We start from the raw sequence: 144179 nt of genomic DNA, 5'->3' as shown, positions 1-144179 counted from the left end.
GGATCTTTAAGAAGGCAGTGTTCTCCTTCACCGCTATCTTATATTTACGCCCACTGATCATTTCCTTTCCATCTTTAAACCACTTCACTTTCAGGTCTGGGCTTCCAGTAATGGTGCACTCCAACGTGGCAGAATCGCCTGCAGTCACACTGATGGACGCTGTTTTCTCTAAGATCCTAGCAGGTTCTACAATACAACAGCAGTTTTAGAGGAACATCTACATCTGCACTGTGGAAACAGTTCTAATAAATAGAAATGTGCTCTAACCTTGAATTGTTAAGACAGCTTCACATTTCTGCTGCCCCGCCTCATTTGTGGCAAGACAAGTATACTTGCCACTGTGTTTTAACTCAACAGACGAGAAGGAAATGCTGGCTACGTTGTTCTCAAACGTCATTCTGACGTTCGGATCGTCGTCTCTCTGCAGCTCAGAGTCTTTCATCCATTTAACAGAGATGGGAGCTGAGCCCTTAATTGTTCCCTGGAGTTTGGCTGTATTTCCCAACACTGCTGTAACACGCTCAACCCTCTTTGAGAACATTGGGGCCTCTGAAATCACAGTATCAGTCATAGTGATGTAACATCAGCCAACCGCCACGAGGAGGACAGTAATTGTTATGAATGTCTTTATCATCACTAACCTTTTTGTTGAGCCAACGACTTTGAGGTCACTGAGCCAACCTCGTTAGATACGACACATTCATATTCACCAGTGTCAGCACTCTCGAAGGAGCTGATCTCCAGAGAGGTCAGGGATCCCTGAGACAGGATTCTGTACTTCTTATCTGCTGACACACGTTTCTTATTCTTTTTCCAGACCACCTCAAATGGAGCAGAGCCTGCCATCTCACACTCAAGAACAGCTACCGATCCTCTGACCGCCTCTAAGGAGGCTAACTCCTTTATGAAAGAGGGCGGTTCTGAAGGGGAACAGATAGTCCAGTTAGACGGGTTCTTATCCTGACTGAAAATCTGGTTCTGTGTAGGGCTGCATGATATGTCGTTTCAGCGTCACCAGAGTGATGTGTGCATCTGCAATAGTCATATTAGGCATCACAGGACGCGTGATGTTGGCGAATTTGAAATAGTCTGTCCTCCACGTAAAGGGATCATCCAGCATGTTTCACAGAGATGCTTCTATGCTATTAATGTGCACTGTCCCTATTAAAATATAAAGCATTATTATTATTATAATTATATATCATAGTTCAAGATCAACTTTACAGCTAAGAGTTAAAGTCATCTTAGTAGCTAACTAGCATTGGTAGTGTGGTAGCGAGATTGTCAGTAGAGAGATCGTCAGTAGTGACCTGTCAGTGTTCATTTCTGAACGAGAGGATGATCGCAGCAATATCGTGCAGCCCTGGTTCTGTGACATGAACATGACTTCAGTCTACACACCTTTAACTGTTACTTTAGTGCTGCAGCTTTCACAGCCAGATTCATTGAGAACCTCACACATAAAGTTTCCACTGTCACTCAACGTGACGTCCTTAATCTCAAGAGTGGCAATGCCGTTGTTCAGACTGATGTCATATCTGCCACCAGTAGACAACTCGCTGTCATCAAAGAACCAGCTGGTGTGAAGTTCAGGGGATCCTTTGACAGAGCACTGCAGCTGTGCAGCAGCACCCTGCTTCCACACCGTGGTGGTCTCCAGCCTCTTTACAAAGACCGGTGGCTCTGGAGAGGGGTGTGGTTAAAAAGAGCCACGTCATTTAAAAACAACAACGCAGCATTTAAAGAGAAGAGATTGAAGATAAGAGGACAACAGAAAAGACAAGAAATTTCATTTTCAGTTCTGCAGATTTGCTGCAGCCTCAAATGCTGCAGCCACCATGAAAATGTAGCAGACAGCTCTTACCTTGGACCTTCACCGAGGTGGAGCAAGTTGCACTTCCAGCTTCATTCGTCACCGTGCAAACATAATTCCCACAATCTTTCAGTGTGGTCTTTAGGATATCAAGAGTAACTGTCTTCTCCTCAAAAGACAATTTGCAGTCTGGAGACTGGTGGACCTTTCTACCGTCTCTGGTCCAGGACACAGTTACTCCAGTGTCCTCGTCGACCTGACACTCCAGGTGCAGAGGAGCTCCGACCACAGCAGCCACCGAACCCAGGGGCTTCATAAAGTTGGGCTTATCAATAACACGCAGCTCCATGCTGCACTCATCTGTCCCCACATTGTTGGACACTTTGCACACATAGAGCCCACTGTGAGCTGGCTCAACTTTGGTTATCTCAAGAGTGTGCTTATTCTTTTCACAAGAGGTTTGGTAGTGTGCAGACACTGTGGGTAAGGCCTGGTCGCCTTTGAGCCAGACCACATTCAGGGGCGTAGACCCTGTTATTACACACTGTATTAATGCCCTCTTTCCAGCATAAACAATCTGAGGGTCAGGTTTAGTTATAAAGGCAGGAGGGAATTGCTCTATAAGAATTCAGAAAAAAACAGACACACATTAATTGTAATATGTTGATTTACCTTAACCAACGCAATACCAGCAGCAAAAAGCCTAACAGAGCAAGAAAGACTCAGAATCAACTTGAAGTTTTGACCAACTGAAGATGAAACGTGTTGGAAAAGGAAATCAATGCCAGTTGCAGATTTGAGTTTCATTCAAAACCAAAAACAGCTCCCAACTCAACCAGCAAAGAGGAAACATGTCGCTCTTACCTGTCACACTGAGAGAGGCGGAGCATTCGTCAGCGCCATGCTGGTTGGATGCCTTGCAGGTGTATTCACCGCTGTCGTCCTTGTTTGGGCTCAGAAGCTCCAGGGAGGAAGTGCTGAACCGACTGATAATCCTGTACCTATCCCCGTCTTTGATGTGGTTTCCATCTTTGAACCACTTGAAGCTCACATTTGGAGCGTCTTCAGTTTCACATTCAAACTTGGCAGTGTTGCCAATGTTGATCTCCATAGGGACGATTCTGTGCCTGAACACAGGCTTCACTGTGTTGTTGGAGAGAAAGGAAGAAAAATGACAAAGTCAATAAACAGAAGTTGTTGAAATGGAAGTTAAAAGGAATGTTTCTGCTGGAGGTGAACCTGGGATGGAAAGTGACACACAGAGTTATCCTATTGGAGGAGAAAATGGTATTAGGATTGGGTTGAAGGTGGCATAAGAAAAGGAGGGAACACATGCAAAGATGTTTCAGGAATGAGGGCTGAGGGTTATTTAAAGATGTGAAGTCCTTGGAAGGACAAAGGAATGGATATGGGTTTGATGTGCATGTGGAAGAATGGATGAGCTAGAATAAAAAGTGAGCATGTCACTGCTGTCTGGTGAAAACTTCAAACATCCAAACGTAGTCTTGTTGGGAAATACCCAAAGAAGCCTGAGGAGATGTTTTCATTTTAGTCTTTTGAAGGAAATGTGAGCATTCAACTTATACACATTTCCTAAAGTTCCCTTGAAGTTTAAGTTATGTTTGAAGTTTGCAGACAACAGATTCAGAAATTCACCAATGCGTGAGATTAGTTGATGATGATATCAAAGAATTGCTCATCATCAAACCTCTTGAGACCACAGTGAGTCTTGCAGATGTTGTCGTCTTGCCGGCTTCATTCTCAGCCTCACAGACAAACTCTCCTTGATGCCTCTCCTTGACAACTTTGTCGATAACTAGTGTGTATGTGTCGTGATCTTTAGAACACTTGAACTCTTTACCAGATTTCACCAATTGGCCATTGAAAAACCAGTTAACTTTGTTGACATACCTCACGGTGGCTGTAAAAACGGCCTTGCTTTTTTCCTCAGTGCAAACGTCTTCCAGAGAATCAATGACCACTGGATAATCTATCAAACTATCAGAGGACTCGCTGATCATGATCGCCTCTGAAAGATACTCCTCTCTGGTTTCTCTGTGGACAAAGATGTCCACATGTTGCTCAATAGCTGTGGTAACTGTGGTCACCTCAGCAGCGGCGGCATCCCTCTCTGACGTGACTACCTTACTGCTCACCTGCCTGGACTCTTGGATCTCAGACCGACTCTGAACTGTTGCACTCTGGAAGGAAGCCCTGGCTTCAGTTTCGACAGCGGCAGATTGAAATACAACAGGAGGAAACCCAGCTGTACTCTCTGCCACAGTCTTGGTGTCCACCACGGACGACAACACCTGTTCTGAGGGCGCTGCAGTGACAAGCGCTTTCTGAGGCTTGTCAATCTGCATGGTGCCTGGTTGCTCTGATACAAGACTTTGCTGCTCCTGGAAAACCAGAGCATGCAGAGCTACCTGGAGTTCAGACCTGAGGTCAGCTGTTTGAGGGTATTCACCTTCAAAGGACAGTGTGATCTCCATGGGGGCACCTGGTGTTGTGATCAGGTATGTAGATGTGGCCTGTTTGGGCTCTCTCTGGACCCTCAACTCCTGTACTTCCACCACCTCTAACCCTCCTACGACATCGGCTAGTAGCACCGGTTGGTCGCTAGCCACAGCAGACTGAAGAGCATCTCTGAGCTGATGTCGTATGTTCAAACTCAGTGGTTTGGGAATCTGAATGACGAATTTGAGTTCTTTCGGTAGAGTCAGAGTGTCCTGAGACTCGTGAACAAACAGAACTCTTTTAGGCTGCATCATGGCACTGACGGTCAATCCATCAGGTTTATGGATTACACTTGACTTCTCTCCCATAATCACCTGCTTTTCTTCTAGCAACACCGACTGTCGGACTGACTGGCCTTCCTGGATCTGGACAGCAAAGTCCTGCTCAGCGGCTTCTAAAATAGTACAGCTTTCAGTGGCAACTGCTTTCTCCTCTATGAAAACAGATTTTTTGGGTATCTTAGGCTCAATGTTCATCTCAGGCTTGAATTCCTCATCAGATTTAAGGTGATCGGTGTGACCCTCCTCCATGCTGTGGGTGTCTGTGACGTTCAAAGAGTGCATGATATTCCAGTAGTCCTCTTTCTGCACTAGTGCTCGCTGCTGCTTGACATCGGTAACAAGAGGCATTTCCTTCTGCAGCGGTGTTGACTGGGAGGAGACTGGGAGTATGTTGGAAGGCCTGTCTTCAGTTCGAAGCTGGGACTGAATACCGGTCACTGACACATTCAGATCTTTGTGATAATCTGCTGTGATCTCCCGTCTTTCTTCTGAGCCAGCTGCATATTTTCTAGCCTTTTCCTGCTTCTGCGTTGCCACCTGTTGGTCAGGTTTAGTGACAGTGAGTATTCCTTCCTTTGGTAGAACTGATAAAGAATGAATTGACTGGAGGTATTTTGTTGGTGGTAACTCTTTCTTTGGCTGAACGGACACAGAATCAGTCTTTCCTGAGAAATCTGAGGTTGCCTCACAAATCACAGTTCTCTGATCCTCTTGAGTCACCGAATGCAACAAAGTGGGACTCTTCCTGGCTTCTGCCTGCTCTGTAGAGTGCTTGTCACTGCTGAACCTACCCTCAGACTGTAAAACATCCTGATCACTGACAACCTGTAGGTTCAAGACTCTTTCTCCCACTCTCTGGGGCTGCAGACTCACAGAATTGTCTATACATGGCAGCTTCCCTGCTTGTTCACCTCTAAGTTCGTATTTCTCTTCAGCAGTTACAGCTGACTTATAGACCACGTCTTTACGAGGGGTGGTAATCTCCTGCTCTGGTCTGTGCAGTTCAAATGCCTGCTCTTTGGATAAAGACACTTTAGTTTCACTTACTGGTGCTACCACTGGATTAGACTGTTCTCTCTCAATCAGGGGTTTGGTGGAAGTATCTAAAGGTGCCAGAGGCTCAGAGTGTCTTTCTGTGATTGGCAGTTGCCCTGCAGACTGAGCCGAGTATAAGATCTTGACCCCTTCTGTGACTCTGAAACACCTCTCTTCCTGCGGCCTTTGGGTGACACCCGAAGGTTCATCAAGGATGGGCCGAATGGACTCTACTTGGTGACTGCTAACAAGCTGCCAGGGTTCCTTCAAAGCCTTTAGATGTTCTGGTTCCCGGTCCGTCAACGTGTCGGCTCTTACTGTGGTGAGTGGGAGGACCTCTTCAGATGTTGCCGACATGAGCTTCGATGGTTGCTCTTTGGCCAACTCCACTTCTACAATCTCAGGGCTGCGAATTCGTTCAGAGTGCTGCGCTGTGAATTTTTGTCTCTCTTGGACTGAAGACAAGAAAGTCGCCATGTGAAGCTGTTTCATAGGTACAGCTGAGACCCGAGGTGGATGAGTGGGAGCAAAAGAAACCCTCTCCTCTATTGCATGAGATTGCAGTACTGCGGTCTGGTGGGTAAGCTGCTCACGATGAAGGGTTGCAGCAGAGATATCGAGCTCTTGGAGGGTTCCCACCTCCTCGCTGGGGATAATCTGTCGGTCTTCAGTGCTAATGGTATAGATCATCTGATCAGACAGATTTCTTTCCTGGCATAATCTGGACTCCGTGGTTTGTTCGGTCATGGATATTTTCAACCCTTTTGTTTTCTTAACCAATATGTCCTCTTCCCTGACACTGAATACCAGCAGTTCGGTGGTACAAGAGGCTTCCCCATATTGGTTGGAAGCCTTACAGGTGTACACGTCACTGTGCTCTTGTTTGACACTCTTAATATTAATAAAGCCTGATCCATCTGGGCTGTTCACAATGATACAGAACCCACTCGGCTGGATGTCGAAGTTGCCTTTGAACCACTGAACCGCAGGGAGAGGATCTCCGGTCACAACGTACCTGAAGAAAGCCTGATCCCCCTCAGACAAACGCAGAGACTCAATAGTTTGAGTAAACTCTGGGGGTTTGCCCGTTGGTTCAAATGTTCTCCTGTCAACATTTTCCTCCTTTTCTGGCAATCTCACCTGAACATGCAAATAAGAAGTGCAGGTTGACTGGCCAAATCTATTGCTGACAGTACAGGAGTACTCTCCTGCACACTCCCGTTGAACTTTGTGAATCACCAAGCTATACTCATCTCGCTCATGAACAAACGTGTACACGGAAGAACTCGTTACAGTCTGTCCGTTGTGGAACCACTGAACGGCAGGTTTAGGGAAACCAGAAACTGTGACCGTGAAACTAGCAGTTTCTCCAACAGTCACAGCTGCTGGACACAGTTTGCTGAGGAAAACTGGTTTTTCTTTTTTTTTCTCTAAAGTGCTGGAGAAGCATTTGGACTCTGGCTTAAGTTCAAGTGTTCTGGTTTGATCTGGTAACTTAAGTCCAGTGTAGTAGGAGTCCCGGGTTTCGTCCTCCACTGTGATGGTTGAGCTAGAGAAGGCTGAGTGGAATAATCACAGTTTAAAGTTAAGTGAGACAATCAGCTGCACTGAAAACAGACAGGTAAATTAAATTAAACAACCATAACCTTTTGCATCTTTTAGCCAATTTACTGCAAATTAAATGACACTTAATTGTTCCCCATTTTCCACAACATTTTGTTAGTTTGTAAGATTTTGGTTCATAAGTGATAAAACCTTATCTGTTAGCAAGGACCGTCTTTGAACATAAACAGGCGTTTACGATTTCAAACCAACAACAGGCCCAGTGCTGTCCACTTATGATGACTGAGACCTATAAATATTGTTAAACCTTTGAGTTAAAACAAAAAGAGTCAAATATGCATTTGGTCAATGACTGTATATTTTGGAAAATGGTTTGCACTAGAATACATATTATGAATCTAAAAGTAAATTAAAATACCAGTAAAACAGTGTGAAACACAAAATCCAATTAATTTCATGGCACTTCAACCTGAAGAAATGTCAAAACAATACAAAACAGCTTCTTTGTTAAGATGAAAAACAAGTCAACATCAAGGTGAATAGTTACCTTTCATATCCTCCTGGACCTGAACCGGTTCCTGCTCCACTGAAGTTACTGTAAAGACACAAACGTTTACAAATTAAAACAGGATCAAAACTGCACATAAAGTCTCATGGTGCAGGACTGTTAGAATCAGGTCGTGCATCCATATAATCCGTGTGTTGCCTGACATTCTTGCATGCTCCCTTTTGGTCTTTAGTGTGCAGCCACCCAGGCTGTTTGGAAAATGCTCAGTGACTGAGTGATGAGTGTCCCTTCTCTGTTTCTCTGTCAATGTTTGAGTGAGTAAAGCGATATCCTCTAAACGCAGTGGTTAAAACCTTATTGAAGACACGGTGGCACCATGTGAAGACTGTACTGGCTGTGTAGGAAAGCAGTGTGAATGAGTGGTGGGCCAAAAAAAAGACCCAAGCAGGCCGAAGGACCAAAAGCATGCAGATGCCAACCTTTCATCAGTGTGCTGCACTCAGCATCCCCGGCTGAGTTCAACTTTTTGCAAGTGTAAAAGCCCCCTTGTCCATTTATGCAGCACAGGGGACCGTCATGTTTCAGAGAGTAAGACACAGAATCCTCAACATTCAATCGGTTGTACAGCCAAATGAGAAATGAAGCGGGAACCCCCTTCATAACGCAACACAAGGAGCTGCTGTCCCCATTTCTGATCAGCAGCTCAGGGGGGAGTTTGATCAGGAACTCGGGGCAGCTGGAATGCTGTTGAACTCGATCGTCATGAGGCACAACGTCAGGGAAATACAGCTGGCTGATGAGGCTGTGAGGTCTCTGGGAAGAATGAGGTGACGTTCCCGTCTTCTCCACCGTCTCCTGCTTGTCTTGGTCTGGGGGGTCTCGAGTGGTCTCCGTGTCTCTCTGAGACACTTTACGTACAGAATCGGTAGGGATTGGGGTTTCTGCTTTGAGATTTGCTTCTTTTGCTGGGTGAGAATAAAGTTAGGGAGAGTAATTAGGGGTCAGAGTGTTTTATGCCGAGTTCACACCAAACCCAAAGTGGACCGCGCAAGCTCATTGTGTTTATTTGTGTCACTCGCGGTGGATGCCCCAGAGAGGAGGCAGCCTGTAGACCTCAACCAGGTTTCATTAAGCACGGCTGCAATCAACACTACTAATGCTTTGTACATGTTGAAGACCCCGTCCTGTCTGTGTTCATGACATCATCATGACATCATCCAGAGGTGCTCGGTGGATTTCAACAAGCTGGGTTTACTGGATCCAGCAAGGCCCACGTGGGCTGTACAGAATAAAGTATTGATCTGTGATTTAATATCAATAACCAGATGAAAAGGATGCTGAAATAACTCCATCATGATGGTGATCAGTAAAAAGTGCTGAGTCATGCTTTGTTAGGTCTGTCTGCAAGACCACAAGATAACTACTGTTAAAACGCTGGTTTTCTGAATGGAGTCTGGTTGATGGTGCTAGGCTACGCTAACATTGTAGCTGCTCCATCAACACTCCAAATAAGGTCATCTAGACATAAATACAGCAGAGACCTTGTTGTTTGGACCACAGACAGTCTCTGGTTCCTCCACATGGTCTGGTCTGGTCTCTGGACTAATGTGGTCTACTATCTAGACCTCTGGGGGACCACAGACAGTCTCTGGTTCCTCACATAGTCTGGTCTGGTCTCTGGACTAATGTGAGCTACTATCTAGACCTCTGGGGGACCACAGACAGTCTCTGGTTCTGGTCTGGTCTCTGGACTAATGTGAGCTACTATCTAGACCTCTGGGGGACCACAGACAGTCTCTGGTTCCTCCACATAGTCTGGTCTGGTCTCTGGACTAATGGGAGCTACTATCTAGACCTCTGGGGGACCACAGACAGTCTCTGGTTCTGGTCTGGTCTCTGGACTAATGTGAGCTACTATCTAGACCTCTGGGGGACCACAGACCGTCTCTGGTTCTGGTCTGGTCTCTGGACTAATGTGAGCTACTATCTAGACCTCTGGAGGACCACAGACAGTCTCTGGTTCCTCCACATAGTCTGGTCTGGTCTGGTCTCTGGACTAATGGGAGCTACTATCTAGACCTCTGGGGGACCACAGACAGTCTCTGGTTCTGGTCTGGTCTCTGGACTAATGTGAGCTACTATCTAGACCTCTGGGGGACCACAGACAGTCTCTGGTTCCTCCACATAGTCTGGTCTGGTCTCTGGACTAATGTGAGCTACTATCTAGACCTCTGGGGGACCACAGTCTCTGGTTCCTCCACATAGTCTGGTCTGGTCTCTGGACTAATGTGAGCTAATATCTAGACCTTTGGGGGACCACAGACAGTCTCTGGTTCTGGTCTGGTCTCTGGACTAATGTGAGCTACTATCTAGACCTCTGGGGGACCACAGACAGTCTCTGGTTCCTCCACATAGTCTGGTCTCTGGACTAATGTGAGCTACTATAATAGACCTCTGGGGGACCACAGACAGTCTCTGGTTCTGGTCTGGTCTCTGGACTAATGTGAGCTACTATCTAGACCTCTGGGGGACCACAGTCTCTGGTTCCTCCACATAGTCTGGTCTGGTCTCTGGACTAATGTGAGCTACTATCTAGACCTCTGGGGGACCACAGACAGTCTCTGGTTCCTCCACATAGTCTGGTCTCTGGACTAATGTGAGCTACTATAATAGACCTCTGGGGGACCACAGACAGTCTCTGGTTCTGGTCTGGTCTCTGGACTAATGTGAGCTACTATCTAGACCTCTGGGGGACCACAGTCTCTGGTTCCTCCACATAGTCTGGTCTGGTCTCTGGACTAATGTGAGCTACTATCTAGACCTCTGGGGGACCACAGACATAATCACGTCGGGTGGTGTGAATGAAGCGATTCCACTTCTATTCATGTCTTTGCATCATACCGCGCAAAAGAATGTGCTTTGCGTTTGGTGTGAACACAACATTAGACTGCTTGTAAATACTAAAGGGGTTAGTAGGATGGATGGATGGGTTAGCGAGGCAAAGCAGCGAGAGAATAAAGTTGACTAGAGAGCGTGTTATTCTATTACATCCTACCGGTTATAGGCTAGAGGAGATATTAAAGGAGGAGAGGACGCAGGAGGAGCAGCAGGTGGGAGGTGGGAGGACCAGATGAAAAACAGACTAGTAAGAAGAAAGATTAACCACCTTCAACAGTGAGCTGGGCGGAGGAGCTGTTCTGGCCGTACTGGTTGATTGCGGTGCAGCAGTACATGCCCTGGTCGGCTACACCAACACCCTGGATGGCCAGGGACAACAGCCCCCCAGTCTGAGAGCTCCTCACCCGCTCCGTGTCTGCCAGACTCTGGCCGTTATGATCCCATTTGACCCTGCTGAAGGGTTGCCCGTTGAACGAGCAGCTGAACTCGGCCATCTCGCCGCTTTTCACTTGGACGTCGCTCATTTCCATCAGTAGTTCGGGGCTGGCTGAGAGTTTGATATCAAAGCTGCTCATCTCCACCGAGCTTACGCTCTCCATCTGAATCTCAACCGTCCTCCAAGACACGGAGGAGCTCTCAGAGACCATCTCAGTAAAGTCAACGCCGTGGGGACTCTGTCCCACCGTCAGAGAGCTGAAAGTCTCCGTTTCAGCCACCAGTCTCTGACTGAGTTTAGTCTCGGCCCCAGTGCTCGACACACTAGCTAAGGCTGTTTCATCTGGCAGTAAGAAAGAGTAGAAGGGTTAGGTCAACACGTCTTCAGGTTACTTGTGTCACAGCTTGTTTTCTGCTGCAGTGGAGCGTTGAGGATCAGTCAGGATCAGTCCTGGCTGGTTCCCGGTGTGAAACATGCAAACCGGCCTGGAGCCAGAAGTCAAAATAAAAACCAACTTTGGATTATATCCACATGGAAAGCGAGATATCCAAAGTTCAGCTGTGTTTTGACCATGCTGCATTCCTCTGAAATAAAGATTTGTGAAGTAAAGAGCTTCATGTAGGAAGAGAAGACAGGCATGCATCACGCAAGAGAAACCTGTAGGATCACCTGTGTAATTATCTGTGTTATTAACTGTGTTTATTACAGTTTAACTGTTCTGAAGAAGCACAACAAAGACAAACGAGTTCCTAACAAGTCAATCACGACTCTAGGCTTCCAAACATGTTTCTACAGCATATTAATGCCCAACGGCACTGAAGTACTCAGGAAACTCAAACCATTAGTTTCATGTTGTTTTCCTGTCTTTCAGCACTAAAACAACCTCAATGTAAAGTTAATTAGGATCCTTTTTCATGGATTCATCAACTACAGTCATCCAACGTCGTCTAAAGCTAACATTGCTGTTGTTGTCTAAAGCTAATGTTGCTGTTGTTGTCTAAAGCCAATGTTGCTGTTGTTGTCTAAAGCTAACATTGCTGTTGTTGTCTAAAGCTAACGTTGCTGTTGTTGTCTAAAGCTAATGTTGCTGTTGTTGTCTAAAGCCAATGTTGCTGTTGTTGTCTAATGCTAACGTTTGTTTGTCGTCTAAATCTAACGTTGGTTTTGTGGTCTAACACTAACGTTGGTTTTGTGGTGTGATGTCGTCCCGAATGACAGAAAACTAAGTTTTGCCGACCAACATTAAAAGAAACAATGAGTGGCTCAGCATGAAACCAAGGATCCGGTTTGGATCCTGAACTACCGTGTTGCATGTCAACTAAGTTTTTGAGTCTGAAGATCAACATAGTTGCTTATAAGTTTGTTTGGCATTTAGAAATTAAATAATTTTCAACGGCAAGTTGATACAGTTGATACATTTTTTGTGGCTCACAATGTATGTTAGCTTGCTAGCTGATATTAGCATTACTTGCCCCACTGTTTAAAATAGAGAGGATCTCAAAGGGTATTTATTATTTGTATGTCTGTAAATAAGTAAACTTGCAGTATGTTAAATACTTTCTGCAGTTTGAGCTTTTCTGCTTCCAGTCTTTGTGCTAAGCTAGGCTAAACACTCGTCCTCTACTGGAGGCATTTTATCCTCTGACTATGGAGACGACAGCAAACTAAATACTGTGATCGAAAAACCTCGGCGTAACCAGCAGCAGAAGAACTGCCTGAAACCACGAAGGTGAACCTGAAAGCTGGGTTTCTCCATGCTTCCTTCCTATCTAACCTCGGAGGGAAGGAGACCCTGTCTCGATGTGTCGTCTAGTTTCAGGTCGGGATGCTCCGATTGATCCACGATGAGCCCAAATCAATTCATCAGACTTCACGAATGGAGAATATCACATTTTCTGTCTACGTGAAAAAACACTTTCAGGGATTTTCTTATCGTGGAAATCAACATGTGAGCATCCGCCATTACAAACATGCCGTCAGAGAAGATCTCCGCTGGACTAATGAAGCACATGCAGGGCTGGAGCTCCGGTCCCAATGCCACATCTGAATTACTCACCGTCGATGTTCAGAGTCGCAGCACATGTGACCATTCCTGCAGAGTTTGTGGCAACACATGAGTACTCTCCTTCGTGGCTGAGGAGAACTCTGGAGATATCCAACTGGCAGGTTTCACCATAATGAGACATCCTGAAGATGTCTGACTGTCTGATCTCTTTGTTGCCACAGAACCACGAAATCTGCAGATCTGGAGACAAACGGTCCGTTTACAGTCAGATGTGGACTAAACTAAACTTCTGTTTTAAACCAACAACCAGAAGGAGGCAGCAGTGGTCCCTACCTTCTCCAGAGACGGTGCACAGGAGCTGGGCAGGGTGTCCCTCTCTGACCAGGACGTCCTGCATGGGAGCGATGAGGACCGGAGCAGAGACCTGCGCCACGGTTTCGACCTCGGGAACTACAACACGGACAAGATGACAAAAACATGGTCAAAAACACATCAAGTTTAAATACTCAACATTAACTGGTTCCACTTGTGGTTTGAGTCCGAAGAAGCACCTTCCACAGTGAGAGGGGCGGAGCTTGTCGCCTCTCCGAAGTCGTTCTTGGCCTCGCAGCTGTAGGCGGCGGCGTCCTCGGGGAACACCTCCAGCAGTAGCAGGGTGTGCTCGTCTCCGTCGTGGAGGAACTTGCACTTGTAGCTGGTGGACAGAGCCTGGGATTCTTTGTACCAGGACACCTGAGGCTTCGGGAGGCCGCTCACCTGCACCGAGAAGCGAGCCATTCTACCTGAAGTTGCTGTCTGGGGCTGCATCTGCCGGACGATCTGAGGCGGCTCCGGCACTGAACACACACAGCGAGGAAGGTAAGTTAAACAGGAACTAGTTAGAGCTAGTTAGCTAGCTAGTTAGCTAACATGCTACAGGACATAATAAGGAGCACCTGCAGGGCTGGGATATGTGAATGCTAGTGATTACCATTAGCAATTAGCATAAGTGATTGACAGGCTAGCTGAAAGTGTCAGGGCTACTCTGCACTAAAACTTGTGTCTCCACACAGGGAGGTTTGTTGGTGATGGTTGGGTTGTTAGTCGTCCTTTCAACGTAACAATGATTTTACCGATTTCCTTATTGATAATAAAATGTTGTGAATTGACTACAGTGATATTCATTTTCAGAAAACACCTTAAATAAATACACAAAGCAGGAAGGAAACAGAAAAGAGGCATCGTGATGGATCAGTGGGTCTCTTACGTCTGACGTGGAGGTTCATGGTTGTCTTGTTCTTGCCGGCGATGAAGGTGTACTCGCCGGCATCACTCCGGTACGTCTCAGAGATGGTGAGGCGGTGCAGCTTCCTGATGGTCACGTAGCTGAACCTCTGCTCCACCTCGAAATGGATCTCCATGCCGTTCCTCAGCCAACGACCCTCCACGTCATCCTCGTTCACCTCGAACTCAAAGGTCGCTCTTTGTTTCTCAACAACCTGCAAAAAGCGACAAATGGTGCGGTTAAATACCGGGAATTCAGATTCTAGTATTTTCCCAGGAAGTCCAAACTAAATCTGCTCCCATTTCTGCAGGAGACTGCCAGAACATTTTATTTTTCATAGACAAAACTTTCGTACAATATCTCTAGTTAATTATCTGCACTTCAGTGGTTAAAATGTAAATCAATTGAAATCAGAAATAAACCAGATATACTCACAGTGGTGTCCCTGCTAGAGGACTCTGAGATCTTGATGTCCCGGCCCTCCACTCCCAGGCTGGCCTTGGACATACTTGACCCGGCCACGGCAGTGTATTCGCCAGCATCAGACTGGCGGACGGACGGCAGAACCAGACGGTGCACGAACTGATCCGAGGTCATTTTATATCTGCAGGAGAAACGCAGTTAGGTGGAACGTCGGTGAATTAATTTGTTTTCTTGATGTTGGTATGAATATGAATATGAAGCTACTCTACCTGTCGGACATCTCCAGCTCCTGACCGTCCTTCATCCATATCACCTGGATGTTGTCTTCAGAAACTTCACATTCAAACGTTGCTCTCTTCTTCTCTGTGATCTTCAGGTCCTTCAGGTTTTTTGTGAATTCAACCACACGGGCTACAACCAAAAAAAAACAGGAATCCATCAAAAGGTGCTGAAATAATTTGAGGTGGTTTTCCCTTCATGAAACATGAACAGTCTGCTTAGTGTCAGTACACAGGAGGATGTGATTGATATCTTTATGCTATAGAACAATCTAGAAGCTCAACATAGAGCTGGAAGTGGAGAAGCTAGCAGCTGTTCTATCAGTGGGGTGGTTGGTGGAGCCCAAACCAGAGGTAAATCACAAGTTTTACCTTCAACATAGAGTTTGGATGTAGTGACAGCAGAACCGGCCATGAAGGTGTACTCGGCGCTGTCTCCGAAGTGAACGTTCCTGATGCTCAGAGTGTGAGTCGTCTGTTTGCAGCGAGCCTGGCATCTATCCGTGGACCGGATCTCCACGCCGTTCTTCAGCCACTTGTAGGTGACGCCCTCGTAGTTGACGTTGACCTCGAACGTGACCGCATCTTTCTCCTGAGCGTTCAGGTTCTGCAGCATCGTTGTGATAAGGATGGCTGGAAAACAACGACAGAAACGATGGTGAGTTCACCGGAACTTTCACTGTTTTCAGATAAAAGTGCACCATGGGAAGATGAGATACACTTGTAGGCATAACAACACACACAGTGGCAGCAACAAGCAATGGGACGTCAGTGATAGCAGCTACAGGGAAGAGCTTACGGTTAACGGTGAGCGTGGCAGAGACTCGGTCGTTCCCGCAGACGAAGGTGTACTCTGCAGAGTCCTCCCTGCTGGTGTTCATGATCTTCAGCTGGTGGAGTTTCCCCTGAACCACGATCCTGAACTTCTCGCTCATCTCGATCTCCACGCCGTCTTTCAGCCACGTGGACGGCACATTGAAGTGAGAAACTTCACACTCGAACGAGGCCACCTGGGTCTCTGGGACCTGGACGCTCTTCAGGGGTTTGGTGACTCGCAGGGCTGAGGACAGAACGTCAGTCAACAAATGTCATCCAAATATGAACTCTCATTAAATACATTATGGATCCTAAAAATGAGATTTCATAAAGACCATTTCCTATGATAACAACAATAGTGTTATCTGAATCAGAACACTAAACTTGGTGTTGGCTGATACTTGTTCACAGTCCTAACACTTAAATGTAAGACTTTTGGTAATTTTCCTACACTTTTGAAAGCCTGCAAATGTGCAGTGCTATGCTAACACTTACACTCGACGATGAGGCGGGCGCTGGACTGGAGGTGGCCCACCACGGCGGTGTACTCGCCCTCTTTGCTGTTGTTCACATCCTGGACAACCAGTTTGTGGGTCTTCTTCTCAGAGAGCAACCTGTAGTCGCCGTTTGTCTTCAGCTCCACGTGGTTGAACATCCATGTCACGGGGATATTGTCCTCAGAGATGCCAACCTCAAATACGGCCGTTGCACCCAACAGTGATGTCACATCCTTCGGCTTCTTCAGGATTTTGATGGCTGTGGGGAAAATATGTTACAGTTTTAAAATTTGCCGTATAAGGATTTTCTTTGGAACTGTGTTCCTCTGGAAACATCAGCGGCTGCTTACTTTCAACGTTCAGCCGGGAGTTTGCAGACAGTTTTCCCAGTTTGAAAGAGTAGACAGACTCGTCCTGTGTGGTGCAGTTCTTGATTTTCAGGGTGTGGACTGTGCCTTTAGTAATGATTTCATATTTATTGCTGGGCTGGATCTCAACACCGTTCTTGATCCACTGTGCCCCCTTTACATCCTCGTGGGTCAGCTCCAGGGTGAAGACAGCTTCCTGAGTCTGGACCACGTTCAGGTTCTTCAGGGTCTTCTTGATCTTCACAGCTGCAGAGACAAACAGAATTGTTAATCCAGGGATTGATCATTTGTGTGTTACTGGGTGCTTTAGTTCAGTTGCAAGTAGCCGTTGTTATATTTTCCAAATATCAAACCAAATCCCAATTTGCATTCAATCATTTTGAAGAAATACTAGTTGGGAGGTATGCTTCATCATGCATCTGTGTCCTTCATGAAACCTGGACCTACCCTCGACTTTCAGGGTGGCGGACGTCTTGGAGGTGGCAACCTGGTAGGTGTACTCTCCAACATCGGTGGCTTTGGTAATCATGATCACAAGGCGTCTGACGGCACCGTTCACCTCGCTCAGCGTGTTCTCGTTGAAGTCCACAGGTTTGCCGTCTTTCAGCCACTTGCCCTCAGCGGAGGGGTTGGCTACTTCACACTCCAGCACAGAGGTCTGGGAGTCAGCAACCACCAAGTCATGCAGGGGCTTCTTGATAGCGCCACCTGGGGACGGGAGTTAGTTCCTGTTAGTTAACACTATGTCCAGTCTGCAGTACAATGTGTTAACTTGTGATGGAGAATATTGCTGAGATTGCTGAATAGGACAGGTAGACTGGACAGGGGACAGAATAAGGGGACGACATTCCAGCAAATGGCCATGGGTGGGATTTGAACCCAGGTCACTGTGTGGGGCGAGCTACCTTGGCGTCCAGTTACATTTTAAATGTAAGAAATGTTGCCTGCTTACCTGCTACGGTGAGTGAAGCGCTGCACATCTTCTCACCAGCAGCAAACATGTACTCGCCCTCTTCATCCTTCATTGCGTTCAAGACGGTCAGGGTGTGGTGCTTGTTCTTGGACTCCATCTTGTACTTTGCGCTGGCTTTGAGCGGCTGCCTCTTGAAGGTCCAGAAGGCGTCGATGCCTGGGTGAGAAACCTCGGCCTCGAATGTGACGTTCTCAGACTCTGAGCACTCCTTGTTTTTAATCGGCTTCACAATCTGGACAGCTGAGAGATGGAACAAGCATTAGCCTATGTAATTAGTGATCAACTAGTTGTCATGACGATGCATGTTAACAATCAATAAGGCAATGTGTCCAGCAGATGGTGCTGTTTGAGTCAGCAGCAGGTCCCGGCCCAGGTAGGACAAAACAATCAGTCGATTTCTGTCACAATTCTGTTGATTTAATCATCATACATAATTGTGTGTGTATGTTGAAAGTCGACACACGTTAAACCTCCATCAATTTTCTCAGTACAACTTACTCTGAACAGAAAATCTACAACTGGTGTCAGCTCGGCCAACCACGAGTTTGTAGTGTCCTTCATCGGAGGCGTAGGTCCTGTTGAAGACCAGACGCTGCTTGGCTCCCTTCGCCACAATCTGGATTCGGTCACTGGCTGTCAGCAGTTTGTCATTGTGGTACCATTTGACTGAGCTGACGTCCTGAGCCGAGATCTTGGTCTCTAGGGTAGCCTTGGTACCCTCAACTGCACTAGTGTCCTTCAGTGGGATCAGGACGCCGATTGCTGTAACCCAAGATAAAATTGTTGGTAACGTTTTACTTTTGGAATAAATCCTTCAGAAACATGACATGCATCTAAGGTGCCTTACTCTGAATGACCAGCTTTGCAGAGGTTGAGATCGCCTGATCGGGAACCACAAAGGAGTACATTCCATAGTCATCCTTTTTGGTGTCTTCAATCAGGAGTTTGTGGATCTGTTTGTCGATAACAATGTGCACACGGTCGGAGGCTGTGACTGGCTGTCCGTTCTTCATCCAGTTTCCTTCAACCTTCTCCTGAGAGAACTTGACCTCCAGTTGAGCAATGTCGCCCTCGCAGATGGTCAGGTCAGCCAGAGGCTGCATCAGAGTCACTGGACGCACTGAAACATCAAGACAAACATGTTAGGTGCTGGATACGGACAGAATAAAGTGAGACTAGTGCAACGATAGAGGCTGCAGTATTCTCAGACTCAGTCCTAAAGCCTTTATATCATTGGGTGCATTGTGGTGTGACAAGAAAGGACAATAAATCTAAGTGGACAAGGCCAAATGTCATGTGAATCTGACCAGAAGTCTCACATTTCTGGATATATTTACAGGCTTGGACCAACCTAGAACCTCCACATTTACTAGGTACAAAAACTTTATAACTTCCATCACTCACATTTCATCTTGAGTGATGCACTTGTCTTGAACTCGCCCACTTTGAAGGTATATTTTCCCTGGTCCACCTTCTTGACATCTTTGACAGACAAGGTATGTCTTCCACGGCGGGAGGACATGACATATTTACTGCTGTGAGACAGCGGCTTTTCTCCAAAGAACCAGCTGCCTTCAGCGTCCTCACGGGATACAACACATTCAAACTCTCCAGAGTACGTCTCAGGAACCTCAGTGCTCTCCAGTCTCTTCAGGATCTCCAGTGGAGCTCCTGTTTGTGACATAATACAGATGGTACATGAGTGCCTGCAGTTTATTGAAAAGTCAATCATGCACTTGGCATAGTCATAACAGAAATCCATGCTTAAGTTTAAGATCACCTTAATTTTTAAGTATGTTTTTACATGACTGAACCAGTTGAGTGTCAGTGTTCAGGAATGTCATAACATGTGGGCCTATGTGTCCATCATCTCTCCATAAATAAATGTTTAGGTCACAGAAATGAACGAAATTAAGAAAACTCAATATAGCAGGATGGTTAGAGGGTCACTTCTGTACAAAGTAAAGTGACTCCCATCCTGGACTCACTCTGATCACACCGGAGGAAACTGGTGGAACATGACTCACTACTTTGTTCACAAGGCACACATTAAAGCTGTGGAGCTAGCACGCTAGCTAGTAAACTAGCCTAAGTTAATGCTCACCATGACAACGAACAACAGTCACCATTTTGTGTTGTAGTAGTCACATGACCATAGAAAAAGTTCAATATCTGTTCTCCTCCAATTCTCTTTGAACAGTTTAGGTACTGTCCTCTCAACCCACCTTCAACATTGAGCTTGGCAGTTGTCCTGACATCCTCGTCTATAACCATGCAGGTGAATTCTGCATCGTCCTTCATGCCAATCACCAGTACAGACAGGAAGTGAACCTTTCTATCAGAGTGCATCCTGTATTTGTCTCCGGAGAAGATTTCCACATTATTCTTCAGCCATTTGACCTTGACAAAAGGCTCATTGGTTTCACACTCAAAGGTTGCCATGGTGTCCTTCTCTTTTGCGTTGACGTCCTCCAGCTTCTGTGTGAAGGAGATGACTTGCTTTGCTGCAAAGAATAACAACACAATCTTTGTTACAAAATGAACAATTCAAATACCGAATAACATGAACATTATATAAAGTCCAGAGTTGTTACCTTGTACCAGCAGGAAAGCATGACTTGAAGTCTCTCCAGCAGCGCTTGAAGCTTTAACCATGACACTAGCAGAGTCCTCGGCTCTGACATTTCTGATCACCAGTTCACACACATGATCCTCTGGCCAGTACCAGTAAATACGATCAGACTTCTCTAGCTGAACACCATTTTTGAACCACTGGCACTCAGGTTCTGGTCTACCGACGACTCTGACTCTGAATTTGACTTCGTCACCCTGTGCAACTGTCTGGCTGGTAATACGCTCCAGGATCTTAGGAGCTTCCATGCTGGCTGAGAGCTTGACCCTTTCTGGTTTGAGAGGTTTAGCTGTGATCTTGCGGCGCTCCTCTTCCTTCTTTTTCTCAGCCTCCTCCTTCGCCATAGCACGGTGAAGCAGATCCTCCTTTGTTTTCTTCAGCAGATCCTCGTAGGACTCATCCTTCTTACGTGACTTGAGCTCCACGGCTGTGATGGATTCATAATAACCTTCCTCTGTCCTACGCTTGAACTTGCCTCTCAGCTCCTCTGACTCCTCTGTGGATTTCTCATGAACGATTCTGTGGGCCTTCTTCAGCATGACCACCTCTTTTAGCTGAGAGTCGTCTGCTGGTTTCTCGGACTTCACCACCTCAAATTGTACTTTTCCAGGTTCAGGTGCGGCCTCAGTTGTCTTACCCTCTGGGGCATGGCGCAGATGAGTCCTGAAGTCCTCTTTCTGCTGAATCTCCAGCTTCACGGTATGCTCGGCAGAGCCCAGGCTGTTGTCGGCCACTACTTTGACCTCTCCTGAATCATAGGATTTGATTTCAGTGATCTCCAGGTAGTAAATACCATCATACCGAAGTCTGTATCTCTTGCTTTTGCGGATAAGTTGTCCGTTGAGGTACCAGTTTACCTTGGGTGCTGGATAACCAGTCACTCTGCAGCGGAATCGTGCAATGTCGCCTTCCAGCACTCTGGCTGGTTCAGGCAGGAGGACAATCTGTGGTTTGGTCTTTTCAAATTCCTCATCAGTGGTGACTCCTGCAGGTCCTCCCTCATGAGCTATGCGTTCAATCTCATCCATTCTGTGCAATCCCTTCCTGCCTTCAGGAAGCTGCGTCTCCTCAACCAGACCCTTCTCATCCTTGACTACCAGTGTCGCTGAGGTCTGGTCGACTCCGTACTTGTTTGTGGCTCTGCAGGTGATGACGCCACTGTCTCTAGCATAAGCAGCTTCATAGTCAAGACTGCAGTAGCCAAATTCATTGACCATGCGCAACCTGTTGGCAGCTTCCAGGGGTTTGCCGTCATGCAGCCACTCCACTACCATGGTGGGGTCACCAATAGGGGTTAGTCTGCACTCAAAATGAGCTGGACCAAAACGCTTCATTCTGATAGAGGTCAGCTTCTTCTTGAACTGTGGTTTCTGCTGCTTCTCTTTGTCGTACAGATCGCCCTCCTCCCACTGCTCTTGACCGTATCTTAGATGAAGAGGCTCCAACTCGGGAGGGGCGATCTCCTTGGCTTTGTAGGTTCCTTTGGGAATAATGAGCTTCCTCTCTGGTTCAGGTTCAACATAGTCCACTTCAATATTGACTCTGCAGCGAGTGGTGTCTCTGCCGGCCTTGTTAATGGCTGTAGCAGTGTACCAGGCGCTGTCTGAGCCAGCTGCTGAGGGAATCTGGAATTTCGCCTCTCCTCTGGTTCCTTCAACCCTGGAAGATTGATTTGTCATATCAGAATATCTTTTGGGTTTTTACTACAATGAAAAATTACATTTCCTTGACCAATACTTTGAAACCCGGGACTTGACTCATCAATGTTTGGTAAATCCAAATATAAACATCACCTTACTTAAGAGGAACTCAAAGCTCAAAATATTGGAAGAATTATTAAATGTACAGAGAAGATAGGATATATATACAGATAGAGAGAGAGAGTATAAACATTCCTAGCTAGCTCTCTTATTTGTCCAAAGCAAAATAACTCCAAGGGTGCTATGAGTTTACTGTAAACTCAGTTTGGGTGACAGAGGGCTAATTTACAAAAACTGATAATACAGCTAATATAACACATACCTGATGTTTGGATGCTTATGTGGGGTGATAATGTCACTGTTTTTCAGCCAGACGATGTCAGGCAGGGGGTTACCAATGGCTCTGACAGCCAGCTCAACCAGAGTGCCCTGCTTTACACTCAAATTCTTCAGTTTCTCAATGAACTGGGGGCGTACCAAGGTTTCCTTGGCTGAAAAAAAAAAGAAAATAAATTAAAACCTTAAAGTCAATAAATGTTCGAAAGTAATCTCTTCACAACAGCTGCAGACTCACCATCAACAGTGAGAGTTACAGAGACATTAGTACGTCCAGCTCTGTTCTGAGCGATGACTGTCCACTCTCCAGAGTCTTGTGGCATGGCCGGGACGATGATCAGTGACTGGGTACCGTCCTCTTTAACCACTATCTTGTGGGTGTAGTCGCTAACCACTTGTTGACCTGAGGTGGGGATGTGTGGATTTTGGTTATTGTGATGACAATAAATCATATACAAGACCTAAATGAATTTTGATCAATTTTTGACTTACCATTGTGGAACCAGTATGTCTCTGGCATCGGCCTTCCAACGACCTTCAAGTCGAATCTGGCAGTTTGCCCCTCAGAGCATTTACATGAGGAAGGTTTCATGACAAACACAGGCTTGTAGAGTCTTTCCAGCTGAGCCTCGTCTGTCTCGTCAAGTCGGCGGGCTGGAGAACGTCCGGGGGAACGGCTAGATGAACGTCCTGGTGAGCGGCTCATTGAGCGAGGAGATGTGGACCTGAGGAAAAAACACAGTTGATACCCAGATGTCCACAGTTGTACACCTGAGAAGTATTTCTTATTTCTTTACCTGATCCTCTGCATCGCTGGCTGTGGTGTGTATCTCTGAGGTGTTACAGCTCCGGATGGCTCAACGTAGAGTTTCCCAGAACTGACAGCATTTCCCTTCACATTGGTGGCGAAGGCAGTGTACACGCCCTCATCCTCTGGTAGAACCACAGCAAGGCGAAGGCTGGCTCGTCCATCTTGGAGAACCTCCATCTGGTACCGGTCGCCGGGCCTGATGCGCTGGCCGTCTTTGAACCAAGCAATCTGGTAGAAAATTTAATGTAATCCACGTTTTACAAATGAGCAATTGCAAGCTCTATCTTCATTCTAACTTTCTTAAACTGCTGTACCTTGGGGAGCGGCATTCCAGCCATCTTGCAGTGGAAAGTGACGCTCATTCCGTCCATGATCCTGTAGTTTTTGACAGGAGTGTCAAAGGTTGGCTGCATGGCCTCAGTAGGGGCAGCTGTCACCATCAACTCTCCATCCTCTGTCACTATCTGTCTGTAGGTAATCTTCATAATGCACAGTTCGATTTCCTCGGTGATCCTCTGCTCAATAGCAGAAAGATGGAATTCCTGTAGAGCAGATGAGACATTAGAAATCTGAACAGGACTCAGGTACTCTGGAGCGCTCAACAATAGTTTAATTGTTTTAACAGTGACTGTCAATCAATAATCATCTAACCACTGTTTGATGGTTAGTTGAATATTGGCTAAGCCCTTGTTGCACAGGAGTGTTCGGGCTAGAAATGGAAAAAACATTGCAAATTATGGGAGTACTTGGAAATACTTTCACTATTTGTACAACATTGACTTTGACCTTTGTTCCTATTTTCTATTTGTAGCATAGACTTTCCTCGGCAATTGCAGATATCCAAGTGCAAACTGGTCCCCAGAACCTCCATATAGATAGTTCCATACAAACTAAACCTCTACAAGACACTCTCCAACTGTGGCTAAAGACCTACCTGTCCAGAGATAAAGGTGGTGGTCCTCTGCTCCATTGTTGTAATGACAACGGGGGGAACGTCTCCTACTTTGGGCTCCTGCACCACGGCTGTCATTTCGGTCTTAAAGGTTGCTTCATGTTTCTTCATGCAGATTTCATATTCCTCTGTTTGTCAAACACAGCATTTAAAGTTGCATGAGCTCAGGCAGCTTATTTCACTGACTGGAAACACCCTGACATCAGACAACCAGTTCTTCTTCTGAAGTGATTGCAAACTTAAGTTGATGTCGATGTTTGCCTACCTTCCTCCAGCAGACTGGCAGAGGCTGAGACTTCTCCAAGCTGGTTCTTGACAAAGACGGAGTATTCTCCGGCATCATCAGAGAAGGTCATGGAGATCTCCAACTTACATTCTCCGGTCTCCTTCTTGTAGGCAACTTTGTATCTGATGGACCGTGGAGGAGAAAGACCATGTTAAAGGCAATGCAATGACAGCTAGCGCCCCCTGAAGACGACAGTGTTCATTACAGACACAATCTGAACAGAGATTATTCAGATCTTATCTTATCTTACAGTCTTGCCAGAAATGGAGCTAAAAAGCTCTAACACCTAGGACATGTGAAAGCTCCAAAAGTGTCCAAAGTACAATATCAAATATTGTGTGTTTATTTTCTGTCTTGAGTTTTTAACATATTGTTCCCATGTACCCAAGACCTTTGGGAGATGTTTTTAAGGGAGAATGTTGACGTTGCCACTAGAGTTTAAATTGAGTTTGTAATATGTTTGTGATGACAGAGCAAAGGACATTAGGTACATTGGGTGTACAGTAAAATGATAATGTTTAGAATCATATTAAATCAAATAAAAATAAATCACTTAAATCCTTGGGAATCTTCCACTGGCCACCATGAAAACCTGACCGATAGATTTGAAACTAACATACCTATATCCGGTAGTGAGCGGGATGCCGCTCTTCTTCCAGATGATGTGTGGTTTGGGGCTTCCCCCAACCTGGCATTCAAACACAACACTTCCTCCTTCCACCAGCTTCTGGAAGGTTGGCTTCTGGATAAAGAAGGGAGCGATGGCCGTAGTATCGGCCTCGCTCACCTGAGACATGGTCTCCTCTCTGACTTCTTCGGTTACTCTGAAAACACAAATCTCTGATTAGAATTACCAATACAGAGCTGTACCATTAGCTATCTTTAAGTCTCAACGATATTAAATTAAGAAGCTGAACCTTTGTCAAGTTTATGAACCTGCGCCATATTTCTTATATTGCAAACGTTAAAGGAGGTTGATGAACTCACAGTTTCTCAGCAGTTTCAACATGTTGGGTTACAACAGCGATCTCCTCTCTGCTCTCGATGTCCTCAGACACTGGAGGGGAAAGACAGACAATTGTACCAAAGGGCAGCTGGCTTTAAAGAAGGATCAAATACAACGTGAAACCAGAAGAGACCCCAAATTTAGAGGAATATTCAAAACGGACTATTCGAGTCATATGTAATGCAAATCATTGATTTATTGACTATTGATGTGTCTCCTGTTCTACTAGTTGTACTGACCCTGGACAAGCAGGTAGCAGGAGGTGCTGACGGTGCCCGCCTCGTTTGTGGCGGTGCAGGTGAAGCGTCCGCTGTCTTCAGCGAACGCCTCGCGGATCACCAGCTGGGCGAATCCGTTCTCGTAGCTGATCTGAAAATCAATGGAGCTCTCAATCTTGTAGTCCTCCCTGAACCACATGATGGTGGGTGTTGGTTGACCACTGATCTGGCACTCCAGGGTCACTGACTCGCCTTCCGTCACGTTTGTGTTCTTCAATCCCTGCAAACAAAACAACCCTTTTAGAAAATGTTATTTTCCTTCCAGGGCATGAATATTTTAGAGGGGTTTGAGGAGAACTTACGGACACCAATGTGGCCGGGAGCACGGCAGAGCCTGCAGAAGGTACGGCTGCTGCCTCCACCACCTGTCGGACAGTCACAGATATGTTAGCACACCACAGTTTAACAGGAAACACATCTGCTTCTGAAATCCTTGGCATGGAACACAGCAGAAAGACTGGACAAGACGTTTAACATATAAAGAAAAGATGACACAGCACATAAAAGATGGACATGGGGCTGGCGGGGCTCAAGAGGTGAGAAGGAGTTTGTCAATGGTGTCGATGAGGATGTTAAATTTCATGTTAGAGGGATATGAATTCCTGGATTTACCGACAAATCAAGAAAACCTGATGTATAAAAAACGAGACGAATGTAATGTTGGGGCGAGGGCCAAAGGACGAAAATTCTGCTTCTTAGATTTTACTTTTCTTGCTTTTAAAGTGTATCATGTGTCCAGCTGATGGCATTAGAGTAAAGGTCAGAGAGGTGATCGAAATATTAGGGTCATTATATCGTGGCTAGTGATGTTGAGATGTGTTGTCCAAAAGCACCAATTGTTTACTTGGACTATAGAACTTATCTGACCTTAACTGACTCATCAGGTTTTCTTGTCCTGTTCAGATCCAGCCCACTACACTAGATTACAAACCTGGGCTCCCCAGTCCTCATACATTCTCTCCATGCCCCCCGAGACCACCACCCCCGTCTGATATGTTTCGGTGAAGTCTTTGAACGGTGGAGGGATGGACTGCTGTGTCTCTCTGGCCATCGTACGAGATGGACTAGGAGACTTGACGGGCTTGATGATCTTCCTAGCGGTGGCAGAGGTTGACGCTAACTCTTTCTGCAGAGAGGCGATAGCCGAGCCGGCGATGGAAACCTGACCGACCCAAAGAGGAGGAACAGGCACACCATCATCAGTAAAAAATGTTGGTTTCAAAGTATTAACCCACAGCATAAGGAGAGTACTACAGAGGTTAGTTTTATTAAAGGTACTACAGGGAAAAATGAAGGGGTTTTAAATAAAGCCGGATTAATTAATTGTGGAGTTTGTTTACGGATTAAGGGGGTGAAGAAAAACAAGGTTAAATGTGGATTCATTTTGTTATTTAAAATATATTATTTAGTCATTTCTACACTCTCATACGGTTCACAAGTTTGCATTTCAGGCAAGCGGTAAAACCTACACGGACCATGCAGGATCCGGGACTGTATGATGTTGGATTTTAAGCTAGTTAGTCAGCAGATCTAGTCTTACGTCATCTTTACTGATTCTGGGTTTTCACACTCCCAGCTACATCTTAGATAGCATTCAGTTTGCCAAACTTGATATTGGCTTTTAACCTGGGACCTGTTAGCGTTAGCTTCAGTCAGTTAGCATCATTTCATATAATGTAGCCATATTTAAAACCCCTTTGAGGGATTCTTATATGAAATGGTCAACATATAAAATTAATCTGGATGTTAACTTTTCAACCAAGTCTAGATTTACACCTAAAATCTGCCAGTTACAGTAGTTCGGCAGACAGCAAAGACGAGGTCATTGGCAGGTTAGCAAAAGTAAGGGGGGGGGGGGGGGGGGGAGACATGGCGAAAGGTCAGTTCTAGGTTGGATGATTAAATAAAGATGGTTTAATATGAATATTCTTGGTGTTAGCAGGTTATTTTCTACTGCTTGCCTGATGTTCCCGCTCTTACCTCGGAGCTAACCTCGTGTTTTGGGACAGAAACCTTAGAGACTGTGAAATGCGGAGCTGGAGATGTGGTGAGACCAGCGTCCACATGGGAAGAGGTTTCTGTCACTCTCTGAATCTGGAGTAACCAACAGAGTTCACAGGAGCGTTACAAGGAAGATTTTAACAGCTAGACAATGGACATTTTGGTATAAATGTTTTGAATGATACTCTATTACTATAAGTACTGCAAATACCGACATGGTTAACAAGAGATTTGTTCTATTAGATTCATCTTTTTACAGTTATTATCTTTAAGCATTGGCACAAAATATTGCTATTATTGACTCAATTTATGATCCTTTAATTTAACAATCATTTCACATGTCATCATCGAGGACACCTGGGAGACATTATCCTCTATATATCATTATCATTTATACGTGCCAAGCATATTGACATTTCTTTCCATTTTGAAAGCCTGAAAATGGTATGCCATTGCAGTAAAATGATTCTATGTATAAAAGAGGACCTAGAGAAAGAATCTCTTGGTAATGTTGTGTCTTTGCTCTGGAGGCTAACCTCGCTAACCTGAGGCAGCGTTGCTTCAGCGGTAAACTCGGGAGCAGTCGTAAGCATTTGACCAGCCTGCACTCTTGTTGTTGTTGTCCAGCCAGCTTGATGCTGTTGATCAGCAGCCATGGCGGCGGTGGCGGCGGCGGCCTGCTGCCTTAACTGTGCCTCTACGGCCCCCTCCGCCTCCTCAGCCCGAACGCCCTCCACATGCACAGGGTGACGGACGCGAGCGAGGTCAACGGCGGCCATCACTTTGGCCACCGCCCCGGCCTTTTTCCCTCCCTCGGCCTGAAGACACAACCAGCAGCACATAGATCAGGACATCCATGGCAGGACGGAGGCAGGCAGGCAGACCAGGGGAACCCTTTTCTCAGTTAAGCAATCTATTCCCTCAAATGAATACAAATTCATTCCATTTGTTCTGAAGACTATTTAAATTCAGATCAATACTTAAACATGTCCGTCTACTTTATTTCCATGAGTTCTTCACCAGCTGCCAGTACCCGGGACCTGTTAGCTTTAGCCTCACCCTGTTAGCATGCTTTATGTAGCTTTTAAGTGCACAATTCAAGACCCTTTTACAGGGTTCTTGATTTGGAAACACTCTAAAGTCCCCAGCTAAGTTTTTAACCAGCACACATGGTAGCTTGCTAGCTAACGACAGATGCAGATTAGGTATTAGCATGGTGGCATTAGCTACCTAGTTCGCTAGGTAACTAAATATGATGATTTACTACTGACAGTCATCATTTTAGATAAAATCCAATATGTACAGATGGATATTCATGACTGTGAGTTATAGTAGAGACTTGGTTAGCCTAGCTTAGAAAGACCCTGGAGTATCCGATGATGTCATTCTGCTTAATTATTAGACATGTGCTTGTTGTTTGTTGGATAATTTGATCAAACATGTGACCCCTGGACACCTCCCTGCCTCTGTAAGAGACACTGAACCTTGAACAGCAACATCACTCTTACAGACATTTTCAAAGAATCACGTTCACATCATTTTGTGATTCTTGAAAACGGGATCAACTCCTGGTTTGTTGGACACTGAAATGAAGCAAAGCAAAAACTCTGATCCAGGTTTTGGATCAATGTCACTTTCAGGAGTCCAAAAACCAAATGTTAATCTAGTAGGCTATTTAATGACATACAGAAAGGTTGTGGTATTAATGTGAGTATTAACGTACTCAGATATTTCATCTGTTTGACATGCCAGAAATAAAACCGTGAAGAACTCCGCTGAAGAGCAACGTGAACAGACATTCAAAGTGAAGCAAAGTGAAACGGCAAACAAACTCAAAAAAGAGGTTTCAAAAAAGATCAGCAGTGATGTGTCCACGCGTGACGGATGAAGAGCTACCTGCTGGAAGGCCGGGCGGACATCTTGGTTCCCATCACAGTAATGCCTCTCTTCCTTATTAAAGGTCAATAAACTCTTGTGACTGGACAAACCTGGTGACACGTCACGGTTCTGAAATCTGAAGGTTTCTTCGGTTGGATGGTTTGAAACAGGTGACGAGTGTTTGTGGGTGAAGACAGAGGACGGATCTGAGCAGATGCATGACGGACTGAAACACGCATCCTCAGTAGCGCCCTCTGTTGGTGTCACCACGCCACTTTTTTCTTCTTCTGAGGGCATCTTGTCTTCATACTTTCCAGAGGAACCTCCCTGTCTCGGGTTGAACTCGTCACCACATGAACCCAAATGATTGACGTCACGGTCACATGATGTTTCCTCGTGGCTCTCAGCGTCGTTTCGTCCTTCGTCACTCGGACTTAAACTGTCATCTGATGTTCCAGATGATTGTGACTCCGTTTCAACAATTTGAGGCTAATAACAAAATTAAAAGGATTAACTTCGGTCTTCATATGGCTGTTAAAAACATGAAATATATTTCACGACTTTCAGACTTTTCCGTGTGGAGGAAAAAGAAGCACAAACCAAGAACAACAAAAAAGAGTCTCACTGAAATGAAACGGATGGAAGAAGTGAAGACGGGATCGACGGATGGAAGGTGATATTCATAGTTTTTACCCCAACAACATCATCATCAACAATAACAACAAAAATAATGTGAAACTGTTGTAGCTTAGACGACAAACCAACGTTAGCTTTAGACGACAAACCAACGTTAGCTTTAGACGACAAACCAACGTTAGCTTTAGACGACAAACCAACGTTAGCTTTAGACGACAAACCAACGTTAGCTTTAGACGACAAACCAACGTTAGCTTTAGACAACAAACCAACGTTAGCTTTAGACAACAAACCAACGTTAGCTTTAGACAACAAACCAACGATAGCTTTAGACAACAAACCAACGTTAGCTTTAAACAACAAAACCTCTTAGCTAGTTCATGAAAACCGTCTCAACAACACTTTGGGACTCGCGGTGACCAACAGGTTCTGGTGGTCTAAGTCCTGTGTTGGTGGACCCCCACCCCCCCACCATCAGTAGTCTTCCTCAGTATTTAATTCTACAGCAGATTTGGACGTTAGAGTCACACGATGAGTTAAGTCCTCGAGTCCACCAGGAAACAGGATCCTGATGAACCTGACGTTGTTTTAGTTCTGAGAGACGCCCCCTTACCTCTTTGATCCCTGTGACCTGCTGCTCCAAGCGCTGCTCCTGGCCCAGCTGGGTGACAGAGCTGCTGCTCATACTGGTCATACTGGTCATACTGGTCATGCTGGTCATGCTGGTGTAGCCGGCCTCGCTCACGTAGTCTCCCTGCTTCCAGGGCGGCAGGACGTCGCTGCCGGCAGCCGCCTGCTTACGTGCGGTGATGGGGGACTTGACCGGCCTGATGGGGGACACAGAAAGTCTTGAAATGGGAGAGGCAGGCCTATAGGCTGAGGAGGGAGGTCCAGTTACAGGCCTGAAGGGGGCCAACCTCCGATCACCCCATCGCCCCGCTCACTGATCTAAAATCTGTTATATATCTCTTATAATCTCTTATACATCCACTAACTAAGAACTACTACTGGCTCCACCCACCTGACAGGTGTCGGCGTCTTCACGTGTCGGACAGGTGACGGCGACTGCTGTCGTCCTGCGGTCACCTTGGCGACCAGCAAGGACTGTGTTGGGGACTTGGACATGGGTTTGGGAGGAATTCTGGGTGGAGTCTTGTGAGCCAGCTGCTGAGTCAGCTCGGCACCCTCCACCTGCATCTCCATCATGGCGGAGGCCTGGAAACTGGCCTCCATCCTCTGAGGATGGACCACAGGGAGATGGGACATTCAGTCACTACAGACCAAGGGATTATATTAAGGGAGTATATTTGTGGAGTGTTTTGTACCTTTTCCACTCGGGTCTGACGGCTCTCTGAAATCTGAGAGGTTGAAATCACTGTCTTGGTTTTCTTTGCTGGAACGGCTTCTTCACCTGAACACAAACAAACGCTTCCTTTAGTTTCTCAAATGGACTAAAGTCGTACTGAAATATGTATCTCAACATCTTTATATGATCATGTTTACTGAAGTATCCAAACATTACAGTGAGTAAGTCTCATTCATTGGTGTATTTTGATTTTATTAAAATCCATTTCAAGGAACTGAACGCTGAATCACATGCAAAAACAAGATAAATATATATATATATATATATATATATATATATATATATATATATATATATATATATATATATATATATATATATAAGATGTTATAAAGAAACAAACTGCAGATTCTAAACAGCATGTACATGGAAAAATAGTAAAAGAGGAGTTGTTTGGATTGAAGCTAGCAGCTTCTAGTATTTATGCTAAGCTATCCTAAACATGTCCTGGATCTATCACTGTTGAACATGGCAGACAGTTTAAAGGTCCTCACCTTGAACCAGCAGCTCACAGGTGGAGGTGGCTCGTCCACTGCTGTTGGTGGCGGTCACAGAATATGTCCCAGAATCCTCTGGGAAGGCTTCAGCGATCATCAGACTGTACAGTTCTCCTTCCTGGAGGATCCTGAAGTCGGAAGAGCTCTGGATCTCGGCTCCCTCTCTGTAAAACTTCACCACAGGCGTTGGGATACCCGAGACACGGACGTCCAGTCTCACCTGGCTGCCCTGTCTCACTGTGGAGCTCTGTAGTCTCTGAAGGAAGTTAGGAGGCGCCGTCTCCGCTGCAGAGGAAGATTATTCTTCTCATTATTATTGACTCAAACTGAAGCTCAAAAAACAGCTTCATTGTATCTAGTCGCAAATCAACCAGTACTCAATTACTAGAATTCTACTTTGTTTGAGTGTGTACTTAATTAATTAATAGTGATCCATCCAATTGAGATATTTTAGTCTGGACAAACAAAGGAGTGGACTGACAGACATTATCAGCTGCTTGGCTAAATTGCAAATCAGAATTGTGAGTCATAGTAATGTTTTATGTAGGGAACCAGTTGTTTTCTGACACCTTCTTAGACTACAACATGAAGCCATGACATTTTAGATTTGGTTGGACCTTTCTGCTGCTACTGTGGTGTGGTGTACTCCAAGGCTCCATCTTAGGTCCTATTTTATTCTCATTATTTCAATGTCAACTGGGGTCTGTATTAGAAGATAAAACATCCCTTATTGTTTCTATGCTGATGACACGCAGCTCTATTTCACCTAAAAACGTAACAAAACCTTCAGTCTAAATTCTCTCGAGGATGTCAAATGCTAGATGGTCGAAAGGTGTTGTCTTGAAGTCTACCTGTGTCACCTGTACCTGTGCTCTCACCTGTAACGAGGAGTTCAGCTGTACTTGTGGCTTGTCCAGCACCGTTGGTGGCTCTGACCGAGAATCTCCCGCTGTGTGCGGCGGTCACAGCGGGGATCCTCAGAACAGCGCGGCCATCGCTGAACGAGATCTGAATGCCGGGCAAAGCGGCAGCAGAAAGAACCTGACCATCACGGAACCAGCTCACCTCAGGAACTGGAGAACCTGCAGAGAACACAAGGACCAGATCAGTCTACTGACAGAGAACCTAATCATTATTCACAATATTTATCAAGAAATTCATCTTCCTCAGAATCAGACCAGAGGATAAATATCTGTTTGTGTCCAGTACAGACCAGATCCAGGATCAGCCTGACTCAGCTTTCAGTAATAACGAGCACTGAATCTGTTTTCAGCAATACAGATTGTTTTACTAAAAAGCTTCCTCACCACTAACTTGAGCCTCGAACGTCGCGGCACTACCCTCTAGTGCCACGACGCTCTGCAGCGGCTGTGTGAACGTCGGCGCCTGTGTAGACATGTTGGTCGGCACCCTGCAGGAAATACAGAACACACGATACATTATACACAATACACAACGCATGATACATTATACACAATACACAACGCATGATACATTATACATTATACACAATACACAACGCATGATACATTATACACAATACACAACGCATGATACATTATACACAATACACAACGCATGATACATTATACATTATACACAATACACAACGCATGATACATTATACACAATACACAACGCATGATACATTATAGATGAAGCATTATACATAATAGTTCAATAGTTCGTCACTTTAGAGCCTGAAGACGCCACCAAGTCCAGTCTGAGCTCTAAACCAGAGACCTCTTCCTTCAGGGAACCTGTGGCCCCCGACCACCACTCTGAAATAACACTATGTTATAGAAGCTGGGGCCCCGACTATGTTATAGAAGCTGTGGCCCAACTATGTTGTAGAAGCTGTGGCCCAACTATGTTGTAGAAGCTGGGGCCCCGACTATGTTATAGAAGCTGGGGCCCCCACTATGTTATAGAAGCTGTGGCCCGACTATGTTACAGAAGCTGGGGCCCCAACTATGTTGTAGAAGCTGGGGCCCCGACTATGTTATAGAAGCTGGGGCCCCCACTATGTTATAGAAGCTGGGGCCCCAACTATGTTATAGAAGCTGGGGCCCCAACTATGTTGTAGAAGCTGGGGCCCCGACTATGTTACAGAAGCTGGGGCCCCAACTATGTTGTAGAAGCTGGGGCCCCGACTATGTTATAGAAGCTGTGGCCCGACTATGTTGTAGAAGCTGGGGCCCCGACTATGTTATAGAAGCTGTGGCCCGACTATGTTATAGAAGCTGGGGCCCCGACTATGTTATAGAAGCTGGGGCCCCGACTATGTTATAGAAGCTGTGGCCCGACTATGTTATAGAAGCTGGGGCCCCGACTATGTTATAGAAGCTGTGGCCCCAACTATGTGAAATGTGCTGAGTGTGTCTCAAGGTTTCAGTTTCAGGAAAAGAGAGTGGGGCTATAAATGTGAGGGGGCGGAGCCTGCTGGAGGGCAGATGATGTGACGGAGGGAGACAGCTGGATGCAGACTGTCTTGAGTCGAACCAGGGGGAACCATGTATGAACCTGGACCCGGTTCTCCTGAGGCCCCTTAGTATTCTGGTTCCAGTCTCAGCTCACATAAAATATTCTGTTTCATCTTTATTAAACAACTAAACTTATTATGTTCATATAAATGCTTTCTTACTGAAGTTATTTAAATGTGGATATTCAATATTCAACTTTTGGGACTCGGAGATAAAAAATATGTCATTATAAGTTCTGGTTCTTGATTGTTAAATAATAATAATAAATAATTATTATCTTGAATTAAAATGTGTTGATTATTAAACACGCTGCAGTTGATTTAGAGCATCTTTATGAATTTGTTCTCAACATTCGCACATTCTTGTTGTATTTGAGTTTTATGAAGTATTATTATTTATTAAATTATTTTCAGATATTCTCATTTATTTTATTGTCATCGTTCATAATAAACATTACAACTAATAAATAATCTCACTGATAAACTGATTGATTTCCTGTTTGTGAGAGAAAACCGAAGTCTGATGTTTGTATGAAAGCGAAGCTCACGACTTCTTCTACGACTTCATTTACGACTTCATTTACGGCATCTTCTACGACTTCTTTTACGACTTCGTCACAACTTTTTAACAAAAAAATTACATTTTAAAATGCTGAATTTTCTGTTGATTGGAAAACAAGTTTTAAACGTGAGCCTCACTCACATGAACATGTGGAGGGCCCTAAACGGCCCTTATATTATGAGATTACATTACATTATTTTATATATGTAATGTAATATATATGTAATCTCATAAAAATCAGCATTAAAACTAGCAAATTAAATGTTCTGAATATATATAAAGTTGAGTTTGCTGGTTTTATGACAATAATATATAAATATTTATTAAATAAATAATAATTTGTTGAAAAACAAATGAACATAAACAACTATGGGTCTTAATTAATCACTAAAATGAATAAAATAAAGATTTATTTTATTCATTTTGATGATTAATTAAAACCAGAAAATGTTTAGAAGATTATTAATGAAAATCGCTGTTAAACTTCATCAGATATCTACTGTAGTTCTTCAGATAGTGTAGTACTACAGATGCTGTGTATTAGTATTCAGAGATGTTTCAGATATAAAAGCTTGTAACTCTACATGTTTCGTCTCAGTGATTTTTAAATTTCACCAGTGAATTTGAATAAAAATAATAACTCATAAAAATGTTCAACTGATCTGAGAGCAGCTCACAAGACTACAGAGAGTAACCATTGTACATTTACCACAGTACATTTGAGTACTTTTACTTCTGATGTTTAGTTCTGAAACATGATTATTTACGTTTGTATTAATGTATTTTCTCTGTAAACATTTACTGTTTGTTGTTATGTACTCTATAAATATGATTTATTTCATTCAAAGTGAATGTTTTTGTTATACGCTCCATAAGTAAAGTGACTCAGGTAGTGATGTCATCGCTGAGACTGGCCTGTGATTGGCTGAACAATAATAACAGAAATATAAATTATAAATAAAATGCATCACGTGTTCTCTTCCGTTATATTTGTCTGTGTGTTTATATTATATTTATATTTTGTATTTACGTTTCGTGTTCTTGTTAATAAAGTTTGATTCAAACAGATTAAAGACAAAATTCAATGACGAGAACTCATCAACATTTAATCATGAAATGATTTTCAAAAGACATCAAAGCAGCAGCCGGAAAATAATCTTACGTCTCTGAGATCAGAAATTATTTTTCATATTTACTCGACTTTGAGAAATGATGCATTCAGGTTCTTAGAAACATTTAGAAACGAATACTGTGAGTTTACTGTCCCGTTCCAGGTCCTTGAACGCCTCGCCACAGCAGCTGTGTTTCCATTTTCAGGACCGTCAGCTGAAAGTGTCTCAGGTCGACGACCATCAACACGGAGCCGATCAATAATCAATAGAGCGCTGTGAGCATCATATATATACATACATCTGTATGTATGTATGTATGTCTATATGTATGTATGTATGTATCTATATATGTATGTGTATGTATGTATTTATGTATGTATGTATTTATGTATTTATATATGTATGTATGTGTATGTATGTATGTGTATTTATGTATGTATTTATGTATGTATTTATGTATGTAAATCTGTTGCTTTTTGTGTGAAACGTCAACGACCACAACTTTGAAGTCCTGAAGTGAACAAAGTGAATAAACTCTATTTACAGATCCCGTCTGAGCGACAGATATGGCAGTGACCAAAAATACCCTGACCCCCCCGACCCCCGCCCCCCCGCGGGGTGATTGACAGCCACCATGTGGCACATAGCTGGAGCTGCAAGTGATCTGCTGCTGCTGATTCCCTTAAAAAGCCATGGCGGCGGCCAGCTGACGCTCCTCTCTCATGCAATCAGCTGCTATTCTGGGCTCGCCGTCGCTGCACGCGGCCGCCACCTCGGACCGCCAGCACGCCAAACAAGCACCAAACACACCAAAAGCCCTCACCAGCCACAAACACAGGGGTAAACCAGGGCAGGCGGGGAGCCCCGAGGGGCCCCAGCGGACCCCGAGGGGCCCGGGTGGAAGTACTCACTTGTAGGGCCTTGGACTGACGGGACAGAGCCCAGGGGGTCAGACAGGAAACAGTCTCCTTATCCTGACAGCTTTCCAGAAAAAATCCCAGGTGAGAAGCCTCCAAATCCCCGAACCTCCAACCAAACTACACACGGGGTGTAGCTCTGTGTCCTGATCCTCCACCCGAGGCCAGGCTGGGACGGCTGCTCAGAAGGGCCCCCACCACGCTGCAGCCCTTTATACCAGGGGGGACGACCTGCATCATCACTGCTGCTGGCCTGCCCATTGGCCAGCCGGACAACCGGGGTGGCATCATGGCACATGGCAGCCATTTATGCAGCCTGTCAGTCGGCCGGCTGATCGGCGGGGACTCATTGATCGGTGATCACATGATCACATGATCAATAAGAGTCACTGTGGAGAGTGAAATCAGGAAAGTTAGTTAGTGAGATTTAAAGAGACGGCAGCTCTGACTCATTAAGTAACTGCTGACCAAAAGGAGGCAGAGGCTGTTCCTGTCACTCACCCAACCCCCCCCCCCCCCCCCTCTGTTTACACTCTGCTGTTGAAGCTCACAGCGTTTAGTGACTCAGCTGTCAATCATCCATCAGTCTGTTATAACCAATGATCAATACAATAGTGTAGTTTGGTGGCGGGCATCGTTGTGTTGTCATAGAAACCGTCTGCTGTGCTCATGGGTAAAGTCTGAAGGAACACGTTCATCTGCACCAACAACACGTTAATCCTGCTTTAATCCGTTGGTCGTCTTCATAACGTACGTCGTCATGGTGACGTGTTCATGATGACGCCCCCATCGGTTTGTGGACTACAGTTTTGAAGCCTGCAGTTCAGCATTTTGGCTGTCGCCATCTTGGATTGTTTGCCACCAGTGAAGGAAGTGACCATATTTGGAGTATGGAGGAGCAATGGGTGGATCTGATGATCACAAGCCTAATCAAAATGAATTTTAAACGCATTAACGCTGACGCCGTTAATGCTCTGGACGTCGGAGTATAAGCAACGCACTGACAACCTCTCACCATGGCGCCTAATAGTTAGGCCCTAAGTAAGCAACACTTAAGGTGGGCCGGCCCTTAAGGATGACCAGCCCTACAAACTGCTCCTAGTCTCTGAGCTTTTTATCGTTAATATTTATTTTAACTGTGTAACTGACAGCAGGTTAAACATTATTTATTAATATCTCTATTGTAAACTCTGCTCTTTTTGTATCAAGAAAACACAAAGTTGAATGTTTCCAAAGTTATTGTTAGAACTGTAATGGTACTATTAAGTACTCATATCAGTACTGATATGCATGTATTTGTACTTGGTCTGATATAAAGTGGTATCTGTGTTTGTAGAGGCATTCTGGTTCATATTCGCCTTCTGTCATTTATCTTTGTGTTCTCACAACAATGTACAGAGAAGATGGGGAGTTTAGGGTATATTTACTGGTGATTCATCGTGATTAATCCACAGCTACCCCGAGATTAATTATTAAAATGTTTCATCTTTGGACAGCCCTAGTATATTTATATACATCTACATGTTGAATATTCAGGTTTGAGTATGTTTGTATGAGACAAATAAAACTAGTGCAGGTACTGGTGCTGCTAGTCCTGGTGCTGCAAGTCCTGGTGCTAGTACTGGTGCTAGTACTGGTGCTAGTACTGATGTGAGTCCTGGTGCTTGTACTGGTGGGGCTGGTTGATTTACTCAGTAGATCCATTTCTGTCTTTGTGTCTTGGGGGTTCAGTATCAGCTGGTCATCTCAGGTGTCAACAGAGAGAACAGCTGCAGGACACAAAATCCTGCTGAGAGTCTACAGAGACCCTGTCCTTTGAACTGGAGCAGACTAGACCAGACAAGCAGCGCCCTCTAACACCACCATGGGTACTACACCTCTCAGATACTGTGGTGTAGGAGTGATGTTAGAGGCCTTGTATGAGGTTCTTCTCAGTCAGGAGATGAATTCTGGGGTAAAGACCAGAGACCAGTTTCATAGATTTCCTGTCAGACAGAAAGTGAATCTGTGGCTCTGATGTTCTCTACAAAGACACCAGACTCCATTCACGAAAACAGTGATTTAACCTAACTAACTTAGACTCAATAACACAGGGGACCGGGTCAGTGACAGGAAACAAGAAGACCAGATCTGGTTCAGGGGACAGTCCAGGGGACCGGGTCAGTGACAGGAAACAAGAAGACCAGATCTGGTTCAGGGGACAGTCCAGGGGACCGGGTCAGTGACAGGAAACAAGAAGACCAGATCTGGTTCAGGGGACAGTCCAGGGGACCGGGTCAGTGACAGGAAACAAGAAGACCAGATCTGGTTCAGGGGACAGTCCAGGGGGCCGGGTCAGTGACAGGAAATAAGAAGACCAGATCTGGTTCAGGGGACAGTCCAGGGGGCCGGGTCAGTGACAGGAAATAAGAAGACCAGATCTGGTTCAGGGGACAGTCCAGGGGACCGGGGCAGTGAAAGGAAACAAGAAGACCAGATCTGGTTCAGGGGACAGTCCAGGGGGCCGGGTCAGTGACAGGAAATAAGAAGACCAGATCTGGTTCAGGGGACAGTCCAGGGGACCGGGGCAGTGAAAGGAAACAAGAAGACATGGAAGTAACTTACTAATACCACATTGTGAAAATACTCCATTCATTCCAAGTCAAGATACTAATACACTGTGAAATACTCCACTGCAAGGAACAATACTAACAACATAATACTCCACTAGTAACTAGTACTAGTAACTTCAAAACCATATTAAAGTACAAATTAAAAAGCAACGGTCCAGACATTGAGCCCTGTGGAACCCCTGATAAAAGTTGTGTTTAGATAAAAACCTTTCTGATGTAAACATATAAACATGTAATTTAAGTATTTTTACTAAAAGTATTAATGGTGCAGTAAAATCTTGGTTTGTTCTGATGTTTCTGAATTTACATTCCTGTTGCATTAATATGTTATTCAATGAGTTCAATCGACAGCAATGCATCATATTCTATAAGATCATTATATCAGGACAAAGGTCATGAAATGTTTCATCAGAGCTTCATATTTAATTCTGTTGCATTAAAACGACGGGAAAGACGAAGGCTTTTATTGTTGCTGAGTTCCATTAAAGGATGATGACATCACTGCTGGAGGTCATCAGGTTTTCAAGCTAAAAAAGATAACAGAGAGAGGGGAGGAGGAGGAGGGGGCGGGGTGGCTGTAATTGGGCAGAGCCCCCCTGCAGACCACCTGAAGGACACTGTAGGGTCCGATGAAATCTGTATTATTTTTTCTAAATTGTGTGTTTTAAGAGCATTTTTCATCAAATAATAATGTGGTTGATGAATCAAAATCAAGAAATTTAACAAACAAATATTCCAGTAGTCGTACCCCCCCCCCCCCCCCCCCCAACCATGTCTAAAGTCAGCGCATCCATCGATCCACTCACCGCTGTTGAAGTTTCACTGTCACTTTCAGTTGTGAATCAGTTCTGATGTGAGATTCTGTTTGTAGCTGCTCATCACACGGATTCAAATCTCAGAGAAAAGTTTAATAAACGTCTTCGACATGACTATCAGTGTGTGTGTGTGTGTGTGTGTGTGTGTGTGTGTGTGTGTGTGAAACAGACAGAGAGGAGAGACGCTGGATGAAGAGGAAGGAGGAGGATGAGCCTCCAGACCTCCTCCTCCAGACCTCCTCCTCCAGACCCCCTCCTCCAGACCTCCTCCAGAACTCCTCCAGACCTCCTCCTCCAGACCCCCTCCACCAGACCCCGTCCTGCCTCCCATGTCCTTTTCAGTGTTTGTGCCTTTGTGTTTAATACGTATGATGAAAAAATGTATTAGAAAAGCTGCTCAATAGTTAAACATGCGTGACATTATTATCAATAACTTATTATAATATATATAATATATAATATGATATATGATGATTCTAATGAGAGCAGAGACGCTTACCTGCAGTGTTGCATTCTGTCCAGCAGAGGGCAGAGCAGCACTGTGGTGTGGCTCCGAAACAGGTCCCTTTACAAAACAGAGACAGGGAGGGAGATGCAGAGAGAGAGGGAGACAGACAGGGAGACAGACAGGGAGACAGAGAGGGAGAGAGAGAGAGAGAGAGACGGAGAGACAGACAGGGAGACAGAGAGAGACAGAGAAGGAGACAGAGACAGACATAGAGAGAGAGAGAGAGAGAGAGAGAGAGAGAGAGAGAGATCTGTCCCTTGTCACATTGACTAAAAATGGACAGAACATGTTGTCAGTGATGACAGAGTGATGTCACAGACATCAGAGTGATGTCATCGTGTCGGCTGTCTGTCAGCATTAACACAAACTCGTCTCTCACTTTTTAATTTGGTTCAGAAACCAAAACGTTTTCCACTTTTCCATTTTCAGATTTATGAAAATGTCAAATTAACTTCAGCGTTGATCCCTACGAGGACTGAAGACCCCCCTCCCCCTCTATCCACTCTCTACTCCCCCCTACCCTACCCTCCTCCCCATGTATCCTCTCTCTACTCCCCCACCTCCCCTTCCCCCAGTCATCAGAGAGCTGAAGCTGTTGAATATACATCAGGCGTATGTGTGTGTATATTAATATGACCATATATGGTAGTGTCCTCATATCTGACATGTTGTGGTACTGCGTAGTAAGTACCTCAATGTAGAAGTATCACAATACTACTACAGGTGGTGGTGAGGATGGAGGACGGACCTGGTCTACAGGTGGTGGTGGGTTGGAGGGGAGAGGGATGGGGGGTGGGAGGGGTGAGGAGAGGGATGGGGGGGAGAGGGATGGGGGGAGTGTGTCTCTAAAATGAGCTTTCATGGTATTTAATGAAGCTCGGAGGACTTAATGAAAGCTCTCTGAGCCCCGAGTGTCGACGCTCCGTCCAACTCTTCATCACTGCAGGGAGACAGTCTGAGTGCAGAGAGACAGTCTGAGTGCAGGGAGACAGTCTGAGTGCAGAGAGACAGTCTGAGTGCAGGGAGACAGTCTGAGTGCAGAGAGACAGTCTGAGTGCAGAGAGACAGTCTTAGTGCAGAGACAGTCTGAGTGCAGAGAGACAGTCTGAGTGCAGGGAGACAGTCTTAGTGCAGAGACAGTCTGAGTGCAGAGAGACAGTCTGAGTGCAGAGAGACAGTCTGAGTGCAGGGAGACAGTCTTAGTGCAGAGACAGTCTGAGTGCAGAGAGACAGTCTGAGTGCAGAGAGACAGTCTGAGTGCAGGGAGACAGTCTTAGTGCAGAGACAGTCTGAGTGCAGAGAGACAGTCTGAGTGCAGAGAGACAGTCTGAGTGCAGGGAGACAGTCTGAGTGCAGAGACAAAGAGTGAGTTTGGGTGTATTTGGGTGAAGAGAAGCTGCGTCGCCATGGCAACGGCGGTGTTGGTTCGGAGAAACTCCCACCTGGATGTTCTGTTGGCACGACAACAAAGTGTCACATTTGAGCCCAGATTGATTGATTGTCATCGTCATCATGACATCACTGCGAACATACTGATGGTACTGTTTCTTAGCAAGCGCCCTCTCCGGGTCATGGGACCCATGTGGGTCATGTGCTCATGAAAATGAGGCGGCGTTGTGAGGAACGGAGCAGTAGGACCCCCCCCCCCACAGGGATCTCTACACTAATTGAGGAGCCTGGCACGAGAACGCCAACAGACAAACACGGCGGTGGCGTCGCAGCCAGGGGGGATGTTCCAGTTTGGAGGGGGGTCATAAATGTGAGATGAGTCTGTGGTCGGCCTGTGCAGGATGGGGGGCGGGACGGACGGATGGGGGGCGGGACTCCAGGGACGGAGGTTTAGCCATATGGCTCTTCAGCCGGCCTGGACAGCCGAGAGGTCACTTCTTGCCCCCTCATGAGGCACTGAAAGATGATCTCAGGACCGCTAGGGTCTGACCCCCGTCAATCTGCTGACAGCAGACCGGACCCAGAGTCTCCCAGTCTCACATTTGGATTCAGAGACTTCCTGTCTACAGAAACCAGATGAAGTCACAGAACCTCATCATAGAGCTCATTATGGATTTACCATTTCCTTACTTGTCTGTTTGTGTGTTGTCATCACCTGCTGTCATTGTAAACAATCCACGTCCCGTAGCTTTAAACAACACAACCAAAGTTATCTTAAGACGGCAAAACCTAGGTTAGCTTTAAAAAAACAAGGTTAGCTTTAAACGACAAAACCAAGGTTAGCTTTAAACGACAAAACCAAGGTGAGCTTTAAACGACAAAACCAAAGTTATCTTAAGACGGCAAAACCTAGGTTAGCTTTAAAAAAACAAGGTTAGCTTTAAACGACAAAACCAAGGTTAGCTTTAAACGACAAAACCAAGGTGAGCTTTAAACGACAAAACCAAAGTTATCTTAGGACGGCAAAACCTAGGTTAGCTTTAAACTACAAAAACAAGGTTAGCTTTAAACGACAAAACCAAGGTTAGCTTTAAACGACAAAACCAAGGTTAGCTTTAAACGACAAAACCAAAGTTAGCTTTAAACGACAAAACCAAGGTTAGCTTTAAACGACAAAACCAAAGTTAGCTTTAAACGACAAAACCAAAGTTAGTTTTAAACGACAAAACCAAAGTTAGTTTTAAACGACAAAAACAAGGTTAGCTTTAAACGACAAAACCAAGGTGAGCTTTAAACGACAAAACCAAAGTTATCTTAAGACGGCAAAACCTAGGTTAGCTTTAAAAAAACAAGGTTAGCTTTAAACGACAAAACCAAGGTTAGCTTTAAACGACAAAACCAAGGTGAGCTTTAAACGACAAAACCAAAGTTATCTTAGGACGGCAAAACCTAGGTTAGCTTTAAACTACAAAAACAAGGTTAGCTTTAAACGACAAAACCAAGGTTAGCTTTAAACGACAAAACCAAGGTTAGCTTTAAACGACAAAACCAAAGTTAGCTTTAAACGACAAAACCAAGGTTAGCTTTAAACGACAAAACCAAAGTTAGCTTTAAACGACAAAACCAAAGTTAGTTTTAAACGACAAAACCAAAGTTAGTTTTAAACGACAAAAACAAGGTTAGCTTTACACGGCAAAACCAAGGTTAGCTTTAAAAAAACAAGGTTAGCTTTAAACGACAAAACCAAAGTTAGCTTTAAACGACAAAACCAAGGTTAGCTTTAAACGACACAAACAAAGTTATCTTAAGACGGCAAAACCAAGGTTAGCTTTAAAAAAACAAGGTTAGCTTTAAACGACAAAACCAAAGTTAGTTTTAAACGACAAAACCAAAGTTAGTTTTAAACGACAAAAACAAGGTTAGCTTTACACGACAAAACCAAGGTTAGCTTTAAACGACAAAACCTCTTAGCTAGTTGAAAGAAAACTCTCAACAACACTTTGAGACTCGCAGTGTCCAACAGGTCTGGTGGTCTAAGTCCTGTTGGTGGACCCCCACTTTCAGGAGACGTTAGAGTCACATTCCTCAGAGCTTCACCTCCAGCAGCCAGTCGCCCCACAGGCCCCTGGTCAGGCGGTCGGCCCCTCGGGCCCCTGGTTGGGCAGTCGGCCCCTCCGGCCCCTAGTCGGGCGGTCGGCCCCTCGGTCCCCTCCCTGAACCCGGTGCTCCATCTGGACCAACTGCCGGCGATTGGCAGCGGACCGAGCAGCTGCCACTGGCGGCATCTGCCAGCTCTGCAACATGGAGACATCTGCTGTTGATGCAGCTTGGCCACACAAACAAGGTCCCTGAACGCCTCGTTGGAGACCTGCCTCACCTGCAGACCATCAGACCAGCAAAGGACTAGCAGAGGACCAGACCACCACGCCATGACCGCTATCTGTGCACACTCGCTCTCAATACTGATAAAAACCTGGTAAATATTATTATTAATATTAGTTTATGACTTCCATCCAGAGTATGAAGAGAAAACTGACCTGAAATCAGTCGTGATGAATCTCCCACACAACTCAACAGTCTGATCCTAGAGGTCCACGTAGGGAGGAGGTCTGGATGGGGGACGGGTCAGAAAACACACAACTTTACATCGTCCAGAGCTGGATTCACTGGATCCAGCAAGACCCACGTTGGTCTGGAGGAACTGTGTGTGTGTATGTATGTGTGTATATGTATATGTATATAGATATAGAATGTTGATGTGGTCTCACAGGGGCCTAGCACCCTGAGGGACTGGCTGTCCCCCTTTACTTTGGAGCTGGACTCAGCAACATGTAAACTCCAAGGTCATGATTCATTGATCAGCGTTGCCGCTGGCGACGGACATATTGTTGATCCCCCTCGGCCAATCAGGGAGCAGATGGTGGCAACACCGTCATTAATATCAAACAGAAACAGTCTCAATCCGTCACCCAACCCCCGATTACAAAGTCTCATCAGTGTTTGAATGCATCACGTCAGCGACCAGAGACTGGGATCAGGTCCAGGTTCATGTGTACCGGGTCTGGATCCACACAGAGGGACTATTCTACACTGCTCCTCACGTATCACAAACCAGTTTCAAAGAGTCCTAGAAGTCCACGTAGGGGAGGAGGTCTGGGAGGGGGGACGGGTCAGAGACCAGCAGGAGACCGATGGTCCCATTTGTTTGCTTACATCGCTCCACCTTTGGGCAACTGAATGACGAGACTATGGATCAGGACTTTAGTGGACCTCATGGATGTTTTGACAAACAGATCTCCATGTAGGAGACAGTGGTAGATCTGTTTGCTGATCTACCACTTGGGGGACCCGACCAGAGTCCAGGAGACGGTTTGAGGACTCTGGGGGACCCGACGAGAGTCCCTGATGTGTCGGGCCGTGAACAGGAAGAATGAATCCTGAAACAGTTTCAATGACACACTGACGGATCTGAACCAGGTCTTCATCAGGTCTTCATCAGGCTGCTGAGCATCTAATCCCATTACAAACACACTGAGACCCTGCAGGCTGAGACCCCCTCCCCTGGTCCCCCCCATCAAGGCAAATATTGGTAAAAAGCAAATACTCCTGCAGGTCTAGATTAAGCCTGTAAATGGGTCCTGATTGTGTGCTTGTGCTTAATAAATAACAAAGTCTGTAACTTATGAAACATGAAACGCTCCTTGATGAAATATAGAAACTGGATGTGTTTTTGCATTTCAAACGGTTTGCAGGGCCGGCTCGCCGCATGCTAATGAAGCCGACTTCCAAAGACTTCTAACAGGAAGTGAGCTGCTCCGGATCCCCGGTGGACAGGAAGAAGGTGGAACAACCTACAAACTCTGCAGGAGGCGACGGAGAGAAGTTATTTATCTCTTTGTGAACATCTGAAGGTTCCAGCAAACAGATCTACCGCTTATGAATATTAAATATTCACTCTGATCGATCATCTGCACACAAACGCCAAACCAAGCCGCTACCAGGACCAGTTAGCTTCTGTTAGCTTAAAAGTCTCCACCAGGTCCTAGTCTCCCCCAGGTCTGAGTCTCCACCAGGTCCTTGTCTCCCCCAGGTCTGAGTCTCCACCAGGTCCTAATCTCCCCCAGGTCTGAGTCTCCACCAGGTCCTTGTCTCCCCCAGGTCTGAGTCTCCCCCAGGTCCTAGTCTCCCCCAGGTCTGAGTCTCCACCAGGTCCTAGTCTCCCCCAGGTCCTAGTCTCCCCCAGGTCTGAGTCTCCCCCAGGTCTGAGTGTCCACCAGGTCCTAGTCTCCCCCAGGTCCTAGTCTCCCCCAGGACCTACTCTCCACCAGGTCCTAGTCTCCCCCAGGTCCTTGTCTCCCCCAGGTCCTAGTCTCCACCAGGTCCTAGTCTCCCCGAGGTCCTTGTCTCCCCCAGGTCCTAGTCTCCCCGAGGTCCTTGTCTCCCCCAGGTCCTAGTCTCCCCCAGGTCCTAGTCTCCCCCAGGTCTGAGTCTCCCCCAGGTCCTAGTCTCCCCCAGGTCCTACTCTCCACCAGATCCTAGTCTCCCCCAGGTCCTTGTCTCCCCCAGGTCCTAGTCTCCACCAGGTCCTAGTCTCCCCGAGGTCCTTGTCTCCCCCAGGTCCTAGTCTCCCCGAGGTCCTTGTCTCCCCCAGGTCCTAGTCTCCACCAGGTCTGAGTCTCCACCAGGTCCTTGTCTCCCCCAGGTCCTAGTCTCCACCAGGTCCTAGTCTCCCCCAGGTCCTTGTCTCCCCCAGGTCCTAGTCTCCACCAGGTCCTAGTCTCCCCCAGGTCCTTGTCTCCCCCAGGTCCTAGTCTCCACCAGGTCCTAGTCTCATGAAGACATGGTGGAGTTAGCGAGCTAACACAGGTCACCATGCAGGTTACCGAGATCAGTTTTTGTATTCTAATGTATGTTAATGAGCCACAAGGAGCAGAAATCTCCCTCCTCTTAGTAAAATAAATAATTAAGGAACACCGGAGTCGAAGGGGGCGGTTCTAGCAGCAGAACAAAAAGGAACAAATGTCCTACTGCATGTGAACGCCTCGCCAAGGCTCCATTAACCTGTTAGCGGCTCCGCCTCCTCTCTGATGAGGACACGGCGCTCTAATTAGCCCCTTCTGCTAATGAGCTGCTGTGATCACCTGCAGGGGCTACTGGGTAAACTGACCTACATCTCCTGAGTGTAAATATTTATTATCACATTAAAGAGTCCACCTGGGGACCGGCAGCTGCCAAACACACGGACCAGTTAAGTGTCAGTGAACGCCTCACGGCTGCTTAAACATTCGGAAAAATGTTAATTTATTAATTTATTCTGCTGTTTGTTGATGCTCAGAAACGTAGATTATATATTGTTCTACAATAATATATTATTACTATGACGAATAGAGTTAAATATGCAGATGATGTGTTCACTGACCTTAATCTTTATGTAGCTACAAAAACATACAGAATGGCCTCAAATATGTAAATGAGATAAACGATGTGATGAGGACTGGATCAGAGATGCTCTGAGGGACTAAAGCGATCCGGTCTGAAGTGTTTCTGAGCCTGGGGGGGACCAACAGAACTCAGTGTAAACAGGATTAAATCCAGTTCACTTCAGGCTGAATATCACACAGAGTCTGAGGCATCCACGTGGACCTCCTCCTGGCTTGGGTCCTGGATGAGCTCCACCGGAGACCTAGACAGGCTTTAATTGGCTAGGCTAATTACTATGCTAATGTTTACCTGGTGGAGCCTGGACCCCTGGAGCACCGGCTCACATTGATCTGGATTAATAGATCTGAGACCAGAGGAAGACCCCCGTCACACAGACCACATCCAGCTGGAAACCAGCCGTCTTCACCTGCTGAGACTGAGAGCATCATGGGTAATAGTCACTCACACTCAAGGACACACAGTGGCGTTTATGCTCCTACAAAAGTCAGACGGCTCCAGATGCAGATCCAGGTTCTAGGAGCTGAATGGAGTCAGATCACAACAGAAAAATCCTCTGGAACAACATTTACTTTTGTCTCATGTATTTATTTCAGGATGTATTTCTTCAGCTTGAATAAACAAATCAATGTGATCACTATTTATCAATACTCATCATGAATCCTGCTTATTAGTGACCTGTAATCTAATAATCATTAATAAATGATGAAATGTTTATGATCAATAGAGGAGTCTAAGTTCCTGAACAGATCTGAGGTCAGCAACAACAACGACGACGGAGGAACAGAAGTGAGTGAGCTACCTTACAAATACCCCCTCCCCCTCAGCTGGCTGATAAGGGGAGCAGGGAGAGGAGGAGGAGGAGGAGGGGGGGGGCGGGGGGAGAGCGGGAGGAGAATTTCCCTCCTGCAGGGATTCAAACCACCCCCTTGCCTGGATTTAATTTGCATTGAGAGCAACGATAGCGCGGCTCGGCGGCGGTGGGAGCGCTCGGCGAGGCGGCGTGCCCGGCAGCCCGCCACCGAGGACAGTCTGGGGGCCACCTGCCCGTCTCCCTAATCCACGTCCTCGTTTAGAAGACGTCCTCTGCCTTTGATGTGCATTTGTCCCGTGGACACAACATTAAAGCGTCTCCTCAGAGCCAGCGAAGGCTAATACCGTTACCTTCTTCTGAGGGTTGCAAATGTGCTTAAATATGCCCTTTAATGGTGTTTCCTCCGACGGGGCTCAGCGCTCCCCTGGGATGCTCCGCCGCCTCTGATTGGCTGCCGGCTGGTGGCGAGGAAAGGCCGCTCTGTTGGCTGCTGTTGTCTCCGTTTAACCTGTCAGGGGCCACGCTCACCTGTCAGGGATCCCATTAACCTGTCAGGGGCCACGCTCACCTGTCAGGGACCGCGCTTAACTGTCAGGGGCCACGCTAATCTGTCAGGAACCATGCTCACCTGTCAGGGACCACGCTCAACTGTCAGGGGCCACACTAACCTGTCAGGGACCATACTAACCTGTCAGGGGCCACACTAACCTGTCAGGAGCCACACTTACCTGTCAGGGACCATGCTCACCTGTCAGGGACCGCGCTTAACTGTCAGGGGCCACGCTAATCTGTCAGGAACCATGCTCACCTGTCAGGGACCACGCTCAACTGTCAGGGGCCACACTAAGCTGTCAGGGACCATGCTAACCTGTCAGGGACCACGCTCAACTGTCAGGGACCACGCTCACCTGTCAGGGATCCCATTAACCTGTCAGGGGCCACACTAACCTGTCAGGGGCCACACTAACCTGTCAGGGACTACACATACCTGTCAGGGGCCACACTAACCTGTCAGGGGCCACACTTACCTGTCAGGGACCACGCTCAACTGTCAGGGTCCACACTTACCTGTCAGGGGCCACACTAACCTGTCAGGGGCCACGCTCACCTGTCAGGGGCCACACTAACCTGTCAGAGACCACGCTCACCTGTCAGGGACCACGCTCACCTGTCAGGGGCCATACTAACCTGTCAGGGGCCATACTAACCTGTCAGGGACCATACTAACCTGTCAGGGGCCACACTAACCTGTCAGGGACCATACTAACCTGTCAGGGGCCACACTAACCTGTCAGAGACCATACTAACCTGTCAGGGGCCACACTAACCTGTCAGGGACCACACTAACCTGTCAGAGACCACACTAACCTGTCAGGGGCCATACTAACCTGTCAGGGACCATACTAACCTGTCAGGGGCCACACTAACCTGTCAGGGGCCATACTAACCTGTCAGGGACCACACTAACCTGTCAGGGGCCATACTAACCTGTCAGGGGCCATACTAACCTGTCAGGGACCACACTAACCTGTCAGGGGCCATACTAACCTGTCAGGGACCACGCTCAACTGTCAGGGGCCACGCTCAACTGTCAGGGGCCACACTAACCTGTCAGGGACCATACTAACCTGTCAGGGACCACGCTCAACTGTCAGGGGCCACGCTCAACTGTCAGGGGCCACACTAACCTGTCAGGGACCATACTAACCTGTCAGGGACCACGCTCAACTGTCAGGGACCACGCTCACCTGTCAGGGATCCCATTAACCTGTCAGGGGCCACACTTACCTGTCAGGGACCATACTAACCTGTCAGGGACTACACATACCTGTCAGGGGCCACACTTACCTGTCAGGGACCATACTAACCTGTCAGGGGCCACACTAACCTGTCAGGGGCCACACTAACCTGTCAGGGGCCATACTAACCTGTCAGGGGCCACACTAACCTGTCAGGGGCCACACTAACCTGTCAGGGGCCACACTAACCTGTCAGTCGAGCCTGTTGTGCGTTTTATTCCTTAAACCGGATGGTTCCTGTTGTTCTATCGGAGCACAGTCGGCCTCATTGAATATGATCAAACTAATGTTGCTGACTGGGACTTTAACATGAATTTTGTCTGCATTAACAGACATGATTCTTGTCTCCGTCGGCGCTGAAAGTGAAGGACGGACTTGAAGGCCTCACAGAAATTAGCATAATTGCGGCTTGACAGACGCTGACATGATGCTAACTAGCATGTGGTCGCATGATGTTCGATGAATAATTTAAATCAACAGTTTTTGGCTCAGAATGGTGACAAGGGATCACCAAAGATCTGCTCAATGGGCCCCGAACACCTCGTGTGGCCTTCAGGGCCTGCAGCTCTGTTACCCACAATCCTGCAGTCCAGCCTCATAGTTCCCACAATGCCTATCATCGGTGTGCAACACTATGCCCCCTCCTCAGATCGGAACCCTCCTCAGATCTGACCTCGGATCAGATCTGACAACAGAGTTCACAGCAGCGATGTTCACTTGAAATCCTCTTAAATCTTAAAGAAAGCAGAAGATTAAACTTTAATCGCTTCACAACTAAAGATTTATTAAAGATGAGAGGATGGAAACGGCAACATCACCATAACATCGCACATCACAAGAACATTGCACAACATCACAGCAAAATCACGACAATATTGCCACAACATCACTACAACATCACGGCAACATCACACAACATCACGGCAACATCACCACAACATCACGGCAACATCACCACAACATCACGGCAACATCACGGCAACATCACTACAACATCACGGCAACATCACGGCAACATCACGGCAACATCACCACAACATCACGGCAACATCACCACAACATCACGGCAACATCACGGCAACATCACCACAACATCACACAACATCACAGCAACATCACCACAACATCACGGCAACATCACCACAACATCACACAACATCACACAACATCACGGCAACATCACACAACATCACGGCAACATCACACAACATCACGGCAACATCACACAACATCACAGCAACATCACCACAACATCACACAACATCACCACAACATCACGGCAACATCACCACAACATCACGGCAACATCACACAACATCACGGCAACATCACACAACATCACGGCAACATCACACAACATCACAGCAACATCACCACAACATCACACAACATCACGGCAACATCACCACAACATCACGGCAACATCACACAACATCACGGCAACATCACACAACATCACGGCAACATCACACAACATCACAGCAACATCACGGCAACATCACAGCAACATCACACAACATCACGGCAACATCACGGCAACATCACGGCAACATCACACAACATCACAGCAACATCACCACAACATCACACAACATCACGGCAACATCACCACAACATCAGGGCAACATCACACAACATCACGGCAACATCACACAACATCACGGCAACATCACACAACATCACAGCAACATCACACAACATCACGGCAACATCACACAACATCACCACAACATCACAGCAACATCACACAACATCGCACAACATCACGGCAACATCACCACAACATCACAGCAACATCACACAACATCGCACAACATCACGGCAACATCGCACAACATCACGGCAACATCGCACAACATCACGGCAACATCACACAACATCACGGCAACATCACACAACATCACAGCACCATCACGGCAACATCACACAACATCACAGCAACATCACGGCAACATCACACAACATCACGGCAACATCACGGCAACATCACTACAACATCACACAACATCACAGCAACATTGCACATCACGGCAACATCACGGCAACATCACACCACCATCACGGCAACATCACACAACATCACAGCAACATCACGGCAACATCGCACAACATCACACAACATCACAGCAACATTGCACATCACGGCAACATCACACAACATCACGGCAACATCACACAACATCACAGCAACATCACATAACATCACGGCAACATCACACAACATCACACAACATCACAGCAACATCACGGCAACATCACATAACATCACGGCAACATCACACAACATCACACAACATCACGGCAACATCACGGCAACATCACCACAACATCACACAACATCACAGCAACATTGCACATCACGGCAACATCACGGCAACATCACACAACATCACAGCACATCACGGCACACAACATCACAGCAACATCACGGCAACATCGCACAACATCACACAACATCACAGCAACATTGCACATCACGGCAACATCACGGCAACATCACACAACATCACAGCAACATTGCACATCACGGCAACATCACGGCAACATCACACAACATCACGGCAACATCACATAACATCACGGCAACATCACACAACATCACACAACATCACAGCAACATCACGGCAACATCACATAACATCACGGCAACATCACACAACATCACACAACATCACAGCAACATCACGGCAACATCACACAACATCACGGCAACATCACACAACATCACGGCAACATCACAGCAACAACATGGCAACATCACAGGAACGTCAGCATGTTACAGTTTAACTGGACTTTATTCTGAAAGTGAACTAACATCTGCTTCCTGTCTCTGTTTCAAGGAGCATCCTGCAGTACTACTAGTAGTATTTATTCTAGTATTCTGTTTATTCCTGTAGTATGCTGGGTATTGTCCTGTAGTACTTTAGCGGTACTCTGTGTAGTTCTTTAGTAGGGCTAGTTTATTTGTATAGCACCTTTCATACAGTAGGCAGACTCAAAGTGTTCACATCATAACATGTCATACAATAAAGTGAAAAAAAATACAAGAATAAAAAAACAGTGCAGAATTTAAAAGATTTGGCAGAAAGCTAAGGTGAACATAACATTTTTCAGTCTAGTAGTTTACAGTAGTACTCTGTGAAGTACTTCAGTAGTACTCTGTGTATTGAAGGCTGAAGGTTCTCGGAGCCAGTTCTCGTTCAGAAATGAAACAGAATGAGAAATAATGATTCCCTTCATAAAGACGATGTCATTAATATTTAAATATGCAGCTCGTTTCTGCATCGCCTCTTAAATTAAACATTAATTACTTCCTTCATAAAGGAACAATACGCAGCTTCCTGCTTTCACGCAATTATTACAATTTACACCCAAATATGTGAACAAGTCAAACTGCAGATTTAAAGGGAACTTTCATCAGGTCTCAGTCCCACGGGGGTCTCAGTCCCACGGGGGTCTCAGTTCCACGGGGTCCATCCTCGGTCCTCTCCCCGATGATCCTCATGTATATGTACATACGTTTTAAATACAAATTTATAGAAATAATATAATTACTTTTGAAACTTCTAAATATTTGATTGATTGACTTTTAGTAAGTGGATCAAACTTCCACATTCATTCATTTGAATTCTTTTGCTGAACAAAGAGAGAAATCAATGACGATCAATGATGAAAGTCAACGACAAATGGAGCCGTTTCCTTCGGAATAAAAGGCCGGGAGTTCAGGAGAAGTTAGTAATCTGCGAGTCAATCTGAGATTAAATCCTCTCCGTTTCTCTCAAGAACCAAATGAAAGTCACTTCAGTCCGTAAGCAGCTTTCACAGCACAAATACCTTTTCTCTGCTGGAGATCAAGAGATTAACTTCCTGTTGCAGGATTTCATCTCATCTGGAAGCTACAAAGGTAACGGCGTGATGGCGATGGTGAGGAGGATGATGGCGGCGAGGAAGAAGAGTTCAGTGTTTCACATCTTTCTCAGTCAAATAAACAGATTATTTCATTCAAAAGGAGACGAATAATCACTTAAAAACACCTGTGAATCAAATTTAAATTATATGAATAATTAAACTGGTTCAGCCAATCACAGAAGCTGAGGCCGCTTCACTCCGAGACGCCAACAACCAATGGTTTCATTTCATTTGTTTTGTAATTAAATATCTGGCTTTTAAGTTGACCTTCTGATTGTTTTAAAGTGTCCACAGCTGCTGACAGAAGTCATGGAAGTAAAACAAAGACATTGGGTTCTGACTGAGACCTCCAACAGGACCGATGTGGGTCAGAGCTTCTGTCCTCCTGTCTGGGTTTTTGGATGCAGCTCCTCTGATTCACCGCGATAATCATCAGGAAGTAATCAGCCACCGTTCGCTTAAGACGGATTTCATTAAAGTGCTCAGGTCAGAGGCTTTGGACGATTACATCCTGCAGTATCAGGATGCTTCACACAGCATGTCCTGAACCCTGAGACCAAAGACTGCTCCGAACCGGATTCAACAATTCAGTTACCTTCAGAGTCTCCAGAACCCCAAAACCAGCTCCAAACACTTCAGTTACCCTCAGAGCCCCAGGAGATCCACAACCAGATCCAACAAACACTTCAGTTACTGTCAGAGCCTCAGGAGATCCAAAACCAGCTCCATCAAACACTTCAGTTACCATCATAGTCTCAGGAGATCCAAAACCGGATCCAACAAACACTTCAGTTACCTTCAGAATCTCGAGAACCCCAAAATCAGCTCCAACAAACACTTCAGTTACCTTTCGTTGCCTCAGGAGATCCAAAACCAGGTCCATCAAAAACTTAAGTTACCTTCAGAGCCTCCAGAATCCCAAAACCCCCTCCAAACACTTCAGTTACCTTCAGAGCCTCAGGAGATCCAAAATCAGCTCCAACAAACACTTCAGTTACCTTCAGAGTCTCCAGAACCCCTAAATCAGCTCCAACAAACAGGTCCAATTATCTTTGGGTCCTGTTGATGTTGTTATTATAGATCTAGAGACTAGATGAAATTATCAGTGGCAGTCTTTTGGACTTTTAGTAAGTTGGGTAGGTTTTCCACCGATCCGTTTTAGAATCCGGTGCAGAACTATGGGTCTCCTGAAGACCTCTACTTCAAATCCTTTTTAACAATCAGTGATTAACATGTTCAGTTTGTTCACAGAAACAAGTTGCTGATGGTCTCTTCTTTTTAAAATGACAGACTTTGCTTCCTGTTCCAGGTTCTGGGTTCCAGGTTCTGGGTCGGGAGGAGCTGCCGGCTGTTTTCCTGTTTCTGGTGTTGGAGAACAATACAAACATCAACGTCACAAACATGTTGATCCTCTTCAAAGGAACCAGAACGAACCTCGACAGACTGGTTTCACCTCCGACCCCCCGACGGGTTGGCGTCTGCCGGTCCTGCTAGAGGAGGAGGAGACAAAGGCCTGTTTTCAGGCCGCGGTTGCAGGTCTTCTCTCGCTGTAGTGGACTCATTATTTAGTAGCCCGGGGCCCGTTTCATCATGTTGTGGTGTCGGTGGTCTCGGTTGTTGTGGATCTGTTTTTGCAGATTGTTTGTCGGAGCGAAGAGTCGCTCACGAGTATCAATTAATGATGAGAGGGAAGCGAGTGCTGATGTCTTTGTCGCGGCGAGCCTTTGAAACCAGCAACCTCCGACCCCCCCCCCCTTTGTTTCTTCTACAGAGGCGGGGGGTTGGGGGGCAGGGGCACTTGGACTTGTTTCTGTTATTTGCTTTTAACTCCGGCTCGCAGATTCAGACATGCATGAAAAATTCATAACCACTTATTCAAACTTCTGCTTCTCTTGATTATTTCAACAAAGTCAGAGACATTCAGAGATTTCTGATTTTATTGGTTTCTCCGTCGGATGGAAACGGAGAGAGAATAGCGTGAACGAGTCCAATGACACGCTTTCACAAACTCGAAGGTCGGCAAGTCAGTACAGCTTTTCACCTTAACGAGGTTCAAGTTTAAAATGTATCCACTCAGGGACCACGACAGTCTCCTTTTCCCTCTTTTATTTTGGTAGGTTCGGCACTTTAGTTTGAAAGTTCAATTATTAGTCCAGATCTCAAGGACTCAAAGACTGCATCCTAATTCAGTGTCAAGCATTCAAGATTGCGAAGGACAAACTGAGCCGTCTGAAGGACTGATGCGGGACCGGGTCTCATTCAGTCCTCAGATGGACCTTTGAAGGACTAATGCTGGACCAGGTCTCATTTAGTCCTCAGATGGACTCAAGGGAAAGAACAACGACAATACCATTAGCTTAACTTATCATTTATTGTTATTATTTGTATTTCTGATGTTTGCGTTCAATGTGTTCACTGGCGTTTGAACTTCAGCTTCATATCATCGTCTTGAAAAAAATCAGACGTCTGTGTTTGCATGGAAACACATTTCCCATCAGCACCCCTGTTGACTCTGAACCTCAGAGGCATCTGTGGGGAACTCCTGGTCCTGACCCTGGTCCAGGCTCCTGTTTCTGTTTGTGCGTGGAGGCGTTCAGGTGTCAGAGACTTGATCGGACCATCAGGACGGAGGACGGCAGCTGAGTCAACACAGCCGTCCTCCTTGGCTTCCCATGAGCCACCTCTCCGGCCACCGCTCGAAGTCACCGCCCCTTCCTCCTGTGTGAGCATGATAGCTGATACGCTGGTCTGAGGTCAGTCGTCCTGTATCCCGTTCTGCAGCAGGTGATAGCTGATACGCTGGTCTGAGGTCAGTCGTCCTGTATCCCGTTCTGCAGCAGGTGATAGCTGATATGCTGGTCTGAGGTCAGTCTACTGCAGCTGCTGGAAACTTCTGCTCATCCTTAAAAAACACAGAACCGGACTACCATGTGGATCACGTTGCCAGGGCAACATACTTTGGTGGCTCACGGATTCAGGGACCTGATACAGGTTGACCCCAATGATTGCCCAGCATGCCGTTTTCTTCGGTGGTCTTCCAGCACACCCCGGCTCCAGTTAATCCCCCAGAAAAGGACTGAAGTGGATCTTTAAATATGTGGTCCTGCTGTTTGTAAGACTTTACTCTCTAATCTCCACGCGGACTTCCTGTCCGCGTGGCGAGCGGAGGAATATTTCTCATTCTGTGTTTAATCAAGAGTTTTCAGCTTTAATCGTCTCCGGGACGACGGACGCAAATTAACAGAATGTTTTGGTGCTAATTTTAACTGTAATCTGGGTGTTGATGGACGGTGTTGTCAGACCTCAGAATAACTCAAGTGTCCGTGCTGCGTGGATTATTTTAGATTATGTTGTAATTCCCCTTTAATCTGCCTTGCTTTAAGATTGGAGAGTCGCACTCTGCGATGAAGTGTCGACGGCATCTGATGAGAAGAGAAATCCTGATGCTGTCGCCGGCGTGGAGAACTTCCTGTTATCAGATTATCTGCTGCTACCGAAGAAAAACAATCAGAGGAAGAGATGAACTCACACAACATGTGACGTGGTCTCGTTCTTCTAACTGACCTCAGACCAGTTTAAACTGAAACCTCCTGTGTTCAGACAAGTCCAGTAGCCAGACCTCAGTCCCCTAATGTGGACTGGTGTTGACGAGCAAATCCACCACAGAACCCTGACCCCCTGAAACCTGATTCACACCATTTCTTCTTTTTTCACAAGAGCTTCTTTTCTTGTTAATACAATGTCAAATAATGAATATTACATTTTTCTTGGCAGGCTTGGTCTTCCGTAGGTTGACATCATGTTTCCCAGTAAAAGTGTGGTGATGTAAGAAGAACCAATTTATTTGGTTCTGCTCTGCTGTTTCTGTTTATCTCCGTGAGACGACTTCAGTCACCAGGACAAACAGGGATTTGGGAAAACAGACGAACTAATCAACGTAAAAGGAGCGGCGACCTCCTCCTATGTTAACGGGCTGTTAACGGATTCCAAGACGAGGATGAAGAGTATTTAGAAGCACATTGCTGCAGCAGAGAGGATCAAATCTGGTTTCCTGCAGTTCTTTAATCAGAAGGATGGTTCTTAACATGCTAGCAGCTTGCATCCCCAAAATAAAAAGTTATGCTAATGTTTAAACGGACACTGGACTGAGTGACTTTACATCACCGTGGTAACGACATTCGGCCATCCTACCGTGAACTAAGGCGGACTCCGGGTAGCAACGATGCTCAGTGTCTCTAGAGCTCTGTCTCTGTTCTGGGCTACTGTACACTATGCAGTATACTACATAACGACTTACAATACCTACACTACACAGTATACTACATAACGACTTACAATATCTACACTACACAGTATACTACATAACGACTTACAATACCTACACTACACAGTATACTACGTAACTACTTACAATACCTACACTACACAGTGTACTACATAACGATTTACAATACCTACACTACACAGTATACTACGTAACGACTTACAATACCTACACTACACAGTATACTACGTAACTACTTACAATACCTACACTACACAGTGTACTACATAACGATTTACAATACCTACACTATGCAGTATACTACATAACTACTTACAATACCTACACTATGCAGTATACTACATAACTACTTACAATACCTACACTACGCTGTATAGTACATAAAAGACTTACACTACCTACATTACACCATATAGTATGTAAACTACTTTACACTAATCCCGTATATTACATACATTTAGCCATTTAGAATGTATACAACATATGCTAAGCTGTATAGCATGTATACTAAGCCATAAAGTACGTACACTAAGCCGTATAGTATGTATGTACACGCTATGCTATAGTATGTATACTACGTACACAAACCTTTTACTATGTATAGCATTTACACTAAGCTGTATAGTATGTATACTAAGCCGTATAGTACATACATTAAGCCGTATAGTACATACGCTAAGCTGTACAGTTTGTATACTACGTACGCTAAGCCATATAGTATGTACACTAAGCCATTTAGTACATACACTTAGCCGTATACTATGTACTCTAAGCTGTATACTTCGCACTTTAAGCCGTATACTTTCTACTCTTAGCTGTATAGTATGTACACTACATTGAAGTATTGCAGGTGTTCATCGTTGCCGATTGCGATCAGATGGTGTCACGTTTAATGTGTTCAGGAGATAGCGCCATGACAACAACGGTGATATTGCCGTTGCCTCGTGGCGGTCTCACAACTTGACCACATAAACACAACCATCAGCCCACGAGTGGCCTCTGACAGCAAGAGATCTCACGGCGTTGTCACAGGACGACGCTGCGGAGATCAGCTAATATCACAGGACAATCCACCCGCCACGTTTCCCCCGAACTTTCAAGGTTTTTGAGAGAGTAAAAGGTGAGAGTAAAAACTCTCAGGAGCTCAGCGGAATGCTGTAGTCCCGCCCCCTGGCGCCATTGGGTGCAGAAAGCGAAGTAGAGGAAGTGATGAGTCTGGAACCAGGTCTGAGAGATGCAATCCATCTCATCATCTCTGATTCACTTCCTGTCGGCTGATTGATGATTGGTAGATTCGTCTGCAAGTCGCTCTCTGCCGTCTTCACATAATCGGCTCAGTACAGTCTCGTGGTCCCCCGGGACCGGGACCAGGCGTGGACTGATGTGGTCTCCTCCTCACCGTCTAATCCAAATCAACCACAGTAATAAGGATCATGTGTGACTGTATTAATTTATCTGCTTATTATTTAGTTTCCGTCGGAGACTGAAGGAGCTCAGTGTGTTCGGAGACAGAAGGATGATCAGAAACCTGCAGATAAACGTCCATGGAGATCAGATGACCACAGCTCTTATCGCTGATGTGGGATCAGATAACAAGCAGACCTCCATGTGATGGGGTCATGTGATCCCGATCCACCAGTATTTCTTCTCTGGACAGATTTTAACAGTTCAGGTTTACGTGTAAAGATGTTTTAACATTTTAAATTGTACATATTGTTATAAATGTTCATTCATAATCTATTATCATACATGCTAATCCTTAGCATGTATGCTAATAGCTAGGTATAATCCCAGCCTTGCAATTAGAAGAGTTTATACGACTCTATACTGTAACTCACCAAGTCCCTTTGCAGCACAACTAGCCGTATCAATAGTCAGCATGCTAGTTATTAGCACCAGTGATTAGCAATTAGAAAAACTACCAGTTTGTAACATACTTGGAAGGGTTAACGGTGCTATATACGAGATTGGGAGCATTCTGTTGTCTGTCGACTAGCCAACTATCTTAACTCCTCATCTAGCGTGCTAGCATGCAACAACAACAGTAAACATGCTATCAGAGCTAACAGAACAAAGAATGGTAAACATAATAACAGAGCTAGCATGAAAACAACAGTAAACATGCTTCCACGGTAACTCCGTCACCATGACTCCATCACCTGACGTCGTTGTGTCTGAGTCACATGATCGAGTCGGTTGGCTCCGTGATGAGAGATATCACGTGACACGCCGGGTGACGGCTTCTCGGCTCTGGAGCCTCTGGATTGTAGTTTTTTATGGTTCTGGTCTGTGTTTTATTTCAGTCCTGGCCGGGGCTCCACTGAACTCCATGGACTCTGTGAAGTCTGCCGGTCTTTGTTGTGGCATTGTGTGGAACCGGCTCCTCGGTCTGTGGGGGTCTGGCTCCAACATGTGGCTGTGTTGAGTCATGGCTCTGGGACTGCGGTGAGGAACCAAACTCTGGAGCATACCTTCACTTAGACAGTCTATTTCTTCCTGCTGCCATTCGGCTCCACGTCTGGTCTGGCCTCAGGGTCACATGACCCCACTGGTGGACCGGGTCTGTCTGTGGGCCAGAGGACGGGAACCACAGGAACCAGCTCTCCAGCCTGCATATATTTCATAGAATACATTTAAAGGTAAAGGTTCTCCAGTCAGATGCTTAGACGTCGAGTTTTCAGGAAAACAAAGGTCCGTCAGCGCTCATCTCCGTTTGAGATGGGATCATGACTCCCTGCAGGACCACAGCAGCTCCTGGTCTGGTCTGAACCACAGCAGCTCCTGGTCTGGTCTGAACCAGTTTACAGATTAAAACTTTTCTGAAGTCATCAGAGATGATCTGAGATCAGCTGTGGGCGCTGTCGCTTCCTCACAGCTTCATCCTCCCCCTCCTCATCCATTATCTGTCCCCTGATCCCGAAGAGTCAATGATCCTGACCCAATTAGTGGGAGCCTTCCAGGCGAGGGGGGGCATCATGGTCCAGCTCCCATTTCCTGTCATGCCCCCCCGCTCAGAAAAATGAGATGCTAATTAATTACCATTGGCATCTTCAGGCGCAAACGTCAGCTTGAGTAGAGAAATCAGCAGAGTCCTGCAGTCAGCTGCTGGGTAGTCCTGGACCTGAACACGCCACGGTCCCGACCCCCCAAAACGCATAACGGTCCTCATCCTGAACATGTCACAGTCCCAAGATCATCATGACATCATCCAGAGTGGTGGATTTAACCAAGCTGGATTCACTGGATCCAGCAAGACCCACATAGGCTGGTTTACCACAGTGGAGGAACCCAGAATCAAGTATTTATCTGTGATTTAATATCAATAACCAGATGAAAAGGATGCTGAAATAACTCCATCATGATGGTGATCAGTAAAAAGTGCTGAGTCATGCTTTGTTAGGTCTGTCTGCAAGACCACAAGATAACTACTGTTAAAACGCTGGTTTTCTGAATGGAGTCTGGTTGATGGATAAGGTAATCTTTGTATTTGGTGTGAAAACCAAATCCCAGGCGTGTTGGTGAGTCCGAGTCCACATGTAGACCAGGACCGGTGCATTGAGACACGTCCTGTCCCCGCTGAACACCGGGATGTGACTCGTGAGCTCAAAGATGATAATTATTCGTAATTGCCGTCCGGCTGCATGAGCATCATCGGCGAGGCTCGGTAATGAGGTGGAGGAATCTTCACGGCATGCGGCGCTCTGTCGCCGCTGCCATGATGACACATGGCAGGCCAAGATGTCGGCCATCACACGGCGTTAAAGCTTCACGAGGAGAGTCCTCCGAGGAGACCGCATTACCCAAAACCCTGGAGACACGTTCAAGACCCTAAACGCATCGTTTACTGCAGGAGACACATTCACAGACCTACAGTCACACTCTCTCTCTCACACACACACACACACACACACACACACACACACACACACACACACACACACACACACACACACACACACACACACACACACACACACACACACACACCTCTGTACAGTCCCGGAGATCTTAACTCTTTCTTTTGAACGCAGCTCCATAGCAACAGCTCTCTAGGACTTTCATTGATCAGATTCATAACAGTCAGTTCTGTTCTAATTCCATGTTAAAATGTTTAAAAACATTAAAGTCCCAGTTGGCAAGTCCGGCGGATCGAGGGCACTCTGTCAGATTTTCAATGTTTACAACTCTCACGCTCCTCCCCCACGACCACCGAGCTCCTTCCCCTCGACTTCGTGCCCTTTGAAATCTCTTAGATCGCCACCTTTGAAACGCGGGTCCCATGTTGACTCTGGTTTTGTTACGGGCACCGTCGCAATCTTTCTTTTTTTCCTTATTTTCCACTGGTGTTTTCTTTTCCTTGGTTGTTTTGGACCTCCTCGTTTCGGTTTTTAACGAGGAATTGGAAGCTTGTTGCTACTTCCCTCCGCCTCCCCCCTGTGATAGTGGAACAACCTGAGGGGGGAGGGGATCTGTGTGTGCACTAGGGTTGCACATCTCTTTGTGATAAACGGTTCGATATGCATCTAGATACACAGGTTACGATTCGATTCAAAAACGATATCCTTTATCACAGACCGATTCGATTCAAAAACGATATCCTTTTATTACAGACCGATTCGATTCGAATCGATTCCATACAGTGTAAGAACGATACGATTCGATTCTACGGTTAATATTTGTTGTAGATATTTTATAAAATAAAGAAGCCGATTCTATGAAAGTGACAGTACAATAGTTTCTTTTCAAATATGTAAAATACCACATATCCCCAAGCATTGTGGCTGTATGGCACTGGCAAAAAAAAACAGAACAACAAAATCACATGTCAATGTATTTATTTTTAGACATGGACCAAAAAAAAACTCTGGCTGAATGGTTGGATGGCGGTCACAGGACAGCGTCGTGGACGCTACCCGTGCTGCTGCCGCCTCTTGTGGCGCAAGTTGAGACACAAGCGATTGACATTCAAAGCCGTCCGTCTCTCACGTGCGGTCGTGGAGTGCCTGCGGTCACACGGCAGCGTCACAGCCGCCTACCTGTGCTGCGCCCGCCTCTCCACCTCCACCTCCTCCATGTTCCGTGTTGTCCCTTGTTTATAACTCATACCAGCTAGCCAGCTACGGCGTTTCACGGGCAGCTTCAGCTCTCGCGTTGTTTTAGAGACGCTGGTGTAATGCCGCCAATAGATATGATGCCGCCAACCGCTTCAAAGTCTCGCGATACCCGATCCATGACTCCGTAACCGATTCATCTAGGAATTCATTGATAATTCGTATCGATTGAGGAGGCTGCTACCGATGCAGCCGTATCTCTCACCTGTTGAACCGAATATCCGGTCGCATCGGTTTATCGTTTACAACCCTAGTGTGCACGAACACAGCCCTGCGTGCTGATTGGACAGGATGATCCGGGCCGTCGATTTTTTGCTAAACCAACAACAAGCTCTACGTGCACGTAGAGGCGTGCATTTTTTTCTAAAACTGGATGATTTATGTTGTTCTATCGGAGCGTAGTCTCAACTCCTCTCTGGTTGTATAGAAGTCTATGAGAAAATGGTCCTACTTCTCTCTGCTGGCCACCAGGGGGCGACTCCTCTCTGGTTGTATAGAAGTCTATGAGAAAATGGTCCTACTTCTCTCTGCTGGCCACCAGGGGGCGACTCCTCTCTGGTTGTATAGAAGTCTATGAGAAAATGGTCCTACTTCTCTCTGCTGGCCACCAGGGGGCGACTCCTCTCTGGTTGTATAGAAGTCTATGAGAAAATGGTCCTACTTCTCTCTTGATGTATTATCTCAGTAAACATTGTAAACATGAGTTTATGGTCTCAATCTCTAGTTTCAAGTCTTCTTCAATCCAGCATGATGTTCATTTAGTACATTATGGTCCATTTAGAGTCCACCAGACCAGGAAGCAGGGGATGCTTTAGGGGGCGGGGATTACCTGCTGATTGACTACAATGCTACCAATGTTAGTTAGCTACTAAGATGACTTCACTGGATCCAGATCCAGTAAGGGTGCTGCTCGGAAACTGCTTGGAGGTATTTAGAGCTGCGAAGCCCCTGGGGGCCCTGTCCACCTCAGAATGCTCCGCCATGAACCCGCTGACAGCTTGGAGCAGCGCCTTTCTCCGCAGTCCTTCCATCCTGTGCCGGGACCCGGTCCTCAGCGGGCCAGAAAGCACCCCGACCCCCCCTCCGGTCTGCAGTCTGTCCCCCTGCCAAGTCTCGTAGACGGATCCAGATCTCCATGCCACACCTTCCTGCAGAGGAAGGGAGGGATCTCACCCACATTGTTCTAAACGGAGATAAATACAGGGTTCGGTTCTACCTTCAGAACCGACACCCGACCACAACCCTCCTCCAGGACTCTGGATCCTGGTCTCTGCTGCCAGATTCTCTATGGTTTCCCTTCTCTGCAGGACTCTCGGAGTAAAACCTCGAACTGTGGCGAGGGGGGTGGATTTAGTGGACCTGGATCTCAGAGTACCTACAGCTGGATTCACAAAATAACACAGCAGCCGAAGCATAACTGAAACCTGATCCGCGTCTCTGACATCATCAGACTCAGTTACAGACCCTGAATCTGGTTTAGGGTTCATTCAGTTCCATAGTAATGTGGAGTCATCGGTACCAGCTGATCCAGACTCACAGGACTGACTGCAGAAACAAGATCTTCGTACACTCCAAAGACCAGGATGTGAACAGTTCTTATGAGGACCACAGTCACCGTTCAGGATCAGGATCAAAGCCCTCTCATATTCTTCTGTCCCTCTTTTCTGCTCGGCGTCTCTCGTGCCGAGATAAGAGGGTAATTATAGCAAAACCATTTTACTGTTATTATTCCTCAATCTGATGGAGTCAGCAGACTGGGAACGCTGGGAACACTGGAATGATGGGAACACTGGAATGATGGGAACACTGGAATGATGGGAACACTGGAACGATGGGAACGTTGGGAACACTTGAATGATGGGAACACTGGAACGATGGGAAACCTGGAACGATGGGAACACTGGAATGATGGGAACATTGGAACGATGGGGACGATGGGAACACTGGAATGATGAGAACACTGGAACGATGGGAACGTTGGGAACACTGGAATGATGGGAACACTGGAACGATGGGAACACTGGAACGATGGGAACGTTGGGAACACTGGAATGATGGGAACACTGGAACGATGGGAACGTTGGGAACACTAAAATGATGGGAACACTGGAACAATGGGAATGTGGGAAAACTGGAATGATGGGAACACTGGAACGATGGGAACATCGGAACGATGGGAACATCGGAACGATGGGGACGATGGGAACACTGGAACGATGGGAACGTTGGGAACACTGGAATGATGAGAACACTGGAATGATGGGAACACTGGAACGATGGGGACGATGGGAACACTGGAACGATGAGAACACTGGAACGATGGGAACATCGGAACGATGGGAAAATCGGAACGATGGGGACGATGGGAACACTGGAACGATGAGAACACTGGAACGATGGGAACATCGGAACGATGGGGACGATGGGAACACTGGAACGATGGGAACACTGGAACGATGGGAACATCGGAACGATGGGGACGATGGGAACACTGGAATGATGAGAACACTGGAACGATGGGGACGATGGGAACACTGGAACGATGAGAATACTGGAAAGATGGGAACATCGGAACGATGGGGACGATGGGAACACTGGAATGATGAGAACACTGGAACGATGGGAACGTTGGGAACACTGGAATGATGGGAACACTGGAACGATGGGAACGTTGGGAACACTGAAATGATGGGAACACTGGAACAATGGGAATGTGGGAAAACTGGAATGATGGGAACACTGGAACAATGGGGACGATGGGAACACTGGAACGATGAGAACACTGGAACGATGAGGACGATGGGAACACTGGAACAATGGGGACGATGGGAACACTGGAACGATGAGAACACTGGAACGATGAGGACGATGGGAACACTGGAATGATGAGAACACTGGAACGATGGGAACGTTGGGAACACTGGAATGCTGGGAACACTGGAACGATGGGAACGTTGGGAACACTGGAATGATGGGAACATTGGAACGATGGGGACGATGGGAACACTGGAACGATGAGAACACTGGAACGATGAGGACGATGGGAACACTGGAACAATGGGGACGATGGGAACACTGGAACGATGAGAACACTGGAACGATGAGGACGATGGGAACACTGGAATGATGAGAACACTGGAACGATGGGAACGTTGGGAACACTGGAACGATGAGAACACTGGAACGATGGGAACGTTGGGAACACTGGAATGATGGGAACATTGGAACGATGGGGACGATGGGAACACTGGAACGATGAGAACACTGGAACGATGGGAACGTGGGAAAACTGGAATGATGGGAACACTGGAACGATGGGGACGATGGGAACACTGGAACGATGGGAACGTGGGAAAACTGGAATGATGGGAACATTGGAACGATGGGGACGATGGGAACACTGGAACGATGAGAACACTGGAACGTGGGAAAACTGGAATGATGGGAACACTGGAACGATGAGAACACTGGAACGCTAGGAACGCTAGGAACACTGGAACGATGGGAACACTGGAACGATGAGAACACTGGAACGATGAGAACACTGGAACGCTAGGAACACTGGAACGATGGGAACGGTGGGAACCTGACACACTTAAACAGGCTTCTGTGGTTCCAAGGTTTCACCAGAGGAGGAGGAGGAGGGAGAAGAAGGAGGAAGAAGAGGAGGAGGGAGAAGAAGAGGAGGAGGAAGATGAGGTCTCATGTTACTAGTAACAGAAATTACATTTCTCCTTCATTACTTGACTACATTGTTGTTGTCAATGTGTTCTATAATCATGTTTCATTTCTCTTGTGAAACAGTGAATTAACTCGTAGACATGCTAACGTTGCTACATGAGTCCAGCAGCCAAACCACGGAGCAGCAGTTTCATGAAATACTATATATATGACTCACCAGAGGACAGCCCCGCTTTCTCCCTCTTTCTGCTCGGTGCCTTGAACACACTGGCGAGCAGCGCCAACATATGGCAGCGGTAACAAGCTAATGTGGAGCTGGCAGCGCGGCGGCTAATTACGCCACCTTTAATGCTGCGGCGTCTCCGGGGAGGGGCGTCGGCTTCTGAAGCTGCACGGAAACCCTGGCTGGCCTTCATTTACAAATGGCTCTTTCAAGTGCTGCGTTTCTGAGTGAATCCCAAGACAGTAGCCAACAGGCTGGCAGCTGCTTTGATGCCACCGGTTAATGCTCCGTTATTTCTGCTGCTGCGCTACAGAACGGCTAAATTACATTTCCACATCAAACACATTTACTAAACACGTTAAACACGGCCACGTTTCCTCCTCAGTGTTCAGTTATCACAGGCTGGGGGCAGGTGTGACAAGACGCCACCGCCGAGGGCCCCACAGGGGCCCCTCCTATCAGGCCCTGTCAGAGTCTTTCTACAGGCTTCCAACGGAGCTCATACAAACATTCATTACCAGGAACACAGCTAACATTAGCCGGGCTAATCTACCAGTTTAAACATGGAACAAAGCTAACATTAGCTGGGCTAAACTACCAGTTCAAACAACATGGAACAAAGCTAACATTAGCCAGGCTAAGCTTCCAGTTCAAACAACAAGGAACAAAGCTAACATTAGCAGGGCTAATCTACCAGTTCAAACATGGAACAAAGCTAACATTAGCAGGGCTAATCTACCAGTTTAAACATGGAACAAAGCTAACATTAGCTGGGCTAAACTACCAGTTCAAACAACATGGAACAAAGCTAACATTAGCCAGGCTAAGCTTCCAGTTCAAACAACAAGGAACAAAGCTAACATTAGCAGGGCTAATCTACCAGTTCAAACATGGAACAAAGCTAACATTAGCAGGGCTAATCTACCGGTTCAAACGTGGAACAAAGCTAACATTAACCGGGCTAAGCTACCAGTTCAAACAACATGTTTGATTTTGATTTCTATACGTGATTGGCCGACAGGTCTGATCAGATGTTAATGATCATGAACACACATCCTCACCTCCGTGTGTGTGATGCCGAGGACCAATCAGAGTGCCGACAGGAAGCAGCTGGACCCTCAAGCGTGAAATGAAGGTCGCTGTTCTCTGTTGATAACCCAGGAGGAAAGGCTCCTCGTCTCCGAAACCCGTCTGAAAGTCACACAGGAGGACGTGAACCTCCGCATCGCCACGTTTACGTTGGATGTTGGACAAGCTCGTCGTTTAGACACAACAGAAGTCCGATTCACAACCGATGGCTTTACTTTCCTTCGTTGTTTATTGAGTTAGTTTGGAGTTCAAATCGGTGGCTTCTTACACACACACACACTCACACATTTAGTCAACTGATGAATCGCTACAGTAACAAAAAGCAGTCAAACAACAGCTGGATGGGTTAATGTACATTATTTTAATAACATGTGGATAGAATTTAGATTAAGGTAATCAATAACTACATTCTCCCTTCTGATCCAGTCTCGTTATTTGTACCTTTTTTCTAATTTGACCTGAAAATAAACTCTGAAAACAGAGTCAGCTTGAAAGTTCAGCTTGCTGAGTTGGCTTCAAATTTAGCTTAGCATCAATCCTGCTAGCATTTTAGTGACCACGCAGGTCAGCAGTGAGCCTGGAGACGAGGTCACGACCTGATGACATCATAAACCTTGTGAACAACACAAGACTATTAAAGTTTTACTGCAGAGTTCATAAAACACATTAGAGTGCTTTATTGGCCCATTAATGTGTGTGTGTGTGTGTGTGTGTGTGTGTGTGTGACTGTGTGTGTTAGTGTGTGTGTGTGACTGTGTGTGTTAGTGTGTGTGTGAGACTGTGTGTGTTAGTGTGTGTGTGTGTGTGTGACTGTGTGTGTTAGTGTGTGTGTGAGACTGTGTGTGTGTGTGACTGTGTGTGTTAGTGTGTGTGTGAGACTGTGTGTGTGAGACTGTGTGTGTTAGTGTGTGTGTGTGTGTGTGTGTGTGTGACTGTGTGTGAGACTGTGTGTGAGACTGTGTGTGTGAGACTGTGTGTGTGAGACTGTGTGTGTGTGTGTGTGTGTGACTGTGTGTGTTAGTGTGTGTGTGACTGTGTGTGTGTGTGACTGTGTGTGTTAGTGTGTGTGTGAGACTGTGTGTGTTAGTGTGACTGTGTGTGTGTGTGTGTGTGTGTGTTAGTGTGTGTGTGAGACTGTGTGTGTGTGAGACTGTGTGTGTTAGTGTGTGTGTGTGTGTGTGTGTGTGACTGTGTGTGTGTGTGTGTGTGTGACTGTGTGTGTTAGTGTGTGTGTGTGTGTGTGTGTGTGTGACTGTGTGTGTTAGTGTGTGTGTGTGACTGTGTGTGTTAGTGTGTGTGTGTGTGTGTGTGTGACTGTGTGTGTTAGTGTGTGTGTGTGACTGTGTGTGTTAGTGTGTGTGTGTGTGTGACTGTGTGTGTTAGTGTGTGTGTGACTGTGTGTGTGACTGTGTGTGTGACTGTGTGTGTTAGTGTGTGTGTGTGACTGTGTGTGTTAGTGTGTGTGTGTGTGTGTGACTGTGTGTTAGTGTGTGTGAGACTGTGTGTATGTGTGAGACTGTGTGTGTTAGTGTGTGTGTGTGTGTGTGTGTGACTGTGTGTGTTAGTGTGTGTGTGTGTGACTGTGTGTGTTAGTGTGTGTGTGTGTGTGTGACTGTGTGTGTTAGTGTGTGTGTGACTGTGTGTGTGTGTGTGACTGTGTGTGTTAGTGTGTGTGTGTGTGTGTGTGACTGTGTGTGTTAGTGTGTGTGAGACTGTGTGTGTGTGAGACTGTGTGTGTTAGTGTGTGTGTGTGTGTGTGTGTGACTGTGTGTGTGTGTGTGACTGTGTGTGTTAGTGTGTGTGTGAGACTGTGTGTGTTAGTGTGTGTGTGTGTGTGTGACTGTGTGTGTGTTAGTGTGTGTGTGAGACTGTGTGTGTTAGTGTGTGTGACTGTGTGTGTGTTAGTGTGTGTGTGTGACTGTGTGTGTTAGTGTGTGTGTGTGAGACTGTGTGTGTTAGTGTGTGTGTGTGAGACTGTGTGTGTTAGTGTGTGTGACTGTGTGTGTGTTAGTGTGTGTGTGTGTGTGACTGTGTGTGTTAGTGTGTGTGTGTGAGACTGTGTGTGTTAGTGTGTGTGACTGTGTGTGTGTTAGTGTGTGTGTGTGTGTGACTGTGTGTGTTAGTGTGTGTGTGAGATACCTGCCGGCACGTTGGTACAGTGGTTAACTTGTCACCTCACAGCTAGAAGGTTCTGGTCTGATCCCGGTCTGGGCATACCCCCTTCGTGGAGTTAAACATGGACCCCGACGTTGTAGTGGTTTGGAACATTTAAATCTACAACGTAAACCAGAACCATCAACCTATCAGGGTCTGGATTCAGGATCACATCGAGAATCAAAGAGGAACCTTTAAATCTCAGCCGATCAATCAGCAGCTCATCACGACCCTCGACTCTGGACCAGGATGAACTAGGACCTTCTGGACCAGGAGGAACCAGGACCCTCTGCAGCAGGAGGAACCAGGACCCACTGCCCCTAGAGGAACCAGGACCCTCTGCACCTGGAGGAACCAGGACCCACTGCAGCAGGAGGAACCAGGACCCTCTGCACCTGGAGGAACCAGGACCCACTGCAGCTGGAGGAACCAGGACCCACTGCAGCAGGAGGAACCAGGACCCTCTGCACCTGGAGGAACCAGGACCCACTGCAGCTGGAGGAACCAGGACCCACTGCAGCAGGAGGAACCAGGACCCTCTGCACCTGGAGGAACCAGGACCCACTGCAGCAGGAGGAAGCAGGACCAACTGCACCTGGAGGAACCAGGACCCACTGCAGCAGGAGGAACCAGGACCCTCTACACCTGGAGGAACCAGGAGGACCCAGGTCCCCTGCAGCATGCTCGGTGGCGATGCTGCCGTCTCTCTGGATCAGATCCAGATTGGAGGATTAAAGCAGTTCATCCACTGGCCTGAGGTCAGAGAAACACTCGGAGGTTAGTGAGTGCGGCGTTGCTGCAGCTGAATCACTGACCCGAGGACAGCTGCTCAAAAGTGAAGACAAAAACTGAACCAGGATCAGAAGTGATAATCAGCAATTTATTTGTTCTTTAAATCATTTACAATCTTTTTAATTATCGTCTCAGAAGTTTCTCTCTTATCTGAACTACATTTAATTTAATTGAATAATTTTACTGTTAGACTTTCTGCTTCTATTCATTATTCTATTCTTATTTTACATACTTGTAATTTATAATTATTATTATTATACATTTCTGTCTTGCTGGGGATCAATAACGGTTTATATTTGTTAATCAAGTTCAAAGGTTATTAGAGTTGTAATGAAACCGGTTTCCTCAACAACAGCATGATGCTGTGTCTGTGGATCTGGTCTAAGTGTAGACCTGAACCTGGCTCCCCCATGTGCGTGTGTGTGTGTATGTGTGTGTGTATGTATATATATATATATATATATATATATATATATATATATTAGAGAGAGAGAGAGAGGTGGCAGTGCCTGTGGAAACATGAAAGCTTTTACACGCCCCCCTCGCCAAAACCACACACATAAAAGCGTGGTCCTCGCCGAGCGGGACGTTTACGGGTCCAGACTCGGCGTCTCCAGCCAGACTGCCTTTGATTCAGGCTCAGAGGTGGCGGAGACGCTCGGGCTGGAAGTCAGCGCCGCTTTCTGCGGCCGTGGTGAGGACTGGCAGCGCTAACGAAGTCAGAGCCCGGGCCTGAGTGCCACGGTGCGTTCAGGGACCACCAGCTGCCAACAGAGTCTGGAAGCGCTCCTTCAGAGACGCCCAGGAGAAGGAGGAGGTGTCGACCTGCAGGAGGAGATCACACAAACTTAGTAACTCTAACAGGCTTAAATTCCAGTTAGCTCCCAGCTAGCTTCTAGTGCTAACGGACGTTCCCAGCGGCGAGCCTCGGTCAGTGCATCCTGCGCACTGTGCTATCTGGACTGAAAGGCGCTACCCTCATGCATTATGGGAAATAAAGTATCCAGTGTTATTTGAGTTGGTTACCTTGACAACGTGTCTACGGGTGACATCGGGTCTCCTGCAGAGTTCCTGCAGCCGCTTACAGAGCTGCCCAGGTGTTGAGTACAGGTACTCTGCTGCAGGAGAGCAGAGAAGAAGAGAAGCACGTCACACAGGGCCACTGACCCCAACCCAGGGTGCACGTCACTGACCCGGGGTCCAGGTCAATGACCCGGGATCCACGTCACTGACCCAGGTCCAGGTCACTGACCCGGGGTCCAGGTCAATGACCCGGGGTCCAGGTCAAAGACCCGGGATCCACGTCACTGACCCGGGTCCAGGTCACTGACCCGGGGTCCAGGTCAATGACCCGGGGTCCAGGTCAAAGACCCGGGATCCACGTCACTGACCCGGGATCCACGTCACTGACCCAGGTCCAGGCCACTGACCCGGGATCCAGGTCACTGACCCAGGTCCAGGCCACTGACCCGGGGTCAGGTCTTCCTTACCTGGGAATATCTCGGGGTACACTAAAGCCTTGGGACACAGAGGGAAGCAGCCACAGTGAACCGCTTCCAACCTGTAAAACATCACATTTACAGTACAAACACATGAGAATGTATTCATTCAGTGTCGGGGCGGAGGTCCCTGCAGTCTTACTCGTGCTAACGCGACTCACTAAGTGGGTCAACATGAACCGGACTCCGGCCTGCTGACCCAACCCGTATATAAATATGTTGTACAAAGAATGTGATTGGTAAAACAAGCTCTGATCCGTTGTGGTCTGAAGGGGCAGTTCCTGGATCTCTCTGGTCCGGATTATTGAGGTCAGTTCAGTTCACTTCTCTAATTTGAGTAAAATGTAATCAGGCTTTTCATGTGAGATATAATTATGAGATGTTTCAGTGGAATGAATGAGTGTATGAGCACTGCAGGGCACTGACAGGCGTCACACTGATCATCTCAATCAGAGATAACGAGGCTGGAACTCTGCTGACACCTCGACGGAACCACGTTCTGTTCTGTTGGGTCTTCTCCCATCCAACACACAAGACCCTTCAAGGACTGCTGCTGCTTTTATTTTGTTGAACTGTAAAACACTTCAAAACATTTTTGTAATCATGTTGAACATTATTTAGCATGTTGCTAGAGTTAATACTGATGGTCCTCATCCCTACTGGTTCTGTGGAGGGGGGCCCAGGGTCCCCGTCCTCCTGGTTCTGTGGAGGGGGGCCTAGGGTCCCCGTCCTCCTGGTTCTGTGGAGGGGGGCCTAGGCAGGCGCACTGGAAGCACCGGTGGCACCCCCCACTTTTCACAGGAATCCGGCCCACTAAGGAATATTTACTGGCCCTTTAAGTAGAAAAAAACATTTAAAAAATGATGGCCGTATAGTGGCCTCTCTCATCTCCGGGGTGCAGCACAGTGTCGACTTGCTCCGCAAGGCGCGCGGCTCACCGCGCAACCCCGCTACGTTCTTCTTCGTGTACTTTATGCGCTTGATGTCGTTCTGATGACCGTTCCGCCTCGTTGAACCACCACAATGTCATTTTCTACTTTGAAAACCCAGAAAGTTGACACTGAAGAGTGCAACAGCTTATCAAAATACATGAGTGGAACCGGACCGGTATATTTATAATAAATTGGCTGTGTCTCAGTCTAAAAACCGCTGCGCTCGCGCTGCCTGCTCGCACAGATCCGCTTGTGCCCACATGCACTGATGCAGGTGTTGACTCGAAATATATGCAGAGAAGGAGCGCCGTCTCCTTCAAAACAACATCAAGCCATGTGTGTGTAGTATTAGTAGTAATTGTAGTATTCTGTGGAGGGGGGCCCAGGGTCCTCATCCCTCCTGGTTCTATGGAGGGGGGGCCCAGGGTGCTCATCCCTCCTGGTTCTATGGAGGGGGGGCCCAGGGTCCCCGTCCTCCTGGTTATCAGCAGAGTGCTGTGGGGGGGCCGTGGGTCCCACCTGGTTTTGGATCAAAGACAAACACAAACATCACTTCCCCCTGAGGGACGCCACTTCCTCTTCTGGCAGCCATAATTAGCTCATGACTTCACAGCGGGCGTCTGCCTCGTTAGCATAATCACTCATTTACATCCGACACGCTAGCTAACTGTCGACGCCACTTCAAGCCGCTAACGCAGGAGAAGCTCATTCATTAGCATGCTAACGTGTATGCTACGTGACTCCTGATCATGCTAACTGTAATGCTAACATCCTGGCCTCAGAGTGCTAACATGCTAACTCTTTTTCAACATACAGTTGGGGGCAACCGGCAATTCCCTTTATTCTCATTTTAATCTGGTTTCCTGTCTAATGTCCTTTATTATTTTATTATTTTCTAATGTTCTTTATTATTTTATTCCTTTCTAATGTTCTTTATTATTTTATTCCTTTCTAATGTTCTTTATTATTGTAATCTGGTCTCCTCTCTAATGTTCTTTATTATTTTCTAATGTTCTTTATTATTGTAATCTGCTTTCCTTTCTAATGTTCTTTATTATTTTATTCCTTTCTAATGTTCTTTATTATTTTAATCTGCTTTCCTTTCTAATGTTCTTTATTATTTTATTCCTTTCTAATGTTCTTTATTATTTTATTCTTTTCGAATGTTCTTTATTATTTTATTCCTTTCTAATATTCTTTATTATTTTAATCTGCTTTCCTTTCTAATGTTCTTTATTATTTTTATTCCTTTCTAATGTTCTTGATTATTGTAATCTACTTGTATTTATTCTTATTTGACTCCTGCTGTGAGAGTGAAGCCTCCTATAGATAAATAAGTATGTGTGAGCTCCAAACATGAATCAGGTGCAGATCAGACCATCAGGACTGCAGGCTGACTCCTCACAGTGCCGTTTGATTGGCTGTGGAGAGCGGAGCGTGGGATTGGCTGGGGTGGATCTGCCTGTGGACGGCTGCAGACTTCAGGTGACTGAAGTCTGACTGAAGTCTGACTGAAGTCTGACTGAAGTCTGGTTCACAGGCTGCTGGTCCTCGTGAGTCCACACCTGCAGGTTTCTACCGGCTCCTATTTAAAGACACCTTGATGAGAGTGCCGACTCTGAAACTCCCTTCGACCTGTCGCCGCCTTCAGCTCTCCGAGTGGTCTGACATCTTTCATGTGATGCAGCGCTGCAGCGTCCACGCTTCACATGTCACATGACTTCATCACACTTCATACTCCTATCACCATTATTCTGAATAGAAGCACCTCGTCACAATAACAGTGATGTCATCGACTCACATGGCGACCCCGAAGAACTCGTGTGTGGCGGTGGAGACGACCACGTCGGCCTCACACAACACTCTCAGGTAGTCCTCTCTGCTGGACTGGAAGCCCCAGTTCAGGATGTGGGACTCCAGCAGGGGTCTGGCCTCCGAGAAGATCTCTGCAGGAGGGGGGGGACGGGAGGGGGAGAGGAGGAGGAGGGAGAGGAGAGGGAAGAGGGAGAATAGGAGGAGGAAGAGGAGGAGGAGGAGGGAGAGGAGGGAGAAAAGGAGGAGGGAGAGGAGAAGGAGAGAGAGGAGGAGGAGGGAGATGAGGAGGGAAGGAAGGAGAGGAGAACAGCAGCTGTTTTAAACTTCATCACTCGTTTTATTTGATGCTTTCATGGCCAAATGTTCACATTGAAAAACTTTTCTTTTGATAAAAACATGTCACTTTGTTATGCTAGATAATAATAATAATAATAATAATAATAATAATAATAATAATATTATTATTATTATAATAATCAAAATAATCAGAATAATAAATAGAATATATAACATGACAAAACTATGAATATTATTCATGCAAACAGAAATACATTTAATAAAGATTTTTAGGAATAGTGTGTGTGTGTGTGTGTGTGTGTGTGTGTGTGTGTGTGTGTGTGTGTGTTTGCTTGCTTTTGTGAGTTCAGGCTTTGTAATTTCTGTAAGTATAAGTATATTATTTCTGTAATTTATTTAGAAATAATAAGAGACATCATATTAGTCGATAATTATATCAAAAAGAAAATGAAAGAAAATGATTCCATGAATCATTAATATCATAATATGTGTAATGAGCGTTGTAAACAAAAAGGTTTAATAAATAAATGGATAAATAAATAAAATGTTTTTGTGCAGTCTGAGGAGAAAATGAGATAAAGAGACTTTTTTTAAAAAGCCTGACATTTATGAATGTGAATGTTTATGACTGGAGCAAAAAGAAAAACAGGTGAGGGGTGAAAATAATCAATACTCTGACCCTATTAACAAAATCAAAGTCGATTAAAATTGTCCTAATGTGATTGCTTTCCCAGCACTCATAAAGCTAATCAGAGAATATGAAGCTGGATTTACGGTCAGCGTGTTTATGCTGCAGTAAAACTTTACTTCTCAATATCTCAGAGTGTGTTGGATCAGTGTGTTCATCAAGTTAACACACACACACACACAAACCCCCCCCCCACCACACACACACACACACACACACACACACACACACACACACACACACACACACACACACACACACACACACACACACACACACACACACACACACACACACACACACTCATTATAGCATCATCAGCTGATGATACATGGTGTGTTTTATCAATTAAAGTGTCCTGAGGGCTGAGAGCGGCGCTGACCTTTGACCTCCACATCATCTAATAACACAGAAACAGATTATTTACCTCCAGACGGCAATAAACATCAACAGTCTCCAAAGGTGAAAGAAAAGTCACAGCCGTTTCAAACTTCATCGAACTAATGTGATGAAGAAACTGGAGTACCACATCTTGCCTGCAGCTCCAATACAAGATCAATAATTTACCCTCAGACGGACATTTAGGTTCTTAAACGTGAGGTAGGAACAGACATGAGGTCTGGACAGACGTAAGGTAGGGACAGATGTGAACAGGTGTGAGGTAGGAACATACGTGAGGTAGGAACGGGCGTGAGGTAGGAACAAACGTGAGGTAGGAACATACGTGAGGTAGGAACAAACGTGAGGTAGGAACATACGTGAGGTAGGGACAAACGTGAGGTAGGAACATACGTGAGGTAGGGACAGGCGTGAACAGATGTGAGGTAGGAACAGACATTAGGTAGGAACAGACGTGAGGTAGGGACGGACGTGAACAGATGTGAGGTAGGAACAGACATGAGGTAGGAACAGACTTGACAGACATGAGGTAGGAACAGACATGAGGTAGGGTCAGACGTGACAGACATGAGGTATGGACAGCCGTGAGGTATGGACAGCCTGATGTGAGGTAGGCACATACATGAGGTAGGGGCAGACGTGAGGTAGGAACAGACATGAGGTAGGAACAGATATGAGGTAGGAACAGACGTGAGGTAGGGGCAGACATGAGGTAGGAACAGACATGAGGTAGGAACAGATATGAGGTAGGAACAGACGTGAGGTAGGGGCAGACATGAGGTAGGAACAGACGTGAGGTAGGAACAGATGTGAACAAATGTGAGGTAGGAACATATATGAGGTAGGAACAGACGTGACAGACATGAGGTAGGGGCAGACGTGAGGTAGGAACAGACGTGAGGTAGGAACAGATGTGAACAGATGTGAGGTAGGAACAGATGTGAACAGATGTGAGGTAGGAACAAACGTGAGGTAGGGACGGGCGTGAACAGATGTGAGGTAGGAACAGACATGAGGTAGGAACAGACGTGACAGACATTAGGTAGTAACATAGGTGAGGTAGGAACATACGTGAGGTAGGAACATACGTGAGGTAGGAACAAACGTGAGGTAGGGACGGGCGTGAACAGATGTGAGGTAGGAACAGATATGAGGTAGGAACAGACGTGACAGACATGAGGTAGGAACAAACATGAGGTAGGGACGGGCGTGAACAGATGTGAGGTAGGAACATATATGAGGTAGGAACAGACGTGACAGCCATGAGGTAGGAACAGACATGAGGTAGGGGCAGACATGAGGTAGGAACAGACGTGAGGTAGGAACAGATGTGAACAGATGTGAGGTAGGAACATACATGAGGTAGGAACAGACGGGACAGACATGAGGTAGGGGCAGACGTGAGGTAGGAACAGACATGAGGTAGGGGCAGACATGAGGTAGGAACAGACGTGAGGTAGGAACAGATGTGAACAGATGTGAGGTAGGAACAGATGTGAACAGATGTGAGGTAGGAACATACATGAGGTAGGAACAGATGTGACAGACATGAGGTAGGGGCAGACGTGAGGTAGGAACAGACATGAGGTAGGAACAGATGTGAGGTAGGAACAGACGTGACAGACATGAGGTAGGAACAAACATGAGGTAGGGACGGGCGTGAACAGATGTGAGGTAGGAACATATATGAGGTAGGAACAGACGTGACAGACATGAGGTAGGAACAGACATGAGGTAGGGGCAGACATGAGGTAGGAACAGACGTGAGGTAGGAACAGACATGAGGTAGGGGCAGACATGAGGTAGGAACAGACGTGAGGTAGGAACAGACATGAGGTAGGGGCAGACATGAGGTAGGAACAGACGTGAGGTAGGAACAGATGTGAACAGATGTGAGGTAGGAACAGATGTGAACAGATGTGAGGTAGGAACATACATGAGGTAGGAACAGATGTGACAGACATGAGGTAGGGGCAGACGTGAGGTAGGAACAGACATGAGGTAGGGGCAGACATGAGGTAGGAACAGACGTGAGGTAGGAACAGATGTGAACAGATGTGAGGTAGGAACATACATGAGGTAGGAACAGACGTGACAGACATGAGGTAGGGGCAGACGTGAGGTAGGAACAGACATGAGGTAGGAACAGACATGAGGTAGGAACATACATGAGGTAGGGGCAGACATGAGGTAGGGGCAGACATGAGGTAGGAACAGACTGTTCTGTGTGTGTGTACCTGGTACGTCCGTGAACGTCTCCCCGAGCACCGACAGGTGAAAGTCGACTTGGTTCTCCTTCAGTTTGATCAGAGTGGAGAAGAACAGCTCAGGGTTCTTGTCGTGCTCCCTGAGGATACCATATCATCAATATCATTAAATATATATATACGTGTGTACACACACACACACACAGTACTCTATACAAATATATGTGTGTACACACACACACACAGTACTCTATATACTGTATAATATACACATACCAGGAGTATGCAGCAGTAAGATTTTTCAGAGATATTCAGATATGACGTCACAAACCCTTTGATCTAAATTTGGGTTTAATAAAATCCACTCAGAATTTGGTCTAAAATGAAATAAATTGGGTTCAGTTGTGTTCTTTCAGTTTGCAATGACATTTAAGAGCTTTTAATGAAACCGTTTTAATCTATATTTGATAACAAATATTTCAAAGTGACATTCAAATGTCTCTGATGTTAAACTGTCTATTACACTATATTCTACACTTTTCAAATTAAAGTCTTCAGCCTTCCCTTTATATGTGAAGAACCCACAGGGAGAGTTGATCTTCACCGCCGTTAAACACAAACGCTACATCATTATTATTATAAATTATTGGGTTGCTGATGATGACTTTTTGTGGGTCAGAGCCAGTCCGTCCGATTCTTTCAATGATTGAGTTTGTGTTATTGCATTATTGGTGGTGGGGTTTAATGAGCGAGGTGTTGGTGGTCTGGTCCGGCTCAGACCGGCACCACCTCGCCGCTCCAGACTCAAACCCGGTGTGAAGGTCAAACAGCTGGCGAGGAGCGGCGGCTCCTCTCTGATTTCCTGAGGTGAAGAATTACTGAGCAGATTATTTCTTCTCATTTGCAGCTCTCAGCTCGTCGTCTCCCTCCGGACTCAGAGATAATTCCCTCATTTCCACAAAACCTTTTTAACTCCTTCTGTGAGCGAGCGATGCCGCTATTCCCCGCGATACAGGAGAGGACAAAGGCAGAGATAACTCCCATCAGCCCCTCTGCTCAGCCTCCTCACCCTCCTGTTAATTAACGTGGCAGGAAAGCGTTCATAACAGAATCTAAAGAACATCCTCCACGAGTTCATCACAACATTCACGGAGAACTGGAGCTCATGATTTTAACATTAATCAGCTCATCAATGTGAAATAAAACAAGTTCCATATGAAAAAGAATATGAAAAATCATAACACACTTTCCTTTAACGGGCTGTTCCTAATAAACGTTTCACGTCATTGAATGTCAGAAACACGTGAACGTTGGTCTCCAGGTGTGTATGGATATTAACTTCATTTTCATCAGACTAAGAATAGATGTTAGATTTATTATACGATCCCCTTCCATGAGAACTGAAGGGATGAGGTGGAGTGGACTGAGCATGCTCAGTGGAGAGCAGGGCTCATTAATATGCAACAGCAGCCGAAGAAAAAGTGATGGTCTCATTTACAGATGACTCATTAAATATTCTGCTTCATGTTGAACCAAAGAGGTGCTTCTGAAAAACCAAATATTATTAAAATACAAGTTACTGTCAATTAAAATAAAATTAACTTTACTGTATATTATAAAATACACTTTACTGTCAATAATAATTAATATTATTATAAAATACACTTTACTGTCAATAAAAATTATTATTATAATAAAATACACTTTACCGTCAGTTATTGTTATATTTGATATGAAATACACGTAACTCTCAAAATAATATAGAATACAATTCACTTGAGAAAACAAATTAATACTTTTCCGTAAAACGTTCAATATAAAACATTGTACACGCTGTGATGTGATATGTCTACATGAAATACAATTTACTTTAAATATCTTTATAGAAGAAAATCAGCTTTACTGTAAAAATATATATGAATGTGGGAAAATATCTTTGTGTAGTACACTATAGTAATAATAATGGTAATAATAATATTGGTAATGATAATAACAAAAACAATAGTAACAATAACAATAGTAATAATAATAATAATAATAATAATAAAAATAATAATAATAATATTAGTAATAATAATAACAATATTTATAATAGTTCCTAATGAGATGATACTAGACGTCCACATAAACACCAGTGACATCACAGAGACTGTTTGTGGTCCAGAGCAGCAGGACATCGGGATCACATGTCCTGATCACAGATTTAACCCCCCCACCCCCCGGTGCTGCAGCAGCTTCACCTGAAACAGATGTTCACCCCCCCCCCCCCCAGCAGCAATAAGACGAGCTGTAATCTGAGGATCCAGGCCACACACAGATTAAAAACACAAACCAGACAAGAAGCTTCAATCACAGATTAACAGAACATCTCTGTGGAAATCCTCATTTCTGACAGAATAAAAGCAATAATCCATCTGTGTTTTTCTCAGTTCAGAGCAGATTACATGACGGCTGCTGCCGTTACCGATACCAACGAGGAAGAAAAACACAAACACACCGCTGCAAGGCCACTAATCCCATTTTGGACATGATCATCTGAAGCTTCGCACGTCACACTGATGAAGGTGACTTCACAATAAAAGACATTTAAACGGTTTAGAATAAACTTCAGACTAGATTACTGATACGATTCAACATGCTGGGATTTTCTGGTGAATTACTACATTATTTCATGTCATTATACGACTCTTTAACTTTCCTCAATAATAATGATGTAATTAAATTATGATTTGCTTCATAATATTACTATAAAACGATGATCAACTTCAATGTTATAATAACTCACCACCTGTGAGGCCAAACAATGTGAAGAGGTCTCATCTGGTCTTCGGGGTCCTCTTCACTCACCGCTCTCTGGTCCGTCCTGGGCTCACAACTGGACTTGGGTGGATCTTGCTGCTGGTCCCCAGATGATGCAGACTCGTCACACCTGTCAGGTGTTATTACAAATCCAATCAAACACATTGAACAGCATCCGCCAACGGCTGCAAATACACATCACAGTTCGAGAATATACATCCCATAATAGACAAAAGACTTTAAATGCTGTAATGACAGATTTATTTTCTAATCGTGTGATATTTTTATAAACTCAGAATGACGTCTTTTCTCAGCTCTGATAACAAAAGACAAAACTGTTACAAACAAGTGATGAGTGCCTCCTTTGGTGTCATAATCAATAATCACAATGAGAACGGACGTCAGTGTTAAAGAGAAGCTAACATGGCTGCAGTGATGTTCACAGCCTGTAGGAGGCGCTGCAGGGATGACACTTCTTACCGGTGACTCTGAGGGGGATCCTCAGAAGTCCCTGCAGGCGGATGCAGCCTGAAAACCACAAGAACAAAGTTTAGTGAATGCCAGCTTCCAGCAGGTGCAACCATTCCCCCCCTCCCCCCTCCTCCTCGCCGGTTCCCTCCCCCCTCACCGGTTCTCCCCTCCTCAGTGCCGGTTCCTCTCCTCAGTGCCGGTTCCTCCCCCCCTCCTTGCTGGTTTCTCTCCTCAGTGCCGGTTCCTCCCCCCTCCTTGCCGGTTTCTCCCCTCAGTGCCGGTTCCTCCCCCCTCCTTGCCGGTTTCTCCCCTCAGTGCCGGTTCCTCCCCCCTCCTTGCCGGTTTCTCTCCTCAGTGCCGGTTCCTCCCCCCTCCTTGCCGGTTTCTCTCCTCAGTGCCGGTTCCTCCCCCCTCCTTGCCGGTTTCTCTCCTCAGTGCCGGTTCCTCCCCCCTCCTTGCCGGTTCCTCCCCTCAGTGCCGGTTCCTCCCCCCTCCTTGCCGGTTTCTCTCCTCAGTGCCGGTTCCTCCCCCCTCCTTGCCGGTTTCTCTCCTCAGTGCCGGTTCCTCCCCCCTCCTTGCCGGTTTCTCTCCTCAGTGCCGGTTCCTCCCCCCTCCTTGCCGGTTTCTCTCCTCAGTGCCGGTTCCTCCCCCCTCCTTGCCGGTTTCTCTCCTCAGTGCCGGTTCCTCCCCTCAGTGCCGGTTCCTCCCCCCTCCTTGCCGGTTTCTCTCCTCAGTGCCGGTTCCTCCCCCCTCCTTGCCGGTTTCTCTCCTCAGTGCCGGTTCCTCCCCCCTCCTTGCCGGTTTCTCTCCTCAGTGCCGGTTCCTCCCCCCTCCTTGCCGGTTTCTCTCCTCAGTGCCGGTTCCTCCCCCCTCCTTGCCGGTTTCTCTCCTCAGTGCCGGTTCCTCCCTCCTCCTTGCCGGTTTCTCTCCTCAGTGCCGGTTCCTCCCTCCTCCTTGGCGTTTTTTCTCCTCAGTGCCGGTTCCCTCTCCTCCTCACCAGTTCCCCCCTCCTCCTCGCCAGCCCCCCCCCTCCTGATTGGTTTGTTTTTAATGGATGGAGACATATCAGGCCATAGTCATGCGTCCTCTCCAGGAAGTGATCCGGCTCTGAGCCCTGAGGTCTCACATCGACCTAGCATCAGCCGGGTCACACTGAAGGTCTCACAGCTTGGAGGTTCCCGTCACTTTAAGGCCATCTCAGCTGTGGATCTGGATCTGGATCTGGATCTGGGGGGGGGGGGGGGTCAGTCCAGCAGGTCATTACAGCACATTAAGATCCACATTAGACCCTTTATGAGACGAGAAGTCAAGAGTGATCGCTGCCACGAGTCCACTGATGGTCACGTGACCTGAGGAGAGCCACCGGTCTTCTGCTGTTGTTCATGTAATGATGTAACGCTCAGATGGAGGCAAAGCTGTGACATCAGGAGCCACAGGATTATTTTCAGACCAGAGAGGAAGAAGCATCTGCTGTAAATCTGTAAAACCCACAAACAAAACAACGAAAACCTGCTGGTTTCATGTGCAGGTTCAGATGGGACACACAGTCATCACACTGACTGCTCTCTAATTGGCTGCGGGCTATTGGTCTCTGACCAATCAGCAGCAGTCTCTCAGAGACAGAGAAAGGTCTGGCTCGTTGTGCTACAGGAGAAAAAAGACCTCTGGCCAGTTTAAACCAATCACAGTCATCTTAGGTGGTACTAAACCGTCTACCTGAGACTTCCCGTCACTACTGAGGACTACAGCGGGTGGGATTCTGGGGTCTAGGCCCATGGTGTTGGCTGGAGGACCTAGAGGTGGGAAGGGGGTGTGTGCGGGTGTTTGGTGGTGTCTCGTGTGCCAGAATCAACCATAATTGGCTCCATATGTCTGTTTGAAGGATTTGAAGACCTGGTTCATCATGGAGCTGGTCCCAAATAGACCAGAGCAAACCGAGACCTGGTCCAACATAGACCCATGATCATAAGACCCGATACAAAAGGGACTTGAGAAAACAAGTTCCAAAATTCATGGCTTTGTGATTTAACTTCATAGACCTGCTGTGATAAAAGTGATCCCTACCAGGACCAGGACACACTTGGACCTCAGTTACTCGGAACCAAGTGGATCTGTGACAACCTCAACCAAGTTGTTGGATCTGAGATGGGCTCGAACAAAGGAACCCAAAAACAGTCAAACCTGGCCTCAAATTGAACCTGAGAAAAACCAGACCCAAACCAAAGAGGTCCCCAAGGCCAGATTCCCTAAAAGAAAGTGAAAAAAAGTTGTTCTTACCTGAACCTGACTGAAAGCTGAACGGGATTCAGATTCATATATCCAGTCTGAAAGGGAGCCAAAGACAACCTGGACTTGTGCGAGGAAGACCCGGGGAAAGACCAGAATAAAGGGCCTGAGGACACATAGTACAAGACTACGTCTTTCTTAACAGATCAGGACCAGGACATGTTGCAACAGAACCTTTTCAACCCAAATAGGCCACCCGGTCTAAGGTCCTAGATCAGATTCCAGACACAGACTGGACCCATGAAGACCTGTACCAGGTTGTAAATAAAGAAAACAGAGTCTGCAGCCATCGGTCATTCTCAGAGACCAACAAACAACTGCAACAAAACCTTGATGGGGATGAATCAGATCCTGGTCTGCAGCACCTGAGGACCAGCAGACCCCCCCCGCCGACAGCTGCACAAAGACCCAAAACAAACGGGCCTGAGCAAAGAAGAAGAAAAGAGGCAGACACCTGCTGGTCACGTGGCGTCCACATTGATCTGGTTTGACTGGGAGACAAGTCAGCATCCCGGCGTTCGGCGGTGATGGATGTGATGTCTTTGTGTCGCGCCGCAGGTTTCTGCTGGCTCAGGTCAATCACTATTAAATTACAAAAGTCCGGCACTCAAAGGCCGATTGATAGATGGAAACCACAAACATAGACCACAAAGGGTCCTCGGAGCATTCACACACCAAACTCCCTCCACAAAAGACACGGCTTGGCGTTGTTGTCTTCTTTTGGGAGGACGGACTTCGTTCTGCTCCATGAATCCACATCAATGTGGCCTTACAGGACCAGTTCACCGGGGAACTGGGTTCGAGTCCGGCCCGAGTTTAAAGAGGGAACCCGGTGGGAATCCCAGCTGAAAACGTTTAAACGTCGTAGGTGTTAGAAACCAGTTTCAATGTGTCCAATAGTTAACCACCAGTTTTAATGTGTTACTTCATTAGAGTTTAAAGCAGCCAACATCTGAACATTATCAGAGCTCGTTAGAGCTGAAACTTAATTAGATTCTCTGATTTTATGCATGTTTGATTGTTTGTATCATGTTTGCAGTTGACGGCTGGAACACATCTGAGGACTAAACACTCTGGTTTTCCCGGTTCCTGTCTTGTTCTGGTGTGACCGTCTGCTGTCTTACAGTCAATGATTGATGGAGGAAAGGATCGGCACATTGATCAATAATGAAAACGATCATCAGTCGCAGCTCTGAGCCCAGATTACTGGGTGTTTGTGCTGCAAGGAGAAGGGAACTGAAAAAGAAGACGCTTGTTTTGGTTCAGTGTCGCCCCTCTGGGCCGGTTGATGTGAACACATTAATACCCCTCCCCCCTCCCCCGCCTGTTTCTGGGAGCGTCTTCGACTTTCAAAGAGCCGGCCTGAGGACCGCGGGCGTGTGGAGGGATTGTCGGCCATGCATATCATCACTTACTTACACTCTGTGAGTTTGCTTTGGATCAAACACATTAGCATCTGAAAATGAGCCCAGAGACACTGGAGGGGACAACAAGACGCCTCGGCCTCCACACGACTGGAAGATGGAGATATTTTATATATATATATATATATATATATATATATATATATATATACATATATACATACGTGCGATAGATTGTATAGATACATAGAGTAGAGTGACATGGATCTGTACACTTATTTAAGTGTAATGTGGCGATCATTTAAAATCTCTGTATGAATTCAATTAAATCTCATTAATTGTATTATTGATAACTTCAGCCGGTGATTGAAAGTGAAAACTGAAGCATGTTGTCCATAAAGTTTATGTGATGATCATGTGACAGCTTTTATCTCATCACAGAGATCACCGTCATCCAGATCTGGACCTGGACCGTGATGGGGGTCCCCAGTAAAACCCCAGTGACCCCTGGTAGACCGACTTTCTAACGTTGATCTGAACAAACATGAAACTCAGCTGATCTGAAACACAGAGTCCAATCTATAATCAATACATTTACTGGTCCATATTCATACCGTATCAATGATCATCATCATTATTTATCATTTATTATAAGATCAATCACTTTTATTCCAGTTTAAACAGACCAGAAGCTCTGCTCCATGAAAGTATTGATCAGCTGTATTTATCAATTGATTGGTTTCAGTATTGATTCATAGTTTCTAGTGTAGAAGAAAATGCGTTACCTTACCATTCTTATATTTATCTCATACTAATATCCCTCCTCGACTGTGTAACGTTCATGTTTCTTGTAAATAAAGAAATGACAAAGTGATCAGATCTGCAAGTTCATTGTGTTCTCTGTTGAAACATTCAGTGATCAATAATCAATAGAAGAAGAGATAAAAACACAGGAACTCCTTTGAAGACACATCTGAAGTTTGTTTTTTCCTGCTCAGTAAGAATCCTGTGATCCGCCACAGACCTCAGGTCAGATCTGACAGCCCATAAGTGATCAGACTAATGGAAGGTTGTATTGATCGCTCACCGTGTCTCCTCATTTTAACGGGAACAAAACTGAACCTACATAACTTCAAAACTCTCAACATATTGATTCATCTTGGATCAGACATTCATTGGTTCCTTCACCTTCATGACGTCACTGACCTGCTGACATCAGGGAACTGGACTGGGTAGTACAGGACCACGCACTTGGGCCGGATCAGCAGGTCCAGGTCTCTGGGTCGGTGGTCCGGGATCTTCTTCATGAAGGAGGAGATGGAGGACAAAAAGGAGTCCATGTTGTAGACGGAGTTAAACACCACCACGTCTGCCACCAGGCTGCCGACACAGGAAGACCACATCAGACCAGTTAGCTCATGTAGCAACAGGTTAGCTAGTAGTACATGCAAAGGATCTAGTAGCTAGCCTGATGGTTTTATTTTATTTTGGTCCAGATTGTACGACGTTTCTTATATGACGACTTGGAGCTGATTGGCTGAATCCTCCGCTGCTTGTTTTGAGTATAAAGAGTTTTAGGCGGGTCGGTCGTTGAAGACCCCCCTGGTGTAGACCTGGTCTCTGGTTCTGTATAAAGACTTGGAGGCGGACTGTCGGATTGTACCTGAGAGGAGTGACGAGTCTTTGAGCCAATCAGAGCGTCCTAATGATCAGCTGTATTTAATGGTGCAGTAACGAGGTTAGAGACGGAGACTATCGACGTGCTGCCCTGCAGATCAACAACCATCAGTCTTGAGCTCGTTAGGCTGGACATCTGATTAATGAGGACGAGGCCCACTTCACTTCCACTCACACTCGTTCAGCCTCATGAAGACAAAGTGTTGGACTGAACCAACGCAGGACCTCCGTGTGATCCGCATCACTCATTAAAACACCAATCAATCTCACCATTACTCTCACACTCAAGCTTTGATTTCATAGTTACATTTGTTTGTGTAATAAACTTGTAACATCACATATATAACATTTATGTCAGTGAGATTTCCTTATTTAGGAGGTTTAATTCAGACAAAAAGTAGAAAACATTGAATCCACGCTGAAGAAATCACTTTGTTACTGACTGGAATGTGTCAGATTTTACATTATTAGGATCATTCATTAGAAATCATCATAAACTGATAATAAAACATGTTATTATGCTCATGAATGAATGCAGCTGTTTTTTACTTCATCAGGAATATTGCGTACCATGAAAGGACCTGGTTGTATCCGTACTGGAAGTCCCTCTCCTGAACTTTGCGGACCGGATAAACCAGCTGGTTCTCGTGGAAGTACAGGACCTTCTTCAGGCGAGCCAGATCGGGTCTGAGAGCCACCAGCTCACACAGGTTCAGGACCGAGCTGCTGAACAGGACTCTGAGGAGGAAATGTGGTGTTAATGGAAAGAACCAGAACCAGAGACTGTGTCTCCTCAGCAACCCTGAAGAGGACCACATGGAGCCACCTTGGAGGTTCAGACAGACTCGACTAGATTTGTGAAGGAAGTGACCATATTTGGACTGTGGAGGAGCTGTGAGATAGAGGTCTTTCTCAGCCGAAGTGTTCAGATGATGTCATGGAACACCAGGACCAGGTCTTCCCCTGTGGGCTATCCTGTAGTCCTGTACTTCCTAAGCTCCGATCCTTCTGATGGTAAATGGTCCTCATTTATATTTATATACACACATTCACACACCGACGACGGAGTCAACCACGCAGGGCGACAGCCAGCTCGTCAGGACCAATTAGGGTCTTGCTCAGGGACACCAGGCACTCAGCTAGGAGGAGCCGGGGATCGAACCAGCAATCTTGCGGTTGCCAGCCAACCCGCTCTACCTCCTGAGCTAATGCCCCCCATCATCTGGACCCTATGTGCACAGGGGTTCTGGATCTCCCCAAGAGACCTCGTCCCCTATCCTACCCTTCAAACCTCGACCCCCCTTTGTGAACTCGAGAGCTTTGATGTGGCTTCTCCACGAGCCGCCGCTCATCACTGCGAGCCTCTCAGACCTGGATCAGACTAATTTCCTGGAGCTGGTCTTTCTCAGTCCTGTGGTAGAAAAGTGTAACAGGAATCCCTCTGACTAAAACCAGATGAGTCTCCTCTGTTTTTACTCCGCCAAGAATAGTGTGAGAGGACTTCCAGTTCTGGGAGAGGTTCAGACCGGCAGGACTCTGAACAAATCCACGTGGACTCACAGAGGACTCATCTGATTCATTGTTTTCTTATTGTGGCTCTGAACTTAAACTGAATCTGAAGCAACTCTAACAAACATCTGAACGTCTCTCATTTTCCATTGTATTTACCGTTTGTATTTGTACGTAGTGTTTTTAGCATTCTTCATCAAATTGATAAATCCTTAACTAGTGAGGTTAGCTAGTCACAGGGTTCCTCCACCTTTTCCCAAGTCAAACTCAAGCACTTTCCAGCCTTTCAAGGTGCATTTCCATGCTTTTCCAGCCCCTTCCAGCTGTGGTAAACTCCATATTTGTACCAATCCAATGGTCAGTATTCAGTCTACTTATTATGTCACTTGTTGATCACATTAAATGAGATGTTATTGTCCTCTAAACAACCAACATGATGTTTGGAGACAGCTTTTTACAGAAGGACCACAAATGAAAGGAAAACTACAGATCCACAGAAATATAATCACCAACTATTTTCATCATCTGTTCATCATCAAAAGTCATTTTTCATAAAGAAATGTCAGAAAATGCTGTCTTCTTTTCTCTGTTATAAAACCAGAAGAGTTCAGGGACGTCTACGGCCGACTCCGGCAGGAATACGGTGAAGTTTCCACACCGGTGATGTTCCAGGTCCCGTTCATATTAACCATTATTGCTGTCGGTTTTTAAATGTGTGAAACTGAAACTGCAGAAGGAGCCGTTTGATCAACACGTGGCTCTCCGAGCTCATTTCATCAAATCGCTGACTCGTTGGAAACTACCGGAGAGGATGAGACTGCAAAAACTGGTTTGAACTGCTGAAGAAATCATTGAACCCTCACAAAAAAACAGAAAATAAAAATGAAGAATTTGTAGCGATGGATTGGAATGTAAGTTGAAGCCGGTCGTTTAATATTCAATGTAATATCCCAGGTGAAGCTGTGACGGCGTTCAGGCCCGAGACGTCTAAATTGAGGAGGAAATGAAAGGGCAGAACAGTGAAACAGAGAGTCGTGTTTGTGCTCGATGCCCTTTTCAAACATGCTGATGATGAGTAACAGTGAAACAGCATCTCTGGAGATGAAGCATCCAGATCACAGACGATGCATCAGGTCTGCTATTGACCTTTATCCCCCCCGATACGATCAGGTTTCACTCCGCAGCGTCACAAACAAATCCACCTCAATGATCGGCTCTCCAATAGAACGTTCTCCGTTAGAACTGCCGTTGTTCTGGCAGATCTACACTACACACCTGTGTGATGTCAGCTGGTAGAGTCTGTGTGATGTCAGCTGGTAGAGTCTGTGTGATGTCAGCTGGTAGAGTCCCCCCTGTGTGATGTCAGCTGGTAGAGTCTCACCTGTATGATGGACAGGTGGGGATTGTCTGGCTGAAGTGCAGCGCCGCCGTCCGGGCCCTCCAGTGCCACTTCTTGGCGGGCAGCGTGAAGGCGGTGCATCCGTGGACGTGCGTCTGCAGCAGGTCGATCAGCTGTTTGTGCGAGCCGCCGTAGAACGCCTCCACCAGCAGAACGCCGGGACCCTGAGAGCTCTGCCGAGAGACGGGTTGTTGATTTACATTTGTTCACACTGGTTTTCTTATATTGGCTTCACGGTTTTCTGTGATTCTGAGATATATATATATATATATATATATATATATATATATATATATAAAATAATTGGCCATCATTTTTGTTTTTAATTGATCCATCGGTCAGAGATGACAAAAACAAAAAAGGAATTTGCCTTGGTGTTCAGTGCACATGTCATTCCGTGTCATTTCATCAAATGCCTCCCACCTGACCATCTCAGAATGTCCTGAAAAAATCCACTGTACAAAGACACACTTGTTAATAGGACAAATCCAAAATATTAGGTCTCTACTGTCAACAGTTTTCTCATGAAACATCATTGAATGAAGGGTAGTTTAGACGGTTTTTGGCATCATGCTCTGAAAAGCCATTTTTAAACAGCAATATCTGGAAAACTATCTCACCTGTGGCCTTCAAAGTTTCTACAGTGTTTATCTGTTACTAATAGCCTCCAGACATGGAATATCAGGGGTGTAGCTCAATGATAACCTAATATGGTAGGTAGTTAAAATGTGACTTGTTGAAATGGCTGAGCTCCCATTTTTGTAGATAAAAGACTTCTATCACTTCTGCCTCTATCTCTGGTGTTAGCTTAAACATTCTACAAAATATGGTTTCTCTCAGATGATTAGTTTCACAGATATTAAGGTTCAAAAATGGAAGTAAACACATCTTTGCCCAACTTCAGAGTCATATTCCAAAAAACTGACAACATGTATCAGGTCCAAACTTACTTTTTTTGAAAGATCACAGCTTTTAATGTCTTAAACCATAAACAAACATATGATAGCATAATATTGAAGACTGTACATTTTGTCATACTTTAAGTATATAAATTACACAACCAAATCAAATAATAATATTAATTTGAGCATAAAGATTTTACATTACAGAAGAAAAGTCTCCAAAGTTTGATATTGAATAACAGTTTGTCTCTATGCTCACTATGAGGGATCACACATTTTTCATCTTTTAGATCCAATTCCTTTGTCACATTCATTAATTTGGCAGTCACTTTACGAATTGTCTAATGTACATGTCTGCTCTGTTGTGCTCATCTTTTTTGATGGCATACATGCGCCCAGTTTCTGTAGAGGGAACGTCTATCCTTGCAATTCTAGCCTGCAGTGCACATTGCCTGTCTTCTCTTCTTGGCCAGTAGAAACTCTTGGCAGGGCCATGTGGGTGCATGAACTGAACCAGTACATCTTCATCTGAAACATCTCTGATACTTCCTATCCACCATTTCTGATCATACACACAACTCACATATTGTCTCATAGTGAGCATAGAGACAAACTGTTATTCAATATAAAACTTTGGAGACTTTTCTACTGTAATGTAAAATCTTTATGCTCAAATTAAGATTATTATTTGATTTGGATGTGTAATTTATATACTTAAAGTATGACATAATGTACAGTCTTCAATATTATGCTATGTTTGTTCATGGTTTAAGACATTAAAAGCTGCTTTCAGCATGTTTAACTCACATCCAAGGACTTATTGCCTCTTCTACAACTGTGCTACAATTTAATGTTTTCGTAAGGCTAAATTTATCAGTAACATTTAGTCACATGTAAGTATTTGGTAAATGGTAAAAAACACAATTGAATTGCCCTGCTGTGATGTTTACTGGTAGGCTGTTAGGACATGCAGTACCAAAACCGGCCACAAAACCCCCACCAATATCAGGATTTTAAAAAATCACTGCGACAAATTGAGGCAAAACATCCCTCCCAATTTTTTAATATGATTTTAACAAGAATATGATCTTTAAAAAAAAGTAAGTTTGGACCTGATACGTGTTGTCAGTTTTTTGGAATATGACTCTGAAGTTGGGCAAAGATGTGTTTACTTCCATTTTTTAACCTTAATATCTGTGAAACTAATAATCTAAGAGAAACCATATTTTGTAGAATGTTTAAGCTAGCACCAGAGATAGAGGCAGAAGTGATAGAAGTCTTTTATCTGCAAAAATGGGAGCTCAGCCACTCTTCAAATGTACTACTTTATTTCAACAAGTCACATTTTAACTACCTACCATATTAGGTTATCATTGAGCTACACCCCTGATATTCCATGTCTGGAGGCTATTAGTAACAGATAAACACTGTAGAAATTTTGAAGGCCACAGGTGAGATAGTTTTCCAGATATTGCTGTTTAAAAATGGCTTTTCAGAGCATGATGCCAAAAACCGTCTAAACTACCCTTCATTCAATGATGTTTCATGAGAAAACTGTTGACAGTAGAGACCTAATATTTTGGATTTGTCCTATTAACAAGTGTGTCTTTACTTGAATTTTTTTAGGACATTCTGAGATGGTCAGGTGGGAAGATTTTCAGAAATTTGATGAAATGACACGGAATGACCCTAAAGCAAGTACTGCAGTCAAGAACATGAGTAAAAATAAATAGAACTCTATATACACATATGCACCGCAATTAAATAAAATCATATTTACAAGTAGCAATGCAAAAAGAAATCTCTGATTTTGCTGTGAACTTGATAGTTTTGTTCATCTGTCAGTAAACTGAATCTCTTAAAAAACATATCATCTTGAGAGGCAGACGGAAAACCGACTGATCGATATTTATTCACAGTACTTCTGTCCACATCCTGTTGTCATAGAAACAGAGTCAGAATCAGGATGGAAGGTTTGTTAAGAGACTAGTGGGTTTAAACTGAATCATTCATTTCATGTTTAAAATTGTGTAAATTACATCAATTACATCATTCTGTTGCACGGAGTTATTAAATGTGAGAATAAGAACTCTGAAATGATTCGCCAGACAAAAGAAACTTAATCTGCAGTTTAAGGGAACTCTTTACTTTTTCTTTGACAGAAAACTGAATTTGAACGGTTTTCAGCATTTTAAACTGATGGTTTGTAACCTGGGCTCCAAGAAACACGCATGCTCACCAGATTCACACAATAACGTGGGATTTATAATAGTTGTACGTTTTAATGTGCAAGCAAACCAAAGAAAAGAGACACTGAAAGACAGCCGAGGCAGAGCTCATCTTTCTGGATGCAAATGGAAAACTATTGTTGCAGAAAGTTAACTGTGCAGCAACAAACCACAGTGAATGAGAATAACCCAACGTGTCCTGATAGAGGAGAGTCCATTATGCTGCCGGGAGGAAGTGGACATCTTTCTGTCCTTCCCTTGAATCCCCTCCCAGTGATTTCCAGTCGGCTCTCCATTTACTGCCCACAATGGGAGCTAATGCAGCTGCAGCACTCAGCAGCGCCCGCAGACGCCCAATCAGTCGATATCTGCTGTAATGCTGCTCTATCAGGGGGAGGAAATGAGGCCGCCGCCTCGCACAGGTTCAGTGTGCAAACGTGTCAAAAACACAATCCGATTAGAAACACAAGCATGAGGTCCCCCATTGTGTTAAAACGGGCCAATCTTTTTCCTGAATGCTGCCAAAATGTGGAGTATGGAAATGCGAGGGTCAATCTCTGGCTGATTCCTGACCTTTAATATGAAGACGCATGGATGGACCAGGGTCGGGGACAGGGTCAGGGACAGACCAGCCGGGGTCAGGGACAGACCAGCCGGGGTGAGGGACGGACAGACCAGGGTCAGGGACAGATAGACCGGGGTCAGGGACAGATAGACCGGGGTCAGGGATGGACGGCTGGGGTCAGGGACAGGGTCAGGGACAGATAGACCGGGGTTAGGGATGGACGGCCGGGGTCAGGGACGGACCGGCCAGGGTCAGGGACGGACCGACCGGGGTCAGGGATGGGGTTAGGGATGGACCGGCCGGGTCAGGGACAGACCGGGGTAAGGGACGGACCGGCCAGGGTCAGGGACAGACAGACCGGGGTCAGGGACGGACCGGGGTCAGGAGAGAAAGGGGGGGGGGCATTAAATAATAATACACACGGAGCCCAGCAGCAACATGAAGATGAAGGTGGAGACTCGAAGAGAATTGTTGATGACAGATGAAACCTGACGAAGAGGAAAGTCGAGAAGGAACTCGGAACGATGAAAGTAGTCGGAGGAACGATGGCAGGAAACTAAAAAGGTGAAAACAGAAAGCGTCCAGTCAAGTCTCAAGTGGAACCAAACAGTTGGTGTGCCTGCAGATGTGAAGTGGATCACTGAAGATCAGGTGGGGGGATTCCAGGCTGCCAGACTCATCTCACCTCGGCAGCTTCCCTCGCCCACTGCCACCGCCATGGAAGGGTTAATGTCAGACTTCCTCCCAGCAGGGGATCCCCCTCTGTAGACCGCCACGGCTCAAAACCAGCTGAGTCACAACTGGAAAGGTTTTTATGCTTCTTCATGTCTGACAATGGCGTGGCACGGCGATGTGAAGCTGTGGGCGGAGCAGGAATCACCGCTGCATCCTACATGACATCATCGGTGAGTGACGATGCTTCAACCTCATGTTGGAAAACCACAAGCAGCACTTCATGTTTGCATCCACGCTTCTTCTTCTCTGATTCTCCGGTTGCTCGAACCGTCACCCAGACCACCACACGGGAGTCCTCCAGGTCCTCCATCCTCTAAACCACATCGTTGACGTTATGCAAGGAGGACCTTCACCCAGACCACCACACGGAAGTCCTCCAGGTCCTCCATCCTCTAAACCACATCGTTGACGTTATGTAAGGAGGACCTTCACCCAGACCACCACACGGAGTCCTCCAGGTCCTCCATCCTCTAAACCACATCGTTATGCAAGGAGGACCTTCACCCAGACCACCACACGGTAGTCCTCCAGGTCCTGTATCCTCTAAACCACATCGTTATGTAAGGAGGACCTTCACCCAGACCACCACACGGGAGTCCTCCAGGTCCTCCATCCTCTAAACCACATCGTTATGTAAGGAGGACCTTCACCCAGACCACCACACGGTAGTCCTCCAGGTCCTCCATCCTCTAAACCACATCGGTTAGTAAGGAGGACCTTCACACAGACCACCACATGGTAGTCCTCCAGGTCCTCCATCCTCTAAACCACATCGTTATGTAAGGAGGACCTTCACCCAGACCACCACACGGTAGTCCTCCAGGTCCTCCATCCTCTAAACCACATCGGTTAGTAAGGAGGACCTTCACCAAAACCACCACACTGTAGTCCTCCAGGTCCTCCATCCTCTAAACCACATCGTTATGTAAGGAGGACCTTCACCCAGACCACCACACGGTAGTCCTCCAGGTCCTCCATCCTCTAAACCACATCGGTTAGTAAGGAGGACCTTCACCAAAACCACCACACTGTAGTCCTCCAGGTCCTCCATCCTCTAAACCACATAGGTTAGGATGGAGGACCTTCACACAGACCACCACATGGTAGTCCTCCAGGTCCTCCATCCTCTAAACCACATCGTTATGTAAGGAGGACCTTCACCCAGACCACCACACGGTAGTCCTCCAGGTCCTCCATCCTCTAAACCACATCGGTTAGTAAGGAGGACCTTCACCAAAACCACCACACTGTAGTCCTCCAGGTCCTCCATCCTCTAAACCACATCGGTTAGTAAGGAGGACCTTCACCAAAACCACCACACGGTAGTCCTCCAGGTCCTCCATCCTCTAAACCACATCGTTATGTAAGGAGGACCTTCACCCAGACCACCACACAGGAGTCCTCCAGGTCCTTCATCCTCTAAACCACATCCGTTAGTAAGGAGGACCTTCACCCAGACCACCACATGGTAGTCCTCCAGGTCCTGTATCCTCTAAACCACATCGTTATGTAAGGAGGACCTTCACCCAGACCACCACACGGTAGTCCTCCAGGTCCTCCATCCTCTAAACCACATCGTTATGTAAGGAGGACCTTCACCCAGACCACCACATGTTAGTCCTCCAGGTCCTTCATCCTCTAAACCACATTGGTTAGTAAGAAGGACCTTCACCCAGACCACCACATGGTAGTCCTCCAGGTCCTCCATCCTCTAAACCACATCGTTATGTAAGGAGGACCTTCACCCAGACCACCACATGGTAGTCCTCCAGGTCCTTCATCCTCTAAACCACATTGGTTAGTAAGAAGGACCTTCACCCAGACCACCACATGGTAGTCCTCCAGGTCCTTCATCCTCTAAACCACATTGGTTAGTAAGAAGGACCTTCACCCAGACCACCACACAGGAGTCCTCCAGGTCCTTCATCCTCTAACCACATTGGTTAGTAAGGAGGACCTTCACCCAGACCACCACATGGTAGTCCTCCAGGTCCTCCATCCTCTAAACCACATCGTTATGTAAGGAGGACCTTCACCCAGACCTGGTCAAACAATCCGGACTTTAGGCTCCATCGTGCACCCTTAAACCCTCTGTCAAATATTCAGGCGCTTGGATTTTTTTAAGTTCATTTAAAAACTCGGTTTTCAATTTCAAGCTGAATGTAGCCTGCAGACAGCTCATCAAATGGCCAAGATAGGAGAAGTTTAAGGAACTTTTCATTTAATATTAATATTTATTGTTATTTAAAAAGCAAGTAAATGTTGATATTGTGCAGCCTGTTTCATAGAAGTCCCTGTTACATTTGGCACATGTTAATTTGACTTGGAACTGACTTTGTTTTTGTTATTTCTTTATGGGAGAAAATATTGAGATATATATCGAGTATCGCCATTCAGCTAAAAAATATCTAGAAGTTATTTTTGGTCCATATCGCCCAGCCCTAGACCAACAGCAGGGATGCACCTGAACACAAACATTAATGAATCAATCATTTTACTCATTCATCAAGTGGACAATTATAATTGCTCTGCTTTATCACAGTAAACATTTAGAAACAATTAGCATCAGATTCATAGATAATGGAAATAAACTAATTTAGCTTACTTTAGTAAGGTACCGTTTCATGATCCAGGAACAACAGTGACGAGATGTTGCATTTGTTAATCATTAATATTTACTAATAAATCACTGTGATGCTTTCAGATATAAGGTGTTCATATTTTAATTATATATATTTACATCCTTTACTGGTATTTCTCTGATCCAAGTCAGCAGATGTTATACTGCAACACTACAATTTCCCTTTTATAATAAAATACTTCATATCTATATACTTCTACAAGTACATCTACTCTCTACTGTAGTTAGGTACTTGTAGGCAAATTGATTTCCACTTTAGTTTCACTTCCTACTACTTCCTCCGTCTCCATCTCAGAGGGGAATATTATAGTGTACTTTTACTGCACTACATTCACCTGACAGCTAGGGATACTTTACTACCTAGTATTTATACACTAAACACAAGAGGTTTGTTCAAGCTGATTTATTGATCGATTTACACAACATTGACTCAAGTAAAAGTGCATTAATTTCAAACTGTACTCATTGGAGTAAAAGTACATTAAACTCCAGACTGTACTCAGCTTTAGTACTTTTACTGTGGTTCATGTACAATTACATACAACGGTCCATGCCAACAGGGCTAATGTGTTCAGGTACGTTAGCTCCGCTAGCCATTAGCTCCGCTAGCTGTTAATGGTGGGTGTTAGCTCCGCTAACCGCTAGCTGTTAGCGGTGGCTCTTAGCTCCGCTAGCTGTTAGCGGTGGCTGTTAGCTCCGCTAGCTGTTAGCGGTGGCTGTTAGCTCCGCTAGCTGTTAGCCGCGTTAGCTGTTAGCGCCACTAGCGGTAGCTCTGCTAGCCAAACACACAGCAGCACTGCTAACAGCTACCCTTCTATTGGTAATTGTAGCCCCCCTCCGACCCGGTTCGCGGTAGCAGCCTCAGGGAGGACCGAAGCTGTGTCCCGGCTGGCTGCAGAGGGAACCCGGTAAAACAACCGGCGGCCTCGGTTCACTCACGCGGACGGCGTTCATACTTCAGCAACGGGACACTTACCTCTGACTGCATCCGCCCGGCGCCAACAACACGTGCACTACGTCATCACGTCGCCTATTTGAGCCGAGCCTGGCGGGAAAGGAGGGAGGGCTGCGGCTGTCGGGAGCAGTGTTTCTGGGCGGGACCGCAGACGTTATAGAGTGGTGAAGTCCCGCCCCTCCATTTCCGGGACATGGGTCCTCAAAAGCAAAAAAATATCAATGCGATTCAATGGGTAGATACAAATTATTTTCTGGTCCCGTTTGAATTGTGCCATGGATTTCACATATGTTCTTTGTGATATTTAAAGAAAATTTTTCACGCAAAGAAGACGACAATTAAGCGCGAAGAGTTTTGATAAAGTTAGGTTTTGTGTGAGCCGCTTTGTGAACTACAGCTCCTCGCTGTTCTCGTCGCGAATGATATACGTCACCACCCGCCGAGTCCGAAGTCCGCCGAGATGGCTGTTTCTCTGCTCCACTTCACCGCTTTTTTCCAAGGGCAGAATAAAAGTATCGAAAGGGGGGAGAACCACTATAAGTCGGGTCATGTGGAGAGCCTCAACTTCGCCGATGGGGAGGGAAAAGGGCGATGACGTGACGTCACATACGCGACACAACATGTAGTCTTTATCATTGTGTTTTCTCAATGAATTTTAACTGAAGAATTGCACAATAAACGGTCAAACTCTTGACATGGAAAATTATAATTTAAGCCTATAAACAACATTTGTGTAATCCAAGGCATAACGACCGGGGGATCAGATAATAATTATTTTCCGTCCATTGAACACCATTCATTTTTTTCGCTCCGAAAGGACCCATGGCGCCGTTACTTCCTGCTTCCGCTTCGGCACTCTATAGAGTGGCGAAGTCCCGCCCCTTCCGTCAGACTCCCATTTTTCCAGTATATTTGTATTATCATTCTGTTTGTATTAACCAGACCTCACATATAATAGGCCTACTCACAGCACAATGCACGGAACTTAAGATCAAGCCATGAGATCAATGCGACCAAAATAAAAAGGCAAATCATTTCACCACAAGGTGGCCGCCGAGTGCGGACCTGAACACACGTGGTGTGGGCAAGCCGGTTGCAAAAAAACGTAAAAACTTGTTCCCGCGATGTTTTGGGTCACGTGATATGGTCGCGACCCTGTGACGTCTTTGCAGTCGGCTGCTAAGTCGGACACAATTCTAGCCATCATGCATCGCTTTCAACCCACAATGCATCATGTTCAGTGTTGGGCAAGTTACTTCAAAAGCGTAATGCACTATTTATTACTTGTTACTGTCATTTCAAAGTAATTAGTTACATTACAATATTACTGTCTTTGAATTGTAAGGCATTACACTACTTTTACATTACTTTTGCATTACTTTTCGCCAAAATAAAACGAAATATGGATTTTTTGTTCTCAATAGATCTTCTTGTGTTCAATGCAGCTCATTACACAGAGATGTGATGTTTTTCGCTTCAAAATAAAAGAACGAAGAACGGAAAATGACTCGTATCCCGTTATTCGTTTAAAAAGCGGAAAACGAGAAACAGAAAACGACTCGTTAACTGATGTTAGATATTGTGTTCATGAATGGGATTCGGGGATGAAATAACAGTGACATTTTTCATTCCAGATTTGCCGTTCGTCTTTTTTAATGACCTTGAAGGCGCCGTATGCTGCGAAATTACCTGAAAGCCTACCTGAGACATTTAGGGGAGCTCTAAAACACTGTTCATAAACGCTCTGACAGCGTCTGACGCTCGCGTTTTGAAGTAAACCTACTGTTTTAAACTCGCACCAAAAGCGTTATGACGCGGACATAAAAGCGGTTCAAAACCGACGGGGAGAATCGGAGCCCCCGCCTTCGCCGCCGCCCCTCAGCTGTTGATCCTCGGTGTGACTGCCGGGGTCGGCTGCGCTCTGACCGACCGGGAGCCGCTCCGTGAGTCGGTGTCCAGCTCATGGAGCCTGCTAACAACAGCGCTTAATTAACATAGTGTAGAGTCACACGGACCGGCTTTCACACTTTTGGCGAATTTGTATAAAAACAACACACCAATTGATTTCAGGTTTAAAATGCATTGTAACGCGCGTTACTGAGATTTGTACCGAGTAAAATATTACCAGTTTTTTTTTTGTAATGCCTTACATTACCGCGTTACAGCAAAACGTAATGCATTACAGTAATGCATTACTTTTGTAACGCGTTACTCCCAACACTGATCACGTTAGGTAGCGTGCTACAGGCGGCTACATCAAGTCCAATTCCCCTATTATCACCTCATCATCTTCATCATTATCTTCTTCTTCATCCCTGAGTGTTGCTAATAAATCAAACAGACGTACAAGAAGAATAACACAGTTTTATTAAAATTTAATTTGGCTACATTTAATCGAGCATGGTAATTTCCAAGAGAAATTAAAAATTCAATAATAATACTTCAGACATATCAGGAATTCCTTCATCATCATCATCATCATCAGTCCTTCGTCACCTCCTCAGTGGGATGAATAAAGTGGATTTCATTTAACTCTCAAAAATACAGTGTTTCACAATAATCATCGTATCAAAAGTTCCCCAAATTTAGAATTTCCAGTAGTTTCAAGGAAATCAAACAAAAGACAAAACAATTGAGATTTTCCAAATAGCATAAACGCTTTCTATTCATATTTTTGCTCCAATAATCAATGAACAATTTTTACTAAAATATATCTATTTGTGAGGAACTCTATAATACTGTACACTACAGTATGAAATAAATACAATTAGGAAATATAAAATGAGTCACATAAATAAAATGGTCAATTCTCGAATAAAAAAAAGAAATTTATGTTGGAAAATTTAACAAAAACTAAAAAAGTAATACTGACAAAGAAATACTGTCATGGAACCAAAAAGTAGAGAAAATTGCACAAACATGTGTAAACTAGGAAACTGCGCTCTAAGTCTAGGAACACTGAGGATGAAGCATGAGAGCATGAGAACACGAGAACACGTAAGAACATGAGAACACGTGAGAACATGAGAACATGAGAACACGTGAGAACATGAGAACATGAGAACACGTGAACACGTGAGAACATGAGAACACGTGAGAACATGAGAACACGTGAACACGTGAGAACATGAGAACACGTGAGAACATGAGAACATGAGAACACGTGAGAACATGAGAACACGTGAGAACATGAGAACACGTGAACACGTGAGAACATGAGAACACGTGAGAACATGAGAACATGAGAACACGTGAACACGTGAGAACAGGAGAACATGAGAACACGTGAGAACATGAGAACATGAGAACACGTGAACACGTGAGAACATGAGAACACGTGAGAACATGAGAACATGAGAACACGTGAGAACATGAGAACATGAGAACACGTGAACACGTGAGAACATGAGAACACGTGAGAACATGAGAACATGAGAACACGTGAGAACATGAGAACACGTGAGAACATGAGAACATGAGAACACGTGAGAACATGAGAACATGAGAACATGAGAACACGTGAGAACATGAGAACACGTGAGAACATGAGAACATGAGAACACGTGAGAACATGAGAACACGTGAGAACATGAGAACACGTGAGAACATGAGAACATGAGAACACGTGAGAACATGAGAACATGAGAACACGTGAGAACATGAGAACACGTGAGAACATGAGAACATGAGAACACGTGAGAACATGAGAACACGTGAGAACATGAGAACATGAGAACACGTGAGAACATGAGAACACGTGAGAACATGAGAACATGAGAACACGTGAGAACATGAGAACATGAGAACACGTGAGAGAGGACTATAGGGATGGCACTTTGCAGAAACACAGGTCAACAGGTTTGCATATAAGGCTTTCTCTGGAGAAAAATTCAACACACAAAAAAGGCTCTGTCCTTTTTTAGTTCATCTTTTAAAACGGAGCCCTTTCATATTAAACTCCTTCCTCCCCTTTTTAAGACTCACATCGCCATTTTATTTTGAAAATCACACAGGTTTAAATGTTCCTTCACATAAAGAAAACAAAAAGATCAGGAGGCCCAAAACTGTGTGGTTAGTTGGCAAAAGTAATAAAAGTCACAGTCAAAGACACAGAAACACGACGACAACACGACAGGAAGTGACCGAGTGTTCGAGCCTTTTTTCCCTCTTTTTATTAAATTCTTTTTTTATTTTATTTTGTAGTGATTCGAGGAGTTGAGTGCAATTTCCTGCCGTGGGGTTCGGAACACAACGAGACGCAGGAAGTTAAGAACATGGTAGCACCACACAGCTTCTAGGCCTTTATAATACTGTACATTAAAAACAGCTTCACTAGAATCACACTCATTATTACTTCTTCTTTTATCTTCTTTTTTATTTTTTGCATAATGTGGATTTTTGAACAATCCCACCCAGCTTCATGACGTGGATGTCGGCGGTCATTGCATTGCATCTTGGGTAGAGGGCTGTACAGAGATGATCTGAGGAGCTGCATCAGTGCTATTAATATTCATAATGAGTCATATTTTACACATTGTAAACACTGAACAGATGTTTATATCTTTATAGGAATCCTTTGAATTATCAGGTTCTACCTGCAGAACTCTAAACTTCTCTGATTTTAAGAATTAAATTCAGAAAACGTTGCATCACGTTTTAAAATCAAACAAGTTCAAACAGACGAGGCTCAGCTTGGCTGGCGTTTGTCCAAGCAACCTTCGTGACGTGGAAACGCCCCGTCGTGATGTCATAAACGTTTCTCGGAACGCCACCAGTCATTTCTGTACAGTCCTTTCAAAATAAAAGCATGTTATTCGTGAAACAGGAGAGACGGAAGCCAAAGTGACATGTTCCAAAGCTTGTTTCCTCTCGATCGGACCGACCCCGGTCCTCCTGGTCTGACCCCAATTCTCCTGGTCCAGCCCCGATCAGTCCGACCCCAATCCTCCTGATCAGTCCTCCTGGTCCAACCCCGATCCTCCTGGTCCAACCCCGATCCTCCTGGTCCGACCCCGATCGGTCCGGCCCCAATCCTCCTGATCCGACCCTGATCAGTCCTGCTGGTCCGACCCCGATCCTCCTGGTCCGACCCAATCGGTCTGACCCTGATCAGTCCTCCTGGTCCGACCTGCTGTCTGTCTTCCCTTCTCGTGAACTGTCGTCCATCAGCTGCGTTGTGTCTTTGCCCTTGTCGTCCCTCGCAGAGTCTCTTTCCTCCTTCTCCTCCTCCTCTTCCTCCTCTCCTTCCCTGAAACGTGCCTCGTGTCCGTCTGTCACCTCCTCGTACGTCTTGCCGTCCCTCTCCTCCCGCCCTCCTCCCTCGCTGCCATCCCTCAGGATGGTACCGCCACCGCCGCTGCCCTCCTGCTGGTCCTCGGGGTCCGAATACCCGAGGGGCCCCAGGCCCTGCAGGTAGGCCCTCCTCATGAGCAGCTCGGTGGGCTCCAGGCCCCCGCCGCCCCCCTTGTCCCGGGCCTCCCTCTCAGCCGCCTCGCGCTCCTCCGCCTCCCTCTTGCAGTAGGAGTAGCGGTGGTTCATGTGCTGCGAGTAGGAGCCCGAGTGGGAGAAGCGCTTGCCACACTTGTCACACTGGTAGGGTTTCTCCCCGGAGTGCAGGCGCGAGTGCTCGATCAGATGGTGCTTGTGTTTGAAGGCCTTCTTGCAGATCTGACACTGGTGAGGACGCTTCCCTGCAGACACATAACCACAGAAGAAGAGTGAGCATGCGGCCACACCGACCAATGACAACACAGCACAGCTTCAGGGACAGACACCAGGAAGTGACATCAGACTGAGCAGGACCGACGCCACAATCAGACGTTACAAACACATCGGCTGCTTTTCAATTCACAAAGAAACCATGCAGACATGACTCAAATTACTTTTATAACTTTTTTTAAATTTCTGATATATATATATATATATATATGTATATATACATATATATATATATACATATATATATATATGTATATATATATATACACATTTGTATTTAAATATATAGGACTTTTTTCAGGCATCAAATAAGCCAACAGATGATGAATAATTATCAGAACATTGTAAGACAAGACAAAATGGAGACAAACATTTGCAACATCAGTGTGCGATATGTACAAATCATTAAAGTTTCCTGTCAGTTATAATTCTGAAGTAAAAGTAAAAAGTCATGTGAATGTTTTTCTAAATGTATGAAACAATTAAAAAATGGAAATCAAATAGCATAAACGCTCACTATTGATACTTATGTTCCAATAATCAATGAATAATTTTTAATAAAATATATCTTTGTGAAGAACTCTAATAATGTACACTACAGTATGAAATAAATACAATTAGGAAATATTAGGAGTCACATAAATAAAATGGTCATTTCTCAACTAAAAAAAAGAAATTTATGTTGGAAAATTTAACAAAAACACCAAACAAAAAGTCATGGAATAAAAGATAAAGAAAATCTTAATAATATTGACGGATGAAGAACAGTATATATATATATATATATATATATATATATATATATATATATATATATGCTAATGCTAAAGATTAAAAAATGAATGTCCCGTTCTGCATCAATATCTCATCTCAGAACGGGACATTCATTTCTTCTTGTTTTTATGTAGACGTGAATCTTTAGCAGAGACATTTATTATTCATATAAAAATGAGACGACATTCTGACTCAAACTGATGAAAAATATATTCTAATTTCAAAATTTCTCCATGTTTATGAGTCGTGGTGATGCGTTAAAATAAAATGAATATTCTCTTAGGAAATATTAAAAACCAGCAGCAACATATATTTCATGATGTTAATATTTATGAATCAACTTTTCAACAAAACATCCATCCATCCATTTTCTACCGCTTATCCTGTATTCAGGGTTGCGGGGGGGCTGGAGCCGATCCCAGGCAGAAGGCAGGGTTCACCTGGCCAGTCTATCACAGGGCTGACATGTAGAGACAAACAACCATTCACGCTCACATTGCCTATTCCCATCCTGCATGTGTTTGGACTGTGGGAGGAAGCCGGAGAACCCGGAGAGAACCCACGCTCACACGGGAATCGGGAGTTGAACCCGGGACCCTCTCACTGTGAGTGCTACCCACTACACCACCGTGCAGCCCTCAGCCTATATATATATATATATATATATATATATATATATATATATATATATATATAATTATTTTGTGATGTACAGTGTGATGTCATCAGCAAAGAACGGCGTGTTTCTGCTATGTTTCTACGGGACAAACCAGATCCTTCCCGCTGAACCTTTAAACCTGCAGAACCGTCTCCAGACTAAACTGGTCCCGTCTCCATATTAAGACTCCTGGCGGCGCTCTGTGCCCGCCTGTTGCCGCGGCAACGCCAGATGAGATGCCTGAGACGCCACGAGGCAACGACAACCCGCAGTGACATCAGAGCACCGGATTTAAACACACACACACGCACACACACACATGCACACACACACGCAACACACATGCAGGCAGATCGTAGCCACAAATAGACCTGGAATGCTTGTAATATCCCCCATCGCTGGCATAGTTCACCATAACCCACACAGACACACACACACACACACACACACACACACACACACAGGGCAGCAAAAATAACGAGGCAGTGGATTCTTGCTCTGCCTGACAGGGGGGGGGCAGGTGATGCAACAGCATGTAAGAGGTGAAGGTGGAGTGACGGGACTCAGGTGGAGGTTCAGACTCACTGAGTTTGTTTGAGAACACATTTTATCAGAGTTCAGGTTCAGGCCAGCAACGTGGACACGGAGCAATGTGGACACTGGGCAACGTGGACACGGAGCAACGTGGACACTGGGCAACGTGGACACTGGGCAACGTGGACACTGGGCAACGTGGACACGGAGCAACGTGGACACGGGGCAACGTGGACACTGGGCAACGTGGACACGGAGCAACGTGGACACGGGGCAACGTGGACACTGGGCAACGTGGACACGGAGCAACGTGGACACTGGGCAACGTGGACACGGAGCAACGTGGACACTGGGCAACGTGGACACGGAGCAACGTGGACACGGGGCAACGTGGACACTGGGCAACGTGGACACGGAGCAACGTGGACACGGAGCAACGTGGACACTGGGCAACGTGGACACGGAGCAACGTGGACACGGGGCAACGTGGACACTGGGCAACGTGGACACGGGGCAACGTGGACACGGAGCAACGTGGACACGGGGCAACGTGAACATTGGGACGAAGGCAGGGTTCACCAGTCCATCACAGGGCTATATTTAAATATAGTATATATATATATATACACATTTACATTTACATTTAGGTCATTTAGCTTTTGTCCAAAGCGACTTACAATAAGTACATTTGTCAAAAGAAGGAAACAAAGAAACCACAACGAATCATTGCCGATAAAGTAAGAGCTAAAAATAGAACAAGTGTTAGGTCCTCATCTGAGTAAAGTAGTACCTTAAGAGTGACAGTGCTACGATCAGAGTGCTATAGGTAAGCTTTTTTTTTTTTTTGGGGGGGGTACACACACACACACACACTTTAACACTGGGATAAAGGGTTGAATAGTTCACCTGTGGGATGTTTACTGGTTTGTTTTCCAGCACAAATATGTAAAAATGGACCATCTCTCTGCTGTAATTAATATTTCCTTTTGATCTTCACATCTCACACACACATCTCACACATCTCACACACACACACACACACACACACACGCCGAAACAAACACACATGTACAAACAGCATCTCATGCAAACATGCACACCTCCCCCTCCTCCTCCACCGTATGAATGAGATGCTTATATCTGGGGCGCTGAATGTTTGAGTAATCCTCTGCATATTAAACGCCCCCCCCCCCCCCCCCCCCGCTGAAAAGAAAGAAACATGTTAACGGTTCACAGAGAACAAACAGAAGAAGTAACAAACGGCAGACAAAAAGGAAAAAAGCTACAAGTTGGATTTCTAAGTGACCAAATCAGATGAAAGCTCGTAGATCAGAGAATGGGGGGGGGGGGGGGGGGGGGCACAAAGCAACGGGGGTAAAAGAAGAAGTGTCCAAATGTTATATATACCTGTGTGCTCATATTTGTGTCTTAGGAGGGAACTGGTCTTCTGGAATGTTTTGTCGCACAAGTCACACGCGTACATACCACTTTCAGTCTTCTTCATCTTCTTCCTGGACAGCAGCGACTCGCTGTCTGTCAGGTCCTCCAGGCCAGACAGATAGTCCGCCGTCCCGTCCAGCAGGTCCCCCTGAGACACAAGGACAGACCGGTTCAACACAGCTCATAATCCCACACCTGTTGAGAGACACCTTCTGGTCCGACCCCCCCACCGCCCCCATGATCCCAAGTCTGGACAGAGCTTAAAGGCCCAACCTGGGTAAGTCCTCTTCATCCAGGGGACTCTTAAAAACGGGGGGCCATATGGGACCTCTCGCATGTGTTGACAGATAAAGACAGAACCAGGTGAACAGGAGGACCCCGTTCAGCAGGAGACCGACAGGTGGACCCGATCTACACCAACGGTCAATAAACCGAGGTCTCTTTAGTAGCATTCTCTATTTGGAGCTGCTGATTGGCTCCTTCTTAGTTCTCCTGATGCTACTTCTGCTAACACGCTAAAGTTGCTAAGGTTGATAAAACTGATCTGAAATTAGCTGCAGAGACCAGAGTTCAGGATGATGTCATCAGTTTTGTCAATCTGTTTATCAGCCGCATCTTCAACAGCGGCGTTCTACAAAAATTAAGGTCACATTTATTTTACATTCCTATTCTGACGTCCTACAAAACAACAAGACATTTTATTTCTGAAGATTTCATCTGTTTCAACTTGTTTCCGTACGGTGACAGTTTTCATAAACCTAACCTAACCTAATGTGGTGAGATGGTCTTGCTTGTGGTATCTTATTGACCACCATGGCCTAGAGTAAAACCAGACAGGTTTAAGATAAGGACAGCTGGATAAATGCAAGTGATTTAGGTTTCAGGACTACATGGTCTAGATTGTTAACTGGTTTTACCTGGAAACCAGGTTTCCGTTGGTACTTTCTCCTCTGCTGCATTTCAGCAAATGTGGCTGCCTCGGTGGCGTAGGTATAGGCCATGTGGGGCAGGAAGCTCATGTGATCGAGGCCTGGGTAGTGCCTCAGGCCTGGGATGGTGGCCTGGGCAGGAGACATGAAGGTGGGTGGAGGAAATGCTCCGTGAGGTGGTAGAGAAGTGTAGACGGGACCAGCAAAGGGATTAATCCCAAAGATGGGACTGGTGCTTTTCTCCATGGAGTTCCCTCCACCATCAGAACTAAGGACTTCCTTCTTGATGTTGACCAGATCTAGGGGCCTGGACACCAGATCTCGTCCTAGCGCCTCGCCATTGGGCTCAATGATGAAACCGTTGCGCCTGGGGAGCTTCATGAGCCTCTGGGCCATGTGTTTGGGCAGCGACAGATCCAGTGGTATATCCCCATGGGCATCCTCAGAAGCTAGGCTGTTTGGAGTGTAAGAGCTACTCTGAGAATTTTTGGAGGAAGTTGAAGAAAGGTTGAGGGGTGAAGGCGTGTTGCTCCTCAAGTGGTCCAAGGGGTCTAGTGGTTTGTCCCCTGTTGTTTGCCTGTTGGCTGTAAACTGGTTGACCTTTGTGAGTCTGTGGGAGGCATCACCATTAGTGAAGCCTCCCTGTAAATCTATGGTAGGAAGGGACATTGCTGACTGGCTAAAGCTGTGGTTGACGTCTGGTCCACCGCGGTCAGGAGGCGGCGACTTTTTCCTCAGAATACCTCCATGGTGGTTTTGGTTCTTCCACTGGGCGAACCACTGCTTGACAAACTCTTGAGGAAGGCCTACAGCAGTTGAAATCTTGAGCAGTTCCTCTGAGTTGGGCTCAGTGTTCATGGCAAAGTACGCCTTGAGCACCGACACGTGGTCCTTGAAAGGGTTAATGGGGCTGGTCGCCCGATCGTTGCAGGACAGCTCGGAGGGTAATGCTGCCCTGCGTCCAACAGGACTGCTGTTGGACGGTTGCAGGACTGCTTTGATCTCCTCGTTCATTTTACACAGGTAGCGCTCGTGTTGGTGCAGCGGGATGGGCCCGGGGAAGGTCTCCTTGCAGTACTGGCAGGAGAACGCCAGGAAATGGTTATGGCCATTGTGAGGTTTCTCCTCTCCACCAAGATCAGCTGTGTGGTTTGGCTTCTCCTTCTTGATGTCCACTTGCCTCTTGGAGTCATCTATCAGACTCTTGGCCTCATTGACCTTCTCCAGTGTGTAGTCGATGATGCTCTTTGTGGGGCTGCCTTGGCTCACCACCTGGAAACTGGCCTGGGACAGCCTCTGTTCCTCCATCTGGGCTCCTAGCTCCTTCATGTAGGCCCTGAGCTTGGAAATCTCTTCTGGGTTCCCATCCATCTTCTGCCTGCACACTGTATTGTCCACAATCTGAAGCACCTTCTGCACCTCATTTAGGTTGTTCCCTAAAGACCCTGAGAAGCCCAGCAGGGGGAGGTCTAGCCCCATGCCTCCCAGATGTTGAAGGGGACTTGGGGAGGCCCCTGGTCCCCCAAACCCGTGCTGAGAGGACATCAGTAGCCGATACTCGTTGAAGTCCATCGGCTCGGCTTTGATGTCGAGCTGACCCTGCTGGTCTGGGGGGCCGAGTGGGCGCCCGTTTTCCAGTTTGTGGCGGAGCTGTGCGAGGGCGGGGCTTCCAGGTGATGAGGTCGTGGAGTTGGGTGAGGACCCGGGCTTGTTTCCATTGCGTACTCGTCCGTTGACAGTGATGAGGCCGATGCATTTCTTGCTGCTGATGTGGGAGCTGTAGGATCCAGAGTGGGAGAATCGCTTCTTACAGTTGGAGCACTCGTATGGCTTCTCACCTGCAACACAAATATCTTTCAGTTTCAAATAATTACAGTTGGATCTTGTAGTTCAGTCTATGGGGACTCGGCTTGCAACCAGAGTACAGGGTGTGGACTGGTATCTAGAGAGGTGCCAGTTTGCCTCCAGGGCACCGCTGGGAGCCCTTGAGCAAGGCATGGAACTCCAAAACCCGGGAGCTTCCCACTGCTCCTGATACACTCTTTACTTTGTATTTGATTCTGCAGGTGTTTTTGTTGCTTTTGACAATTTGAACTTATTTTGGACCATCTGAACTTTGATGTCAGATCTGAAGTCAGGTTAGAATTTGATGATTCAGCTCGTTTTTTCCCCATAATAATTATTTGACACATTTGGTCGACTATGTAATAAAAACCTAGTGGGTCAATACATATTTTTCTTTTCTTGTCAAATCTGGCAACACAACCAGTATTTTATCAGCAGGATCACAGTGAGTACTAGAAGAAGGACTTGACATAAGTGTGTAATGTGAATCATTCGTGGCTCAGTGTTTGAGCTGTTAAAGGCGAAAGATCAATTCAGTCATGGTTCATTCTGTCGCGTCAATCTTTAATGTATGAAACAGGTGATGAGTCAGCGAGCCGAGTATCATTCAATTGGCCGACGACTCACCACTGTGAATGCGAAGGTGCTCCTTCAGGTGATGTTTGTACTTGAAGGCTTTTCCACACTCGACGCATTTAAACTTGCGGTTTCCAGCAGCGTCGTTGAGCAGTGGTGGCTGCAGACAGAAAACAAAGAGAAGAGTTATCATGTGATGGAGGACGAGTGGGAGTCAGCAAGCAGATTACAGTGGAACGGCAGCTGACGGGGAAATGTAATAGTATTTAGTGAAGCAGATCTGATAGCGAAGAAAGATCCTCAAAGTCGTCTTATCTGCAGCACATTCTGAGAAACCGTGTGGGCCGGCTGCTCAGAGGTAACCGTTTCTCAGTTTCACCACATTTGAAATGCAAATAAAGAGATAAACAAACAGACCCACGGGAGATGACACCCCCCCCCCCCCCCCCCCCCCGTCAGACTGTAGTGGATGTAAAGAGTCGATGTGAGAGAGAGAGAGACACATAGAGAGAGAGAGAGAGAGAGAGAGAGAGAGACAGAGAGAATCATTTCTGTTGATTTCACTGGGAAATAAGCTTCACAACGTCGCTGCTCTGTAGTTCATTTATAACATTTTATATCAAATATTAAACTTTAAACAGAATCTGTTACAAAATCAGAAACAAAAAGATTTGTTTCATTATTATGGATTTAATAAAACACAGTAATTACTAATACTTATACCTGCACTACACATTTTATACTAGTAGGTATACCTGCACTACACATTTTATACTAATACTTATACTTGAACTACATATTTTATACTAATACTTATACCTGAACTACATATTTTATTCTTGTACTTGTACCTGCACTTAATATGTTATTCTTATACTTATACCTGAACTACATATTTTATACTAATATTTATACCTGAACTATATACTTCATTCTAAAACTTACAACTGAACTTACACCTACTACTTCATTGTAATACTTGCTGCCCATGCCCACAGTGTTTATTCTAATTAATGATGTACTTGTACACGTATGTACTGTGTACAACCAACAGCTGGATTGTGAATGTTTGTGATTGTGATGTCATGAGTGATGTCGTAGTGAGAACCCGTCTCTCTTTAACAGGAAGGACACAAATAAACAAGCACTTCAAGTCATTAGAGGATTATGATGATTTAAAGACCATCTGGTCCCGGTTGGAGGGGGGTCAGGTATGAAGGCTGGGAGCCGCGGTCGCGGTTTAACTGAGGAAATCTCATTATGATCAGTGGACTTGGTAAATTGAATGATTCGGTGGTGAGCTGGTGACTTTGACGGGAGTTTAGGATCATGGGGCGTTCGGGCGTGTGCAGGAAGTCATTCACTGCAGCGTTTCATTAGATTACTGTCTAACACCCTGAACTGTGTTTACATGCTGCACTAAAGATATTTACAGGTCTGAGACCTGAACCGGGCTTTATATAATCTCATCTGCTCCAGATTCAGGTCCAGCAACAGCTGAGATCCAAAGTCAGACGGCCTGAATAAATCCATGTCACTGGACCGACTGGGAGAACTGGGAAGGACTGGGAGGACTGGGAGGGACCTTTAGGGGTATCTCCATTCAAATGACATAAAACATGAGTTTGTGAGTCTGTTGGACATAAAGACATTGAGCTGAGATTTAAGAGTCTCCAGCTCTGAAGCTGAACATGTGAAGACACGATGGCTGATGGGAAACGTGGTTCACGCACCAGCGTTGAGAGAGATGTTAAGTATTGTCTCTGTTAATCCTTTAGTCTATAGAAGGAAGTGAATAAGTATATATAATTATAAGAATCTGAGATAATGTATTCTAATGTCTCGTTTCAACGTCAATGACAAAGGAAAGTCATTATGCACCCGAGGAGCTAAAACCACCAAATGGTTGGATGAGATTGAATCCATTACCAAACTAGTGACTGAATATTTATCTATCAATCCACTAATCAATTAGATCAACCTATGGTCTCACACTGGAATCAATCCTTAAATGTCTGACTAAACAAAAATGATCCGTGGAGTTCCCCAAGGCTCCATCGTGTTCTGTTAATTGAGAAAATTGTATATTTGAGATGTTTATTCTTTTAATAATCTATCACGTCTCGTCTTTTCATGTCTTATGTAAATCACAAATAAATAAAGTCAACGCCTCTGAAGACACCTGACTGCTTTCTGTGCCATCACATGGCGGTTCTGTGTGTTACCTGGTCTCTGGCGGGTTTGTGCGTGGTCATGTGACGCTCCAGCTGTGTGCGGTGGGCGAAGGCGTCGGCACACAGCGGGCAGCTGAAGTTCTCCTCGTTCTTCTCGTGGCGGTACTTGATGTGTTCCTTCAGAGACGTCAGGCGCTTGTAGCCGCGGTCGCAGTATGGACACGTGAGCAGCTGGGCAAAGTCGTCGGGTGAGCCGGAAAGCAGGTCTGAGACGGACAAAGGTCAGGGAATGAAGCTGATGCCAAACACAAACATGTAGTTCATGAGGTTGTTCAGTATTCGGTCATTGTAGTTCGAGGTGTTGGCCTCGCCTCACCCTGCTCGCTCTCATCCTGACCGCTGGCTTCAGGCGTCCCCAGTCGTGTCACCTCTTCTGGGGCTTCTGGGTAAATGATGGCGGTGTCGCTGCGCTGTAGGTACTCGGCGATGGTTGCCGGGTGACCGTCTCCCTCATCCAGTTTACGTTTCAGGAAGTACTCGTCCAGCTCAGAGACGCCGTCCAGCCGCTTGACTGGAGACAGGAAACAAACAGACGATTCTAAAACTCCATCATCTGCATAGAAACGTAGGTTCTGAGTGAAACAGTGACTTCATACGTATCTACTGTCCTACGCTCTCTTTTAGATACCTCTGTTCCTCAAGTCAGTTCAAAATATATCAACCATTCATAAACAATCATTTAACTGAGTATAAAGTATTGTTCATACCAAGTCAAACAAGAAACTTGAATTAAACTTTCATAGAGTGAAAGTGAAAGTGAGGCCTCTGATGTCTAAAAGATGGAGGCCTGAAACAGAAAGTAAAATTCACCAGATACGTCAGAATTCAACATTATTTGATAAGCCAAGAAAATACTGTATGAAGAAGAAATTATGAAGGAAAATTATGACACACTTAGTCAGAATTATCAAGTCATTTTGAAATATTCTCAAAAACAACTTCAGAATTATGATAATAATGTTGCTATTTAAATTATTTTTACATATTATCTCATAATTGAAACTTCATGAATTCTATTTTGTCATAAAAAATTCCAAAAATGTCTATTTTAAAAAAAAGTTTCCGTACTTCCTTAGATATGAATCAACAAAATGTCAACGCTTCCTTGGAGGTTGACACAGACAATGACGCACAAACATCCTGTGTTTGTTTATGTGTATTATATGTACATGTATAAATATTTATACATGTTGTTGTTGTTGTTGTTATTGTCACCTGTACTGTTCGCGTGCAGAGTCACCTCCGGACTGACGGCTTCATATTCGTCCTCCTTCTGGTCGTCTGTTCAATAAAATCACAGAAAACAGAAACATTTAGTCTTCTGCTCCGCCCTTAAAATTATTGTAAAATATGTTACATACGTATATAAATATACATCACCTAATAAAAGATGAACAATTATCCAATTAAATTAAATAGAAATGTTCACTATAAGATGAAAAAATAGATTTTATAAATGTATATTTTATATATGTATATTATATATATATATATATATATATATATATGTATTTAATAGAAACATATTTATTATTATAATAATGATATTATTATTATTATTATTCTAATAAGTATCATATATAATAATAATTATTACTAATTACTAATACTAATCCCATTGGTCCTCAAGCTGAAGAAATTAAGCGTATATTCTAATATCACCATAGACATGATGAAAGCGAGTGGAGGAGGTGTAAACCAGCAGACCAGTAACCATGCTGGGAACACTGGGACTCGTCTTAGTCTCTGTGGACTCGACTCTTCTTCTTCTTCTCTTGTTGTTTTTCTAAAATGGCGACTCTTTGTCTATTTTCTGTCCTCAGAGACAAGATGGAGGAATAACGAGCTCCTCACTTCTCGGTGATCTTGTCATCACCGTGATGTCATCAGTCTACAAACACTGGCCTGGACTCAGATCCCCCTCCCAGATGTAAAACCTGGTCTGAGGACTTACCGGCACCGTTCAGGTGTCTGTCGTCGTCTCCCAGTCTCCAGCGCTGATGGTGTCTCTGTAGTCCCTCTGAGTCCTCCTGGTCCCGGTAGGACAACAGGGCATGGGCAACCCGGGGTGACGCCTCCAGAGAGGGGACCCCGGCAGGACTGCCCACCTCCTCATCCTCGCCTCCTCCTGATCCCGACCCACCTCCTGGTCCTCCTCCTCCGTTAGAGAAGCCGTTCTCCTCCGAGACCAGAGTCCGGTCGTCCTCGTCGGTTTCCGAACCCGTCTCCACCAGGTTCTCATAGTTCAACACTGAAACACAGCAGAGACAAGAACACCTGTTAGACCAGGACCAGGACCAGGAGGAGGAGTCACATTCCTATTCTGGACTCTTTCAGACTATCAGGGGACTGAAGTAAATATTCCAACATAAACCTGGTTCACATGGGGGACATGGACAAGTACACCTTCTGTGTTTCATTTGACAGTTCACAACTGGTTAGCATAGCATAGCTTAGCATAAAGCCTGGGGCCAGGGGGAAACAGGAAGTCAACTTCTGCAGCAACATGTGACTCTTCACAGAAACACTTCAAGTAAATGTTCTCAAACCAAAATGTTAAAGTACAACGACTGAAAGTTTTACTGCAGTAGAAGTACACATCGTCAGCAAACTGTCGAATTTACTACAAAATGTACTTCAAAGTAGTTTATGTTTCTGCTGGAGGTTTAACTGGTCAGCTGTCAGCTGGAGGGGGGATGACATCATGGGAACCGGCGAGGAGGCCCCAAGGAAAAGGGAACATTTCAGCCTCATTTTCACGTCGGCGTTTCCTAATAAAGCTGTAAGAAGAGGCGTCGGCCAGCTCGGCTGCTCCTCCGGGGATCTGCTGAACGTTTACGTGGCAACGTTCAGGTTCCCAGGAGGACCAATGAGATGCCAGGAGGACCAATGAGACGCCAGAGGACCAATGAGACGGTCCGGGGAGATTAAGTCTGAGAATATCTGCTAATAATATGATCTTTGTCTGCGGCGCTCGCCTCCCGGACAACTGCACAACAGGTGCAAATTAAAAAGGGGAGCTACGGTGGGCCAGGCCGAAATCTGCTGACCTGGGCTGAATACCAAGAGGGGGAGTTGGGGGGGGGTTGGTGGCGTGGGACAGACCGGCTTTAATAAGAGGTGTGACCAGCAGGATTTAGAGCGGGTAATACCGAGCAAAGAAAGAGCTGAAAAGTGAGATGTGAACACTCGTTGTGTGGTCGAACGTGTAGGATACCCCACCCCCACCACCACCATTGTGCTGGTTGCCTTTTAGCTGCAGGAATGTGACCTGAAGAAGAAGCAGCGTTCACCCTCCACCACTTTAAATAGTCCCCAAACACCAACGTTGTTTAGAATACTGAACTAAAGGTGGACTGTTGAGACCAAAGAGGAAGAAACAGGAATGAATCCACCTTAAATCTTCAGTGTAAAGCAGCAGGTCGCTGTGTGTGTGTGTGTGTGTGTGTCTGTCTGTGTTGTGATTGTTCGGTCAGCTGGTCGGTGGGTGACCTCGCTAACAAAAGCCATTCACCATGCTGTTTGCCCGCCGGGTCACATGACTGTCAGAGTGGCAGATGTCACCGGGGCAACGCAGCCGACTCATATCTCACCCAAAACACTGTCCGCCATTTTATTACTACACACATGAACACATGAATATGAACATGAGCACATGAACACATGAATATGAACACATGAATATGAACACATGAACATGCACACATGAATATGAACATGAACACATGAACATGAACACATAAACATATGAATATGAACACATGAATATGAACATGGACACATGACTATGAACATGGACACATGAACACATGAATATGAACATGAGCACATGAACACATGAATATGAACATGAACAATGAATATGAACATGAACACATGAATGTGAACACATGTACATGAACACATGAATATGAACATGAACACATGAACACATGAACACATGAACACATGAATATGAACATGAACAATGAATATGAACATGAACACATGAATGTGAACACATGTACATGAACACATGAATATGAACATGAACACATGAATATGAACATGAACACATGAATATGAACATGATCACATGAATATGAACATGAACACATGAACACATGAATATGAACATGAACAATGAATATGAACATGAACACATGAATGTGAACACATGTACATGAACACATGAATATGAACATGAACACATGAATATGAACATGAACACATGAACACATGAATATGAACATGATCACATGAATATGAACATGAACACATGAATGTGAACACATGTACATGAACACATGAATATGAACATGAACACATGAACACATGAATATGAACATGATCACATGAATATGAACATGAACACATGAATATGAACATGAACACATGATCACATGAATATGAACATGAACACATGGACATGAACACATGAATATGAACATGAACACATGAATACATGAATATGAACACATGAACACCAGCTCCTCCATTGTTGGACCTGCTGATCTCACAGAGCTCTTATTGTCTGCAGCCGTCCGTCCTTTGTGTCCATTCACGGAGACGAGGACAAAGCAGAGACGACACATCCCAGGGCAGACCCTTTACAAAGACACATTAATCTCCTCCCCCTCCTCCCCCCTCCTCCCGGTCTCCTCATCCTCCCCTCCTCCTCCGCTCAAACCCTTTCTCTCAGACAAACAAATGCCCCCAGCTGTTTGTGAGGCGGGTGAGGAGGGTGAGGGGGTGAGGAGGTTTGGGGCTCTGAGTTTCCGGGCAGGTGGTCATCAGAAGGTATGTAACAGTGAACAGAGGCTCTGTGTGGCTGCAGGTGCTGCAGAGAACGTTCTCACGCCATGTGTCTGCTCGTCAGTTCAAACACGCAGAACTTTAATAAAAAACTCTTGTTCTGCTTCAGTTTCATCTGCTGGAAACAGGTCGACAGGTTCACCTCCTCCACGGTCGGCCAGCTCGCCTCTTTACTTCTCCAGAAACATGTCCAACATAAGTTTGTTTCCTCTTGAAAAAGATCAAATGTCCAGTCTGGACACATCGACAGAACGTTGCAAACAGATAAATGTTTCGACTCGTTTTCTGGACAGACTAATCGAAATATTAGAGCTTTGTCGTGTTATTCATCCAATCACAGCTTTCCGTTGGAGGAGGAGGCGGGACTCGGGATAATAAAGAGAAAGATAACGTACCTGTTCCATCAGCACATTAAACATCCAGCAGTCCGTTCTGATAGATCCAAGAATAATAATAATACTAATGTAATAATAATAATAGTCAGAGTCCGTCTATATTGCCACAGATGGATCAGATCTAACAGATCTTCCTGGTCCAGGTGCTGCGTCCACATCCTGCCGCTCACTGCAAGGTAATGAGAGATGAAACCAGCTCTCTCTCTCTCTCTCTCTCTCTCTCTCTCTCTCTCTCTCTCTCTCTCTCTCTCTCCTGAGAGCAGATCACCTGAACCACTGAAGGGGGAGGAGGGGGAGATAACTGCTGTGGATAATGAGGTCGCTGCCTAGCGGCTACGAGCTGGAAACACAGGTAACACACGGACAAAAGTATGTGGACAGCTGAATGGTAACATCCATACAGTTACACCAATGATTGTCCATATACTTCTGGCCACATTTAATCTATTTCTGACAAGAACCAGGACAGGACAGCCTACACCTACAGACCAGTCTACACCTACAGACCATTCTACACCTACAGACCAGTCTACACCTACAGACCAGTCTACACCTACAGACCATTCTACACCTACAGACCAGTCTACATCTACAGACCATTCTACACCTACAGACCAGTCTACACCTACAGACCATTCTACACCTACAGACCAGTCTACACCTACAGACCAGTCTACACCTACAGACCATTCTACACCTACAGACCAGTCTACACCTACAGACCATTCTACACCTACAGACCAGTCTACACCTACAGACCAGTCTACATCTACAGACCACACCTACAGACCAGCCTACACCTACAGACCATTCTACACCTACAGACCACACCTACCGACCAGTCTACATCTACAGACCACACCTACAGACCAATCTACATCTACAGACCAGTCTACACCTACAGACCATTCTACACCTACAGACCATTCTACACCTACAGACCACACCTACAGACCAATCTACATCTACAGACCAGTCTACACCTACAGACTATTCTACACCTACAGACCAGTCTACACCTACAGACCATTCTACACCTACAGACCAGTCTACATCTACAGACCATTCTACACCTACAGACCAGTCTACATCTACAGACCACACCTACAGACCAGCCTACACCTACAGACCACACCTACAGACCAGTCTACACCTACAGACCATTCTACACCTACAGACCAGTCTACATCTACAGACCATTCTACACCTACAGACCAGTCTACACCTACAGACCATTCTACACCTACAGACCAGTCTACATCTACAGACCACACCTACAGACCAGCCTACACCTACAGACCATTCTACACCTACAGACCAGTCTACATCTACAGACCACACCTACAGACCAATCTACATCTACAGACCAGTGACAGGAAGAAGTGGCGTTGGGGGGTCCGGCCCCTGATTAAATTAAAGTCTCATTTATCAGCAAGGGACGGAAACTACAGCCAAGAGTCTCCGTCAGCCCCGATGACTGACTGCTGTGTATGTAATATTTTATCATTATAAGCAGTAGTTTCACATTTATATATATAAATATATATACTGTATATATATGTAATAAATATACTATATATATATATATATATAGTATATTTATTACATATATAAAAATTAGGGCTGTCAAAAGATTGATTTTTTTAATCGCGATTAATCGCATTTTGTCCATAGTTAACTCGCGATTAATCGCAAATTAATCGCATTTTTTGGCACATTTTTTTTTCTTCTTCTAAATGTACCTTAATGTATTTTTTTCATATTCTTAATACTTTTAACAACATAAGGGCAAATATACTTGATTTATGAAAATGTTTATTTAACACTTCAAATATCCCCTTACCAAAACATGGGATCAAAACAGGGTTATAAGAATATATCACAAACAATTAAAGTGAACATGTCACAGGAGATAGTGTAACAGGAGATAAGTACAGTTAGGATATAAGTGCATTGGCTTGCAAGTGATATCTCAGACTGGACGTGCTTCTATGGTAGCTCATTTCATACCCACAGTACGCGCAGATGACTTTGGTCTTATCGACTGAACCATCCGGCAGTCTTTTGAAGGTGAATTTGCCGTTCACAAATCGATTTTAAACGCGTGTGGACGCGCCGCTTCCCAGTATTGCAGGCTTGGTGGGCTGCCACTAGAGGATGATTGACAGGCGCTCTCCTTTAAACAACAACTTTTTGCGAGCGTTCGCGAGCGTTCCCGAGGCGGCGAGTCGAGCCCGGCGCCTCTGATTAGCATAAAGTAGATTCGACTTCAACTTTAGGCAAATGAGGAGCGGCCAACTCGCGCGCCGTCTCTCGACATTCGCCGCAACGCCACCAGAATGCATTGCACGGCTTTTCACATAGACAATGAATGGGACGCGGGGAAACACCGCTGCCTGTGGACAGGCACCTTCCCTCTGGATCAAGACTACAGGTGCCACCGACGGCCATAAATCATACAATGCGCGTTTTTTTTTTTTTTAAATACCGAGCGTTAATCGCGCGTTAAGAGGATGTTGCGTTAACGCGTTATTAACGCGTTAACTTTGACAGCCCTAATAAAAATATATATATATATATATATATATATATATAGTTTTTATATTACGTAGTTATAATATATGATAGTATGAAATATGTGTCCAAAGATTTCATGTGTAGTTGTATTTAAAATAAATAAATCCAGTTGATGGTTAGTTGATGATCATGTTTCCTGTGGGACGTTCAGACTTCTGGCAGCAGAAACAGATCATTTCTCTGGTATGTAGTCAGAGGACCTAAGAATGGAGAAAATCCCTCAAAGACGGGGGGTAGGAGGGGGTAGGAGGGGAGGGGAAGGGGGGGGAGTTTCCATGGCCGACCTGTTGGCAGACTGCTGTGTAATTACAGTCACCACATCCCAGTCTGTTCTCCCATGTGGTCGACCGGTTAGAAAACAAAAAAGGAGAGTCGCTCTGTAATTCACCTCTCACAGGGGTGGGGGGGGGGGGGGGGGGGGTTGTTGACTGAAAACCCACCAACCACAGAGAAGACCTTCAGGATATTTACTCTCCGACTGAAACACCACGAACAGTGATTCTGTCTGAGGAGCAACAACGACAATACACCGCCGAAACGTACGCAAACCGCCGAAACGTACACAAACCGCCAAAACGTACGCAAACCGCCAAAACGTACGCAAACCGCCAAAACGTACGCAAACCATGAAAAAGTATGAAACCATCAAAACGTACGCACAATGTGAAAATGTACGCAAACCGCCAAAACATACGTGTTTGTGTGAATGTGTGTGTGCATATGTGTGCATGTGTGTGTGTATGTGTTCATTTGTGTGTGTGCATATGTGTGTGTGCATGTGTGTGTGTGTGTGTGTGTGTACATCTGTGTGTGTGTGTGTTTGCATGTGTGTGTACGTGTGTGTGTGTGTGTGTGTACATCTGTGTGTGTGTACATCTGTGTGTGTGTGTGTGTGTGTGTGTGCGCATGTGTGTGTGTACATCTGTGTGTGTGTGTGTGTGTGTGTGTGTGTGTGCGCATGTGTGTGTGTACATCTGTGTGTGTGTACATCTGTGTCTGTGTGTGTGTGTGTGTGTGTGTGTGTGTGTGTGTACATCTGTGTCTGTGTGTGTGTGTGTGCATGTGTGTGTGTACATATGTGTGTGTGTGTGTGTGTGTGTACATGTGTGTGTGTGTGTGTGTGTGTTATCAGTGAACTAGGTGTGACAGCAGTAGAAGCAGCAGTTCCTCTTTGAACGAGTCGAGTCACTAAAAACTTTAATCAGGTTTCAACACCTTGACTTCTGTAAGTCGGTTAAAAGCAAGCGTTAACTCCCCCTCTGAACCACCTACACACCCTCATCTCACCTCACCCCCCACCTTCCTCACCCACCCCTGACCCCACCTCACCCTCCTCACCACCCAGCCATCTGACTGATAACACCTCGCACCAAACTCCATTCACATTTCAGCTCGTTTTAAACACAATTTCATGATAGTATACACAATACTACATATTTTAGCACACACCCTACTACATACTGTACTATACACACTACTACATGCTATACTATACACACTACTACATATTATAGTATACACACTCCTACATACTGTGCTATACACACTACTACATATTTTAGTACACACCCTACTACATACTGTACTATACACACTACTACATACTGTACTTTACACACTCCTACATACTGTACTATACACACTCCTACATGCTATACTATACACACTACTACATATTATAGTATACACACTCCTACATACTGTGCTATACACACTACTACATATTTTAGTACACACCCTACTACATACTGTACTATACACACTCCTACATACTAAGTGTTTCCTGGAACATTTACTCAAGTACCAAACACAAGTCCAACTTTGAGTTACTTTTAAATGAGTATTTATACTTCTACTGCCAGACATATTGCCAACGCTCCGACACACGTAGTCAAACAAACAACCTCGAACTTCAGCTGGATTTACTAAGTGTCCCCACTCGCTTTTACTACTGTTGCCTTTATGTATATACATACATAATACACACTGTATATATATATACTGTATATATACACTGTATACAATATATATATATATATATATATATATATATATATATATATATATAGTGATATTTGTGATCTGAGTGTGATCTTCACAATCGTAAATGTGTGTTTTCTCTATGGCAGTTGGTCCTCTGACGTGGATCCGTTTGGGATCCGGTTCATGTCTGGATGTGGATGTGGACTAAGCAGTTGGTCTCTGACGTGGATCCGTTTGGGATCCGGTTCATATCTGGAGGTGGACTAAGCAGTTGGTCTCTGACGTGGATCCGTTTGGGATCCGGTTCATGTCTGGATGTGGATGTGGACTAAGCAGTTGGTCTCTGACGTGGATCCGTTTGGGATCCGGTTCATATCTGGAGGTGGACTAAGCAGTTGGTCTCTGACGTGGATCCGTTTGGGATCCGGTTCATGTCTGGATGTGGATGTGGACTAAGCAGTTGGTCTCTGACGTGGATCCGTTTGGGATCCGGTTCATATCTGGAGGTGGACTAAGCAGTTGGTCTCTGACGTGGATCCGTTTGGGATCCGGTTCATGTCTGGATGTGGATGTGGACTAAGCAGTTGGTCTCTGACGTGGATCCGTTTGGGATCCGGTTCATGTCTGGATGTGGAGGTGGACTAAGCAGTTGGTCTCTGACGTGGATCCGTTTGGGATCCGGTTCATGTCTGGATGTGGAGGTGGACTAAGCAGTTGGTCTCTGACGTGGATCCGTTTGGGATCCGGTTCATGTCTGGATGTGGAGGTGGACTAAGCAGTTGGTCTCTGACGTGGATCCGTTTGGGATCCGGTTCATGTCTGGATGTGGAGGTGGACTAAGCAGTTGGTCTCTGACGTGGATCCGTTTGGGATCCGGTTCATGTCTGGATGTGGAGGTGGACTGTGGAGGTGCAGACCTGAGACTCTAACGGTAATCCTATCAGCAGCAGAGCGTGTCGGTTGAAGTCCCGCCCCTCTCTGATTACACAAACTACACGAAGACAAAAACACTCCTGCTGCTGTCTGATAAGACCTGACACACACACACACACATATATGTGTGTGTATATGTGTGTGTGTGTGTGTGTGTGTTTCTATTGAAGTGCTGATCTTGTTCTACATGCGTTTGAAGCCGTCAGACTTCGTCTTTCTGTGTAAGTGTTTAATTAATCATCCACCCCCCCCCCCATAGAAATGTAGGTTGCCTTAAGAGAAAGTCAGACTTTAAGTGTGAATAATGGATCGAAGCAGTCTGAGGTTTCTCTGGGGGTCTGAATTATTCATCTTCCCAGGTGGGACGGGAGTCTTGACAAAGAGGAAGAGGAGTTATTAAACCCCTCCCACCTTCTTCCTGTCACAAACTTTTCCCTCCAAATTATTCACGACTGCAGGTGTTTTAACTCGTCTTCATGAGCAGGACTACTACTGACACACTTCACCTGCTGGATCTGGATCTGGACCTGGACCGGGACCTGCCAGTAATCCTGATCAACTCTGGGAACTTTCTAAGGCCAACAGAGTAATTATCCCAACAGCAAGCTCAGGACAAGGGTGTTTCTTTTCAAAATAAAAGCCCAGCAGAATAACTGGGCGCGTTTCGGATCACATGCATTTGCGCCGATGCATGAACGAGACTTGAGAGGATCCGCCGGAACTCGTCATAAACACGCCAAGTTCCCACCACGTCAAGTCGGACACAGGTGCACTTCACAGACTTTTTTTTTTTTTTTTTTAATTTAAACTTTATTAATAATTGTATACATAACAGAAACTATCGCGCCAGGGGAAACTTCACGGACTTTGCACAAAGAATATGGCCTGCCCAGTGGCGCTGGCTTTCTTCGTCGCTGACGAACTCGAGCCGAGGCATTTGAAGTCCCGTTGTTGACGGAGGCTGAGGAATTTTCTCACGTGGGAAATACCACGTGATAATTCTAACCAACTAGGGCAACGTTGAGGGGAGTGTCTTATGTCCGCACTTATTTCAGACCATCTGCAGAGAAAAGCATGCGGAGGGAGGTACCCTGGAGATACCGCGAGTTTTTAAAGTCATGTGACATGTCGCAAAGGGAAGTTATCACCAGCATTTGTGACGTTTTTTTCCCAGAATGCCTTGTTTTGCGAGGCAAATGCATGCGCATGCTTGATTCCAAACAAGCCTACTATCCCAACAGGAAGCTCAGGACAAGGGTGTTTCTTTTCAAAATAAAAGCCAAACAATAACTATCCCAACAGCAAGCTCAGGATGTGGGTCTCTAACATGGTGTCAGATTCAACTGTTGGTTCTGGATCCAGATTAGTTCTAACGGTTACTGATAAAAGCAGCAGTTAGTGGTTTTGTTGCTTCAACAAGTCTGAGACAAGGAGACGAATATAAATAATACACACGCACACACACCCACACACCACACACACACACACACACACACACACACACACACACACACACACACACACACACACACACACACACTGTTCCTGGAACAGTTTGCTGAAGTGAAACTGCTGATGGAGACACTTTAATGTTGACTCACAAGACCTCCGTCCACCAAAACCTGCATAAGAAGAAGAAAACTCCACCATCATCACTCGGTACCTTGCTGCCTTCTGAGTGTGAAGAATAGAAATGTTCAGATATGAAATATCGTTCAGATGTTCATACTAAAGTCTTCTGTTATCTCATATTCATCTCTAATATCTAATAATAATAATAATCTACTAAACGTGTCTTACTTTGCTTTGTATGACTCATTGCTTGGAGAATTAAGTTTTATCTGATCAACCTCTTCATTCAAATAAATCCACAATCTCAATGAAGTTATCTTCAGGACATGACAGCCAATCACAGAGCAGCGCTTCTGTGTGGTGATGAGGTGCCGTTCGCGGTCACACCTTTAGACTAACAGACGTGTTCATCGTCATGTGACCTCGAGGCTCGCCAAGGTGACAGGAAGTGACAGGCTGGCCGAGGTCGAGACGTCCCAGTCAAGAGGACGGGCGGCCGCAGGATTCAATGAGCCTGTATGAATTGTAAGCGCTCCACTGTGATTGGCTGTGAGGCTATTGTCCAATCAGGAAACACCTGACAGCAGCTAAAACATGATCAACACTTCACTGATTTACTTTATCTCATCAGAACAAAAGAGACTCAGCTTCCAGAGCTGATCCAGTTCAGACCAGGTTTAAGGGTCTCAGGTTGAGTTCCTAGAGTCCGAAACTGTTTGATCTATTCATGAATAGAAACATTTGACTGTAATATTCAGGCAGAATCAAATCTGAGAGCTGTTGTGATGCTGCCGTCGTCTCCCAGCTGACAATAAGGGGGGGGTGCAATGAGAACAGTGTTACCACGATGTGGTCTCTATTGTACCTCCGAGCTGAGGGGTGTCTCCACTTCCTGTCTAAGACTCGCTGCGTCACAGGAAAACCACCGACCATGTTCCCCCATATATATATATATATATATATATACATACAAACATAGTTCTCATAAATGATAATAATAAGTGAGTCTGTGGTTCCGGTCTGAGTGCAGCTGCATTAACGAGCCATTAGTGGTTTTTAACGTCCAAACATGAGATATAGAAGTAAAGAAACTGGTTCAATGATGACCACGAGGATCTCGATGCTACAATATGAACACATAATAACATGTTATATATTATTATGTGTTCATATTATATCCTACATATTATATATATATATATATATATATATATATATGGATAGATGTAGGTGAATTTTACCTATGGCCTCCAGTTGCTTTGTGATGACATGGCCTCTGGGCGTGGACCTCAGAGGCAAAGCAAATGGGCAGTCAGCAGGGCCACTGCTTACTGAGCCTTTTGGGTCGCTGAGGTGTCAGAGTCTGAGAGGGTCGTAGACCCTGAAATCTAGCCCCACACACCTCAACACTACATACCTCAACACACATAATTACATGTGTTATTATGTGTTCATATTATATCATACATATAATATTATATAGGACAAACAAGTTGGACTTAAACTGTCAAATTTACACTTTTACTCTGTTAACAGGTGTCCAGGTGTGTGTGTGTGTGTGTGTGTGTGTGTGTGTGTGTGTGTGTGTGCTTGATTAGAAGTAGACATCACACACATCAGACTGAAATAGAAGCTTGACATCGTCGTTCATTCCTGAGTCATGCTACCATCAGGCCTGCTTTAGACCTGAACCCACCCACACACACACACACTCACACACACACACACACTCACACACCAGCCCCTCCCTGTAGAAACCTGGTAGGAATGTAACCACAAGGTCATCATATTTGGGTGTGTGTGTGCGTGTGTGTGTGTGTGTGACCTGTTACACAGCTGATAGTTTTTAAATTAATATCAGCTAGTCGTCATAATGGTTATTGATTAGCTGCTGATCATTTTCTCAATTAATTGATTATTAATGTTTATTTTAATTGTCCAACATGACATCTTTAAATAAAGGAGGGTGAGGAGGGGTGAGGAAGGGGAGAAGGGGTGAGGAGTGGTGAGGAGGGTGAGGAGTGTGAGGAGGGGGAGAAGGGGTGAGGAGTGGTGAGGAGGGGTGAGGAGGGGGAGAAGGGGTGAGGAGGGGAAGAAGGGGTGAGGAGGGGTGAGGAAGGGGAGAAGGGGTGAGGAGGGGGAGGAGGGTGAGGAGGGGGAGGCTGAGGGGGTAGACCCTCTGAAACCAATGCCATCTCCATGCAGACTCTAATCCTGTCCACTCACACTCGCTCTGCCCTTCAAAATAAAAGTCTTTCATCCAGCAGACTCCACCAGAGTGTTTAGTCTCATCAGTCGTTATCGTCAGAATGACGGCGTCCGTGAGTGTGAGAGCAGCGGTGAATGAGAGGAAGAAGACGTGGGTGATCAACAACAACATGAGGAGGCCGTTGGCACACCAACACTCTGAGCAGATGGAGGTCAGATTTATCTCACAGATCTGGAACCACTAACTGGAGCAGGATCACCAGAGCTGCTTTCAAGGATTTCGTCAAAAAGTCCCGTTCAAAGTGTTCAAACTGAGACAAACTGTCGTATTGATCAACCAGACAGCAGCAGACAGATGCTGGTTTTTACTGATCCACAGAACTGAGAGGCCCTCCAGAAACTACCAACACCCTCCAGAACCCACCAACACCCTCCAGAAACCACCAACACCCACCTCCACAAAGGGGTAGCAACAGTGAGCATATAGACCAGCTGGGCTGCTTGGAGGCCAACGACCCCCCGTCAGGTCCTGCTGAGGTCGGCCAGGAAGGCCTCCTAGACAGCAAAGGGGCGGAGTCACAAACTTTACTTATGGTGTGCCACAGGGGTCTACACTTGGTCCCCTTCTGTTCCTCATATGTTCCCTGATGTAGTTTCTGCACACAAAGTGTTTCCAGGGAGCGTAATCCTCCTCACACATTAAAGATCCCACTATTCCTGGAACATGTCTTCTTTTGTTCAATAAAAACAACACACAAACGCCAGCCAGCCTTTACTTTTTACAACCAGCCAATCACAAGCCAGTCTGAAGCTGATCTGATGTCAGAGTCACAAATAAACAAAGCCTGTAGTTTCCATAGCAACAGTAATTCGACAAGTTCGGCCATCCTGACAAAACACGACAAACAATTTGTTTATCCGAGAACCGAATCAAAGAAATGTGTTCAATAAAATAATAAAATAACATCTTTATGTTTCTAACAGCAACGTGTTTGAATTTGAAGATTTATAAAAATACACAGAGGTTTGTATCGACAGCAGAACTACGAAGTACATGAACACATGAACACATGAAAGTGTTCTAATGAAGAACAGATAGTAAACTATGTAAACTGGGTGTCTGTAAATGAAAGTTTGTGTGTTTGAAGTGTGAAGGAGAGAAACGGGAAGTGAAGTTTGACCGAAAGAGAAGGAAGAAAAAGAAGAAGCTTCAAAATTAGACGAGCCGAAGAGAAACAATGAATCTTAGAGGAGTTTTACTGAAGACTCTCAGGACTTCATTCAGACTTGACAAACATGAATTTATATCAGCGTTCACTCTTGAACATCTCTTTGCCGTCTCCCATTAAAATAAACATTAAGTTCACACGTTCAAACTTCCACATTTCTCTTTAATCTTTCAAAACTTCGACTACTTTCAATATTTCTTCGTTTTCTGTATTTCCACACATTTCCTTCAGAAAGTGTGTAGTTGAATCTGATTTCCCATCAGCCACTGCGGTCCACACAGCGTGAACATTAACTTAATGTTGAGTCTGGCTCAGACCTGATCCGGCTCCTCCTAAATGAGTTCATGTGGGTCAGGTCTGCAGAGCAGCCAGACTGGGATCTGGTTTCTTTACGGTCATCGTGTCCTGCAGCTTTGACCCAAACTGACCCAGAATCCGGAAGTGATCCATAAAGTAAAAGCTGGGACTCGATCCCCCAGCGAGGTCTTCACAATAAACCAAGTAAAGAAAAAGGCGGAAAGATGAAGACCATTCGGGTTTCACCTTATCAGAAACATCCGACCAATCACCTGCCGGCCAGAACAGCTGATGGACAGGACTCACTTCCTGTCTGACGAGTCAACAACGAGTTGCAGAGCCGAAGGTAGCAGGGAGGTTAGAGAAGTGGGAAGTGTGAGTGAGGAGGAGGAAACAACGAGTGTGAGGGCATGACGGGAAGGTGTGTGTGTTCTGAGAAACAGAAGAAGAAGAAGCAACAGTGTGGTGATGAGGTCGACAAAACCCAGAGTCAGCAGATTACAGCAGACCTCGAGGCCTGTCGACACGCAAAAGAGGAAACTCAACGTTTTCTTTCTTACCTGCTTTTTACACCACAAGGTCGATTCAGGCGCCGCGGAGACCAGCAAAACAAGAGCAGAAGAAGAACCAGTTATTAATTTTATCAGGACATTTAATGAGTCATTCCTTCACTTCTGCTCTGCACCAATCCCCAACAAGACCCCATACAACACCCCCAACAACACCCCAACAACACCCCCAACAAGACCCCCAACAACACCCCCAACAACACCCCAACAACACCCCCAACAACACCTCCAACAACACCCCCAACAAGACCCCCAACAACACCTCCAACAACACCCCAAACAAGACCCCCAACAACACCTCCAACAACACCCCCAACAAGACCCCCAACAACACCTCCAACAACACCCCCAACAAGACCCCCAACAACACCTCCAACAACACCCCCAACAACACCCCCAACAAGACCCCTAACAAGACCCCCAACAACACCCCCAACAACACCTCCAACAACACCCCATACAACACCCCCAACAACACCCCCAACAACACCCCCAACAACACCCCCAACAACACCTCCAACAACACCCCCAACAAGACCCCAACAACACCTCCAACAACACCCCCAACAAGACCCCCAACAACACCTCCAACAACACCCCAAACAAGACCCCCAACAACACCTCCAACAACACCCCCAACAAGACCCCCAACAACACCCCCAACAAGACCCCCAACAACACCTCCAACAATACCCCCAACAACACCCCCAACAAGACCCCTAACAAGACCCCCAACAACACCCCCAACAAGACCCCTAACAACACCTCCTACAACACCCCCAACAACACCCCCAACAAGACCCCCAACAAGACCCCTAACAAGACCCCCAACAACACCTTCAACAAGACAAGAGAAATACTCAGGTATAGGGGTAGTGTGTATAAATACTCAGGTAAATGTTATGTGTTTCTGTGTATTGAAAGCAAAGGAAAGTTAACTTCCTCGTTAATGATCAATAACTTGGATCGTCGATCAGCTCAAATGAAGAAATCATTTTGACTTAATAAAACTAGAAGGCGGGGGAAGAGAAACTGTCGTTTAAAGTTTGGACTTGTCTGTTCATAACACTGAATGGAGACCAGAGACCAGACGGGTCCAGGTCTTATTGGATCCCTTCTGGTCTGCTGCACGTATACATAAGTCGGATGGTAATTATTGTCTGGTATCGCTTGGATCAATTTGCATTTAACCCAGATTTGGGGGACCAGAGAGGATTGTGGGGCGGCGAGCCATGATGAGTCTGCCTGGAAACGGGGACAGGAAGCGTCTGATCCTCGTCTTCACTCGGAAATAAACATGTTTTTATTCCAGTGAGAATCACATCCAAGTTAAACTAACGTGCCAGACGTCAAGGACAAAGGAAACCCCCCCGACCCCCCCAACACCACCCCGGGGCAGGATGGAGGGCGGGATGGGGCGCGGGGGGTCAGGTTAACTAGTTTACTGAAGAACTGAACAGAGTGCCAGTCGAACGTTCCCTCTTTAACACGTCATCGGTTCTTTAAATTTATCACAAGAAGGAAGCTTTAGCACTTGGCATAATTATTAGCCTAACTGTTAGCCAAGCTGAGTTAAGTGAGACTGACAAAGTCATGACATTTACCGATTCGTCTGCATGGACTCCTATCGCTCTTTAAACTAACGTTTAAACTGGAAGAATTGTTTGTCTCTGCACCAGGGATGACGTTATGCTACCAAACCAAGGTTAGCTTTAGACGACAAAACCAACGTTAGCTTTAGACGATAAAACCTCTTAGCTAGTTCATGAAAACCTCTCACAAACACTTTAGGACTCACGGTGTCCTGTTGGTGGACCCCCCCCCCACCACCACCACCACCATCAGTAGCCTTCCTCAGTATTTAAGACTCCGTCATTTTTATTTATTTATTGTTTTCAAAACAAAGCAAGAACTATTTATTTCCTATAATGATTCATTTTTTTTGGTGCTTTAATATATATATACATATTAAAACATATATGTATTATATATGTATATATTTATTATATATGTATATATTTATTAGATATGTATATATTTTGAGGCGTTTGAGTGAGTAGGGAATTTTCCGATGTTTCCTGCTGGAAAGCGTGAGTGTGTTTCCTCGCCAGCCTACATGTCCGACACCGCCGGCATCGATTGACCCGGTTGCCGTGTGAAGCGATCCGGCTTTAACATGTGTGTCACATCGATCTGTGATCACCGGCGAGGTGTAAACCCTCAGTGGGAGGGGGGAAGGAGCCGGACCTGCATCAATGACCTCCATTCAGACGCGGCCGGCAGCGCCGGCCAATGGGAGCGCACAAAGCCGGCCTTTCAAGTTCATCTGCACTGATGTAATAAAATTGACACATGGAGTCGGCTGAGTTCTGGGGCGCCTGTTACCTAAACTCTCATTTCCAAAGCTCTGTCACCTCCCCTCGCTGCAAATGAATCAATTACAGAGCAGCATAATCCTGTTAGGGGGGCGCTGAATGCATACCTCCCCGTTGGCAGGTGCTGGCGGGCTGAAGGGGCTTATTGGAGCAGACCATATCAAAGCTGGGGGTTTTATCTGCCACATTAGAACCACTGAGAACCGGCAGAACGAGCCGCCGCGTCTTAACGTTCACAATGAAACTCTATTCAGAGTTCAGTCGCAGCCGCTTCTTCTTCTGCTGCTTCTTTACATGTTCATCTGCAGCGTCCTCCCACACATCTGACAGCTTCACCAAGTCAGCAGAATATCACCATCCATGGCCTTTCACAGGCTCTCAATGCTTTTGATTTGAAATCTCTGGAAGCATGTTTTCACTCTAAATGCTTTTAATTTGAAATCACTAGAAACAACCACCGTAATCACAATCATTCTTTACTTGAGCTTGTTGTTCTGTTGACACGTTGAACTCTAATTCTAGTTAAATATAATTAAATATATTTAATATATTTAGATTAATGAAACATTTTCAAACACAATGGTGATTTTGGAGCCTAAAACTAAAATACGTTTTTATGTTTTTAGAATTTACGGATTTATAATATTTCGAGCGCCTGGTTATATTGATGTTTAATAATATAAAATATTGTATATTATTATATATAACATTTCATATTTATTGATGATGTTTATATTGATATAATGTTATAATAATGTGGTGGGGGGGGGGGGGGCGGTGACTCCGACACATTCACAAGGTCCAATCTGTCCGGCAGCAGCAGCCGACATTCTGAAGCACCTTGTCAGATAAACCACAGCAAGCCGGGGGAGTAATGAGAGGCAACAATGACGGGGGAGGAGGACTGGGAGGGAGGAGGACTGGGAGGGAGGAGGACCGGGAGGGAGGAGGACCGGGAGGGAGGACCTGGGGAGGAGTCAGAGACAACAAGATCGAGGGACAGAAAGAGAGAGTGGGAGGAAGAGAGAGAAAGAGAGGAGGGAGGGGGGAACAACTAAAGCCCCCTGCCCCCCCCTTCACCCAGACCATTGTGCACCCGGGGGGGGGGTTCAGGAGATAAATGGCCGCATGTTAACCACGTTTGACAAGCTGCACAAAAGGGGACACCTCGGGTCCCATGACGCAACCTGGACCCCCCCCCCATCAACACCACCACAGGAAGACAGACAAGGAGATTATTATTCATCACACTTCACAATATAAGAGCTCCATCACAGTCTTATTAACTTGAATCATTGATTATTAATCAGTCAGATCAATGTCACTGAAGGATACTTCATTCTTAATAATGATTATTATTATTATTATTACCACGTTAATGTTTGTGTCTGTTCTCACCATGACTGGTGAACTCATTTTCTACTGTGATTTCATTTCCATCAGGTAAACATTTGATTCTGATATGAATGACTCAGAATGAAGTCGTGTTGATAAGGTTTGGGTTTTGGCAGCGTTCTGGACTCATTTACAGCACGTTCACCATTTACTGACGTCACTTCCTGTTTCCTGTTTCAACAGGAGGAACTCCTACTTGAGTCACCAAGGAGGACTTGGAGATCTACTTTAGTCATCATGGAGGACCTGGTGATATATTTGAGTCACCGTGGAGGACTCGGCATGGCGTTGAAGGCGTGGTGTTGGCCATGTGGCGTTGACGGCGTAGCGTTGACGGTGTAGCGTTGACGGCGTAGCGTTGACCGCCTGGTGTTGACCGCCTGGCGTTGACCGCCTGGCGTTGGCGGCGTGGCGTTGGCGGCGTGGCGTTGGCGGCGTGGCGTTGACGGCGTAGCGTTGACGGCGTAGCGTTGACCGCCTGGCGTTGACGGCGTGGCGTTGACGGCGTGGCGTTGACGGCGTGGCGTTGACGGCGTGGCGTTGACGGCGTGGCGTTGACGGCGTAGCGTTGACCGCCTGGTGTTGACCGCCTGGCGTTGGCGGCGTGGCGTTGACGGCGTAGCGTTGACGGCGTAGCGTTGACGGTGTAGCGTTGACCGCCTGGCGTTGACCGCCTGGCGTTGACGGCGTGGCGTTGACGGCGTAGCGTTGACGGCGTAGCGTTGACGGCGTAGCGTTGACGGTGTAGCGTTGACCGCCTGGCGTTGACGGCGTGGCGTTGACGGCGTGGCGTTGACGGCGTAGCGTTGACGGCGTAGCGTTGACGGCGTAGCGTTGACCGCCTGGCGTTGACCGCCTGGCGTTGGCGGCGTTGACTGTAAACAGGAACACAGTGAAGTTGTTCACTGATGACATCCTGCTGTACGTTGGAGCATCCAGAAGATCCCGGCTGCTGTAATAAAAGTGTGGTGGAGGAGGATGAAGGGGTCTCGGGGTCTGGGGGGTTGGTTTACGGAGGAGGGGGTCTATTCTCCTCCTCTAACCTTTTCAGCTGCCTGATTCTTTGATGGCTGACAGGACTCACAAAGGCACCTGCCCCATCCCAGAGTGTCCCCCCCGCCTCCCCCTGCCCTCCCCCCCTGACCTGACCAGCATTCCTGGCCTACAGGGGGTCCTCCCCATGGCTACCTTTACACAGCCGTCCCCCCAAACCAAAGTCTGGTAATCCCACAGCAAACAAGGTTGCATCGGCTCAGAGGAGACGCACGAGACTTCTCACAGCCGCTCAGCTGAAAGGTGGACGGCCGGCGAAGTCCATCACCGTGGGAACCCAGATGGATAGAAAGAACTGCAATGCATGATGGGATTGTCCAAAACGAAGTAGGCGGCATAAGAAGCAGGTCAAAGGAAACTCATCTGGTCCGACATGTCCCCCAAAGAACTACAAATAAACCACCAACATGTTTTACCTTTCACATAGTTTGTAAACATGTAAAAATACATGATTCTCTTCTCCAAACTGTGTTAATTATATTTTTAAATGTATTTATTTTCTATTTGTGGTATAATTTGAACCTTTCATGTTTCACTTATTATTCTCTCGGCTTTCGGCTGTACCACCATGGTCTTCCTCAGTGAAGAAGACGTTGGGAAAGAGCAAAGCTCTGGATAGTTCATAGCTCTGTTGCATTGTGGGTAGCGGCGTGTTTCATGTCATTCTTAGTGCTCTAACTGATCCCCCTTCAGGGTCTCTGGTCTCTAACTGTGAATGCTCTCTGCTGGTCTCTGCTGGTCTCGTGGTTGCTCGGTGGTCCGGCTGCAGCCCAGCGTGTCTCCGAGGTGGACTAGTGTTCTTCAGACTCAACTTGGTGGAGCAGCTTTGACAGGAGTGTCAGCTCAGATACCTCAGAGGACTAGGAGGCTAGTCCAGCAGGACGTGTGTCCAGCAGGACTGACCCCCAAGGCTCCGGCTCCTCACCCTCATTAATTTAATTGGTGGATCTGAGACCAGGAAGTGGGACTGTGCTGATCTGATGTGGCCTGAGGATGTTGGCGGAGAGGACGGAGCGCCCGAGTGGACACAGGAACTCCACCAGACTCAAACTCTGACAGATCGGATCAGAGAAGAAGAGCTCAACAGGAAGCTGGCAGCGCTTTCAGAGTAAAAGTAGCTCCATAATGAGCTTTTTACAAATGTTGTATTTGTATCTTTAAATGTGTTTATTTTGAAAGGACTCCGTGTTGTGTTTGATGAGATAGAGCTTTCATCCAGAGTCACTGACCTTCTTCAAGCCGGAAAAAGACTAAACCCAAATAACTGAGCCTCCTCGAACGCACCATTAACACACCTGCACCTGTTCGCTGCTGCCACGAGAGGTTCAGTGCCAACTGGGAGAACACGGCGTTCAGAGCTGCAGAACGTCATGATCTGATCGATTTTGAGCCGATTGTGAGCGGAGGTGGGCGGGGCTGAGGTGAAGGGGTGGGCGTTCAGGGCCGAGGTGGGCGGGGCCTGCCGGGCTGAAGTGGGGGGGCATTTGGGGGGTCTGAGCGGTCTGGACACACAGATGTCATGACACCTTAATCCAGCCATCCGTTATTGATTGTTCCATGTGTGTGTGTGACCTTGCCGCAGGAGCTCAGCCAATCAAATGAGCAGCTTCTGTGAGGGCGGGGCCAACGAGTGAGAAGATTCGCAGGTTTGATCCTTCCCATGCGGAAAGGCCAAAGTCCAATCACAACGATCACTAATTATTATTGATCGACCAAGTTTCTATAACAAATATACTGTTTAAAATTAAGTGACAATAAAACACACAACGTCAAAAATAACACAACACGCTTTGTGTTAATTTAAATGCTATGAGTGTTTAATACATTGATATTAATGTGCTTATTAATATCAAAGTTGTATTACACTGTTATTATAGTGTTATTAAGTGTTATCATTAATGAACTGATTGAGTTTTAATTAATATATTGTTCATAAAGTACTTATTACAATATTAATAATGTCTGTTTAATAACGTTATTAAGCTGTTTATTACAGTGTTATTAATGTGTGTGTGTTTAATAACGTTATTAAGCTGTTTATTACAGTGTTATTAATGTGTGTGTGTGTGTTTAATAACGTTTAGGTGTTTATTACAGTGTTATTAATGTGTGTGTGTGTGTGTGTGTGTGTGTGTGTGTGTTTAATAACGTTTAGGTGTTTATTACAGTGTTATTAATGTGTGTGCGTTTAATAACGTTATTTAGGTGTTTGTTACACAGTTGATATATTTGTACGTGTGTAATATTATAGTGTCATTAAAGGATCTATTACAGTGTTTATGAATGATTTATTACAGTGTTATGTGCATAGTAAGTATTGATTGGTGACCTTGTGAATCAGTGAATCAGTGTTTGGGCTTGTGGCGATTCTGAACTCAGTCATGAAGAAAATGTGCAGACGGCAATATGACCGTGGGGGACTGGGGGGGGGGGGGGGGGGGGGATGTCAGTCACCTTGAAACAGTGAAACACCAGAGGAGTTGTTACACCAACACCATTCCACACAGCACTGATGCATCATGGGAGACGTAGGAGACGTGTGAGGAGTGTTTGTTGTTGGCGGCACACAGGCGCCGCTTTGTGTTGGAGGAGAAGAAGAGAAGAAGAGAAGCCCCCCCCCCGCCCCGGTCCTGGTCTTCATTCCCTGTCCACAAACGCAACGATATTTACTTTCACAAATCACAAAGAATCCAGAAGCGGAAATCTACAAACTACAAATCTCCTGAAACAGAAGCTGAAAACCCACAAAAACAAACAAAAGGAAGAGAACGAGTAGCTAACACTAACCCGCTAACGCTAACCTGCCGTAGAGAAGACATGAAACAAGCTGACGAGGATCAAAACCAAGAAAACTAAAAACTATCAAAATGTGTGGAACTGAGAACACGTCTGAGATCTGAGAAGAAAAGTATAGAAACATATCATCCACAATCAATATCAGTAGAAATCCAGAAGAATCAGATCATGAACGTGACTGGGACACCACCACCTTTAATTTTGGCGGGGTGTTAAGCAGACTTCCTGTTGTTATTCTAATGCATCTCTGCCTGCTGCAGCGTTATCTGCGGGAACAAAGGGCCCCTTCTTGGTGGCGGGCCGGCTCCTCCTCCGAGGTGTTGGGGAGTAAATCTGCCGAAACCCTGAAGGTGAAGCAGATTATCTGCCTTCACAATAAACCGCCCGGATTAGGATTCATATCACATGCTGCATTTACACTCGATTCCTGACCTGCCGAGCAGCAGCACAAAGACCGACTGGGACAGTACAGCAGCACCCATGGGCCTCCAGGGGCCTCCACGGGCCACCACGGGCCTCCATATATATATATATATATAAATATATATATATTTTAAGAGACAATTAAGAGGCTGTTTAAATAAAGTTGGAAGGAACATGAAGAATGAATCATTTCCTGATAATTTCTGAAACGATGTTAAAGACATTAAAGAGGCTCAGAACGCCGTCCGTCCATCAGGGAGGGGGCGGGGACGAGGACAAGGACAGGAAGCAGGTGTGTCACCATGGTTACGGAGACGCCCCAGTCCCTCTTCATCATCAGACCGTCACACACCAAGTTTACAAGGTAACAAACAGCTGGTTGTTACCATGGAGACCGTAAACACAACGTCTCTTGCCTCCACCACCTCCTCCGCCACTGCCTCCTCCACCTTTTCTTCATCCTCCTCCACCTCCTTATCCTCTTCCTCCACCACCTCCTCCTCCACCTCCTTATCCTCCTCCTCCACCTCCTCCTCCTCCTCCTCGTCCTGTATTCAACCTGCGACCCTCGTCACCGCAGCGCCGAGAGGCCACGCCTCCTCTCCTCCCGGTGGCGGTGTAAATGAGCCGGAGGAGCGTCGCTTGTTTGAAGGATACTTGTGGTGGTGTCTTGGTGGAACAGACCATAATTACAGACGGGGCTCCACGGCAACGGGCCGCCGCGGCTATCATTAGATCCACAGAGAGGTCACGTTCATGACATCTGACACACGGTCCAACAGAGACCTGGGACCAGTTCACATAAACATCAGGACCAGACATCAGAACCAGAGTTCAGGACCATGCAGACCTCTGAAGCAGAGTTCAGAACCAGAGTTCAGAACCAGACCTCAGGACCAGATCTCTGAAGCAGACCAGGACCTGACCTCAGAACCAGACCTCAGAACCAGACCTCAGGCCCTGACCTCAGAACCAGAGTTCAGAACCAGACCTCAGGACCAGAAAACGGGTGATTTAAGAACAGAAGAAAACAGCTGCAGCTCACAGCTGGATGACGGACAGACACCCGGGATGGAGGAGGCTGTTCAGGGATCCTGTTACACCCGGCCCTAATCTCCCCCTCACCCCCCTCACCCACCAACGATCCCCCCGGGACCCCGAGAGGAGGAGGCACAGCCAGGAGGAAGAAGAAGAAGAGGGAAAGCAGGCGACGCCGGGAGGAAACGTCGTCACTAAACTTCCCCACGGAGCAAATAAAACCTGATCGCACTTTAAAAAGATCAAATCTCATTTAAAGTCCTTTTATTTGTAGTTGTAGTTGTAATTGTATTTGTATTTGTATTTGTATTTATATTTATATTTGTAACTCCAGCTGAACGTTGAGGAAAATCAGTAAAAGTCCCACAGAGTTCAGGAGAACATTCTGATGCTTCTGTTCTGTTTAAATGACGGAATGGTCCTTTAAATCCGCGTTAATGACACATTAAACGTTTTTATTCAACATTCTCTCTCTTACACACACACACACACACACACACACACACACACACACACACACACACACACACACACACACTGAGTTTTTTAAATGGAGTTCTCAACGAGGAAAAAGCCTGAAGTGGATTTAATGCGACAAATAAAAAATAGAAATATGAATTTAAATGAAAAGTCTAAAGATGAACGAGCTCCACCTTCTTCCTCCAAATACCGAATAACAAGAATAACCTTTAACATCTAGAATGATCAGAAACACAGAAACTCTGCTTAAACACACGCGGAAAATCCACCTTCATTTGTCCGAAAACCTAAATTAATTCTCGTATTTTAAATCTCTCGGATTATTTTTAAATGTTTTGTTTGTTGTCGCGCGGCGTTTTGTGACGAGGCGCGAGACCGAAGTGACGCGTCGGCAGATAAAACACAAAACAGATAATATTATTATTATTATTATAATTATAGTTATTATTATTATTCCTATAATTATTACTATAATTCCTGTTATAATTATCATTGTTAAACACGAGGGTCTCGGAGGCGCGAGGAGCCACAGGTCGTCTCGCGAGCCGCGGCTCGGGTCTAACGGTTTTTCCTGCTCTGAGACTCAGACCTCCACCCGGCGGGTCCCGGCGGGTCCGGGTCCAGGCTCCGCTCCATCACACACCGAGGCCCCGGAGGCTCCGCACAGACCCCCCTGCTCCCTCAAACCTCCGGAAAGTCCCAGTAAACAACTTTGTGTACAGTCTTTGTGTCGGCGACACGCAGGGACGTCCCGGTCCCGGACCCGGCGGGGCCGGCTGCCGCACTCGCGTGTCGGGTGCGGGTCTCTTACCGTTCTTCCTGCGGGGGTTGGCCTGTTTTCGCCTCTTGCAGCGGGGACCCTCCGCCATGATCTCCTGCTTCATTGAGAAGTCGGTCCAGTCCGCATGGGCTCCTCGATCCGGATCCGCCGCGCTGCTCCTCCCCGCTCCCTGACAACCAGCACACACAGAGTAAATCCCAGAACCAGATCCTGCACCGGACCCCCTTCACTCAGACCTTCAGGGAACTTTGGCAGAAATAAAATCCCGTTCAATTAAAAACTTTGTTATTGTTGTTTTAGTTTGTTTTGTTGGAGCGCGTGCACCGACCCGCCGCCCCGAGACCGCGTCCGCCTGGTCTCCGTGAGAGGAGGACTCTGCTGGTCTGACAGGGAGGAGGGCGGTCACACACACACACACACACACACACACACACATTGACTAACACACACACACACACACACACACATTGACTAACACACACACACACACTAACACACACACACACACACACACACACACACACACACTAACACACACACACACACACACACACATTGACTAACACACACACACACTAACACACACACTAACACACACACACACACACACACACATTGACTAACACACACACTAACACACACACACACATTCACTAACACGCACACACGCATACACACACACACACACATTCACTAACACACACACACACATTCACTAAAACACACATTCACTAACACACACACACACACACACACACATACACACACACACACACATTCACTAAAACACACATTCACTAACACACACACACACACATTCACTAACACACACACACATTCACTAACACACACACAAACACACACACATTCACTAAAACACACATTCACTAACACACACACACACTAACACACACACACTAATACACTAACACACACACTAACACACACACACACACTAGCACACACACACACACACTAACACACACTAACACACACACACACACTAACACACACACACTAACACACACACTAACACACGCACACACACTAACACACAGACTAACACACACACACTAACACACACACACTAACACACGCACACACACTCATCTAAACATTGTTGTGACAAAAATAATAAATCAACCAAAAATAATGAACTTGTTGATTTTTGTTTGCGTGTAAAAAATGATCGATCAGTGATCGATCCCGTGACGTGTGATCGTGTGTGTGTGTGTGAGTGTGTGTGTTATATAAAAGGGGACTCGTCGTTGTGTAATCTGTCCGCAGGTCAGTAAAACAAACGCACTTCGTGTCACGTTCCTGCTATTTAAGTAGACTTTAGTCTTCATTCCGGGTCTGGTCTCCGGGTCTCTGCGGGGTCCGGATCCTCCGCCGGGTCTCTGAGCGGAGCGGGGACAGACCGGGGAGAGACCTCCGTCTCCCCGGCCTGCCTCCGCATCCACACCTGGAGCGGCCGGCGGGAGCGCGCACCTGTCTCCTCTCACCTGGCCGCGGCGCGCACTCAGGTGGAGCAGCGCAGGTAGCAGGTGCGCGTTGATTGGCTCCTGGAGGAGAGGAGAGGATAGGAGAAGAGAGGAGAGGAGAGGAGAGGAGACCTACCGGAGAGGCTCCGTGTTTCCTCCCGCTGAAGAAGAAAAACAGCGAGGAAGAAGAAAAGTGCTGCTGCGGCGCGTGCACCCCTTCCCCAAAATATGGAACCGGATGTGGACGGTCCCGGTGCGTCCCGGTGCGGGGGCTGAGCGCTGGCTGGGCGGGTAGCGTCGGTCCGGGCTGCAGGTCGGGACTGATCCGGGTCTCGGAGCGGTCTGTATGACGCCTCCCTCCCGCAGCCTGTCACCGCTTTTTTCTTTCCTGCAACATAAACAGGCGCGAGACCTTCTACCAGCACGCGCCACCTATCTTCACGCGGAGGGATAATTGAGGAGTGTCCTCCTCCCTCCTCCTCCTCCCTCCTCCTCGTGCGCACCATCACCTCCTCTGATCAGGATCTTTGTGTCCGCGCGGCCTCCACGAGGCCCCGCGTGCAGCTCACACGGTAAACGAAGCGCGGCGCCGAAGCACCTGATTGGCTCGCGCAGGTAGATCACCTGAGCAGGTGAAGCTATCTAGCGGCGGCAGCACGCGCTTTGTCTGCAGAGGAGGGGAGGCTGGAGCATGCGCAGAAGGCTCCGCGCGCCGCAGCGTCCAGATGATCCGGACTGATGAACAGGTGTCTAACCTGTGACGTCACGTATCCGGTCAATAAATCAGATAGAATTAAATTAATAAATAAATATAAATATAGTATTGATTTAAAAGTATAACAATATAAAGAATATGAACATATTTTTCTAATATATGAAATACAATGCATTTTTTAGTGACATCATAGCCTTTATTACATTCACATGACCTCCTGTACTGAGGTCACGTGATAACAGGTGAGAGCAGCTGGTATTAATAAGTGTGTCTTTGTTCAGATTATAGATCAATAGAAGGAGGATTAAACATGAATATTTATTATCCTCTGAACTAATGTACTCATACTGAGTATTACTGACTGATTGTTAAGTTTAATGGTCGACATAATAACGAGACTGAACATCTAATAATCCACGAATAAATAAATCAACTCAAAGTGATACTAAATCAATACAAACTGAAAATCCAACATCATAAAATCAGCTGAGAGTTTATTTTTAAAAGTGAGAAGTGAAAGTTGCAGTTTTTCTTTTACATCCGAACGTTTTTATTCTGGAGAACTTCCTGATGTTTTAATTTATAATCTTCTGTGGTTCTTTATTATTATTATCTTTAATAGTATTACTATATTTATATTATTATTAATTGTATTATTATGATTGCCATTCTTTTTATTGTCTTTATTATTAGAATAATGATTATCTTTATTATTATTGTTATTATCCTTCTCATCGTTATGGTGACGGTTGTTCTGACAGCGTGGAGGTTAGTAAATGTGTGCTGGAGGATCCGTCTGTGGTTTCTCTTCATGAACGGAGCGTTAAGTGTCGGATTATTTGGAAGAGACGACGTTAAAATGATTTCCTCTGCTTCCTGTCTGTCTACGGAGGTCCTCATCACCGCTGATCCCAGAGCAGTTTATATGAATACACTGTTCCTCATCTTCTGTCTGTCAGTCACACGGCTCCCGTTTCAGCTGTCAAAATAAAAGCCTTCAGTCATGTTCATGCCTCACAGAGACTTCAAAATAAAGTTCACAGGTGAGACGTTTCCTGTCAGAACTCCTCCTCCTCCTCAGTTTCAGGAGGAGGAGGAGGAGGAAGAGGAGGAAGAAGGGGAGGATGATGAAGAAGAGGAGAAGTAGGAGGAGGAAGAGGAGGAAGAAGAGGATGAAGAAGAGGAGAAGTAGGAGGAGGAAGCAGAGGAGAAGGAAGAGGAGGATGAAGATGAGGAGAAGTAGGAGGAGGAAGAAG

At 45.8% G+C, this 144179-nt stretch overlaps 3 protein-coding genes across 5 annotated transcripts in view; all 3 read right to left on the bottom strand.

Moving 5' to 3' along the window:
* Window positions 1–33469, bottom strand: part of ttn.1 (titin, tandem duplicate 1) — a 168373-nt gene extending 134904 nt beyond the window's left edge. Inside the window, exons 1-40 of the mRNA XM_084022712.1 lie at window positions 33365–33469; window positions 32936–33139; window positions 32055–32342; window positions 31520–31605; window positions 31216–31430; window positions 30808–31021; window positions 28226–28498; window positions 27660–27773; window positions 26611–26841; window positions 25982–26044; window positions 25641–25899; window positions 25383–25452; window positions 25016–25219; window positions 24375–24517; window positions 24092–24237; window positions 23472–23699; window positions 23144–23385; window positions 22839–23071; window positions 22585–22749; window positions 22333–22501; window positions 20273–21969; window positions 19904–20182; window positions 19083–19349; window positions 18526–18798; window positions 18177–18440; window positions 17658–17918; window positions 17153–17413; window positions 16688–16951; window positions 16336–16596; window positions 15824–16084; window positions 15397–15657; window positions 15016–15157; window positions 14759–14927; window positions 14306–14537; window positions 13611–13895; window positions 13393–13509; window positions 13111–13299; window positions 7760–7807; window positions 3522–7208; window positions 2678–2956 (exon numbers count right to left, since the gene is read on the bottom strand). Coding sequence (XP_083878838.1) covers window positions 2678–2956; window positions 3522–7208; window positions 7760–7807; window positions 13111–13299; window positions 13393–13509; window positions 13611–13895; window positions 14306–14537; window positions 14759–14927; window positions 15016–15157; window positions 15397–15657; window positions 15824–16084; window positions 16336–16596; window positions 16688–16951; window positions 17153–17413; window positions 17658–17918; window positions 18177–18440; window positions 18526–18798; window positions 19083–19349; window positions 19904–20182; window positions 20273–21969; window positions 22333–22501; window positions 22585–22749; window positions 22839–23071; window positions 23144–23385; window positions 23472–23699; window positions 24092–24237; window positions 24375–24517; window positions 25016–25219; window positions 25383–25452; window positions 25641–25899; window positions 25982–26044; window positions 26611–26841; window positions 27660–27773; window positions 28226–28498; window positions 30808–31021; window positions 31216–31430; window positions 31520–31605; window positions 32055–32342; window positions 32936–33139; window positions 33365–33455 — 13135 coding nt within the window. The 5' untranslated portion in view covers window positions 33456–33469. The remainder of the gene's footprint in view (window positions 1–2677; window positions 2957–3521; window positions 7209–7759; window positions 7808–13110; window positions 13300–13392; window positions 13510–13610; window positions 13896–14305; window positions 14538–14758; window positions 14928–15015; window positions 15158–15396; window positions 15658–15823; window positions 16085–16335; window positions 16597–16687; window positions 16952–17152; window positions 17414–17657; window positions 17919–18176; window positions 18441–18525; window positions 18799–19082; window positions 19350–19903; window positions 20183–20272; window positions 21970–22332; window positions 22502–22584; window positions 22750–22838; window positions 23072–23143; window positions 23386–23471; window positions 23700–24091; window positions 24238–24374; window positions 24518–25015; window positions 25220–25382; window positions 25453–25640; window positions 25900–25981; window positions 26045–26610; window positions 26842–27659; window positions 27774–28225; window positions 28499–30807; window positions 31022–31215; window positions 31431–31519; window positions 31606–32054; window positions 32343–32935; window positions 33140–33364) is intronic.
* A 38386-nt stretch (window positions 33470–71855) lies between these two features.
* Window positions 71856–99976, bottom strand: gtdc1 (glycosyltransferase-like domain containing 1). The gene is made up of 11 exons (XM_084022766.1): window positions 99140–99976; window positions 91075–91265; window positions 88755–88922; window positions 87714–87887; window positions 82867–82914; window positions 82373–82516; window positions 79618–79727; window positions 75983–76127; window positions 73241–73311; window positions 72777–72868; window positions 71856–72575 (listed from the first exon to the last, which is right to left on the bottom strand). Exons 1-11 carry the CDS (start codon window positions 99149–99151, stop codon window positions 72501–72503), a joined length of 1230 nt encoding a protein of 409 aa, XP_083878892.1. The 5' UTR covers window positions 99152–99976; the 3' UTR covers window positions 71856–72500.
* A 2748-nt stretch (window positions 99977–102724) lies between these two features.
* zeb2a (zinc finger E-box binding homeobox 2a) lies at window positions 102725–142746 on the bottom strand. Of its 3 annotated transcripts, XM_084022749.1 has the most exons (10): window positions 142345–142746; window positions 140755–140893; window positions 115781–116077; window positions 115042–115107; window positions 114143–114337; window positions 113818–114032; window positions 111644–111752; window positions 109160–111009; window positions 108210–108390; window positions 102725–104808 (listed from the first exon to the last, which is right to left on the bottom strand). In XM_084022749.1, exons 2-10 carry the CDS (start codon window positions 140825–140827, stop codon window positions 104228–104230), a joined length of 3567 nt encoding a protein of 1188 aa, XP_083878875.1. In that variant the 5' UTR covers window positions 140828–140893; window positions 142345–142746; the 3' UTR covers window positions 102725–104227. The 3 variants fall into 3 exon arrangements, with proteins under 3 accessions (XP_083878875.1, XP_083878874.1, XP_083878876.1); XM_084022748.1 differs by lacking the exon at window positions 142345–142746 and having other exon boundaries at window positions 140755–141103; XM_084022750.1 differs by lacking the exon at window positions 142345–142746 and having other exon boundaries at window positions 108288–108390; window positions 140755–141103.
* Between the last annotated feature and the right edge of the window lie 1433 nt (window positions 142747–144179).

This window comes from Eutrigla gurnardus (genome assembly GCF_963514095.1).
Source record: "Eutrigla gurnardus genome assembly, chromosome: 12".
Lineage (NCBI taxonomy): Eukaryota > Metazoa > Chordata > Actinopteri > Perciformes > Triglidae > Eutrigla > Eutrigla gurnardus.
The sequence above is the reverse complement of the archived record's forward strand: the minus strand, read 5'-3'. Positions and strand labels throughout refer to the sequence as shown.

Bases quoted from the DNA above. Each gene is read 5' to 3' on its own strand.
- zeb2a (XM_084022749.1), bottom strand. From the start codon at position 140,827: ATGAAGCAGGAGATCATGGCGGAGGGTCCCCGCTGCAAGAGGCGAAAA. The intron at 114,033-114,142 runs GTGAGGCGAGGC...TGTCCGTCTCAG, and splicing joins TCAGGATGAGAGCGAGCAGG to ACCTGCTTTCCGGCTCACCC. The intron at 104,809-108,209 runs GTATATATAACA...ATGTGTCTGCAG, and splicing joins ACACAAATATGAGCACACAG to GGAAGCGTCCTCACCAGTGT.
- gtdc1 (XM_084022766.1), bottom strand. The intron at 87,888-88,754 runs GTACGCAATATT...CTGTGTCGGCAG, and splicing joins TACAACCAGGTCCTTTCATG to CCTGGTGGCAGACGTGGTGG. The intron at 82,915-87,713 runs GTCAGTGACGTC...TGTGGTTTTCAG, and splicing joins CAGTTCCCTGATGTCAGCAG to GCTGCATCCGCCTGCAGGGA.